Here is a 144179-nt window from a genome sequence, read left to right as displayed (position 1 = left end):
TTACAATGACGGCCTACAGTATAGATTTTGTATTCAGAATAAAAAGTGAATTGCTTTGCCACATTTTTTGCAGAATTACTTTAGTGCAAACAAGACGCATGTTTTGGAATATGTTCTATTCTGTACAGGTATCCTTCTTTTCACTCTGTCATTTAGGTTAGTATTGTGGAGTAGCTACAATGTTGTTGATCTATCCTCAGTTTTCTCCTATCACAGCCATTAAACTCTATAACTATTTTAAGTCATTGGTGAAATCCCTGAGCGGTTTCCTTCCTCTCCGGCAACTGAGTTAGCAAGGACGCCTGTATCTTTGTAGTGACTGGGTGTATTAATAACTTTCAATTAATAACTGTACCATGCTCAAAGGGATATTCACTGTCTGCTTTTTTTTTCTTTCTTTTACCCATCTACCAATAGGTGCCCTTCTTTGCAAGGCATTTGAAAACCTCCCTGGTCCTTGTGAGAGATGAGGTAGTCATCCCAAAATCATGTTAACCACTATTATTGCACACATTGTGAGTCCATTCAACTTGTGTGACTTGTTAAGCACATGAAGTACTCCTGAACTTATTTAGACTTGCCATAACAAAGTTGTTGAATACTTATTGATTCAAGACATTTCAACTTTTCATTTATTATTCATTTGTAAAACATAATTCCACTTTGACATTATGGACTATTGTGTGTAGGCCAGTGACCAAACATCTCATCTTAATCCGTTTTCAATTCAAGCTGTAACACAACAAAATGTGGAAAAAATCCAAGTCTGAATACTTTCTGAAAGCACTGTATTCTTCGACAATTACTAAAATAAATTATTATTGAGCTTTTATCTTATGCTTTAGAGGTTCTGGCATAATTTTGGGGATGTGGGACATGTTTGCAGAAAGCAAGGACACATAGACGCATGTGCGCACACACACAAATATAAAACCAATACCTCCAAGAAGCAGGAAAACATTAAAAAATATATAATACTACCTCAACTTAGCAAATGCCTAAATGCCGTTTTGTTGCTCTGAGAGGTTAGGAAAAGAAGAAACAACACAGGGAAGATAGTTCTAAAATCAATACCTGCTCTAGCAGGCAAAGAGGAACTGTAAAATATAGTTTCAGGATTTTATTATTATTCGTAGTATTTCAGGTACATTCTTCTACATCTTACAGATACATGTTATACCTCTTTTTGTTTGATTCTGTGGGTCAGCCTGTTATGACCTGGCTTAGTGGCTTACCAGTTGGTTCTAAAAGATTACAATTCAATCTAGCTGTACATGCTTTTTTTATGCATCTGGTAATATTCTGTATGAAAAACATTGTTCAAGACCAAATCAAAAATAAATGACCACAAGAAAACAAGGACTAAAAAAAACACCACCTCATTTCAAAATGTCAGCTCGGGCTTAGTTCACCATCCGGTTGAAGTCGAAAAGGGCCCTTCGCAAGACCAGTTTGGTGGAGGAGAGCCGAGGGGGGGAATGATTCAGCAACGTTCTATCTGACCTGGATAGGTATCAGTCAAATTCTATATCAAGGTTACCATGTGTGTTCTCAGTGTTTTCACTAAGGGATGAAATTCGATAGACAGACAGACTCATCCTCAGATTCATCCTCTTAATAGTGTATACATCCTCTTATCACTGTATACATCCTCTATATCACTGTGTACATCCTCTATATCACTGTATACACCCTCTATATTACTGTGTACATCCTCTATATTACTGTATACACCCTCTATATTACTGTATACACCCTCTATATTACTGTGTGATGCTGGGTTGGATGAATATCTGGATTTATAGGTATAACAGCATCCTCTGGTGGAAAAAGTTATCACAGCAATCTCTGTAGCGTCATTGTGAGTGTTTCAGATCAAATCCTATTTGCCACATGCTTCGTAAACAACAGGTGTAGACTAATAGTGAAATGCTTACTTACGGGTTAAATATAAAGATACATATACTTTTTATAGAAATAGTGACACAAAGGATGAACGCACAGTAAATAACGAGTAAAAAAATAACATGGCTATATACAGGGAGTGCCAGTACCGTGTCGGGGGTATGAGGTAGCTATGTTACATATAGGTAGGGTTAAAGTGACTCGGCAACAGGATAGATAGACAGTAGCAGCAGCGTATGTGGTGAGTGTGAAAGTGTGTGTGTGTGTCATCAGTATGCATGTGTGTGCATGTTATGTGTGTGGGGGCGGATGTAGTGTGTGTGTGTGTGTGTGTGTGTGTGTGTGTGTGTGTGTGTGTGTGTGTGTGTGTGTGTGTGTGTGTGTGTGTGTGTGTGTGTGTGTGTGTGTGTGTGTGTGTGTGTGTGTGTGTGTGTGTGTGTATCGAGTCAGTGCAAGAGAGTTAGTGCAAAAGAGGGTCAATGCAGGTAGTCCGGGTAACCATTTTATTAGCTGTTTAGCAGTCTAATTGATTGGGGGTAGAAGTTGTTCAGGGTCCTGTTGGTTCCAGACTTGGTGCACTGGAACCGCTTGCCATACTTTAGCGGAGAAAACAGTCTATGGCTTGGGTGGCTGGAGTATTTGACAATTTTTTGGGCCTTCCTATGACACTGCCTGGTATAGAGCAGTGGTGTAAAATACTTAAGTAAAAATACTTTAAAGTACTACTTAAGTTGTTTTTTGGGGGTATCTGTACCTTACTTTACTATTTATATTCATGTCATCTTTGACTTTACTACATTCCTAAAGAAAATACTGTGCTATTATGCCCTCTTCTCAACTGTGCGGGTGTGTGTGGATGTCACGCCCTGACCTTAGAGAGCTTTTTTATTCTCTATTTTGGTTAGGTCAGGGTGTGACTAGGGTGGGTAATCTAGTTTTTGTATTTCTATGTTGGCCTGGTATGGTTCCCAATCAGAGGCAGCTGTCTATCGTTGTCTCTGAGTTGGGGATCATATTTAGGCAGCCTTTTCTCACCTGTTGTTTGTGGGATCTTGTTTTAGTGTAGCTGCCTGTGAGCAGCCCAGAACGTCACGTTTCGTTTTCTTCTGTATTGTTTTTGTTGAGTTTCATCTTTATTAAACATGTGGAACTCTAAGTACGCTGCGCTTTGGTCCATTCATTCAGACGAGCGTGACAGTGGACCTTAGTGGATTCCTTAGTGATGTGGACACAGGAACTTGAAGCTCTCGATCTGCTCCACTACAGACCCATGAATGAGGATGGGGGCGAGCTCGCCCCTCCTTTTGCTGTAGTCCACGATCAGCTCCTTTGTCTTGCTGAGAGGTTGTTGTCCTGACGCCACACTGCCAGGTCTCTGGCCTCCTCCCTATAGGCTGCCTCACCATTGTTTCATCAGCAAACCTGATGATGGCGTTGGAGAATATTAAAACCTACCCAAACCAGAAACCGTAGATAGATGGCAGCATTTGTGCAAAACTGAAAGCGCGAAACACCGCATTTAACCATGGCAAGGTGAAAATGGCCGAATACAAACAGCGTAGTTATTTCCCTCTGTAAAGCAATCAAACAGGCAAAATGTTTGCAATTCAACGGCTCAAACACGAGACGTATGTGACAGGGTCTACAGACAATCACAGACTACAAAGGGAAAACCAGCCATGATGCGGACACCGACGTCTTGCTTCCGGACAAGCTAAACACCTTCTTCACCCGCTTTGAGGATAACACAGTTCCCCCAATTTGGCCTGATACCAAGGAATGTGGGCTCTCCTTCTCAGTGGCCAACTGAATAAGACAATTAAGCGTGTTAACCCTTGCAAGAATGCCGGCCCAGACGGCATCCCTAGCCGCTTCCTCAGAGCATGCGCAGAACAGCTGGCTGGAGTGTTTATGGACATATTCAATCTCTCCCTATTCCAGTCTACTGTCCCCACTTGCTTCAAGACTTCCACCATTGTTCCTGTACCCAAGAAAGCAAAGATAACTAAACTAAGTAACTATCGCACAGTAGCACTCACTTGTGTCATCATGAAGTGCTTGAGAGGCCTCTCATGAATTAAGGATCATATCACCACTACCTTTTTATTTATTTTTATTTCACCTGTATTTAACCAGGTAGGCTAGTTGAGAACAAGTTCTCATTTACAACTGCGACCTGGCCAAGATAAAGCAAAGCGACACAAACAACAACAGAGTTACACATGGAATAAACAAACATACAGTCAATTATACAATAGAAAAAGTCTATATACAGTGTGTGCAAATGAGGTAGGATACAGGAGGTAAGGCAATACATAGGCCACAGTGGCGAAATAATTACAATATAGCAATTAAACACTGGAGTGATAGATGTGCAGAAGATGAATGTGGAAGTAGAGATGCTGGTGTGCAAAGGAGCAAAATAAAAAATTAAAATAACAGTATGGGGATGAGGTAGTTGGATGGGCTATTTACAGATGGGCTATGTACAGGTGCAGTGATCTGTGAGCTGCTCTGACAGCTCGTGTAGTTAGTGAGGGAGATGAGTCTCCAGCTTCAGTGATTTTTGCAGTTCGTTCCAATCATTGGCAGCATAGAACTGGAAGGCGGCCAAAGGAGGAATTGGCTTTGGGGGTGACCAGTGAAATATGCCTGTGTAACGGTAGTCTTCGTCCTCCTCGTCTGAGGAGTAAGAAATGTCGGACCAATACGCAGCGTGGTGAGTATTCATATTTATTTGAATACTTTAAATAAAGAACAAAACAATAAACAGGCGAAATAAACGAAGACACAACAGTCCCGAAATAGTGAACACTAAAACTCACCAACAGGAACAATCACCCACAACCCACAATACAAAACAGGCTACCTAAATATGGCTCTCAATCAGAGACAACGACAAACACCTGCCTCTGATTGAGAACCATATCAGGCCAAACACATAGAAATAGACAAATTAGACATACAACATAGAATGCCCACTCAGATCACACCCTGACCAAACAAAACATAGAAACATATAAAGCAAACTATGGTCAGGGCGTGACAGCCTGCTGGAGCGCATGCTTCGGGTGGGTGCTGCTATGGTGACCAGTGAGATGAGATAAGGCGGGGCTTTACCTAGCAAAGACTTATAGATGACCTGGAGCCAGTGGGTTTGGCGACGAATATGAAGCAAGGGCCACCCAACGAGAGCATACAGGTCGCAGTGGTGGGTAGTATATGGGGCTTTGGTGACAAAACGGATGGCACTGTGATAGACTGCATCCAATTTGCTGAGTGGAGTTTGAGGCTATTTTGTAAACGACATCGCCGAAGTCAAGGATCAGTAGGATAGTCAGTTTTACGAGCGTATGTTTGGCAGCATGAGTGAAGGATGCTTTGTTGCGAAATAGGAAGCCGATTCTAGATTTAATTTTGGAATGAAGTTGCTTAATGTGAGTCTGGAAGGAGAGTTTACAGTCTAACCAGACACCTAGGTATTTGTAGTTGTCCACATATTCTAAGTCAGAACCGTCCAGAGTAGTGATGCTTCGGTTGAAGAGCATGCATTTAGTTTTACTTGCATTTCAGAGCAGTTGGAGGCCACGGAAGGAGAGTTGTGTGGCATTGAAGCTCGTCTGGAGGTTAGTTAACACAGTGTCCAAAGAAGGGCCAGAAGTATACAGAATGGTGTCATCTGTGTAGAGGTGGATCAGAGAATCACCAGAAGCAAGAGCGACATCATTGATGTATACAGAGAAGAGAGTCACCCCGATAATTGAACCCTGTGAGACTGCCAGAGGTCCGGACAACAGGCCCTCCAATTTGAGACATACTGAACTCTGTCTGAGAAGTAGTTGGTGAACCAGGCGAGGCAGTCATTTGAGAAACCAAGGCTGTTGAGTCTGCCAATAAGAATGTGGTGATTGACAGAGTCGAAAGCCTTGGCCAGGTCGATGAATACAGCTGCACAGTATTGTCTCTTATCGATGGCGGTTATGATATCGTTTAGGACCTTGATCGTGGTTGAGGTGCACCCATGACCAGCTCGGAAACCAGATTGCATAGCGGAGAAGGTACGATGGGATTCGAAATGGTCGGTGATCTGTTTGTTAACTTGGCTTTCGAAGACCTTACCTGATACCGTAGACTCACTTCAATTTGCTTACTGCCCCAATAGATCCGCAGACGATGCAATCGCCATCACACTGCCCTATCCCATCTGGACAAGAGGAATAACCTAAAGTACGTAAAATGTTGTTCTTTGACTATCTCAGCATTCAACATCATAGTATCCTCCAAGCTTATAATTAAGCTCGGGGCCCTGGGTCTGAACCTCGCCCTGTGCAACTGTGTCCTGGACTTCCTGACGGGCCGTCCCAGGTGGTGAAGGTAGGAAACAACACCTCTACTTCACTGAACCTCAACACAGGGGTCCCAGGAAGGCCAAAAAGATAATCAAGGACATCAACCACCCGAGCCACGGCCTGTTCACCCCGCTATCATCCAGAAGGCGAGGTCAGTACAGGTGCATCAAAGCTGGCATCAAGAGACTGAAAAACAGCTTCTATTACAAGGCCATCAGACAGTTAAATAGCCATCACTAGCCCTCTTCCACCCGTTTACGCAACCCTGCACCTTAGAGGCTACTGCCCTGTATACATAGACTTGAAATCACTGGCCACTTTAATAATGGAACACTAGTCACTTTAATAATGTTTACCTAATGCTTTACTCATCTCATACTGTATTATATTCTACTGTATTTGAGTCATTTACATATTTCTTAATTCCATTCTTTTACTTTTAGATTTGTGTGTATTGTTATGAATTGTTAGATACTATTGCACTGTTGAATCTAGGAACACAACAACATCTGCAAAATATGTGTATGTGACCAATCAAATTTGATTTGATTAGATTAGATATTTTCTGGAGAATAAAACTGAAATGGTAACCAACTTTGTATGGCTTGTTTAAGAAAGTGCTATACTTTAAACAACATTTCAAGTCGTAATCTGTATAAAGGCAAAAAGTAAATTTTTTAACAAAGGATGAGCCTTCCTTAATAATCTACTGGAGAACCATTTTGGGTTCAAGTATAACTTATGTATGCGTAAAGCTTTTAGTGATTGGTTTAAAGCTTTAATATATAATAGTTTTAGCCCCCCAAACTCATATTTATTATATAAATAGGCACGTTTCTCATTTTGTCTGGCTCAGTAATCCCAAAAAAATAAAAATAAATGTTTTGCTCATATGACTGAAAAAACGAGTTGTCTGAAGTAGGCTGTGCCATTAGTAATTAAGTAAGCTGTGGAAGGACCAAAGAGTTCATCTATGTGATTTTTTCCATAAATTGCCAAGTATTTACCTCGCCATGGTTGCAGAATGTTATCTATTTTTGCTAACTTTCTATTGAAATTGATTGTGGTAAATTCATTTATATCTGTGAATCCGTTGGTGCGGTATGCGAATTGGAGAAGGTCCAAGGCGTCTGGGATGATGGTGTTGATGTGAACAATGACCAGCCTTTCAAAGCATTGAAGCAGTCATGGCTATAGGTGTAAGTGCTACGGGGTGATAGCAGGTTAGCTTGGCATTCTTGAGCAAGGGGACCATGGTGTTCTCTTTGAAACAAGTTGGTATTACAGACCGGGTCAGGCAGAGGTTGAAAAGTCAGTGAAGACACTTCACAGCTAGTCAGTGCATCAAATCAAATCACATTGTATTAGTCACATGCGCCGAATACAACAGGTGTAGACCTTTCAGTGAAACGCTTACTCACGAGCCCCTAATCAACAATGCAGAATAAGAAATAAAAGTAACAAGTAATTAAAGAGCAGCAGTAAAATAACAATACAGTGGGTACCGGTACAGAGTCAATGTGCAGGGGCACCGGTTATTCAAGGAAACTGAGGTAATACAGTTGAAGTCGGAAGTTTACATACACTTAGGTTGGAGTCATTAAACTAGTTTTTCAACCACTCCACACATTTCTTGTTAACAATCTATAGTTTTGGCAAGTCGGTTAGGACATCTACTTTGTGCATGACACAAGTAATTTTTCCAACAATTGTTTACAGACAGATTATTTCACTTATTATTCACTGAATCACAATTCCAGTGGGCCAGAAGTTTACATACACTAAGACTATGCCTTTAAACAGCTTGGAAAATTCCAGAAAATGATGTCATGGCTTCAGAAGCTTCTGATAAGCTAATTGACATAATTTGAGTCATTTGGAGGTGTACCTGTGGATGTATTTCAAGGCCTACCTTCAAACTCAACGCGTCCTTGCTTGACATCATGGGAAAACCAAAAGAAATCAGCAAGACCTCAGCAAAAAAATTGTGGACCTCCGCAAGTCTGGTTCATCCTTGGGAGCAATTTCCAAACACCTGAAGGTACCACGTTCATCTGTACAAACAATAGCACGCAAGTATAAACACCATGGGACCACACAGCCGTCATACCGCTCAGGAAAGAGATGCATTCTGTCTCGTAGAGATGAAGGTACTTTGGTGCAAAAAGTGCAAATCAATTCCAGAACAACAGCAAAGGACCTTGTGAAGATGCTGTAGGAAACAGGTACAAAATTATCTATATCCACAGTAAAATGAGTCCTATATCAACAACCTGAAAGGCCCCTCAGCAAGAAAGAAGCCAAACCGCCATAAAAAAGCCAGAGTTTGGTTTGAAACTGCACATGGGGACAAAGATCGTACTTTTGGAGAAATGTTCTCTGGTCTGATGAAACAAAAATATGACTGATTGGCCACAGTGATCATCGTTATGTTTGGAGGAAAAAGGGGGTGGCTTGCAAGCCGAAGAACACCATCCCAACCGTGAAGCACGGGGGTGGCAGCATCATGTTGTGGGGGTGCTTTGCTGCAGGAGGGACTGGTGCACTTCACAAAATAGATGGCATCATGAGGCAGGAAAATTATGTGGATATATTGAAGCAACAACTCAAGACATCAGTCAGGAAGTTAAAGCTTGGTTCAAATGGGTCTTCCAGATGGACAATGACCCCAAGCATACTTCCAAAGTTGTGGCAAAATGGCTTAAGGACAACAAAGTCAAGGTATTGGAGTGGCCATCACAAAGCCCTGACCTCAATCCTATAGAATATTTGTGGGCAGAACTGAAAAGCGTGTGCGAGCAAGGAGGCCTACAAACCTGATTCAGTTACACAAGCTCTGTCAGGAGGAATGGGCCAAAATTCACCCAACTTATTGTGGGAAGCTTGTGGAAGGCTACCCGAAATGTTTGACCCAAGTTAAACAATTTAAAGGCAATGCTACCAAATACTAATTGAGTGTATGTAAACTTCTGACCCACTGGGAATGTGATGAAAGAAACATTTCACATTCTTAAAATAAAGTGTTGATCCTAACTGACCTAAAACAGGGAATTTCTACTAGGATTAAATGTCAGGAATTGTGAAAAACTGAGTTTAAATGTATTTGGCTAAGGTCTATGTAAACTTCCAACTTCAACAGTATGTACATGTAGGTAGAGTTATTAAAGTGACTATGCATAGATGATGACAACAGAAAGTAGCAGCGATGTAAAAGGGGGGGGGGTAGTCTGGATAGCCATTTGATTAGATGTTCAGGAGTCTTATGGCTTGGGGGTAGAAGCTGTTTAGAAGCCTCTTGGAGCTAGACTTGGCTCTCCGGTACCGCTTGCTGTGCGGTAGCAGAGAGAACCGTCTATGACTAGGGTGGCTGTAGTCTGACAATTTTTAGGCCCTTCCTCTAACACCGCCTGGTATAGAGGTCCTGGATAGCAGGAAGCTTGGTCCAAGTGATGTACAGGGCCGTACGCACTACACTCTGTAGTGCCTTGTGGTCAGAGGCTGTGCAGTTGCCATACCAGGCAGTGATGCAACCAGTCAGGATGCTCTCGATGGTGCAGCTGTAGAACCTTTTGAGAATATGAGGACCCATGCCAAATATTTTCAGTCTTCTGAGGGGGAATAGGTTTTGTCGTGCCCTCTTTATGACTGTCTTGGTGTACTTGGAACTTGAAGCTCTCAGCCTGCTCCACTACAGCCCCGTCGATGAGAATCGGGGCGTGCTCGGTCCTCTTTTTCCTGTAGTCCACAATCATCTCCTTTGTCTTGAACATGTTGAGGGAGAGGTTGTTGTTCTGGCACCACATGGCCAGGGCTCTGACCTCCTCCCTATAGGCTGTCTCATCGTTGTCGGTGATCAGGCCTACCACTGTTGTGTCATTGGCTTACTTAATGATGGTGTTGGAGTCATGCCTGGGAGTGAACAGGGAGTACAGGAGGGGACTGAGCACACACCCCTGAGGGGCCCCTGTGTTGAGGATCAGCATGGTGGATTGTTGTTACCTACCCTTACCACCTGGTGGCGGCCCGTCAGAAAGTCCAGGATCCAGTTGCAGAGGGAGGTGTTTAGTCCCAGGGTCCTTAGCTTATTGAGGAGCTTTGAGGGCACTATGTTGTTGAACGCTGAGCTGTAGTCAATGAATAGCATTCTCACATATGTGTTCCTTTTGTCCAGGTGTGAAATGGCAGTGTGGAGTGCAATAGATATTGCATAATCTTTGGATCTGTTAGGGCGGTATGCAAATTGGAGTGGGTCTAATGTTTCTGGGATAATGGTGTTGATGTGAGCCATGACCAGCCTTTCAAAGCACTTCATGGCTACAGACCTGAGTGCTACGGGTCTGTAGTCATTTAGGCAGGTTACCTTAGTGTTCTTGCGCACAGAGACTATGGTGGTCTGCTTAAAACATTTTGGTATTACAGACTCGGACAGACGAAGGGAAATGCTCTAAGTACGCGTCCTTATATTCCGTCTGGCCCTTCAGCCTTGCAAATGTTAACCTGTTTAAAGGTCTTACTCACATCAGCTACGGAGAGCAAGATCACACAGTTGTAAGGAACAGCTGGTGCTCTCATGCATGGTTCAGTGTTGCTTGCCTCAAAGCGAGCATAGAAGGCATTTAGCGTCTTGGTCGCTGGGCAGCTTGTGGCTGGGTTTCCCTTCGTAATCCATGATAGTTTGCAAGCCCTGCCACATCCGTTGAGCGTCAAAGCCAGTTTAGTAGGATTCAATCTTAGCCCTGTATTGACGCTTTCCCTGTTTGATGGCTCGTCGGAGGTTGTAGAAGAATTTCTCAGAATCATAAGGAATAAGGTGTCCCACACCTTGAAAGCAGCAGCTCTAGCCTTAAACTCAGTGTGGATGTTACCTGTAATCCATGGCTTCTGGTTGGGGTATGTACTGTCCTGTCAGAAATGATTCACACCCTTTGACTTTTTCCACATTTTGTTGTGTTAGAGCCTGAATTTAATATGGATTAAATTGAGATTTTGTGTTCTGGCCTACACATAATACCCTATAATGTCAAAGTGGAATTATGTTTTTAAAAAGTTTCATAAATGGAAAGCAGTTAATGTCTTGAGTCAATAAGTATTCAAGCCCTTTGTTATGGCAAGCCTAAATAAGTTCAGGAGAGAAAAAAATTGCTTAATAACTCACAATAAGTTGCATGGACTCACTCTTTGTGCAATAATGTTGTTTAAAATGACTTTTGAATGACTACCTCATCTCTGTACCCCATGCAATTAATGATCTGCAAGGTCCCTCAGTTGAGCAGTGAATTTCAAACACAGAGTCAACCACAAAGACCAGGGAGGTTTTCCAATACTTTGCAAAGGGCACCTATAGGTAAGTGGGTAAAAAAAAAGCATACATTGAATATCCCTTTGAGCATGGGGAAGTTATTACTTACACGTTGGATGGTAAATCAATACACCTAGTCAATACAAAGATACAGGCATCCTTCCTAACTTGCCGGTGACATTAAAATAGTTACAGAGTTGAATGTTTGTGATAGGAAACAACATTCTAGTTACGCCACAATACTAAACTGACAGAGTGTAAAGAAAGAAGACTGTACAGAATAAAATTATTCCAAAACATGCATCCTGTTTCTAATAAGGCACCAAAGTAAAAGTGCAAGAAATGTGTCAATGAAATTACATTTTATGTGCTGCATACAAAGCTTAATGTTTGGGGCAAATCGAATATTTTCAAGCATGGTGGTGGCTGCATCATGTTATGGGTGTGCTTGTCTTCGGCAAGGGAGTTTTTTGGGGATAAAAGAAAAGGGTAAATAGAACTAAGCACACTCAATTTCCTAGCGGAAAACCTGGTTCAGTCTGCTTTCCAACAGACACTGGGAGACAAATTCACATTTTAGCAGGACAATAGCCTAAAACACAAGGCCAAATATACACAGGAGTTGCTTACCAAGAGCACAGTGAATGTTCCTGAGTGGCAAGACGTGGCTGTCTAGCAATAATGAACAACCAACGTGACAGAGCTTGAAGATTAATGAATAATGTGGAATTATTGTATAATTTAGGTGTGCAAAGCTCTTAGAGACTTACAAAGAAAGATTCACAACTGGAATCGTTGCCAAAGGGGATTCTAACATGTAGTGTATCAGGTGTGTGAATACTTATGAAAATCAGATTTCTCCATTTAATGTTCAATAAACTAGCAAAAATGTCTAAAAACATGTTTTCACTGTCATTGTGTGTAGATGGGTGGGGGGGAAAAGTAATTTTGTTTTCCGGCTGTAACACAAATTGTGGAATAAGTCAAGTGGTATGAATACTTTCTGAAATCACCCTACGTACAGTCACTGTGTGGTCGTCTCTAATTTCAAGTCATAAAGATGTGTAATTGAACAACCCCCAGCTTGCACATTTGGTTCCTTGGCAGTTGTGGGAACGTACATTTTTGGGGATGAAACCATAATTTTCCTGACCGGTAAAACATAACTTTTAAAAAATGTTCAGGGAAATGACATTCTGAGGTTACTTGAATGTTCTGAACATTTTACTGTGGTTCTGAGAAAGTTTTCCTGGAAGGTTCTATTAACGTTCTGAGAATGTAAATTACAGATTATTTGAAGGTAATTAAATAACATTCTGAGAACATGTTAGAATAAGACTTAACACTGCTAGCTTAACTGTTAGGCATTAACTTTGCAAACGCGTCTTTATTGTGGCACAGCGTCAGTGAGATTCAAACCTATGTTCTTCTGTTCTGGAATTATGCGCCACCAGGATGGAGCTAGCATGCCATGTTTTTTGAACTCATACAAAGCTGTTCAAACAGATCCCATTTCGAAGGAAACAAGCACTCATTAAGATCAGGTGTGGTCAATTAATGGGCGCGGCCATCACACCTGAATACACTTAACAAGATAGAGGGAGTTTTGTTGACACTGAGAACAGAATGTATGCATTGCATTCGGCAGGTTTTCAGACCCTTTTTCCACATTTTGTTATGTTACAGCCTTATTCTAAAATGTATTAAACATGTTCCTCATCAATCTACACACAATACAACATAATGACAAAGATTAAACAGGTTTTTAGATTTTTTTTGCAAAATTATTACAAATAAAAAACAGAAATACCTTATTTACTTAAGTATTCAGACCCTTTGCTATGAGACTCGAAATTGAGCTCAGGTGCATCCTGTTTCCATTGATCATCCTTGAGATGTTTCTACAACTTGATTGGAGTCCGCATGTGGTAAATTCAATTGATTGGACATGATTTGGAAAGGCACACACCTGTCTATATAAGGTTCTACAGTTGACAGTGCATGTCAGAGCAAAAACCAAGCCATGAGGTCGAAGTGTTTATTTAATTTTCCCATTTAATTTTGATTGAATATCCGAAACATACAATATACTTGCAGTGAAGCCGCTCAACAACTACACCACACCAGTCATCCAACAGATTCCCATTCAGAGCAACACACAGAAGCATCCAGGGTCAATGCCATGCTCAAGGGCACGTTGACAGATCTCCCACCAGGCCAAAAAAACGTGAACCCGAACCCTCCAAGATCCCCCCACAGTTCCCCAATAGCTATCCCTCAACCATTCGAGACCCCTCCCACAGTCCCCCCCAAGAAGATATTTTAAAATGTAAATAAAAAATACAATTAATTCCATTCCCCACCACCAAGAACTCCCCAATGCACCAACAACCAAGAAAATGAACTAAAGATAAAAAAGAAAAAGACAGAAGAAAACAGCAAACAACAATGCTAAAAAAAAAAAAAATTTAACAGAGGACATCAAGGACAACTAAAATCATAACAGCAATGCCAATTGTATATGTTTGTGTGCATGTCTGGCACTATTACATGTGTGTGTGTGTGTATTTGAATGAGATTGTGTGTATATGCATGTGTACAAACACCTACACGGCATCAGCCTCATTAGCTGTAAAAACACTGCCCCTTAGTGTCATTCAAACATACTTTTTATTATGTTTTTAAAAAAAAAACTTTTATCTTTGACCATCATTCTATCTCCCGCACAGCAACTCCACTCCCACTTGTCTCCAATTCCACATCTCAACCCTCAGCTTCCCTCAACCCATCCCACCTATCTCTGCTGGCCGCCATCTTCGGATTTCTAAGCAACATATATCTTTCAACTATGCTGTGATGTTTAATGTACAATTTCAATATATCCAATCGAATAGAATCCACATATTGCAAGTTGAAGATAAATACTTTTACTAAGAGTATTAATATATTTGTAATTGACTGACCTGGTTTCTCCAGATCTCCTAACAGTACTATTTCTAGGGTCAATTTTAGATCAATGCTAACCATTTTCAGCCATTCCTGAACCTGAGACCAGAAACAGGCTACCTGAGGGCAATACCAAAATAAATGGTCTATTGATTCTGTATCCTCACAACAAAATCTGCAGAGCTTCGATGATTTTATGCCCTAAATATTCAACATTTTATTGGTGGCAAGAATTCTATATAATCATTTTAGATGAAAAGCACGATGTCTTGAATCTTGTGTCGTTTTATATATCAACCATGGAATCGGTACATCAAAAATCTCTTCCCAAATATTTTGCAATCCTGTATGGCACAGTTGTCAACATCCTGGTCCTCAAAAGAAACTGGTATACTTTCCTATTTATGCTATTTTCATTCCTCCGACAGTTTTGATCGTTTATATTGGGCAGACAGACCAGTTCCCTACCTCTTCCCGCTGCCACCTGCCTCCTCCATTTTTGGGGTAATGCTGTAATCAATTGATTGTACTCTAGGATTGAGCAGACCTTCCTGTACGATTAGGATAACTCCATGAAGGACATAACTCTACCATTCCAATTTACAATATAATTTAAGAACAAAATACCCTTTTCAAACATCTTTCCCATAAATACAGGTATTTTATCAACCAGCACATTTGAGTTTAGCCATAACATTTGTTGTAATATGTGTTCTATTTTTAAAAGGGGGATGAAATTGAAATTGTAGCCAGCTCTGCAATGCTTGAAAAAAGTATCATTTTCAATTAATCAAAAATGAGACAGGGCAATCTGTACCAAGGCAAAAAGATCATTTTTAAACAATGGATGAGCTTTTCTTAGTAATCTACTTGAGAACCATTTAGGGTTCAAGTAAAACTTTTGAATTAGTGAAGCTTTTAGAGAGAGGTTTAGTGTTTTTATATTTAAAAATCTCAACCCACTCAATTCATATTCATTATTTTAACTCAGCAAAAAAAGAAAAAAAATGTATTTTTCAGGACTCTGTCTTCCAAAGATAATTCGTAAAAATCCAAATAACTTCACAGATCTTCATTGTAAAGGGTTTAAACACTGTTTCCCATGCTTGTTCATCGAACCATAAACAATTAATGAAATTGCACCTGTGGAGCGGTCGTTAAGACACTAACAGCTTACAAAAGGTAGGCAATTAAGGTCACAGTTATGAAAACTTAGGACACTAAAGAGGCCTTTCTACTGACTCTGAAAAACACCAAAAGAAAGATGCCCAGGGTCTCTGCTCATCTGCGTGAACGTGCCTTAGGCATGCTGCAAGGAGGCATGAGGACTGCAGATGTGGCCAGGGCAATATATTGCAAATTCAGTACTGTGAGACGCCTAAGACAGCGCTACAGGGAGACAGCGCTACAGGGTGGACAGCTGATCGTCCTCGCAGTGGCAGACCACGTGTAACAACAACTGCACAGAGTTTGTAGAGAGATTAAATTTACAGTCCATTGAGGTACTTAACACTGTGTTATAGCCTCCTACCATAATGATTTGGTCATTTGTTGCCTGTAAGTTCAATAAATTAGTATAAATATTTCCGAAGAAGTATGGATCATCCTGATTTGGACCATATAGACTAATGAGCCAAATCTCTTTTTCGTCCACTTTCATATTAAAAATATCCACCTTCCTTGCGTATCATTCCTGACAATTTGCACATTCTGATCGAAATTTTTGTTAATTAATATCATCACACCTTTTGAGTTCCTTTGTCCATGACAGAAAATTTCACTACCCCATTCCTTTTTCCACGCAACTTCATCTAAGGATGTAGAGTGAGTTTCCTGTAAACAGTATAGGTTATATTCCTTTTCTTTTAGCCACGTAAAGACTGATCTTTTTTATAATCTGCTAAACCGTTACAATTATAACTGGCTATACTTATTTCACCTCTTAACATAACTAGATACTATTCTCAGTCTAAATTGACCATAATTAGTGCTTGTAAAGTTACTGCCATCAGAGGTATTATGAGGTATTAGAGCTTTCAAATGTCTGATATTTAGAATTCACGAAATAGGTTCTAGCAATATTTGTTTTATTCCCTTGCCTGTTTGCCTGTGAGCCAATGCCACAGATGTTTGAAAATTGAGACAAGATATTATTTGTGTAGTAAATCTGAGTAGGTTGATGTGTATGATATTGGATGTGATTTAGTGAGATTATGTACAATGTCGGTATAAGAGTAAGACTATAATGTATGCTGTCCAAATAAATAATAACTCCACCAATTTGCGTGGTTGAGTGTCTATGTGTGTAACATGTAGTGCGAATAGCCTTAATATTCATGATGATAATTGTAATCCATATCGTATCACCGTCATAGTTGCATCATAATTACCTTTAAACATAATTGAAAAACACATCCCAGCATTTCCCTAGCAATTGACGTTTCACATGATCATGAAAGACTTTGCATTACTCTAGAGACGGCTTCACTACAGTACAACTGTTTTCCGTACAATATGTTGTTATTCCCCAAATGCCCCTATTCTGATATCTTCCCCTTGCTTGTTGTAAACATATATACACTTTTATACAAATACATAAAAAAGACAGACAAACAAGAGACACTAAATTATTAAACAGTTCTCGACAATAGAGGTGAGAGAGGAAGAAAAGAGAGAAAGCGAGAGCGAGATTAGGTGTGTGTGTATGTATAAGTCGGTATGTGTAAGCGAGCATGTAATTGAGTACTTGTGTGTTCATATCCACTTCGTAGTGTTAAGATATTTTTTACAGCTCCCATACTTTTTTTTTAGTACAGCCATGGTGTTATGGAGCTGTCTCGGAATAGCTGTTCATCTATAAAGAGTTTGTCCTCAATGAGAAAGGCACGCTTACCGTTCTCCCTTTGTTGTCTTTGTACCGGATACAGTCTCTTACGACGTTCGTTTATCTCCCTTGGAAATTGGTCATTGAGACCGAATTTGGTCCCTTTAAGCTCCCTTCCCCTGCTTTTGATCAGCTCCTTTTGTTGGTAGTGTTCAAATTTTGCGATGATTGGTCGGGGACCCTTGGTCTTGTTGCTCCGAGCTCCAAGTCTGTGAACTCGGTGGAAAGCCACCTTGTTTACAACCTCTATAGGAAGTTTCAAGGCGGATTGCATGAATTCTCCGATCGCACCCTCCGGATTATTGGATGCGTCCTCAGGAATCCCAGAAAAAAAAATGATTTTCACGCATGCTACAACTTTGTATGTCTGGTAGCGACTCCTTCATCACCCTGTTTTCCCTGAGTAGATAATCCATGTTGGAATTGTGGATTTTAACCTTGGCTGTGAGTGCCTTGTTCCCTCCTTGGAGCGTGAGAATTTCACTCTGGCTAAATTCCAAACTCCCCCTCAGCCCTGCTACCTCCTCACACAACTTTTCCAGTGTTGCATGTATTCCAGCCAGAGCACTAGCCTCTACTTCAACGGTAAGTAAATCGTCTGTGTCTATAGATGAATCTATTTTCCTTAAAAGTTCTTTTGTGAGGTTGTCGGATCTTTCCATGATGGAGTATGTTGTTCCTCCATAGCATTACGCTGTTGGTCCTCATCGATTTCCCTCCTTAGTACCCAGCAGGAACTGGGAGACTAGTCAGGATCGAGGGAAACACGAACGGAGTAAAGTACAGAAAGATCCTTAGTGAACACCTGCTCCAGAGCACTCAGGACCTCAGACTGAGGCGAAGGTTCACCTTCCAACAGGACAACGAACCTAAGCACACAGCCAAGACAATGCAGGGGTGGCTTTGGGACAAGTCTCTGAATGTCCTTAAGTGGTCCAGCTAGAGTCCGGACTTGAACCCGATCGAACATCTCTGGAGAGACTTGACAATAGCTGTGCAGCGATGCTCCCCATCCAACCTGACAGAGCTTGAGAGGATCTGCAGAGAAGAATGGGAGAAACTCCCCAAATACAGGTGTGCCAAGCTTGTAGCGTCATACCCAGGAAGACACAAGGCTTTAATCGCTGCCAAAGATGCTTCAACAAAGTACGGAGTAAAGGGTCTGAATGCTTATGTAAATGTAATATTTCAGTTTTTATTTTTTATACACTTGCAGAAAAATTATTGTTTTTGCTATGTCATTATGGGGTATTGTGTGCCGATTTTCGAACATAACAAAATGTGGAAAAAGTCAAGGCGTCTGAATACTTTCCAAATGCATTGTATGTTATTAAATAACTAATGTTAACATGACTTATGTTTTCTCTGAAAGTTTTCAATGGTTTGAAAACATGACTTTAAATAGAAACATGAGGATATCTGTAGAAAACATTATGCTGAAATAATGAAAATCCCACAGAAGAATGTTGTTTCTTAACTTTCTCTGAACGTTCTGAAAACATGACTTTAAAATGATTTGAAATAGAACCATGAGGAAACCTACAAAAAAAATGTTATGTTGAATTACTGAAATTCTCACAGAAGAATGTTGTTTCTTTACGTTCTCGGAACAAATTGAGAACGTTACTTTACAATCGAAACGTTATGCTGACGTGATGAAATTCCCACCTAAGAAAGATATGGTTCTCTAAATGATATGTGCTAACTGGGTATCCTGCACCATTCCCTGAATGTTGTGGGAAAATTGTATGCAAAATAACCATAGGACAACCACGTTCTCACCAAGCTCTAAGAAACATATGGTTCTCTGAACGTTATGTGCTGACTGGGTATCCTGCACCATTCCCAGAATGTTTGCAAAATAACCATAGGACAACTACGTTCTCACCAAGCTCTAAGAAACATATGATTCTCAGAACATTTGTGCCAGCAGGGAATGTTATAATACTGAATTATCATAAAACTTATTTTTCAAATGTTTCAGATGAACTTGACACCCTATGAAACATTGAGTTGTGTGGCACCCTTTCAATAACACAGCAAGAACCCACTCACACGGAGATGGAGAAAAACATTTTGTCCTATGATTCTTCCACACAACTGCATAGATCTCAACTCACAGCCATGTCATTGCGATGGCCTATTGCCATGCTCCTGCCTGCCTCTTTTCTTGCTGTCTGTCTGTCTAGTGTGGCAGGGGTTAGAGGTCAGAGATGACATGACAGATGTGATGTCAAGTCTCCCCATCCTGCCGTCTCGGCAACGAGCAACGTGGCTGTTTCTAAGGGGAAGTGACCCGTGTCTGAAGGGTTCCTCTGTCGTCCAATCAGAAGGCTGCTCAAGCCTAGCGGCGGCTACCTGTGTCAGATACGTCTCTCTCTCTCTCTCTGAGGGGAGGCGTGACACAACACTCAAGCCATTTTGACATTCTCTCTGTGTGTATGTGTGTCTGAGTATTACTGAGTGCTGAAGCTAATCTAATTAGGCATAGTAGGTTACATTACAACGACGAGGAGGTTTAGGGGGTAGATGGCGAAAGAGAGAGTCATAGAGAAAGAACACTAAAGAGAAGGAGTGAGAGAGATAACTAGAGAAAGAACACAAATGAGTGCAAGAGAGACCGAGCGAAAACTAGAGAGGGGGATTGATTATAGAGCTGGAATGCCAATCTGTCCCTGTCCGTCTCGCTGTGCCCGTCACTCAGACTGAATATTATGCCCAATGGGAGACAGAGCTGGCATTCCCAAAATGATCTGCCTCTGACCCAACAACCACACAACTCCCACTACTGTTTCTTCTAACTCAGGGGTGGCCAATCGTTTTTTTTTTTTAAAGGCACTCTTACATGTACTGTATCACATGCATTTAAAAGTATAGGATACTCCAAAGACTTTGGTGAGAGCAGTTTGATATCGGTATACCACACACAACTGTCCTTCGCAAAATCCACAGGAAATAAATGATTATACTTTACACATGGTGCCAAGTAGTAAGCGTATTCTTGATAAAAACACGAGCACCGTTATCACAAGTCTGATCCCATAGGACAAATTACAGTAATGATGCTAGTAGCTTTAGAAGTCATGGTAAGCAAAGCTAAAAGCTTGACCTACAGTATCGGGTGTGGTTAGCCTCTGTATTTTATACAAAAAGCCAAATACAAGTCTGTTTATTACAGTGCCTCACAGTGTGCAGTGACATAAAGCTATGTTATGTGAGGAAAAAGTGCTCCTACATTCTCAAACTGTGCTTTAGTCCAGTGGTTCTCAAACAGAAAGAAATATTGTAATTCTATGTTTCTATATGTTTTTTAAAAATCCGGAACTCAATTTACTCTTGAAAGTTGTAATAGTAGTGCATCATCAGTTGTCCTCTCGTCAGTCATTGCATACCTTAGAGAGCTATTTATAACTTGTAAGAAATGACCAGATCAACTAGTCCATGTCAGTTAATGTTTTTATTCAACAGATTTTTTTGTAATGTTTGAGTCACTCAAATATCACAGGAATGCTAGTGGCGGTCGGTGCCGTTTAAGATGAGGGAGGGCAATATTTTTTTTAATGAGCATGGCCTTATTTCTATTACAGCATATTGGATGGCTGTCATTCATATTACATTCACCCAGTTCGATGTAACAGTGATAGGTTTAGGCTACTACATGATACTCCAATTTTACTTATACCCATCCTGAGGTTGCTACAACCTAGCCCAAACAAAAGTTTACAACGTAGGTCGAAAAATTTGAGGTGACAGTGACACGTGGACAGACAGTGACACATTCAATACCGGCTTGCACACTCTTCCCTGCATCTAGCTGATCTAGGGTATAATCATTAGTCCAACAGTTACAAACAAGAGTTTCTATTGGACAAATTTAGGTAAACTTGAGTATCTACATCCTCTCCTCCTCTCACCTTTTTCCTTCTTGTGGACTTCAATGCAAAATGCATAAGCTATGTGAAAAGGCAAAAAACCTTTACAACCCAAACCATATCATAACCACTACACACAGCCTAAATCATTGTCACCACATTAGCTAAAGTAACATCATAGTCAACATAGCTGATAGAACTACTGTTGACTAACCCCATTCCGTACAAATTTGCGCAACCGCGGCATTCAAACGAGGCTGCAATGAAAACTAAAATGGGACTGTGTTGGCATCAGAATCTGCGGTGTGAACTACATCTCTATTCAAGCGTCGATTGACATGGTAATGGCCCGATAGTATTGGAGAAAAGTTGGGAAAAAAACTGACCTCTGGCGCTGTACATTAAATTGTGACATGTCATGATGTAACGTACAGCACGCATAATGCAACTCATTCTGTGTCGTACAGCCTCACTCCACCAGGTGTCGTAGGGGATACCTAGTCAATTGTACAACTGAATGCATTCATTTTTTGCGTCATCGCTGCAAGCCATCATGACTCTCAAAAGCCGAGACAGCCGCTGTTCACTTCTGAAGGTAAATTTAGCGCCGCCCTAAAAACCTGATTCAAATTCGACACAAACCTTCAAATAGGTATGTAATGTCACATAGTGTTTTATTTACGTTTTATTTACGTTTTATTTACATTTTTGGACAGATTGGGTGAAAAAAGCTGTTTCCCCACACAGCTTATCTCCCCCTTTCCCTATCACGCAGTAGGTTTCGCTTCCCTACCCGTCATTTTTAAAAAGACACGAGGGAACTCATTGCCTTCTTCAATCATGCAGAGACCATAAAGGTCTTGTCATTGATTTTGCAGGAAATTCATATTACAGTTGACCTGGAAGTATTACATTTCTTGGGTGCTAAAATGAGGTCAATTGTACATTACAACGCAATGTACAGAAATTCATTAGCTCACAGTTAGTAAACCTGCTACAATCATGCAGTACAGTGTACAGTCAGCAAGCAGTTACATTGGTGGGCCCCGGTGGCAAGAAATTCGTAAAACCAAAAGCTTACCTTGGCTTGAAAGAGTTCCAGTGTTGTGTTTGTTAGTCATAGCCAGTTAGCTAATGCAGCATCCCTCTGTTTGAGCCAGGTGTTTGAGAAGGCTAAACTAGATAGCTGCATATGCTAGTTAACTGAGAGTGAAAAAAATTATGAAATATCTCGATCTTGATTCTCCTTCATTTTTGAAGAAATTACTTTTTTCAAAACTGTTCAACTATTGTCTTTCTCTCTCTTTGAGTTAACTACTCACCACATTTAATGCACTGCAGTGCTAGCTAGCTGTAGCTTTACCTTTCAGTACTAGATCCATTCTCTGATCTGATTGGGTGGACAACATGTCAATTAATGCGGCAAGATTTCTGATAGGTTGGAGAACGTCCTCCAGAAGTTGTCATAATTACTGTGTAAGTCTATGGAAGGGGGTGAGAACCATGAGCCTCCTAGGTTTTGTATTGAAGTCAATGTACTCAGAGGAGGACGGAAGCTAGCTGTCTTCTGGCTACCCCACTGAGTGAAAAAGTGTGGGAACGCCTGCTCTAGGGGGCCTCAGATCTCCAGAAGATTGGCAGGGAATAAGCCCAGCTTCCATACAGTGTTGACTTTCAGATACCCATTCACCTCCTCTCCTTTCTTCACTACGATCTGGGAAAACAGACAGAGGAGAAGTGCTGATCTAGGATCAAGTCCCCCGTCCTTAAAATCTTATTCATTAGGATCTAAAAGGCATATCTGATCCTATATCAGCACTCCTATGCTGAGACCTTGTGAATAAGGGACCTGGACTAGAGGGAAAAAAACTACAGAAATCCACATCTATAATTGATTTCATATATAATTCAGTAGTATAGACTCAGCATGTGTCTTTAACCTCACGCATACGCCAAATCAATTCCCCGAATAAATTAAGAAGGAGTAGCGGCCTTGGACAGGCTACAGTGATTCAAAACTGCCTGGTCAGTGTATTGGTTCTGGATTGGTCTTTAACTTAGACTCAGATAACACAATCCATGGCGACTCCAACCAACAGACATATATACTGGAATGAAACAGCAGGGAGCAGGTCTCGAACCCTCGACCTTCTAGCCCGAAGTCCAGCGCGCTATCGACTGTGCCGCAAAAGCATGCTCATGCGGCAGAGTCGATTTCCGCGCTTATAAACCCAGGGTCGTTACAATACTGTAGCCCTGTGCCAAAGTGTGCTGACCTTAAAAATAATAAATACATAATTCAGCATTTATTGATCCAAATGCGAGCCAGGCAGACCAAGATCGAAGACTACAGTAGGACTTGTAATGTTACAAATTAATTACAAATGAATGGTAACATATCCATAATAGAATACTGTAACGACTCGGATTAAAAACGCGGAAATCGACTCTGCTGTTCGAGCATGCATTTGCGGCACAATCGATAGCGCGCCGGAATTAGGGCTAGAAGGTCGAAGGGTTCGAGACCTGCTCCCTGCTGTTTCATTACAATACTATGTGCGGTATGTGCTGGAAGAGCAACTCTAGCTTCAGTCTTATGACAGAAAGATACGGCAAGACGGATTTACTGTTAACTCTAATACCAATGTAGCCAGAGGAATGATGCAAATTAGCTCAATATGTGTGTGTGTAATTCCCGAGAAGCCGGTGTTTTGTGGATATATTGGCACGGGTGTTGTTTGGTCTCGGGGAAGCAAACCGTGCCAATATATCCAACAAACACGGGCTTCGAGGGCATTATCACCCTTATACAACAGGTTACCAACATATTCAAATAATTGTCGACATATTTTCATTAAAAAAAAAATATTGATTAATTTATTCGTACCATTTCATCCTTCCACAACATATAGTCCCGACACAAATCTAGGGTTGCTAGAGACACGACCCAGTCGATCGTTCTTTTTATCCTGTATCTATGAACGCGCGATCCAGTAGTTCGTTCTAAATGTTCCATTGCCAAATTGACTGGCAACGTTCTTACCCATTGCTTGCTAGCTAGCCAACTACGGCTAACTTATAGTCACGTCAAACAGTGCAGACAGAATAACAACAGTAGCTGCATTTGTTAAAACTGTTTTCTAATGACATGTATTTGGATACATCCATAACAATGAGCTAATGAGGCACGATTTCGCCTGGCATAGAAAATGTGCTCTCTCGTCAGGACACTGTTGTTCAGAGAAGCTAACCAACAACACAGCTAACACAATAACTTCAAACTGAAACTGGAAAGACTGCAAACGAGCTGCACTTTGTTTCGTTTGACCTTTTTTCAATTGACAATTCTTTGTATATTGTAATGACCCGGCTGGGTCATAAAGAGAAAAGAGACGGACTCTAGGTGTGCAGGTCAGAACACAGGTTTATTCCTAAACTAGGCTATTGTTCAGGCCACAGCCCACGCCGCTAAATGCCGAACGTACACAATTTTACCATGTCGAGTTAAGGGTCACTCTCATATGAACAGATCAAGGCCCGAAAAGAAGAGAGAGAGATGAGACAGTAATCCCTATTTATGCATTTCCAAACCCCGCGGGATTACCCATCATACCCCCCCAACCTTTCCATCTGTCCTGACATATTTAACCCCTGCTAGTAGCCATGAGAACCATAACACACCCACAAACACAGAACACAATACCGGGTCGTTACATAGCCCCCCCCTTTCTAAACCCTAGCCCCTAGGGTTACACAACAAAATCCTTAAAACGACCCGGAGGTCGCATCAGTCTCTTGGGCCTCCCCGTGACTCTCACCGGTGAACCCCCAGAACACTCCTCTGCCCCAATGTCATTTCCAGCGCCCTCCGAAGAAGCAGCCCCCTCCCCAGGCTCAGGTTGCGCTAGAGTCTCCTTGTTAGACTGTTCCCGTGGGCTCACATCAGAGACCTCACTCCCATTCCCTACCGTTTTCCTCCCTCTGTAGGGTGCTAATCGATCCCGGTGGACCACCACCTTCCTGCTCCGTGGGGGGACCTCCACCCGGTACGTCACCTCCCCCACTCTCTCTATCACCAGACACGGCCCCACCCATGCACTGTCCAGCTTTGGGCACCGCCCCTTCTTGCGCGTGGGGTTGTGAAGCCACACACATTCTCCCGCTCCAAAGTGCCTCCCCCTAGCGCGCGAGTCGTAGTGGCGCTTTTGGCGCACCCCTGCGTTCTCGAGTTGCTCTCTTGCGAAGGTGTGAGCCGCTTCTAACCGGTTCTGCAGACGACGCACATAGTTCGGGCCAGGCAAAACCCCGTCGTCATTATCAGGAGGGTGGCCAAACGTCAGTTCGGCTGGGGTGCGCAACTCACGACCTAACATTAGTAGTGCTGGGGAGGACGCAGTCGATTCTTGAACAGCCGACCTACACGCCATAAGAATAAACGGTAAGTGGGTGTCCCAATCTCTCTGGTGTTTTGAGGTAACGATGGCCAGCTGCTGTGCTAATGTTCTGTTAAATCTTTCCACCAGCCCATCACTCTGGGCTGAAGCGGAGTAGTGCGCGCCTAACCGTCTACACAACTCTGAGAACACCCGTGACTCGAAGTTTCTCCCCTGGTCGCTGTGAATAGACTGTGGCACCCCAAACCGACTGATTATTCCCCCCACCAACGCATCAGCTACTGTCTCTGCCTCCTGGTCTGGGAGAGCGTAAGCCTCCGGCCACTTGGTGAAGTAGTCCATAGCGGTTAGAATCCACCTGTTACCGCTGTCTGTGGTTGGAAACGGCCCTACTATGTCTACCCCCAGTCTCTCCATGGGCTCCCCTACTGGGAATTGTTGTAGGAGGGCGTGTGACTGACCTGGAGGTCCTTTTTTAGCAGCACACTCGTCGCACTGCCTACAAAAGTCCTCAACATCCCTCCTGTGCCTGGCCCAATAGAAGCCTTTACGCACGCGCTTTAACGTTTTGGAGACCCCAAAATGCCCTGCGCCTACTCCCCCATGAAGCTGCTGTAACACGCTCCCCTGCAGCCTTTTGGGCACCACTACCTGCCACTTAATTTCTCCAGTCGCTGGCTTTTTCCACCCCCTCTGGAGCACTCCCTCAGCCACTCTAAGGACTGTGAATTTAGCCCACAGTCCTTTGGTGACTGGTGATAGAGGGGCTACTTCCCCCCACGGCGGTCGTCTTCTCTCTTCCACCCACCGCAGCACAGGACGCAGCTCTGCGTCCTCCTCCTGGCGACGCCTCCACTCCCCAACGTCCACAGCCTCAAGCTCCCGGCACTCTGTCACACTCAGCTGACTCACCGTGGCGGTGACTCCCTCCTCCCTGCACAGTTCTCTCTCTCGCTCCACCCGTTTGGCGCAGTACCCACAGCCATCCTCAGCACACGGGCGGCGGGACAAGGCGTCTGCATTGCTGTGGCGAAGGCCGGCTCTGTGCTCCACCTGGAAGTCGTAGGGTTGCAGCTCCTCCAGCCAGCGGGCAATCTGACCCTCTGGCTCCTTGAAGGAGAGAAGCCACTGCAGGGCGGAGTGATCCGTCCGGACCACAAACGGCAGGCCCCCCAGGTAGTACTTGAAATGGCGTACTGCTGCCACGACAGCCAAAAGCTCTCTCCTTGTCACGCAGTAGCGTTTTTCAGCCTTATCAAAAGTTCTGCTGTAATAAGCTATACGTGTTCCCCATCAAGACCACGCTGAGCCAGCACAGCCCCCAAACCCTCATTGCTTGCGTCGGTGTCCAGGATGAACGGACGGTTCGGGTCTGGTGAGGCCAGGACAGGGGCCTCCATCAGGGCACGTTTGAGGGCCTCAAACGCCCGCTGGTGCTCTTCGGTCCACTGAAAAACAGTGTCCTCCTTGAGAAGGTGGTTCAAAGGAGCCGCTACCCCCGCAAACCCCTTCACAAACCTACGATAGTAGGATGCCAGCCCCAGGAAGCTATTAACCTCTTTTTTCCCCCCTGGAACTGGCCACCCCCTCACAGCCTCTACTTTGTCTGGCATCGTGCTGATGCCCTCACCACCCAGCTGATGCCCCAGGAACGCCACCTCCCTTTGCATGAAATGGCACTTTCCCGGATGTAATTTTAGCCCCGCCCCCGAGATCCTCTCCAACACTCGCCTAATTGCCCCCAGTGCCCCCTCAAACGATGTGCCGTGCACCAATATGTCGTCTAGGTACACAACACACTCGTCTCTCGGAACCCCCGCCAGCACTCTGTCCATGAGCCTCTCAAAGGTGGCAGGAGCATTACAGAGCCCGAAGCACAGCACCTTGAACTGCCAATGGCCCCTATCTATGGAGAAGGCCGTTTTTTCACGTGCCCCTGGCGAGAGGGGCACCTGCCAGTAGCCACTGCGCAGATCAAGGGAGGAGAACCACGAGGACCCTCTCACGTGGTCTAGCGACTCATCAATCCTCGGTAGGGGATAAGAGTCTTTAGTGGTGACAGAATTTAGGCCCCTGTAGTCAACACAAAACCTAAGTTTACCCCCTTTCTTAGGCACCATGACGACCGGCGCGGACCATGGGCTATCTGATGGCTCAATGAAATCAGCCCGCAACATGTCAACAATAGCTGTGTCTGCTGCTTCCCTCCTGGCAAGGGGAATACGACGGGGCCGAATTTTAATGGGTCGGGCGTCCCCAGTGTCTATTTCGTGCTGAACTAGGTGCGTTTGTCCTACCTCATCTTCCCCCCAAGCGAAGCTATCTTTAAAGTCCAACAGCAGCTGCTTTAACTGTCTCTGTTGTCTCTCATCCAGACCCTGACAGTTCTTCAGCCACACAGCCTCGACGGCGTCGATAGCTTCCTCCTTCCCCCCGTCGGGCTGATGGGGTGAAGGAGCCAGTGTGTTTTGGGCTACTGGGCTGCCTGTGCTTGCACCATGATGGGGAGTGAAGGCCGTCGCCGCCGGAGACAGCTGCTGGGATGGCACAACGACCAAGGGAGCAGCCGGGATGACCGGTGGAGTTTCTGCAAGCTTGGAGGAAGACAGAGGGACAGCCCTGCCCCCTGCTGGCCCTCCCGAAGGCGACATTCCCACTGTGGGCCCCCCCGACAGCCTCAAAGTGCCCGTCGCTAAGTCCAACTGAGCCCCACAGTTTTTCAAAAAGTCCATTCCCAGTATACAGGGGTCCTGCACCGCTGCTACCCACACCGGACACCCCACAGTTCTCCCCCCCACAGTCACAGATAGCTGACACTTCCCTAACATGGGGGCTAGCTCCCCCGTGACAGTCCGTAGCTGGACAAGGGTCGGCTCCACCCGCACCCCAACAGGTAGTATGTCTGGTCTCACCAGGGTTACTGTAGAGCCCGTGTCGACCAGGGCCAAACATTCCACCCCCTCTACCTTGACGATGACATTGCAGAAGTCCCCAACGGTGGTACGTCCCACCACAACTACCGGACTAGGAAACACGGCGGCAGCTACACCCTGGGGGAGCAGGTCCCCACCCTCTTGTCTGCGCTGCTGGGTACCTCTTTTGCTTACAGTGGGTTCGGGGGCGGGGGGGTGGGCCCGCGCTGCCCCCTGCGCGAGAACCCGCTGTCGTTTCCCTGGTGACGGGAGAATCTGCCACACTCCCGCTGAATGTGGCCAGGCTGGCCACAACCCCAGCAGACAATAGGAGTTGAGCTGACACTGCGACGTTGCCTGGAGCCCCTCTCCATGACAAGCGAAGCAGTCTTGACTAGCCCGCCCAACTCGTCAACCCACTCTGGTTTTGTGACCCCTGGCACCCCAGCCACCGCTGCTCTCACCTCTGGTTGACTGGCGACTTCCACTCTCACTCCCTCACCCCAGATCAGCTCCCTCTTCCTGGCTATCTCCACTGCAGCCCGCAGAGATGGTGGGTCCGCCATCTGAACATGCTTACCCAGTTCGGTGGAAGAGAGCGCTCTAATAAAACTGTCCCGTGCCAGCTCGTCTTGCACCCCAATCGGCATAGTTGCATAAGCCCGCCTGGTCAGGCTCAGAATACCACTTGCCAACGCCTTTAATGATTCCCCCTGAAGTCTCTTTTTGTTACTCAGTTCAATCCGCAGCATGTTGGGCTGCGCATCGCTGCTGAAACGGCCCCCCAATGCCTCCACTAGCGCACCGTAGTCGCCCCTCTCGTCCGGGGCTAGCGTTAACAGGCATTCCGACGCCTCCTCTGCCAGGCTCAGGGCAAGCTGTAACGCTTTCGTCTCGTCAGACCACCTCCCGGCTCTAGCCAACAACTCGAATTGAGTGAAAAAAACTTCCCATTTACCTTGTCCATTGAACTTTGGTAGTTTAGCCGCTACCGTAGCTAATGGCAATAGGCCGCAGCCATCTCTGTTTACATAAGCAGGCCCAGCCATTTCCGCACCCGGTGACGTCGATATCCCCGTCGCCGTGACGTCTGCTCTCGAGCGGTGTGAAGGAAAACCCGCCAGTTCTGCCATCTTGCTGACTGACAATTTAACTCCCGCCATGTGGCTCTCCAGCTCTTCTACGGCAGTCGCCGCCCGACCCTCCCGACCGGGTACCCCCGAGCCCACAACGGACACTTTGTCCGACTCTTCCTTAATTTTCCGCCTCGCCCCAAGCATCATGACCGTAGATGCGAGTCACGCTAAAGCCAACCCGGCCTGTACTGAACAGCTAACTCGCCTAGTCTCGATCCCGTAGTTCGAAAGCACTTCTGACGCCAATGTAATGACCCGGCTGGGTCATAAAGAGAAAAGAGACGGACTCTAGGTGTGCAGGTCAGAACACAGGTTTATTCCTAAACTGGGCTATTGTTCAGGCCACAGCCCACGCCGCTAAATGCCGAACGTACACAATTTTACCATGTCGAGTTAAGGGTCACTCTCATATGAACAGATCAAGGCCCGAAGAGAAGAGAGAGAGATGAGACAGTAATCCCTATTTATGCATTTCCAAACCCCGCGGGATTACCCATCATACCCCCCCAACCTTTCCATCTGTCCTGACATATTTAACCCCTGCTAGTAGCCATGAGAACCATAACACACCCACAAACACAGAACACAATACCGGGTCGTTACAATATATATCCATAAAACTTATGCTAGCTGATTCATAATTTCAACTGGCTGAGAAACGCTGCCTGTCTCTCTCTCGTCCCGACCCCTACACGTTCATCCAACAGACTCCCATTCAGAGCGGCATACAGAAGCATCCAGGGTCAATGCCCTGCTTAAGGGCACGTTGACAGATCTCCCACCAGGCCAAAAAACGTGAACCCGAACCCTCCAAGATCCCCACACAGTTCCCCAATAGCTGTCCCTCGACCATCCGAGACCCCTCCCACAGTCCACCCCCCCAAGAAGGAGAAATATATATATATATACAATTAATTCCATTCCCCACCCCAAACCTCCCCCAAAGCACCAACAACCAAGAAAATGAACTAAAGATAAATAAGAAAAAGACTGAAGAAAACAGCAAACAACAATGCAACCCCCCCCCCCCCCCCCAATAAGACAAAGGACGACTAAAATCATAACAATGCCAGCTGTATATGTTTGTGTACGTGCCTGGCACTATTACATGTGTGTGTGTGTCCGTTTATGCGTGTATTTGAATGAGAGTGGGTGTATATGCATGTGTACAAACACCTGCATGGGATCAGCCTCTGGCATTAGCTGTAAAAACACTGCCCCTCAGTGTCATTCAAACGTACTTTTATTATGTTTTATTGTACAATGGGAATATGCATAAATATAGCAGCAAGAATATACATAATAATATGGAATATGTACACCCAAATAACGGTAACCATTATAGGAACATGCATACATAAGTGACTGGAATATATACACTACCGGTCAAAAGTTTTAGAACACCTACTCATTCAAGGGTTCTCTCTTTATTTTTACTATTTTCTACATTGTAGAATAATAGTGAAGACATCAAAACTATGAAATAACAGATATGGAATCTTGTAGTAACCAAAAAAGTGTTAAACAAATAAAAAATATATTTTATATTTTTCAAATAGCCACCCTTTGCCTTGACAGCTTTGCACACTCTTGGCATTCTTTCAACCAGCTTCACCTGGAATGCTTTTCTAACAGTCTTGAAGGAGTTCCCACATATGCTGAGCACTTGTTGGCTGCTTTTCCTTCATTCTGCGGTCCAACTCATCCAAAACCATCTCAATTTGGTTGAGGTCGGGGGATTGCGGAGGCCAGGCCATCTGATGCAGCACTCAATCTCTCTCCTTCTTGGTCAAATAGCCCTTACACAGCCTGGAGGTGTGTTGGGTCATTGTCCTGTTGAAAAACAAATGACAGTTCCACTAAGCCCAAACCAAATGGGATGGCGTATCGCTGCAGAATGCTGTGGTAGCAATGCTGGTTAAGTGTGTCTTGAATTCTAAATAAATCTCAGTGTCACCAGCAAAGCACCCCCACACCATCACACCTCCTCCTCCATGCTTTACGGTGGAAAATAAACATGCATGTGGAGATCATCCGTTCACTCACACAGCGTTTCACAAAGACACACGGTTGGAACCAAGATTCTCCAATTTGGACTCCAGACCAAAGGACAAACTTCCACCGGTCTAATGTCCATTGCTCGTGTTTCTTGGCCAAAGCAAGTATCTTCTTCTTATTGGTGTCCTTTAGTAGTGGTTTCTTTGCAGAAATTCGACCATGAATGCCTGATTCACACAGTCTCCTCTGAACAGTTGATGTTGAGATGTGTCTGTTACTTGAACTCTGTGAAGCATTTATTTGGTCTGCAATTTCTGAGGCTGGTAACTAATGAACTTATCCTCTGCAGCAGAGGTAACTCTGGGTCTTCCTTTCCTGTGGCGGTCCTTGTGAGAGCCAGTTTCATCATAGGGCTTGATGGTTTTCGTGACTGCACTTGAAGAAACTTTACATTTTGACAGTTCTTGAAATTTTTCGTATTGACTAACCGTCATGTCTTAAAGTAATGATGGATTACTTTAGGGGGGATTGTACCCCCCTACCTTGTCCCAACACAACTGATTGTCTCAAACGCAATAATTTAACTTTTAAGAAGGCACACCTGTTAATTGAAATGCATTCCAGGTGACTACCTCATGAAGCTGGTTGAGAGAATGCCAAGAGTGTGCAAAGCTGTCATCAAGGCAAGGCGTGACTATTTGAAGAATCTCAAGTATAAAATATATTTTGATTTGTTTAACACTTTTTTGGTTACTATGTGTTATTTTATAGTTTTGATGTCTTCACTATTATGCTACAATGTAGAATATAGTCAAAATAAAGAAAAACCCTTGAATGAGTAGGAGGGCTAAAACTTTTGACCGGTAGTGTACATAATATGCTTAATCCTGTACAAACATTATGCATATATTAAATGCTATAATTAAGTGCTGTGTCGACCCAGGGAGCAGCATGGAGGACCCGAGGATGGCGAGCTGTATTGACCCAGAGAATTTGTTCATAACGGACTTGCCTAGTTAAATAAAAAAAATAAAAAAGGGACAGTGAGCAGTGTGGCTCTGGACAAGCACCACGTGAGCAGGTGAGGAACTCAGGACATGAAGCTTGACAGGGACTGACAAGGGCACACAGACAAGAGAACTGGACACCAGAGCAGACTTAGGTAAGGAACTGTAGGGAGAGAAGAAAAATTAAGCTAGATATCAGTGGTAGGAGGTAAAGCCCCAGACTGGAAACCTGATGCATTACAAGTCAAATGCTCCAATGGAGGAGCTTGCTGCATCACAGGCTGAGTAGATGGCTGTAGCAAGGGCTGTATAGGTACAGGTTCTAGGACCAGCTGGGGCTTGAGCTGTGGAGCTGGCTGAGGCTCAGACAGGGCAGGCAAAGTCAGCTGTGGCCCCAGTAGAGCAGACGGAACCGGCTGTGGCTTGTACGGTGAAGCTGGTAGGAGTTTGGGCTGCAACTTTGGTTGAGCTCATTGTAGAGCTGTTTGTAGCTTTGGCTGGGAGGATGACTGTGGCTCTGGTAGGACAGGCAAAGTCAACTGTGGCCTATGTAGGTTGAGCAGAGCAGGCTGAGCTGACTGTGGCCCTAGCAGAGCAGGCAAAGTCATCTGGACAGGTACAGAATGGGTCCTCGGTGTCAGTGATAACTGAGGCACGATGGAGGGGACCAAACTTGGTCAGGAGGAGTGACAGGTGACTCCTGGATGGCAACTTGCAAGGCTCCTTAGACAGCAGGTTAACAGCGTCCGATTGAGGCTCCATGGCGGAGGTGGTGACGAGATCCATGTTGGCAACCAGTAGAGGTTGCTGCAAAGGCAGCAACTGGCTGAGTGAGGAGCTCCAGGGCGGCGTAAGCAGAGACTCTTCCATGACGGGCTGCATGGACGTGCGAGTCAGGAGAAAGATGGTTCTTAGCTGGTGTCACTCCGTGGCTGGCTGGAAGGCTGTGGAGCGGTCTGGGGACCAGGATGATGCACATGGTGTAGAGCAGACTGAGGTAGGGCTTGTGTGTCCATGGACTCCTTGTGGGCTGGATTCCACCGCAGAGGCTCGGCTCAGGAGGACGTAGGCTTCTGGAGAACCATGGGGGAGGCCACTGAAGCTGCTAAGAGGGTGTGCAGGATGAAGCAGCACGCTGCACGGTTGTCTGGCTTCCTAGTGGGAAGCCATGCTCAGAGAGCGGTAGAGTGCTTTCAGGCTCTGGATATGAGTAGTAGTGCTGAGGGCTGGTCACCTCTGGGTATGGGAGGTGACGTCCTTCGTCGGAGGGCTGACGAGCGCACATGGCACCGTCCATGTCTTTGCACAGGAGGGTCACGCTCCGAACAAAGGCGGCTCATGCGTTGCTCCACCTGGTGGCGTATCTCGCTGTAGTAGCTCTCGTAGGCCTCGTAGCGTGGGGGCAAAGACGTGCTCCGGGTAGAGGAGTAAAGCGTGGTAGACCTTCCAGGCTTGGGAAGGATCTTCGGGGATGGTATATGGACTGTAGTGTTGTGGGGAGGAGTTTGACACGTAGCCCAGCTGATGTCCCAGAATCCTCTGGATCCCGGCGGGATGGGGACTGGATAGTGTAGACTCTTCCCAGTGAAGGTCAGGCATTGCACTTGGTTGCCTACGAAGGAACGCATCACCTTGCACAACTTCCCGAAATGCACCCTAATGACGTAGTTAGCTGTCAGGAAGCCAGCCCTCTTCCCTATCTTACGCTGAAAAACACAGGTAGGGAGCGAGTTGAAGTGATACAAGTTTCACTTCCCATCGTATGTGCTAAGTAAGAAGGGCTAGCAGTGTCCTGTGAGATTTGCCTACTGCCGAGTTCCAGATCAACCCCTAGCCCCTAAAGCCTGTGCACTTCTTAAAAGGTATAAGCAATTCCAAATTGTCCACGTTTGATAAGGCATGGTGGACAGTAGGGGTGCGTGGGTAAAATCACTGAGGAAGCCAAGCCAAGTCAGTAAAAAAACATATTGCAACCCATGTTGTGATAATTGGGTTGTTTGCTCTGTAACCCATTCGTTTATACACCACCGTGATATACAATAAGGCCGTGACAACAAAAATACAACCGTCACAGTGGAGGAATAAACTACACATACAGTACCGGTCAAAAGTTCACACACCTACTCATTCCAGGGTTTTTCTTCATTGTTTACATTTTCTACATTGTAGAATAATAGTGGAGACATCAAAACTATGATATAACACATATGGAATCATGTAGTAACCAAGTAGCCACCCTTTGCCTTGATGACAGCTTTGCCGCCGTAACAATCAATCAAATGCTACGGCGGCAACATGTTATACTCTATTGGTCTGGACTGCATCAGATACATGGGCTACACATACTGAGGCAGATGGGGCACTGTTTCCCTCGCTTGGATTATTTCTCCGGGGAGATTCAGCCCCTTTATCAAAACACAGAACGAGACGTTATTTTATAATGTCATTTATTTACTGGTCAATTATTTGAGGAATCCTGGCTTCCCTTGGCACCCGTGTATACACACCACTGGATCTACTACCTTTTGTCCTGAAACCTATCCAATCCTTTTAGATCTACATTAAATGTAGTACGGGTTAGGGATCGATTTGTCATTCAGACCCTCCACCCTCATTGGGGTCATCTATCACTGTGATCCGGTCCCCTGCACTACAACACAAACGCACAGATCAAGATCAAGATTGACATGAAGATCAAGATGGAGAGACATCAGGACACCGAGAGAGTGAATCAGTGCATGGAGTTAGGTGAACATGAAGTATGAATTACTATAGGCTACAGTATAATTACTAGGCAGTGATGACTCCAGGTTCTCTTTCTCCACAGCCTTGATGCAATACAGAGCCAGGTATTAGTGAGGCAGATAATAAACCTAGCTTCCCCTCTGGCTGAGGCTTCTTATTCTGACAACGCACAGCAGCCAGTCATTCACTATCATCATCATCATCATCATCACTCTCTCTTACCTTGTCATCTGCGGCAGCTGTCTCCTTCCTTGTTTCCCTCCCAGTTTGCTTTGTGAAACATCACACAACACACACAATGTCAGCCACACCATTCTTTAACAATCCCATGTATAGTCATACAAGCACTGCTCCCTATCAGAACGAACAAACACTTGCAAAAGCTTAGCACTGGCACCTGTTTATCCCCTGTTAGCATGCTGTGTGAGGTATGCCAGCTGTGCCTCTGAGGTATCTCAGAGTGTGTGAGCAGAGATGGAACTCTGCATGGCGTTAGACAAGACTGTAGTCTGACTCACCACCATCTCCTCCCCATCCTCCTACTCCCTCTTCCTCCTAGTATTCACCACCCTGATGGCAGGGTGAGAAAGACCCCAAAAATTGCCAAAGATTCCAGCCACCCGAGACTGTTCTCTACGCTCCCATCTGGCAGGCGGTACCGGTGAATCAAGGCTCAGACCAACAGACTCTTAAACAGCTTCTATCCCCTGGCCATAAGACTGTGAAATGGCTAACAGCTACTGCTCCCCCCCACACCTACAAAGCTGCTAAAATTATTATTGATTCGATTCATTATTACCACTACGCTGCTGTTCATTGATTGGCATTACTATTTATCCTACTAATGGTCACCACTACTCCTTTTTATTACCATTAGTATATTACCATAATTATTTATATATTACTGCTACCAGTCACTGTTCAACCCTGTGTGTGTACATGCATATCCACATATCACACTTACACTGACACTCTTGAACACACACACACACAATTACACTTACATAGGACACACTCACCACTACACACACAACTTATGCTGCTGCCATACTGTTTACTATTATTGGCGCCCGAGTGGCGCAGCGGTCTAAGGCACTACATCTCTGTGCTAGAGGCGTCACTACAACCCTGGTTCGATCCGGGGGTGTATCACATCTGGCCGGAATCTGGAGTCCCATAAGGCGGTGCACAATTGGCCCAGCGTCGTCCGGGTTCGGGTAGGGTTTGGCCGGGGTAGGCCGTCATCGTAAAATAAGAATATGTTCTTAACTGACTTGCCTAGTTCAATAAAAGGTCCAATAAAACAACAATTATTACTATTTATCCTGCTACCAGTCACTTTCTCTTAATCCCTGCCTACATGTACAGTTGAAGTCAGAAGTTTACATACACCTTAGCCAACTACATTTAAACTCAGTTTTTCACAATTCCTGACATTTAATCCTAGTAAAAATTCCCTGTCTTAGGTCAGTTTGGATCACCACTGTATTTTAAGAATGTGAAATGTCAGAGTAATAGTAGAGAGAATGATTTATTTCAGCTTTTATTTCTTTCATCAAATTCCCAGTGGGTCAGAAGTTTACATACACTCAATTAGTATTTGGTAGCATTGCCTTTAACTTCTCTAGGGTAGGGGGCAGCATTTTCATGTTTGGATGAAAAGCATACCCAAATTCAACTGCCAGCTACTCATCCCCAGAAGATAAGATATGCATATTGTTAGTAGACTTGGATAGAAAAGACTCTGAAGTTTCTAAAACTGTTTGAATCATGTCTGTGAGTATAACAGAACTTATTTAGCAGGCAAAACCCTGAGGACAAACCATTCAGATTTCTTTTTTTTTTGAGGTCACTCTTTTCAATGAGGTTTCATTGGGAAACCAGATTTCTAAGCGACATGCTTGCAGTTCCTACGGCTTCCACTGGATGTCAACGGTCCTGGGAAATTGGTTGAGGTTATTCCTTTGTGTAATGAAGAAGTACGGCCATCTTGAAAAAGTGTCACTTCATGTGTACTGTTTTGATAGAGGCGCAAGACCAGAAAGCATGCTTGTTTTCTTCCTGTATTGAACACAGATCATCCCGTCTTCAATTTTATCGATTATTAACGTAAAAAAATACCTAAAGTTGTATTACAAAAGTAGTTTGAAATTTTTTGGCAAAGTTTACAGGTAACCTTTGAGATATTTTGTCATCACGTTTGAGCAAGTTGGAACCTGTGTTTTTATGGATCAAACGCGCCAAATAAATGGACATTTTGGATATATATTGACGGAATTAATCGAACAAAAGGACCATTTGTGATGTTTATGGGACATATTGGAGTGCCAACAACAGAAGCTCGTCAAAGGTAAGGCATGAATTATATTTTTATTTCTGTGTTTTGTGTCGCGCCTGCAGGTTTGAAATATGCTTATCCTCTTGAGCCTATGGGGGGTGCTATTTCGACTTTGGAAAAATGTGTTCCCAAATTAAACTGCCTCGTACTCAATTCTTGCTCGTACAATATGCATATTATTATTACTATTGGATAGAAAACACTCTCTAGTTTCTAAAACCGTTTGAATTATTTCTCTGAGTGAAACAGAACTCATTCTGCAGCACTTTTCCTGTCAGGGAGTGAGATTTCAGAAATCGAGGTACCTGTTCTGAGATCAGTTTATAAGTCCCCATGCAAGCTATGGGGCTACATGCACTGCATACGTCTTCCTCTAGATGTCAGTAAGCGGGGAGATTTTGAATGGAGTGGATTGCGCAATCTGGGCCCTATATATAGACCCTGGAGCGGAATGACCGTCCTTTTCAACAGTGCGCTTGACGCATGATGACATCACAATGGCGTCCTGCAAACGCTTTCGTTTTAGTAGTTCTATATCTCCGGTCATGTTTTTATTCGTTATAGGTGTTAAAGACATCATAAGGTAGTTAATTTAAACCGACTTATAGCAGTTTATTGCGATTTTCTGGGATTTCTTTGCCATGCGCTTTCACGAGTTGGACACCACTCCAGTTGGCGGCTAACATTAGCGGCTATTTCGACCGGACAAGAGGACATCTTTCAACCCAAAGACGATTGTTCTGGAGAAAGGACACCTTGCCCAAGATTCTGATGGAAGCTCAGCTAATAGTAAGCAGTCTTTATGCTGTTAATTCGTACTTATGTTGACAAATGTTAGATAATAATTCCGCCATGAATTATGGTGCGGTCTCGCTTTAGCGCACGCTGTATGCTTGAAGTAACGTTAATTTTAAAAATGTAATTCAGCGATTGCATTAAGAACTAATTTGTCTTTCAATTGCTGTCCAACCTGTATTTTTTTGTCAAGTTTTGGAATAGTTACTGATTAGATTAGGTGCCTCTTCAAAGATTTCTCCTGCCATTTTCTGGGCAGCTTTGCTACTTTTCTCATTGTATAACCACGATTTGTGCCGCTAAATATGCACATTTTCGAACAAACTCTATATGCATTGTGTAATATGATGTTATAGGACTGTCATCTGAAGAATTCTGAGAAGGTTAGTGAAAAAATTAATATCTTTTGGTGGTTTATACGTTATCGCTCTTTTTGCCTTGAATCAATGCTGGGGTGATGTTTGCACATGTGCTAAGCTAATATAACGCTATATTGTGTTTTCGCTGTAAAACACTTAGAAAATCTGAAATATTGTCTGGATTCACAAGATCTGTGTCTTTCAATTGCTGTACGCTGTGTATTTTTAAGAAATGTTTTATGATGAGTAATTAGGTAATACACGTTGCTCTCTGTAGTTATTCTAGTCGAGTTGTGATGGTGGCTGCAATGGTAAACTATGATTTATACCTGAAATATGCACATTTTTCTAACAAAACATATGCTATACAATAAATATGTTATCAGACTGTCATCTGATGAAGTTGTTTCTTGGTTAGTGGCAATTTATATCTTTATTTGGTCGAATTTGTGATAGCTACTGATGGAGTAAAAAACTGGTGGAGTAAAAAAAATGGTGTCTTTTGCTAACGTGGTTAGCTAATAGATTTACATATTGTGTCTTCCCTGTAAAACATTTTAAAAATCAGAAATGATGTCTGGATTCACAAGATGTGTATCTTTCATCTGGTGTCTTGGACTTGTGATTTAATGATATTTAGATGCTAGTATTTACTTGTGACGCTATGCTAGGCTATGCTAGTCAGCTTTTTTACTGGTGGGGGTGCTCCCGGATCCGGGTTTGGGAGGAACTAGAAGTTAACTCTCTCTGTTTACAAATGGGGCTATCCTCAGATAATAGCATCGTATGCTTTCGCCGAAAAGCCTATTTGAATTCTGACATGTTGGCTGGATTCACAACCAGTGTAGCTTTAATTTGTTATCTTTCATGTGTGATTTAATGAAAGTTAGATTTTTATAGTAATTTTCACAGTAATTAATTTTAATTTGGTGCGCTGCATTTTCTCAGGCTTTTTGCCAAGTGAGACAGTAGCGTCCCGCCTAAACTCAGATTTTTGGATATAAATATGAACTTTACCGAACAAAACATACATGTATTGTGTAACAAAGTCCTATGAGTGTCATCTGATGAAGATCATCAAAGGTTAGTGATTCATTTTATCTCTTAGTCTTTTTCTGTGACTTGGCTCATACCTAACATAATCGTTTGGTGTGCTTTCGTTGTAAAACTTTTTTGAAATCGGACACTTTGGCTGGATTTACAACAAGTGTATCTTTAAAATGGTGTAAAATGGTGTATGTTTGAGGAATTAAAATTATGGGATTTCTGTTGTTTTGAATTTGGCGCCCTGCAGTTTCACTGGCTGTTGACGAGGTGGGACGCTACCGTCCCACATACCCTAGAGAAGTTAAATTGTTTCTTACGGCTCGGATCCCGCTAGGGGGATCAAAATCGACAACATCTGGTGAAGCTGGGGCGCGCCATATTCAAATTACGAAATTGTAATATTAAACATTCATGAACATACAAGTGTCTTACATCATTTAAAAGCTTAACTTCTTGTTAATCCAATCGCGTTGTCAGAATTCAAAAGGGCTTGACGGTGAAAGCATACCATGCGATTATCTGAGGACAGCACCCCACATCAAAATACTTTTTCAACCAGCACCGGATTCACAAAAATCACAAATAGTGATAAAATAAATCACTTACCTTTGAAGATCTTCCTCTGTTTGCAATCCCAAGAGTCCCAGCTATACAATGAATGTTCATTTTGTTCGATAAAGTCCTTCTTTATATCCAAAAAGTCTGTTTAGTTGGTGCCATTGATTTCAGTAATCCACTCCTTCAACATGCATACAAAGGAATCCAAAAAGCTAAAAGGTTTTTAGGTAAATGTCGTCCAAACAAGTCTAACAATGTTTCTAATCAATCCTCAGGTACCCTAATATGTAAATAAACAATCATATTTCAGACGGAAAGAACGGTGTTCAATAGAAAAGGAAAATAACGAAGAGCGCACCCTCATTCAGGCATGGCAAAAGTCAACCTGTCCTGATGATAAATTACAACTACTTGTTAGTTTTTCAAGAAACATGCCTGAAACCCTGTCTAAAGACTATTGACATCTACTGGAAGCCATAGGAACTGCAATCTGGGAGCTATTTTTTTGTATATCCCATAGGCCTGCATTGAAAAGACCTGTGACCTAAAAAAAAAAAACATTTTCCCGGATGGATTTTCCTCAGGTTTTCGCCTGCCATATCAGTTCTGTTATATCACAAACATTATTTTAACAGTTTTAGAAACTTCAGAGTATTTTCTATCCAAAGTATATGCATATCCTAGCTTCTGGGCCTGAGTAACAGGCAGTTTACTTTGGGCACGTCAGTCATCCAGAAATTCAGGGTACTGCCCCTAGCCCTAACAGGTTTTAACTTGGGTCAAACGTTTTGGGTAGCCTTCCACAAGCTTCCCACAATAAGTTGGGTGAATTTTGGCCCATTCCTCCTGACAGAGCTGAAGTAACCGAGTCAGGTTTGTAGGCCTCCTTGCTCCCCACATGCTTTTTCAGTTCTGCCCACAATTTTTCTTCAGGATTAAGGTCAGGGTTTTGTGATGGCCACTCCAATACCTTGACTTTGTTGTCCTTAAGCCATTTTGCCACAACTTTGGAAGTATGCTTAGGGTCATTGTCCATTTGGAAGACCCATTTGCGACCAAGCTTTAACTTCCTGATGGATGTCTTGAGATGTTGCTTCAATATATCCACATAATTTTCTTGCCTCATGATGCCATCTATTTTGTTAAGAGCACCAGTCCCTCCTGCAGCAAAGCACCCCCACAACATGATGCTGCCACCCCCGTGCTTCACGGTTGGGATGCTGTTCTTCACACCAAATGCACTAAATGCCTCAACCGATCGCTGCCCACACCTGCCCGCCTGTCCAGCATCACTACTCTGGACGGTTCTGACTTAGAATATGTGGACAACTACAAATACCTAAGTGTCTGGTTAGACTGTAAACTCTCCTTCCAGACTCACAGACTCACTCTCACCTCCAATCCTAAATTAAATCTAGAATCAGCTTCCTATTTCACAACAAAGCATCCTTCACTCATGCTGCCAAACATACCCTCGTAAAACTGACTATCCTGCCGATCCTTGACTTCGATGTCATTTACAAAATAGCCTCCAACACTCCACTCGGCAAATTAGATTCAGTCTATCACAGTGCCATCCATTTTGTCACCAAAGCCCCATATACTACCCACCACTGTGACCTGTATGCTCTCGTTGGCAGGCCCTCGCTTCATATCCGTCGCCAAACCCACTGGCTCCAGGTCATCTATAAGTCTTTGCTAGGTAAAGCCCCGCCTTATCTCAGCTCACTGGTCACCATAGCAACACCCATCCGAAGCACGTGCTCCAGCAAGTATATTTCACTGGTCATCCCCAAAGCCAATTCCTCCTTTGGCCGCCTTTCCTTCCAGTTCTCTGCTGCCAATGATTGGAACTAATTGGAAAAATCACTGAAGCTGGAGACTCATATCTCCCTCACTAACTTTAAGCACCAGCTGTCAGAGCAGCTCACAGATCACTGCACCTATACATAGACATCTGTAAATAGCCCATCCAACTACCTCATCCCCATAATGTTAATTATTTTTTTGCTCATTTTCACCCCGGTATCTCTACTTGCACATTCATCTCCTGCACATCTATCACTCCAGTGTTTAATTGCTAAATTGTAATTATTGCACCACTATGGCCTATTTATTGCCTTACCTCCCTTATCTTACTACATTTGAACACACTGTATATAGACTCTTTCTGTTGTGTTATTGACTGTATGTTCGTACGTTGTACGTTGTCCCATGTGTAACTCTGTGTTGTTGTTTGTGTCGCACTGCTTTGCTTCATCTTGGCCAGGTCGCAGTTGTAAATGAGAACTTGTTCTCAACTAGCCTACCTGGTTAAATAAAGATGAAATAAAAATAAAAAAGATCATCAAGGACCAACCACCCCAGCCTGTTCACCCCGCTATCATCCAGAAGGCGAGGTCAGTACAGGTGCATCAAAGCTGGGACCGAGAGAATGAAAAACAGCTTCTATCTCAAGGCCATCAGACAGTTAAATAGCCATCACTAGCAGGCTACCACCACCCAGTTACAAAACCCTGCACCTTAGAGGCTGCTGCCCTACATACACAGACATGGAACACTTGCCACTTTAATAAGGTTTACGTACTGCTTTACTCATCTCATATGTATATACTGTATTCCATTCTACTGTATTTAGTCAATGCCACTGACATTCCTCGTCCTAATATTTATAAATTACATTATTTTACTTTTCGATTTGTGTATTGTTGTGAATTGTTAGATACTACTGCACTTGTGGAGCTAGGAACACAAGCATTTCGCTACACCCGCAATAACATCTGCTAAAATATTTGATTTGATCTGGGGAATTAGTGGGGGGGCTCCTACAATAACCTTCAACAGAGATACAGAGAAATGCCATTTGCTATTAATGTAAAGTGACATTGTTCCTAAATAAACTTGACAAACACACACTGAAAGCCCAACACCCCCTACACAACCAGTATTAAAACTGTTGCCAGGCTGAGTAGCTCAATTCTCACTAACTGTTTAATACCTGCCTATTGTTCACACATTATTTGGTGTGTTACCTAATTGGGGAATGTGGGGACCACTGTGTGTCAGACTGACTGAGAACACTCAGCTCTGCATCTCAAATGGCACCCTATTCCCTATATAGTGCACTACTTCTATCAGCCTGACACACAGTGGTCCTCACAGCTCCAACAGTGCAGGTCCCACTGTGTTCTCCGCCTCCTCTGACTAAGTTCTGAGGGGCTGGAGGATTGTCATGGATATCCACAGAGTCCTCATCGTCCAATTTGGAACGTAGGACTGAACAATACATGTCAAGTACAAAATATTTGCAACAAATACATTAGTAGGACAACAAATAAATGAAAAATATGAGACAAATAGTCCCATTTTAAAATCTCGCTGGATTTAAAAACAAATCTGTTGAAGAGGATATTAAGTGTCAAACGTAGCCACTGTGTTGCTATGCTCTTTGGTCAAGTCTTGGTGTCTGTGGAACAGCAGAGGGCGCTGTGAGATGCTGTTGAGACCAACTAGCCACTGCTAAAGCTGCTACTGCTGCTCTTGTGACTACTGTGCCATAAAACAAACAAATACATTCATTTGCGACTACCGTGTATTTACCATGTTCCCATGTCATACATTAGGACATGTAGCTAGCCATCTTGGCATTTGCTGTAGCCAAAGTAGTTCTATAAATCTATGATCATGGTACTTATTATAGACCATTTACAGTCAATTTAGTACACAAGTGGACAACAGAACGGGGTACATCAAGGGTAACGACATACATAATGTACAAAATTAATTGTATATATTCTTATGACAAGTTATATATTACTACATAAAGGCATCCTAAATTCTCAACTTCCTTTTGACGATGGAGTGAGATCACCTTGCTTCTGAAAGTTCCTCACCAGCTGAAGAAGAGGTCCAGCCAGCCAGAACGGTCCACTCAACCCAAGCTCTGTCCTATAAAAACATGGGCGGCATCGTAGGCACTGTGCATCAGTTCCCGTTTATTCCCCTGGTCCTTTGTTTGGGTCTTTACATAGTCAACTTCCCAAATGGCACCTTGTTCCCTACATAGTGCACTACTTTTGACCAGGTCCCTGGTCCTAGTGCACTATGTAGGGAACAAGGTGCCATTTGGGACAGATATATAGTCAACTGTCCAAATGAGGTTCAACAGGTGGGAGATTGAGTGAGTGATGGTGTAGCCTAACCCTGTCTCTTGTGGAGTTTGTGTGAGCATGTAATAGGGCATGTGTGTGTGTGTGTGTGTGTGTGTGTGTGTGTGTGTGTGTGTGTGTGTGTGTGTGTGTGTGTGTGTCAGACAGCAGAGTAGCAGAAAATACACGAGAAACCTTCGCTTACCCAAAGTATATATATTATATGACTCACAAAACTTAGAATGTCAATTTCCAATCAATGACATTGGTGACCATCTGGTAATTTAGAAGTCAAGTTTTGAGTGTTTGCATTAAGGCCTAATACCTCACCCAGGGCCTTGCGTCAGCTTCACATGGTAAACATGGTTCATAATTCAAATTAAACTCTAGTATGCATGTCCCCGATCTCAAACAGCGTTGTTGTACCTTCAACAGTGAACTGGACAGTGAGATTGATTGAACCATCTCTAAAAAGTGTACAAAGTCATTACATCTGGCCAGTGATGTTGACGTCAACAGGTGACTCACTTCAGGATTCTAGAAGGGATAGAACATAGAGCTACAGCGCATTGGGAAGTATTCAGACCCAATGACTTCACACATTTTTTTTTTTACGCTACAGCCTTATTCTAAAATGGATTAAATTGTTTTCCTCAAACTACACACAATACCCCATAATGACAAAGCAAAAACACCGTTTTTTAGAAATGTTTGCAATTGTATTAAAAAAAAGAAGTAAAAACTGAAATATCACATCCACATAAGCATTCAGACCCTTTACTCAGTAGTTTGTTGAAGCACCTTTAGCAGCGATTACAGCCTTGAGTCTTCCTGGGTATGACGCTACAAGCTTGGCACACCTATATTTGGGACATTTCTTCCATTCTTCTCTGCAGATCCATTCAAGCTCGGTCAGGTTGGATGGGGAGTGTCTCTGCACAGCTATTTTCAAATCTCTCCACAGATGTTTGATTGGGTTCAAGTCCGGCCTCTGCCTAGGCCACTCAACGACATTCAGACTTGTCCCGAAGCCACATCTGCATTTTCTTGGCTGTGTGCTTAGGGTCCTTATCCTGTTGGAAGGTGAACCTTCGCCCCAGTGAGGTCCTGAGCAATATGGAGCAGGTTTTGACCAAGGATCTCTCTGTACTTTGCTCCATTCATATTTTTCTTGATCCAGTCTAGTCCCCTGCCACTGAAAAACATCCCCACAGCATGGTGCTGCCACATGCTTCACAGTAGGGATGGTGCCAGCTTTCATTTTTTCCATTTTAGAACAAGGCTGTAACGTAACAAAAATGTGGAAAAAGGGGTCTGAATACTTTCCGAATGCACAGTGGCCAGTTGATTAGGTACACCGCCTCGATGTGGCAGTGACTTGCTATTTCAAGCAGGCAGACAGGCATCAAGTTACTGTTCAATATAACGTTAGAATGGGCAAAATGAGTAACCTACGCAACTTTGAGCATGGTATGATCTTCGGTGCCATGCGCGCCAGATCCAGTATCTCAGAAAAGTGTTTGCGCACAACAGTGTCTAGGGTTTACAGGGAATGGTGCGACAAACAAAAAAACATCCAGTCAGCACCAGACCTGTGGTGAGAGAGGTTGGAGGAGAATGGCAGGAATTGTGCAAGCTAACAGGCGGATTAAATAACAGCACAGATTAAATGACAGCAGATTAAATAAAAGCGCAGTCGTAAAAGGCATCGTAGAACGCACAACTCGTCGATCCTTTTCGCGGATGGGCTATTGTAGCAGACGACCACACAGGGTTCCACTCCTATCAGCTAAAAACAAAAAGTGTCTCCAGTGGGCATGCAATCACCAACACTGGACAATTGAGTGGAAAAACATTGACTGGTCCGACGAATCCAAGTTCTTGTGGCATCATGCTGATGGCAGTCAGGATTTGGCGTAAACAGCATGGGTCCATGGTCCCATCCTACCTGGTGTCAACAGTACAGGCTGGTGGCAGTGGTGTCCTGGTGTGGGGTATGTATCCTGGCACACATTAGGGTCTTGATGCGTGTCCATGGTTAAGGGCTTGGAAGTAAGCATTTCACTAAGATCTACACCTGTTGTATACAGCGCATGTGACAAATTACATTTTATTTGAAACCAATTGAGCAGCTTTTTAACGTGATGCCCCGAAGAATTCAGGCTGTTCGGGAGGCAAAGAGGGGTCTGATCTGGTACTAGATGGGTGTACCTACTAAACTGGCCGCTGAGTGTATAATACACAGTGTTCTATTTAATTCCATGGGACAGAAGAAAGGAATTTAAAAAGGAACAACTGTCAGATGCTTCTTGATACCCCCGGAACTTCTTAAATTCCTTGGATAGAAGAAAGTCTGTGTTCCATAAACTGCAAAACACACCTCAATCTCGTGATTCAAATTGCTTTAATAAATCTAACAGCAAAGATTCCACCCAGATCTGTTCAAACAATGACGACAAAGACTTTTATTTTTTTGCTTTTATATTTTTAAAAACAAACAAAAAAAATAACATTAAATAAAATTTACAGCAGACATTATGCAATCATTGTGCACTTTTAACTATTTATTCTGATACGTTCTGCACAGCTGTCAACGAAAAACACAAGCACAATGAGGATGAGAGAGTGGGTTAGAGGGTCAACAGGAGAATGAGGTAAGTTGTGGGGTATATTGGGTTAAGAGGGGTAGGGGAGAAAGAGGTAGTTGGGGTGGGGGACACATGGGTTAAATTGGGGGTAGTAAGGTAGGGGTGAATGGGGTAATTTGGGATAGTGGGGCGGTGGAAAGGGCTAATTATGGGGAGTGGGGTGGGGGAGAATGGGTAAGCCGTAACAGGGTAGTGGGAGCACAGGGTACATTTGGACAATGGGGTAGGTTGGGAGAGTAAGGGTAGAGGAGGTAGAGGGGTAGGGTAGGAATGGATAAGTTGGAGTCATGAGGTAGGAGAAAAGGGGGCAGAAGGAACAGGCTGAGAGGGTATCATAAAGGGGATCCTAAACTTACCCACTGAAGAAAAGAAAAAAAATCACTGAATATATAGATTTATTCCTTACATCACTTATATAAATATATCGAACCGCAAAAGAACAATACTCTTCTGAGAAAAATAGCGCAATACAGAAACCCACAACAGCAGTATAAGGCAAACAGAAAGCCAGAGGAGAGAGGAGTGAGTGGGGGTATGCAGAGGAAGAGAGCATGAAAGAGTATGAGACAAGTGGCGAGAGGGTAAGAGAGAGGAATAGAAAAAAAATAGAAAGAGTGACTGTGCATAAATGTGTGCGCCTAAGAGCGGGGCGATGGGAGGGAGAGCGAGGAGGAGGAAAGAGAAAGTATAGACAGAAAAAGGAGGAAGGCTGGAGGAGAGCAGGGGAAGGATGGACTGAGGTTGAACTGTCCAGTGTGTTCAGGTGTGTGCTACGTGATCCTGTTGCCTGTCTGTACATAAGAATGTGTGTGTGTGTGTGTGTGATGGCACCCATACATGGCAACAGTGATCCACATGCTCACGTGTCTTATGTGCTCTTCAGGTATCTATAAAATAAAACAATCAAAAACAAAAACAATTCTTTTATAATTTGCAAACACCATCTTCTCCATTTGTGTTCCGTGTCCACCCCATCCCTTTAATGTGTGACGTCTTTTCTCGTTTGTCCAAAAACTGTCCAGTCCCCTCAGTCCAACTCCTCTACACTCCTCATTTCCAAAAGTATTTTTCTTCATCCCCCTCTCTTTTCACTGGGAGCTGGCCCTCTCCAGTACTCTCAGGTCATAGTTCTTTTTGGCGGCTCTCAGTTTGAAGAGGCTGACCCCACTGTTGTTGAGTTTAAAAGAAGCACTCTGTGCAGCCATGGTGGAGGGGAACACAGCCACCACCGTGTAGAGGTGAGCTGGGTCACCGCCGGGGCCGTCGCCCTTCCCCCCTCCAGCCCCAGGACAATGACCAGGGCCGTGATGCACTCCCGGGCCACCATAGCCTCCACGGCCCCCTGCCACCGGGTCCTTGAGCCACTGGATTTTGGCACCACACATGGAAAGCTGGTTGAAGAGCTTCTCAGCCTCTGGACGACTAATGCCCTCCGGGAGATCGGTCACCTCCAGCACCCGACTCACCACTGGAGACAGGGAGGAGGAGAGAGATCAGACACTAATACAACTACTCTATTCATTCAGACCCATTCCAGGCCATTTATTGTAAATAAGAATTTGTTCTTAATTGACCTGCCTGGTAAAATGAAATAAATTAGTTCTTATGGCTGCAGGGGCAGTATTGAGTAGCTTGGATGAAAGGTGCACAGTGGTGCCCATAGTAAACTGCCTGCTCCTCAGTCCCAGTTGCTAATATATGCATATTATTATTTGTAGTGGATAGAAAACACTCTGAAGTTTCTAAAACTGTTTGAATGATGTCTGTGAGTATAGCAGAACTCATATGGCAAAAACCTGAGAAAAAAATCCAAAGAGGAAGTGGGAATTCTGAGGTTGGTGGATTTTCAACACAGCCCCTATTGAACACACAGTGGGATATGGATGAGTTGGCACTTCCTACGGCTTCCACTAGATGTCAACAGTCTGTAGAACCTTGTCTGATGCCTCTACTGTGAAGTGGGGCCGAAGGAGACAGGAAAGTCAGGTCTACCATGACCTGGCCATGCGCGTTCACATGAGGGAGCTCTGTTCCATCGCATATCTGAAGTCAATGTAATTCTCCGGTTGGAACATTACTGAAGATTTATGTTAAAAACATTCTAAAGATTGATTCAATACTTCGTTTGACATGTTTCTACTGACTGTTACGGAACTTTTTGACATTGTCAGCTTTTAGTGAAGGCGCTTTCTGACTTTGGATTTGTTTACCAAACACGCTAACAAAAAAAGCTATTTGGACATTACCGAACAAAACAAACATTTCTTGTGGAAGTGGGAGTCCATTCCGATGAAGATCAGCGAAGATTTAATGCTTTTTATGAGTTTCGTTGACTGCACAATTTGGCGGGTAACTGTATGGCTTCCTTTTGTGGCTGAACGCTGTTCTCAGATTATTGAATATTGTGCTTTTGCCGTAAAGCTTTTTGAAATCTGACACAGTGGTTGCATTAAGAACAAGTGTATCTTTAATTCTATGTAAAACATGTATCTTTCATCAAAGTTTATGATGAGTATTTATGTTATTTGACGTGGCTCTCTGCAATGTCTCTGGATATTTTGGAGGCATTTCTGAACATGGCGCCAATGTAAACTGAGATTTTTGGATATAAATATGAGCTTTATCGAACAAACCATATATGTATTGTGTAACATGAAGTCCTATGAGTGTCATCTGATGAAGATCAAAGGTTAGTGATTCATTTTATCTCTATTTCTGCTTTTTGTGACTCCTGTCTTTGGCTGGAAAAATGACTGTTTTTCTGTGATTTTGCGGTGACCTAACAATCGTTTGTGGTGCTTTCGCTGTAAAAACTATTTGAAATCGGACACTTTGGTGTGATTAACAACAAGATTACCTTTAAAATGGTATAAGATACATGTATGTTTGAGGAATTTTAATTATGAGATTTCTGTTTGAATTTGGCGCCATGCACTTTCACTGGCTGTTGTCATATCATCCCGTTAACGGGATTGCAGCCATAAGAAGTTTTAATACAAAAATCAAGTATTTTTGTTCTGGATGTGTGTGTGTGTGTGCAGGACGCAAGTCAAGTGTATTGAAATCGTAGAGGCACAAACCTTGAGTCGAAAGTACAAAATATACTGCAGATATACCACATAGACCGCAATGAAGACGTCTGCGTCTGTTGTCTTACCTACGTCAGTGGTGCCCAGGTCTGTAGACTGAGACTTCAGTGTCTGCCTCTTCCCTCTTGCACCATGCTTCATTCCTACTTGGCTCTGCAACACACCAACAGCTAAAGTGTCAACAAGGTTACAGGCCAGTAGATATGCAGGAATGGAGTGGAGGGTTGGATGGATGGAGGGGAAGCGGCAGTGCGCTTCAAGGAGGGTGAGAACGGAGGGATGGAGAGAAGTAGTACCTGATGTGAGCTGTAGTTTGTCTGGTTGTGCATGAGGGGGGGACATAGGCTATACTGGAGAGGCTGGCCCAAAAGAGAGTAGCGCCCATCACCTGCACACAACACAAACATATATATGATAAAAAAACGAATTGACTAATGTCGGTTCAATTATTTGCATTCCATTTAGTTTTTGTTCTTCTTCTGTGAGCGAGAGGTAAATCAGATCAAACCCGAACTGTGCAATGTAGTAGGGAGTTGCCGTTTCAAACAGGCCAATATTCCACATGGTTAATTACAACAAAAAAATGCGATAAACTATGACCGTATTAATCCATTGCGCGCCTACAGTACTTGTCCGGTCTGTGACAAGAATGCGCGAGAAAATACATGATCGAAGTGATTGATAGTTTTGTATTCAGCAGTCAGTCAAAAGTAAACCTGATTTACTTTGAAGAACTACTAAAATAGTGATTTTGTCACACGGCATAAGTAGCAGCTCTATAGGTATTAAAATACCTGGAATGAAATAAAGTCTATCAAATAAAACAAACGTAATATACACACATGAAATATTGTATTAAAGTAAATAAATGATGGTTCTTAAGTGATAAGCAGTAATGGGCAGTCATAACCATCATGTGACTTTAATTAATTGTTTTATTCTGTGTTACAGCATTCTACCCACATAATACATAGTGCATTTAATGTTTTAAAAGAAAAATTGCACCGTAATCAACCTCAAAAAGCACTAATTGCTCTGCACTAGTGAGAGGGGTATGTCTGTGTGTGTGTGTGTCTGGGTCAGTGCCAGCCATAAGGGTAAAGTGAGTAATGCAAAGTCAGGTTCTCGGGGCCTATTGGTGGCTGGCCAAAGACGAAATGGAAAGGTCATTAACAGGTCAGTGTGGAAGTGGGTGAAAGATAAAGGACCAGGGTTTTATCTTAACCGAAGCGTTATATTGTACAGCGCCGGCTGCAGCAGAAGCAAACTCCTTCATCACCGGCTCTTTGGTCTGCGCGATTGGCTGGGGGACAACGCATGTCCGCAGGTGGCGCAGTCGTGGGGAAACTTGAACGCTCTCATATCTCTTCCGTGGGGAAACTCATTTAAACTTGTTTAAATCTGTCTGAAGGCTTTCATACAGTTGAAGTCGGACGTTTACATACACTTAGGTTGGAGTCATTAAAACTCGTTGTTCAACAACTCCACAAATTTCTTGTTAACTTCTCTAGGATAGGGGGCAGCATTTTCACATTTGGATGAAAAGCATACCTAAATTCAACTGCCAGCTACTCATCCCAGAAGATAAGATATGCATATTGTTAGTAGATTTGGATAGAAAACACTCTGAAGTTTCTAAAACTGTTTGAATCATGTCTGTGAGTATAACAGAACTTATTTAGCGAAACCGAGGACAAACCATTCAGATCTTTTTTTTTTTTTTTTGAGGTCACTCTCTTTTCAATGGATTTTCATTGGGAATACAGATTTCTAATTGACCTTCTTGCAGTTCCTACCGCTTCCACTGGATGTCAACAGTCTTTAGAAATTAGTTGAGGGTTTTTCCTTTGTGTAATGAAGAAGTACGGCCATTTTGAATCAGTGTCACTTGTTGTGTACTTTTAGATAGAGGCGCGTGACCAGAAAGCATGCTTGTTTTAATCCTGTATTGAACACAGATCATCCCGTCTTCAATTTTATCGATTATTTACGTAAAAAAATACCTAAAGTTGTATTACAAAAGTAGTTTAAATGTTTTGGCAAAGTTTACAGGTATCTTTTGAGATATTTTGTCGTCACGTTTGAGCAAGTTGGAACCTGTGTTTTTCTGGATCAAACGCGCCAAATAAAAGGACATTTTGGATATATATATCGACGGAATTAATCGAACAAAAGGACCATTTGTGATGTTTATGGGACATATTGGAGTGCCAACAACAGAAGCTCGTCAAAGGTGTTGAAATATGCTTATCTCTCCTTGTTTACAATGGTGCTAACTCAGATAATAGCATAGTTTGCTTTCGCCGAAAAGCCTATTTGAATTCTGACATGTTGGCTGGATTCACAACCAGTGTAGCTTTAATTTGGTATCTTTCATGTGTGATTTAACGAAAGTTTGATTTTTATAGAAATTTGAATATGGCGCTCTGCATTTTCTCTGGCTTTTGGCCAAGTGAGACAGTAGCGTCCCGCCTAAACTCAGATTTTTGGATATAAATATGAACTTTACCGAACAAAGCATACATGTATTGTGTAACATGAAGTCCTATGAGTGTCATCTGATGAAGATCATCAAAGGTTAGTGATTCATTTTATCTCTATTTCTGCTTTTTGTTACTCCTCTCTTTGGCTGGAAAAATGGCTGTGTTTTTCTGTGGCTATGTACTGACCTAACATAATAATTTGGTGTGCTTTTGCCGTAAATCCTTTTTGAAATCAGACATGTTGGCTGGATTCACAACAAGTGTAGCTTTAATTTGGTGTCTTTCATGTGTGATTTCATGAAAGTTGGATTTTTATAGAAATTTATTTGAATTTGGCACTCTGCATTTTTACTGGCTTTTGGCCATATCTCAGAGAAGTTAACAAACTACAGTTTTGGCAAGTCGGTTAGGACATCTACTTTGTGCATGACAAGTAATTTTTCCAACAATTGCTTACAGAGATTATTTCACATATTATTCACTGAATCACAATTCCAGTGGGTCAGAGGTTTACATACACTAAGTTGACTGTGCCTTTAAACAGCTTGGAAAATTCCAGACAATGATGTCATGGCTTTAGAAGCTTCTAATAGGCCAATTGACATAATTTGACTCAATTGGATGTGTAACTGTGGATGTATTTCCAGGCCTTCCTTCAAACACAGTGCCTCTTTGCGTGACATCATGGGAAAATCAAAAGAAATCAGCCAAGACCTCAGAAAAAAAAATTGTAGACCTCCACAAGTCTGGTTCATCCTTCAGGGGAAATTTCCACACCCGAAGGTACCACGTTCATCTGTACAAACAATAGTACGCAAGTATAAACACCATGGGACCATGCAGCCGCCATACTGCTCAGGAAGGAGACGCGTTGATTCCTAGAGATGAAAGTACTTGTGCGAAAAGTGCAAATCAATCCCAGAACAACAGGTACAAAAGTATCTATATCCACAGTAGAACGAGTCCTATATCAACATAACCTGAAAGACCGCTCAGCAAGGAAGAAGCCACTGCTCCAAAACCGCCATAAAAAAGCCAGACTACGGTTTGCTACTGCACATGGGGAGAAAGATCCTACTTTTGGAGAAATGTCCTCTGGTCTAATGAAACAAAAATAGAACTGTTTGGCCATAATGACCATCGTTATGTTTGGAGGAAAAAGGGGGAGGCTTGCAAGCCAAAACACCATCCCACCGTGAAACACGGGGGTGGCAGCATCATGTTGTGGGGGTGCTTTGCTGCAGGAGGAACTGGTGCGCTTCACAAAATAGATGGCGTCATGAGGGAGGAAAATGATGTGGATATATTGAAGCAACATCTCAAGACATCAGTCAGGAAGTTAAAGCTTGGACTCAGATACACCAGCTCTGTCAGGAGGAATGGGCCAAATTTCAACTTAATGTGGGAAGCTTGTGGAAGGCTACCCAAAACGTTTGACCCAAGTTAAACAATTTCAAGGCAATACTACCAAATATTAATTGAGTGTATGTAAACGTCTGACCCACTTGGAATGTGATGAAAGAAATAAAAGCTGAAACAAATCACTCTATTATTATTCTGACATTTCACATTCTTAAAATAAAGTGGTGATCCTAACTGACCTAAGAGGGAATTTTTACTGGGATTAAAATGTCAGGGAATTGTGAAAAACTGAGTTGAAATGTATTTGGTTAAGATGTATGTAAACTTCCAACTTCAACTGCACTGTATCCTTCACTATCTATTCTTTACCATCTATTGCATCTTAGCCGCTCTGTCACTGCTCATCCATATATTTTATACTTTTTATATATATTCTCATCCCATTCCTTTACTAGATTGTGTGTATTAGGTTCTGTTGTGGAATTGTTAGATTATCACCTGTTAGATACAGCTGCACTGTCGGATCTAGAAGCATAAGCATTTCGCTACACTCACAATAACATCTGCTAACCATGTGTATGTGACCAATAAAATTTGTTTGATCTTCCAAATATTGAGTTACTACCAAACCCTGTACACAATCCATGTCTCAACTGTCTCAAGGCTTAAAAATCATTATTTAACCTATTTAAACACTCTGAAGTTTCTAAAACAGTTTGAATCATGTCTATGACTATAACAGAACTTATTTGGCAGGCGAAACCCTGAGGACAAACCATTTAGATTCTTTTTTTAGAGGTCACTCTTTTCAATGGGTTTTCATTGGGAATCCAGATTTCTAAGGGACCTTCTTGCAGTTCCTATCGCTTCCACTGGATGTCAACAGTCTTTAGAAATTGGTTGAGGTTCTTCCTTTGAGAAATGAAGAAGTAACACTGTTCAGAATGAGGGTAGAGGGAAGTGTACTCTTTGTTAGAGGCGCGTGACCTGAAAGCTAGCTACACTTTGTTTTCCTCCGGTATTGAACACAGTATATCCCGTCTTCAATTTTATCGATTATTTATGTTAAGAAATACCTAAAGTTGTATTACAAAAGTAGTTTGAAATGTTTGGACAAAGCTTACAGGTAACTTTTGTAGTCATGTTGCGCGAGTTGGAACCGGTGTTTTTCTGGATCAAATGCGCCAAATAAATGGACATTTTGGATATATATCGACGGAATTAATCGAACAAAAACGACCATTTGGGATGTTTATGGGACATATTGGAGTGCCAACAGAAGAAGCTCGTCAAAGGTAAGGCATGAATTATATCTTTATTTCTGCGTTTTGTGTCGCGCCTGGAGGGTTGAAATATGATGGTCTGTTTTTGTTTGCCTCGTTGCTATCCTCAGATAGCTTTCGCCGTAAAGCTTTTTTGAAATCTGCCATATTGGTTGGATTCACAACAAGTGTAACTTTAATTTGGTATATTGAATGTGTGATTTCATGAAAGTTGAATTTTTATAGTAATTTATTTGAATTTGGCGCTCTGCATTTTCACTGGATGTTGGTCAGTTGGGACGCTAGCGTCCACATATCCCAGAGAGGTTTTAATGTTTTGTACACTCAGTGTACAGTATATTCGGAAAGTATTCAGATCCCTTGATGTTTTACACTTTGTTACGTTACAGCCTTATTCTAAACATGATTAAATCGTTTCTCTCAATCTACACACAATACACACCTATAACGACAAAGCAAAAACAGGTTTAGATTTTTTTTCAAATGGATAAATAAATGTAAAAAGTACTTTGTTGAAGCACCTTTTGCAGCAATTACAGCCTCAAGTCTTATTGGGTATGACACTACAAGCTTGGCACACCTGTATTTGGGGAGTTTCTCCCATTCGTCTCTGCAGATCCTGTCAAGCTCTGTCAGGTTGGATGGGGAGCGTCGCTGCACAGCTATTTTCAGGTCTCTCCAGAGATGTTTGATCGTGTTCAAGTCCGGACTCTAGCTAGGCCACTCAAGGACATTCAGAAACTTGTTCCGAAGCCACTCCTGCGTTGTCTTGGCTGTGTGCTTAAGGTCGGTGTCCTGCTGGAAGGTGAACCTTCACCCCAGTCTGAGGTCCTGAGCACTATGAAGCAGGTTTTCAAGGATCTCTCTGTACTTTGATTCATTCATCTTTCCCTCGATCCTGACTAGTCTCCCAGTCCCTGAAAAAATATCCCGACACCATGATGCTGCCACCACCATGCTTCACCGTAGAGATGGTGACAGGTTTCCTCCAGACGTGACGCTTGGTTTTCAAGCCGAAGAGTTCAATCTGGGTTTCATCAGACCAGATAATCTTGGTTCTCATGGTCTGAAAGTCCTTTAGGTGCCTTTTGGCAAACTCCAAGCGGGCTGTCATGTGCCTTTTACTGAGGAGTGGCTTCCATCTGGCTACCATAAAGGCTTTATTGGTGGAGTGCTGCAGAGATGGTTGTCCTTCAGGAAGGTTCTCCCATCTCCACAGCGGAACTCTGGAGCTCTGTCAGAGTGACCATCAGGTTCTTGGTCACCTCCTTGACCAAGGCCCTTTTCCCTGATTGCTCAGTTTGGCCGGGCAGCCAGCTCTAGGAACAGTCCCAAACTTCTTCCAGTTAAGAATTATCGAGGCCACTGTGTTCTTGGAGACCTTCAATGCTGCAGAACTGTTTTGGTACCCTTCTCCAGATCCGTGCCTTGACACAATCCTGTCTCTGAGCTCTATAGACAATTCCTTCAACCTCATGGCTTGGTTTTTGCTCTGACATGCACTGTCAACAGTGGGACCTTATATAGACAGGTGTCTGCCTTTCCAAATCATGTCCAATCAATTGAATTAACCACAGGTGGACTCCAAATTGTAGAAACATCTCAAGGATGATCAATGGGAACAGGACGCACCTGAGCTCAATTTTGAGTCTCATAGCAAAGGTTCTGAATACTTAAATAATAACTTAAATAAGTGATTTCAATGTATTTTTTAATAAATGTGCAACAACTTATAAAAACCTGTTTTTGCTGTCATTATGGGGTATTGTGTGTAGATTGATAAGGGGGGGGGGGGGATTGTCAATTGTAGAATAAGGCATAAAATGTGGAAAAGGTCAAGGGGTCTGAATACTTTCCGAATGCATTGTATATACATTTATATATATTTTTTATATTTGACCTTTATTGAACTAAGCAAGTCAGTTAAGAACAAATTCTTATTTTCAATGACGGCCTAGGAACAGTGGGTTAACTGCCTGTTCAGGGGCAGAACGACAGATTTGGACCTTGTCAGCTCGGGGATTTGAACTTGCAACCTTTCGGTTACTCGTCCAACGCTCTACCCACTAGGCTACCCTGCCACCCCAAATACATATGTGTGTGCACAAGCGTGACTGTGTGTGACTGCATGTCTGTGTATGTGTGTGCCCGTGTGTTGTTACCTTGCGCAGACCCTGGTCCGGGCCGGGGGAACTGTGACAGTAGGCCGAGGCCAGGACAGACGCTGCTCACGCTGCCTGAGGGGGAGAGAGTGGGGGACTGGGTAGGGGAGGCCAGGGGACTGCTCATCTGAGTACTGGCCTGGAAAGGAAAGGGGGGGGGTCAGAACTCAGCAAGGATCCTTTACATGAATGCTACACAGTATGTGTACGCTGTATTGCATGTATGTGAGTGAGTGAATGTGAGTGAGAGAGGTATGAATATAGTGGTATAGTTTACATTTACATTTAAGTCATTTAGCAGACGCTCTTATCCAGAGCGACTTACATAGTGTACCTGTTGTGTGTTGTCAGGTTTGTAGAGTTCTCCAGGCTTGCTGGGCCTCTGCTCTAGGCTGTAGTATTTGCAGGGGTTCCACTGTACCAGAGGAGGGTTCTGGGTAGGCTGCGGCCCGTTGGGGACGCTAAGCTGCATGACCATCACCCCGGGGCCTGGGGGTGGCACTCCTGTAGCACACAGACAAAGTTGAATGAAGTTACACAGTACAGCAGTGTTTGTTACGGAGTCTAGTTGATAGGTAATCGACTAGTTGGACTGTTCCCCAGACTCCAGGCGTAGGGATTTGTACAATGCTTAACAAGGCTATTGAACTTAACATTGGTGTCTGTCTTTATTCCTTAATCCAACTTATCATACAGAAACATGGTATCAGAAGTGGCTCGGAAAACACACGTTTGTTATTTTTGTAGCTAAGTACAGTATAGGCGCAGTTACGTTCCATATGCGAACACAAGCCGTTTCCTACTCACAACACTGATCAACTCGTTGTTAGCTGGCTAGCTAGCATCACTACCTACCTCCATGACTGAAGGCAAAGAAATCTCCTATTCCATTGCTATGGCAGCGAACATTCCGCCACCAAATCACATGGTTCTCACAGGGGACTGGAATACTAATTGGGACAACTTCAGGGATGAATTCGAGGACTATGCGCTGGCGACCGGTCTACATGAGAAACCCAACGAGGTACAAGCGGCAACTCTGAGGAGTTTAATGGGCAGCGAATGCAGGCATATCTACCGGCACAATCTCACCCTCACGGCACGACAACAGTGTGATGCAAAGGCTATATTGGATGCATTGGAGAATTACTTCAAACCCGCCAGAAACGTAATTTACGAGCGGTTCGTTTTCGGAAGCTGCAAACAGGAAGAGGGTGAGTCAGTACACAACTTTGTAACCCGTTTGAGAGAGAAATCCGCCACTTGTGAATACGGGGGATTGAAAGATGAACTGATTCGTGACAAAATAGTACTGGGAATTGCAAATGAGAATACGCGCCGGCGTCTACTGAGAGAGAGAGGCTTAACATTAGTAACTGCCATCGAAATGTGCCGCACTGCTGAAGTCACTGACATGAGAATGAGAGCAATGGAAACGGAAACCCCACGCTCCGACGTTGATACTGTTCACGCTGTTGCTAGGCAGACATTCAGACAAAACCAATCGAGGCAGAGTAATTCACCACGAACGGTGAACACAGAGAGCCCCGTAGCATGTAAATACTGTGGGAATACACACACACGTGGCAAAGAGCACTGCCCGGCCTATGGAAAACCATGCAGAGCTTGTGGAACTAATAATCACTTTGCAAAAGTGTGTCTCAAAAGCAAAAGAAGGGTGAGTGAGGGCAAGATTCACTGTGTTGATGATGTTACTCAATGTTCAGAGCTGAACAGTGAAAGTGACATTTACATGCATGAATCCATTGGGGCTGTACACTCAAGAGGGAAGAAATGGTTTGTGACACTACGATTACACAACAAGCAACAACGTCAACTGGATTCGGGTGCTACATGCAACGTAATGAGCTACAAAGACAAAATCAATCTGGCACCTGACACACATCTATTTCCCAGCGATACTAGACTAAAGCTGTACTCAGGAGAACTAATGAGCTCTATGGGCACCTTTGAGACCGAATGTGTTATTCGGGGACGCAAACACAAGCTGGAGTTCGAGATTGTGAAAACCAGTCAAAATCCTCTCCTCTCAGGCTCTACATGCGAACGCCTGGGACTGATGCAGTTCACTGTACCAAATGACCTGCACATTGTGGATCATGTCCAGCATGGACCCCTGTCCAAAGAACAACTACTCAGCAGATATGACGATGTATTCAACATGCCCGTTGAATCAGTGCCTGGGGAGGTACACTTTGAAGTGGATGAGAGCATTACTCCAGTCCAGTGTGCTCCTCGCAATGTGCCCATTGCAATGAAAGTGGCTGTGAAGGCCCAGCTGGACAAGTATGAGGCCGATGGCCACATGACATCTGTGACTGAACCAACTGACTGGATCAGCAATATGGTCATAGTGAAAAAACCAGAGAAGCTGAGGGTCTGCATCGACCCAAAGCATCTGAACCAAGCACTGAAACGATCCCACTACATCATGCCGACACTAGAGGATGTCCTCTATAAGCTTCCCAAGGCCAGGATTTTCACCTTGGTGGATGCCCGAGATGCATTCCTTCAATGCAAGCTGGACGAAGAAAGCAGCTTCATGACTACCTTCTGGACCCCCTGGGGTCGGAAACGCTGGCTCAAGCTCCCGTTTGGTGTCTCAGTGGCGCCTGAGGTATACCAACGCAAGCAGCACGAGTTACTGGCTGGGCTCAAGGGCATTGAACCCATCGCCGATGATATCCTGATCGTAGGCTGTGGTGAAACAGACGAAGAAGCAGAACGCGACCACGATGTGAAGCTCCTGGCACTGATGGAGCGCTGCCGATCAGTTAAGCTTCGTCTTGGCCTGAAGAAGCTGCAGTTCAAGGTGAAAGACGTCCACTTCCATGGCCACATTCTCTCGGCAAAAGGCCTGAAGCCGGACCCAGACAAGGTCCAAGCGATCCTCGACATGCCAAACCCGTCTGATGCAAAAGGAGTACAGCGTCTCATCGGCTTTGCAAACTATCTTGCAAAGTTCATGCCACACCTATCAGCAGTCTGTGAGCCTCTGCGCCGGTTGCTGGACAAAGACACACCATGGCACTGGCTACCCAAGCACGAGGCCGCAGTGCAGGAGATGAAATCTCTGGCTTCATCCATGCCAGTGTTGCGCTACTACGACGTCACGAAGCCTGTCACAATCCAGAGCGACTCTAGCCAAAGGGGACTTGGATGCTGCCTTATGCAGGAAGGCCAGCCCGTTGCGTTTGCCTCGAGAGCGCTCACCCCCACCGAACAAAACTATGCACAAATTGAGAAAGAGTGCCTCAGCATCGTCTTCTCCTGCCAGCGATTCCATCACTACTTATATGGTCGAGAGCTGGTCACCGCTGAAACTGACCACAAACCACTCATTGCCATATTCAGTAAACCTCTCCTCAACGCGCCCAAGAGGCTTCAAAGTATGCTCCTGACTCTGCAAAACTACAGCCTGAAGGTCATTTACAAGCCAGGACCAGAGATGTACATCAGCGACACACTGAGCAGGGCAACAGCACAATGTACAGGTAGAGGCACTGCCTATCAGCGGCAGGCCATCTGTTCGCTACAGCAGGAACAACAAGATGTTCAACAGATCAATCAGGCAGACTACTTAAACGTGACAGATCACCGCCTAGCCCAGATCAGGCAACATACTGACAAGGACGAACACCTACAGTCACTGAAGTCCATGGCTCTCGCAGGTTGGCCATATCTGAAAGAGGAGACACCTTTCACAGTGAGAGAATACTGGACCTTTCGAGATGAGATCAGTGTGCAAAATGGCGTCTTGTTCAGAGGTCAGAAGGTCATTATTCCCAAATCACTACGTCCAGAGATGCTTACCCGCATACACTCCAGTCACGTTGGAGGTGACGCATGCTACCGTCAGGCTCGTGAAACATTATACTGGCCAAACATGCAAGCAGAAATTAAAGACTTTGTCAGCAACTGTACCACATGCAACGAGTACGCTCATGAACAGCAAAAGGAAACCATGATGTCACACGAACTGCCCACAAGGGCCTGGCAAATCATCAGCATGGACTTATTCAGCCACAGACAAAAGGACTATCTTCTCCTCGTTGATCATTACTCTGACTTTTGGGAAATTGAACTGCTCCCTGACTTGTCTGCAGAGACGGTCATAAAGCGCTGCAAGGCGCAGTTTGCAAGGCAAGGTCAGCCTGACAAGGTAATCACGGACAATGGCCCACAATTCACTGCACAGTTCAAGCGTTTCGCCTCAGAATGGGAGTTTGACCACGTGACCTCCTCTCCAAGACACCCAAAAGCAAATGGCAAGGCAGAATCAGCTGTCAAGATTGCAAAAAACCTGTTAAGCAGGGCCTTGCGCGACAGCAACGACCCATGGAAAGCGATCTTACAGTGGAGGAACACACCCACCGAAAACATGGACAGCAGCCCAGCACAACGCCTTCTGTCCAGACGTCTGAAGACTACTATCCCCGTAGCTAACAAGCTACTTGAGCCCTGCGTCATGGTTGGCGTCACGGACAAACTGCGTCACAGAAAGCAGCTCGCTAAGTGCTTCTACGACCGGACTGCTCGAGACCTACCAGAGCTGGAGGTGGGTGAAACTATAAGGATGAAACCGCTGCCGGGAGACCACACAGGACTTTGGAGGCTGGGCACATGCCTACAGAGAGTTGCACCACGTTCTTACCTGGTGGATGTTGGTGGCTCCCTCTATCGTCGCAATCGGGTGGATCTGCGCGTAGCAGAGCAGACAAACCAGAACATGCCATACACTCACTTAGATGAGCTGGATCACAGTCCAGGCCTAAGGGTAAGGGGTGCAGAATTGAGACATGAGCCAACTGAAGGTGAAGCTTCTACCCCACCAAACTCTCCAGCTCGTGGCCCTAATCCTACCCCTGTCAGAGCCAATACTTACTCACGGGTGGGTCGGCTGTGCAAGCCACCGGACAGGCTTACTCTGTAAGCAAGAGACTTAACTTGTTGTCTGTTAATTTAAAAAAATATTTCAAAAATTTAAAAAATTTAAAAAAGGAAGATGACAGCTGAAGTAAAAAGAAAATGTCATGCTTTTCAATTGTTATGACTTGACTGTTAAGAACTCAATGTTATGCCGTTATGTTTGCACTTTCTATTGAAAAGGATGATGTTACGGAGTCTAGTTGATAGGTAATCGACTAGTTGGACTGTTCCCCAGACTCCAGGCGTAGGGATTTGTACAATGCTTAACAAGGCTATTGAACTTAACATTGGTGTCTGTCTTTATTCCTTAATCCAACTTATCATACAGAAACAGTGTTCTTCAATCCAGGCAAGGTCACATTTAGTATGACACAATGTTGTCAAGTGTCCAGAAAAATATATATAGTGGAGAACAGACTTTCCATAAAGTTAAGAATAATGTTAGCTCTCTTTGTGGCATTTCTATTTGCAATGGACCATGTACAGTATGTCGCAAACTCCTAAACGCAACGCTGGTCTAGAGTCTAGGCTTATATGTCAAGGCCAGTACTAACACAGCTGGTTGACGTAATCAACAAAGTCCAAAAAACATCTCTTTGTGAACCAGATGAACAGTCACCTGAATATTGCTGCTGCATCTGCTGAGGGTTGCAAGGGGATGGAGACTGGCTCATCTGGTACTGCTCTGAGTTGGGCTGCAGGTACCCCACTGATGGGCTGGGAGAGACACACACACACACAGCGACACACACACACTGTGTAAGCACTTGGCAGCCCTCCACATGCACAGACGGTAGGCATATCACGCCGACAAGCTGCGGTCTGCTAGGCTTCAATTACAATGCAAATATTTTGTTTAGCAAGCGTGTAGAAGGAATGTGAAAGCAGGAAGTGTGTGTGTGTGTGTGTGTGTGTGTGTGTGTGTGTGTGTGTGTGTGTGTGTGTGTGTGTGTGAGAGAGTCACAGAAAATACAGATTCAAGTGTTCAAGAGGTTGCTTATTGATTCCAGTCTTGTGAGTTTCTATCCTATTCAATAGTTTGTAATGACCTCAGGGTGTCAAACACTTAAGCGTGCATTCAAGCGGTTGACGTGTCAGCAGGAGAACGTGTTACAGATAGACGCACTGGCAGAACACGTCTTGTTAACAGACAGTGTTAAACAATTTAATTCATACCTGGATGGATTCAGACCATTACTCTGCTTCGGGAGTTCAGGCAAATTATATGTAATGCTTTTGTTTTTTTAAGCGTACTTTATTACAATTTTGTTACTTCTACAAGTGAGCTGTAACTAATACTTATTAAGAACAAGTTATCTGGGGTTCTAGCTCAAAATGTCTGCTGTGGCGTCACCCAGGTGTGTGTGACATGTTGGGAGTAGTGGAGTTTTTCCCCTATACAATATCAAGCACTTATATAATACATCATATTTTACGCATCTACCTTGTGCTGTTCTGTTGTGTGGGGGTGATGACGCTATAGTATATGGGCAATCCTTGGCCTGCCATGGGTCCCTGTACCCCCTGGACAGTCTGGAGAGACTGGCTGACTGGCACCATGACTTGCTGCTGGTACTGCTGCTGTACCGCCTGCTGAGACTCATTGGCCACCGGCACCTGATGGGAGATGTAGAAGGTGATATACTGTAGATATCGCTTAGCCAGAACGGGGCGTAAACTAATGACACTGTGGAATACTTGACTCGGGAAAGGTTAGTGGGGTTCACTTATGTTCTGGGGTTGGTCTTTGAACTAAATAATACATTCAGAAATATTCATAATCGGAGAGAGAAGTTGTCTGGCTCCTCTTTAGATCCACGTCTTAAAATAGACAAGAGTCACAAACCGGTTAAGACTTTGATCAAGAAAAGGGTTGTAGTTATTTTACCACGTTTCATTGAAATGTACAGCTGTCTATCGTCGACATAGCAGTACAAAATTGACACTAGAAATAGCATCACAGAGGTGGCATATTCAATAAAAACAAAGCCTTGAGGAACTCTGAAAAGTTCATGTACACTTGGCGTGATTTAAGAATGCACATCATCGTGCACGGAATTAAAGTCAATCCAATAGACCTATATGTACCCCCCCGAAGAACAATTCAGACAGCCATTTTGCCTTTCTTAATTGCCCCTGAGGGAATAAATCAAGTTGTATTGAATTGACTTGAATTGAGGGCCTACTGTACCTGATATGAGGGCATTTGTGGGTACTGGACCATCATCCCGGTCATCTGTCCTTGTATGCCCTGCCTCTGGGAAGAGATGAGGGTCTGGTTCTGGGGCTGCTGGGGTACTCCTATCATCCCCTGGTACTGGGGCTGCTGGCTGGGCATCATGGTCTGGAGACCTGCTGGAGACAACATGCAGTGGGTTAATACAGGTGTGTGTGTATTCTGGGAATGCTGCACTCCTATTAACCCTGTACCTACTGGTGACGACCATATCACGTCATGGTTATGTTAACACAGGCTATCTAGAAAGAAAGGAATGGACACCTAAATATAAGGAAGACCCGGGTCTGGAGCTTAACAAGTTGCCAAGGACAGTATAGCAGGAGGTAGGGCTTGTTGCAGCCTTAATGCTCAGGGTCCTACGAGTATAATCATGGTAACTTTCGGGAACTCAGTACTGTTCTCCCCAATTTCACAATGTGGTAGCTAAAATAGCCATTTAATCCTGGTAACCATTATTTAGCTGACCTTGATCCTTGTGTAAAGAGTTATCAAAAAGTCCTACAGTTGCACCATTGAGAGCATCCTGACTGGCTGCATCACCGCTTGGCATGGCAACTGCTTGGCATCCGACCGCAAGGCGCTACAGAGGGTAGTGCGTAAGGCCCAGTACATCACTGGGGCCGAGCTCCCTGCCATCCAGGACCTCTATACCAGGCGGTGTCAGAGGAAGGCCCTAAAAATGGCCAAAGACTCCAGCCACCCAAGTCATAGACTGTTCTCTCTGCTACCACAAGGCAAGCTGTACCGTAGCGCCATGTTTGGGACCAAAAGGCTCCTGAACAGCTTCTACCCCCCCAAGCGTAAGACAGCTGAACAGTTAATCAAATGGCTACCTGGACAATTTGCATTGACCCGGTTTATTTTGCACTGGCTCTATGCACACTCACTGGACTCTACCTACAAACTCATACACACACTACACACACACTTCACCCTGCTGCTAATCTGTATTATCTATCCTGACTGCCTAGTCACGTTTACCCCTGCCTACAGTACCAGGCAAAGGTTTGGGCACACCTACTCATTCAAGGGTTTCTTTATTTTTACTATTTTCTACATTGTAGAATAATAGTGAAGACATCAAAACTATGAAACATATGGTATCATGTAGTAACCTAAAAAAAAAGTGTTAAATCAAAATATATTTTATATTTGAGATTCTTCAAAGTATCCATCCTTTGCCTTGATGACAGCTTTGCATGCGGTTGGCATTCTCTCAACCAGCTTCACGCGGTAGTCACCTGGAATAAATTTCAATTAATAGGTGTGCCTTGTTAAAGATAATTTGTGGAATTTATTTTTCTTAATGCGTTTGAGCCAAATCAGTTGTGTTGTGACAAAGTAGGGGTGGTATACAGAAGATAGCCCTATTTGGTAAAAGACCAAGTCCATATTATGGCAAGAACAGCTCAAATAAGCTAAGAGAAACAATCCGGAACACTTCCAAGAACTTTGAAAGTTTCTTCAAGCGCAGTCACAAAAACCATCAAGCGCAATGATGAAACTGGATCTCATGACGACCACCACAGGAATGGCAGAGGATAAGTTCATTCGAGTTACCAGCCTCAGAAATTGCAGCCCAAATAAATGCTTCAGAGTTCAAGCAACAGACATCTCAACATCAACTGTTCAGAGGAGACTGCGTGAATCAGGCCTTCATGGTCGAATTGCTGCAAAGAAACCACTACTAAAGGGTCACCAATAAGAAGACACTTGCTTGGGCCAAGAAAAACGAGCAATGGACATTAGACAGGTGGAAATCTGTCCTTTGGTCTGATTTGAGATTTTTGATTCCAACCGCTGTGTCTTTGTGAGACGCAGAGTAGGAGAATGGATGATCTCCACATGCGTAGTTCCCACCGTGAAGCATGGAGGAGGTGGTGTGTGATGGTGTGGAGGTGCTTTGCTGGTGACACTGTCAGTGATTTATTTTGAATTCAAGGCACAGTTAACCAGCATGGCTACAACAGCATTCTGCAGCGATATGCCATCCTATCTGGTTTGCGCTTAGTGGAATTATCATTAGTTGTTCAACAGGACAATGACCCAACACACCTCCAGGCTGTGTAAGTGTTATGTGACCAAGAAGGAGAGTGATGGAGTACTGCATCAGATGACCTGGCCTCCACAATCACCCGACCTCAACCCAATTAAAACGGCGCCGGAGAAGGTGGCTGACGTTTTACGTGTCCCCAACCGATTGTTTTTTAAAAACTTATTGTGTACATAATGTTGCCGCTACAGTCTCTTATGACCGAAAATAACATCTGGACATCAGGACTGCGATTACTCACCACGGACTGGCAGAATCTTTATTTTTCCTTTAACGAGTCCGACGAGCCCGACGTGAATGATATACTGCTTTCTCAGGAACAGGCCCAGATCCCCGTGATTAGCGTGAAGAGGCGGCGGAGAAAAAAGGGGCTAGAGGGCGGGCTGTCTTCTGAGAATTTATAGGCGATCAAATAAACCCCCACTTCCTTCCATTCTGCTAGCAAACATGCAATTTTTGGAGAATAAATTCGATGACCTACGCAGAAGTTTAAACTACCAACGGGACATTAAAAACTGTAACATCTTATGCGTCACAGAGTCGTGGCTGAACAACGACACTATCATCATACAGCTGGCTGGTTATACGCTGTACCGGCAGGATAGAACAGCGGTGTCTGGTAAGACAAGGGGCGGCGGACTATGTATTTTGTAAATAACAGCTGGTGCACGATATCTAAGGAAGTCTCAAACTATTGCTCACATGAGCTAGAGTATCTCATGATAAGCTGTAGACCCCACTATTTACCTAGAGAGTTTCCATCTGTATTTTTCATAGTTGTCTACATACCACCACAGACTGATGCTGGCACTAAGACAGCATCGAATAAAATGTATTCCGCCATAGACAAACAATAAAACGCTCACCCAGAGGCGGCACGCCTGGTAGCCGGGGACTTTAATGCAGGGTGACTAAAATCAGGTTTAGCAAATTTCTATCAGCATTTTAAATGTGCAACCGGGGGGGGGGGGGGGGCACTGGACCACCTTTACTCCACACACAGAGATGCATACAAAGCTCTCCCTCGCCCTTCATTTGGCAAATCTGACCATAATTCTATTCTCCTGATTTCTGCTTACAAGCAAAAATTAAAGCAGGATGCACCAGTGGCTCGATCAATAAAAAAAAAAGTGGTCAGATGAAGCAGACGCTAAGCTACAGGACTGTTTTGCTAGCAGAGCCTAGAATATGTTCCAGGATTCCGCCGATGGCACTGAGGAGTACACAACATCAGTCACTGGCTTCATCAATAAGCGCGTTGATGACGTCATCCCCACAATGACCGTACATACCCCAACCAGAAGCCATGGATTACAGACAACAGCCGCACTAAGCTAAAGGCTAGAGCTTCCGCTTTCAAGGAGCGGGACTCTAACCAAGAAGCTTAGAAGAAATCCCACTATGCCCTCTGACGAACCATCAAACAGGCAAAGCATCAATACAGGACAAAGATCAAATCGTACTACATCAGCTCTGACGCTCGTCGAATGTGGCAGGGTTTGCAAACCATTACAGACTACAAAGGGAAGCACAGCCGAGAGCTGCCCAGTGACACGAGCCTAGCAGACGAGCTAACTGCTTCTATGCTCGCTTGAGGCAAATAACACTGAAACATGCATGAGAGCACCAGCTGTTCCAGAAGACTGATCACGCTCTCCGCAGCCGATGTGAGTAAGACCTTTAGACAGGTCAACATTCACAAGGCCGCAGGGCCAGACGGATTACCAGGACGTGTACTAAGAGCATCCGCTGACCAACTGGCAATTGTCTTCATTTGCAACCTCTCCCTGTCCGAGTCTGTAATACCAACATGTTTTAAGCAGACCACCATAGTGCCTGTGCCCAAGAACACTAAGCTAACCTGCCTAAATGACTACCGACCCGTAGCACTCACGTCTGTAGCCATGAAGTGCTTTGAAAGGCTGGTCATGGCTCACATCAACACCATTAACCCAGAAACCCTAGACCCACTCCAATTTGCATACCACCCCAACAAATCCACAGAAGACGCACTCCACACTGCCCTTTCCCACCTGGACAAAAGGAACACCTATGTGAGAATGCTATTAATTGACTACAGCTTCGCGTTCAACACCATAGTGCCCTCAAAGCTCATCAATAAGCTAAGGAACACATCCGCCACGTGTGATCCTCAACACAGAGGCCCCTCAGGGGTGCATGCTCAGTCCCCTCCTGTACTCCCTGTTCACTCATGACTGCACGGCAAGGCACGACTCCAACACCATCATTAAGTTTGCCAATGACACAATAGTGGTAGGCCTGATCACCGACAACGACTAGACAGCATATAGGGAGGTCGGAGACCTGGCCATGTGGTTCTCACCGACGGGGCTGCAGCAGAGCAGGTTGAGAGCTTCAAGTTCCTTGGTGTCCACATCACCAACAAACTAACATGGTCCAAACACACCAAGACAGTCGTGAAGAGGGCATGACAAAACATATTCCCCCTCAGGAGACTTTAAAGATTTGGTATGGGTCCCCAGAACTCCCTCATTGAGAGCATCCTGACTGGTTGCATCACTGCCTGGTATGCCAACTGCTCGGCCTCAAACCGCAATGCACTACAGAGGGTAGTGTGAACGGGCCAGTACATCACTGGGGCCAAGCTTCCTGCCATCCAGGACCTCTATACCAGGCGGTGTCAGAGGAAGGCCCTAAAATTTGCCAAAGACTCCAGCCACCCTAGTCATAGACTGTTCTCTCTGCTACCGCATGGCAAGTGGTACCGGAGCGCCAAGTCTAGGTCCAAGAGGCTTCTCAATAGCTTCTACCCCCAAGCCTTAAGACTCCTCAACATCTAATCAAATGGCTACCCAGACTATTTGCACCCCCCCTTTTACACTGCTGCTACTCTCAGTTGTTATCATATATGCATAGCCACTTTAATAACTCTACCTACATGTACATATTACCTCAACTAACCGGTGCCCCCGCACTTTGACTTAGTACCGGTACTCCTTGTATATAGGCTAGTTATTGTTGTTAATGTTTTTTGTTGTTACCATTTCCTATTTTTTATACATTTTGTCTTTCTTTTTAACTGCATTTTTGAGAAAGGGCCCGTAAGTAAGCATTTCACTGTAAAGTCAACACCTGTTGTATTTGGCGCATGTGTCAAATAACATTTGATTTGAAATATTTTACATATCTGAACCTTATTGGTGGTGTTTCTGTTGATCGTGTTGACTGGGTAGCCCAACGGACTCCCGTATACAGTGTTGCCAAATCAGGTAGGCAGCGATTCGGTCATCAACGCCTTGATGACGGTTTTAATGCCTAAAACGCAACACACTGTTAATTTAAAAAAAAAAGTGTACAGGAGTCCTGGCTTTCCCCAGTCCTGCTTACTTTTCACCCACACTACTGGATCTAAGCAAGGTTCTCACGCAACTGTGTATCTTCATTTTAATATGAAGTGTAGAAACGTAGTTGGCGTTTGGCCCCCCCAAAAATCCGAATTTGACATGCTAATGATCCTGTTTAAAAATCGGGTAATTAGTTTGCAAAAACAGTTGTATTCAGTACCCTCATGCAAGTAGATGAATCTAAATTGGTGTGTGAGAACAAGGACGGATGTAATTTAAACTGCAAGGCACTTTAAAGACAGTCAGATAGGTAGATGAGAGGGATGGGCATGGTACTGACCTGACTGCTGTGTGGGCTGAGTCATCGGCTGGGAGTGCTGGGTATGGGCAGGGTAGGACACCTGGTGAGTCATGGGTCCAGGCCGGTACTGCTGCCCCGTGCTGGGGTACTGCCCAGGTGGGTAATACGACACATGAATCTGCGGAGGGGTTCGGTAGAGGGAGGGAGGGGAGAAACACACCGTTCAGTTAAAAAAATAAACTTTCCAACCAAGGTGAATGAATAGAGAAGCAAACTAGAAATCAACTATTGCACATCCAACAAACTATCCCAGGCGGTGCAGGGTGTTTGCTTTCCACCCTACGAGCTTGACTCCGTCGGAGTTAGCTCCCTAATTGTTGAGTTCTGCGAGAGAGACAGATCTGTAAGCCATGCTGCCTTATGGCTTTAGTGGCTGTCATGAAGGGCACACTACAGGAACTACTAGTGCACTACTAGTGCTCTGGAGAAATCTCACTCTGCCCATGGTATTCTCCTTACTGTGAAAGCACTGCCACTTCCTCACGAAGCCAGCAAGAGACATCAGAGCAGCTATTTGCCAAATTCCTACTTGGGCATTGTAGGAACCCCAGTGTAGGGTCAATGACGTGGAGGTTTTTGTCCTCCAGAATATAAATGAATCTTTTATGGATCCAAACGCCTCGTTACTGGCTTGGCTGGAGGGCAGTGTGACGAGAAGAGAGAGGTAGAGGCAGGGAGAGAGAGAGAGACCGAGAGAGGTAGAGGCAGGGAGAGAGAGAGAGACCGAGAGAGAGGTAGCGGTGGAGGCAGGGAGAGAGAGACCGAGAGAGAGAGAGGTAGAGGCAGGGAGAGAGAGACCGAGAGAGAGAGAGGTAGCGGGAGACCGAGAGAGAGAGAGGTAGCGGGAGACCGAGAGAGAGAGAGGTAGCGGGAGACCGAGAGAGAGAGAGGTAGCGGGAGACCGAGAGAGAGAGAGGTAGCGGGAGACCGAGAGGTAGCGGGAGACCGAGAGGTAGCGGGAGACCGAGAGGTAGCGGGAGACCGAGAGGTAGCGGGAGACCGAGAGGTAGCGGGAGACCGAGAGGTAGCGGGAGACCGAGAGGTAGCGGGAGACCGAGAGGTAGCGGGAGACCGAGAGAGAGAGGTAGCGGGAGACCGAGAGAGAGAGGTAGCGGGAGACCGAGAGAGAGAGGTAGCGGGAGACCGAGAGAGAGAGGTAGCGGGAGACCGAGAGAGAGAGGTAGCGGGAGACCGAGAGAGAGAGGTAGCGGGAGACCGAGAGAGAGAGGTAGCGGGAGACCGAGAGAGAGAGGTAGCGGGAGACCGAGAGAGAGAGGTAGCGGGAGACCGAGAGAGAGAGGTAGCGGGAGACCGGGAGAGAGAGGTAGCGGGAGACAGGGAGAGAGAGGTAGCGGTGGAGGCAGGGAGAGAGAGGTAGCGGTGGAGGCAGGGAGAGAGAGGTAGCGGTGGAGGCAGGGAGAGAGAGGTAGCGGTGGAGGCAGGGAGAGAGAGGTAGCGGTGGAGGCAGGGAGACGCAGCGGTGGAGGCAGGGAGACGCAGCGGTGGAGGCAGGGAGACGCAGCGGTGGAGGCAGGGAGACGCAGCGGTGGAGGCAGGGAGACGCAGCGGTGGAGGCAGGGAGACGCAGCGGTGGAGGCAGGGAGACGCAGCGGTGGAGGCAGGGAGAGGCAGCGGTGGAGGCAGGGAGAGGTAGCGGTGGAGGCAGGGAGAGAGAGGCAGCGGTGGAGGCAGGGAGAGAGAGGCAGCGGTGGAGGCAGGGAGAGAGAGGCAGCGGTGGAGGCAGGGAGAGAGAGGCAGCGGTGGAGGCAGGGAGAGGCAGCGGTGGAGGCAGGGAGAGGCAGCGGTGGAGGCAGGGAGAGGCAGCGGTGGAGGCAGGGAGAGAGAGGTAGCGGTGGAGGCAGGGAGAGAGAGGTAGCGGTGGAGGCAGGGAGAGAGAGGTAGCGGTGGAGGCAGGGAGAGAGAGGGAGCGGTGGAGGCAGGGAGAGGCAGCGGTGGAGGCAGGGAGAGGCAGCGGTGGAGGCAGGGAGACGCAGCGGTGGAGGCAGGGAGACGCAGCGGTGGAGGCAGGGAGACGCAGCGGTGGAGGCAGGGAGACGCAGCGGTGGAGGCAGGGAGACGCAGCGGTGGAGGCAGGGAGACGCAACGGTGGAGGCAGGGAGACGCAGCGGTGGAGGCAGGGAGACGCAACAGTGGAGGCAGGGAGACGCAACAGTGGAGGCAGGGAGACATTTAGCGAGGTGTAGAGGTAGAGAAAAGAGAGCACAGAGAGAGCGCAGACTTCACAGCCAGTCACACAGCACTGAGTGGGAGAGAGACACTGTCACACCGTCGCCGTGTGTGAATCCAGCTGCGATTTCACAGGAATCACACCATTGACACTTTCTTACACTTGATGGTAAAGTTGTCGAACAAAAAGTGTTCGACTCTCTCTAGCTTCTCAAGCTGTGTGTGTACTTTCGGTCAACTTATATTCCAACTTCAGCTCTGTATTCATTATATTTGTGCACAGCTGCTGATGTAAAAAGGGCTTTACAAACATCTGATTGCATCAACAACAAAAAACAATATAATACCTGTTGCGGGGGAGGTGGCTGCATGTATCCCTGTGGCGGTGGAGGGGGCTGCATGACGGTCTGGGAGGGAGGTGGTAGAAGAGGAGGGGGGTGGGGGTGTCCAGTGTTAGGCTGGTAGCCAGACGGAGGGACCAGGGGCTGGCTTGTGGTGGCCATGATGTAGCCAGTCTGGGGTGGGGGGTGTTGGGTGAGGACAGTGGGCCCCTGGGTCTGGTACATGGTGGGGGGCTCTGGGGCCTCGCCGGAACCCTGTCTACTCAGAGTCATCTGGCTGAACTGGGGAGCCAGTTCCTCACCCTGAGAGAGAGACGAGGGGTTAGAGTTACTGGTGGGTTGAAAACCGTAAACTTACTGGGTAAAGTTCACAAAGGATATCAAGGATCTGGAAGGATTCTGTATGGAGGAATGGTCTAAGATCCCTCCCAACGTGTTCTCCAATCTCATAAAATGTTTTAGAAAATTACCTTTGTCCTCGCGAGGTGAGGTATTGAAAAGAGGGGCGTCAATTGACCCCTAGCTTTTAGAGAATTGTTTTTATTACTTTCTCTTGAGTAGAAGTATAAAATAATATAATACAATAAAAATGTGCGCATAGAATAAAGCTCAGTATCAATAATTTTGGACCCCACTGTATAACAGTATATACACTCACCGGCCAGTTTATTATGTACATCCATCTAGTACTGGTTCGGACCCCCCTTTGCCTCCAGAACAACCTGAATTATCCGGGGCATTCTACAAGGTGTCGGAAACGTTCCACAGGGATGTTAGTTCATGCATCACACAGTTGCTGCAGATTGGACAACGGTACGTTCATGCTGTGAACAGCCAGTTCTCCATCTCATGCCAAAATGCGCTTTTGGGTTGAGGGTCTAGCGAATGCGCAGGCCACTAAAGTAAACTGAACTCGCTGTCATGTTCCAGGCAATGTTTTTCCACTCCTCAATTGTCCAATGTCGGTCGAGTAAACCATTCCAACGTTTTTGGAACTACCTCCCCCTAACAAAAACGGCATTCCGAGACGCCGTTCTGCACGCCACGGTTGTACTACATCGTTATTTGTGGCTCGCCTGTTAGCTTGCACGATTCTTGCCATTCTCCTTCGACCTCTCTCATCAACGAGCTGTTTTCGACAACAGCACTGCCGCTGACTAGATGTTTTTTGTTTGTCGCACCAATCTCAGCAAACCCTAAACACTGTCTTGCGTGAAAATCCCAGGAAGGAGGACGTTTGAGATGCTGGATCCGGTGTGCCTGCCACCAACAATCATACCACGCTCAAAGTCTCTTAGGTCACTCGTTTTGCCCATTCTAATGCCTCGATGCATTCTGCCCGCTTTATGTGACAAGCCATGTGACTCATCCATTTGTGAATGGCGTGCTGTACCTAATAAACTGGACGGTAAGTGTATAATGGCTACAGTACACTCCACTGCTACTGAGCCTTCCATACCTTTCTCACTATCAGTCACACAAACAAATCACTATTAGTCATTAGACGAATGACATGGCAACATGATCATTCCCCATTTACACCAACGGCCTTACAAACGGCCTGTGTTCATGGTGTATCTGTTAGTGCATGTGGTGAGACAGGCTGGTAGTAGTACCAGGTACTGCTGGGGAGGAGAGACGGGCAGCAGAACCTGGGAACAGGAGGATGAGGAGTAGGACACAGGCTGAGCTGGCTGCAGAGACCCCACCGGCGAACAGAGGGGGAGATGGAGGGAGAAGGAGAGGGAGAAGGAGAGGAGGAGATGCAGACAGAGTTCAGGTAAGGACATAGAGTGCAGTTATTTGGCAAAAGAAGCGGGAAAAATGCAAGAATATACTCATTTCCAGTTACATTTTCATATAAAAATGTAAATTAAGTTCATACCATGAGCTTCTTCCTCACCTGAGCCATAATGTGGTTGTGATTATGGTTGTGGTTGCCCAAGGGGTGTTGCTGTGGGGTGGGCAGCAGGGCGGTCTGGGGAGGCTGAGTCTGGACCTGTTGGGAGGGGCAGGGCAGCAGGCTGCGACCCCCAGGGCAGGGGCCAGGCTGGGGGGCCGGGGGCTGAGGACACCCATCTGGACTCACCAGGGGCAGCCCTGCAGGAGATAAAAGTCAAAACACAGAAACCGCACCGTCTGTTCCTCAACATTTCCGCACTCTCTTCAGCATTTCTTTCCTCTACAATTTGTGAGCTTTCGTTACTCCCCAGACTGGCTCCTCTGGTCAGTATGGAGACGTGTGTGTGTGTGTGCGTGCGTGCGTGCGTATGCGGCGTAAAATACGCACCAGTGCGTGAGCCCCTGCAGGAACCCTGTAAGCTCTTGTTGCTGCCCAGACTATCTCCTCTGGTCAGAATGGAGATGCCAGAGAAGCTGGATGCCTTTGTGACCGGGGGCCGCAGGGTCCTATTGGAGCTGTCTGAGTCTGTACTGCTCCAGGGCCTCGGCTCCAGGCACTTCATTTCACTGTCCGTACTGCTCTGGCGGCTGCTGGAAGCACGGCTGGAGCTCTCACGGTTACCCCTAGAAAGGGGAGAGAGGAGAGCGGGAAGTGAAGGGGGAAGAGAAAGAGTGAAAGGGGCAGCGTAGAGAAGGACAGAGGGAGAAAGGGGAAGATGAGGGAGAGAGATGGAGGGGGTAGGGTAGATGAGGGAGAGGAACAGAGGTGGCGAGAAAGAGGGCAGGAGAGAGAAACGGGGTACAGAGGCACAGGGTGATCAGCAACAGGTGAAGAGCATGCACGTTGACAGGGCGTGAGAACGCTGCAACCCCACCGCCACCACGGGGCACTCTCCGTTCACAACGTTGACATCCGTAAACCGCATTCGCAGCATTCAACAAACCAAAATGCAAACGCGATAAAGACGTCGACTGGCTGGTGAAACCAACATTCAGACAACAAACTACACAGTTACCACCACACACTGTAGTGCACCCTCCCCCAACCAGCACACACACACACAACAAAAACCAACACAGAACCACATGCAGGTGACCGATGCTTTATCCAATCGACACCAAGGGGAAAGAACAAAGGAGGAGAAAAAGACATAAGGACAGCAGAATGAGGGTGTGAGACAAGGTCCATAACTCACACCTGACACACCACTACAAATACAATAAGGCCAATGGACAAAACACGCCCGCGCATAGACACACACACACACACACATACATATACATTTATATAAAATAAACCACTGTGACCACAACTTGTTCTAACTATGGTGTGGTATATAGAAACCAGATCCTTAGTGCTTTTTCTGGTGCCATTCAGCCCCACTCGTCAATACGGCGCGCCTCAAATTCTCTTCATGCGCCGCCGGGAGTTTCCCCATCGGAATATGTCAGCGCTATCACCATCTACCCGGGTCTTAATGTCTAGGATAGAAACACAGTGTCTCGTTGCAATATTCACAGAGTGCTGTCACCCTGGGCGAGGGCTGCTGCCAAGACGATCAATCACACCTGGCATTATTGGAATGCATCCAGCGACGACCAGGACGCTATCAACTCGTCATAACCTACTGTACTACCCCCGACATCGGCTCACTGTCGCTATGTTTACGTCCTACGGCTTACTTTCTCTTCTATCTTAATCAAATATGGATTTTATTGCATCTCAATCAAATTTGACAAATGCATTTTTCGGGACAGTAACGGGATGACAGTGTTTGAGTATTCAGACTCATCACCTAAAATGCTGGACAACAAATGCTTGGATTTCTGACTAACAGAAGAAAATTAAAGTCAACTGAAATACAGTGGGGTGCGATGACTGCACATACTGTGGTACACCCTATTGGAGGGGAATATCCACAGAACAATAACAACCAATACCACCGCAAGACATCACAGGCAGGCAAAACGGCCTAGTCTGCTAAACTCGTCTGTGCCAGATATTCTGAGAAATGACTGAGGTATCCTAAAGCGGATTTGAGCTTTGTCTGCCATCATTTCCTATCACCTAAAACAGGCTTCTGGACATCGGAACAGCCATCACCAACCTTGATTTGGGATGAAAATGTCTACTTCAACGAGTCTGCAGCTCTGGATGTTCCGCTTACTCCGGACCAGGGCTGTTACGGTGACCGTGTTACCGCCACACCGGCGGTCACGAGTCATGAAGGAAGTCAAATTCCACGTGACCGTTTAGTCACAGTAATTAGCCTTCTCCAAGCTCTGAAATTGCTGATGGTCATTAGTAAACTTGCTAACTGCCTGGTACTCAGCACTCTATTGTCCCTCTAAATCACTCTGACGTCAATGCAAATGACGAGTCACAGAGACTACATTTTGTTCATATCGTGTTTCTTTAGACCTGTCTAAAATAAATCATGTATTTATTGTGAAGGTATAGGCTATATTAAACGGATTTATTAGACTTTTTAAAATGTAGATGTTACAAAACGTTTGCATCAGTGGCTTGCAGGTTACGTGTGGAAGCCATTAGATGCTAAATGTGTATGTTAATTAACGGTCCATTACCGTGAGACCGGCAGTAATTTGCTTGACAATTACCGGCTGACAAAATAGACCGCTGTTGCCCTCTGTTCAATTGGAAAGCATGCCAATTGAGAAAAAAACGGGAGAAAAAACAGGATGAGCTCCATTCGAGACTATCCTATCAACGGGACAAGAAAAACAAATATTCTATGTTTTGGCTGAGTCGTGGCTGAACGAGGACATGGATCATTTACATTGAGCAAAAATATAAACGCAACATGTAGTGTTGGTCCCATGTTTCATGAGCTGAAATAAAAGATCCCAGAAACGATCCATATGCACAAAAAGCGTATCTCTCAAATTTTGTGCACAAATTTGTTAACATCCCCGTTTCTCCTTTGCCAAGATAATCCATCCACCTGACAGATGTGGCATATCAAGAAGCTGATTAAACAGCGGGATCATTACACAGGTGCACCTTGTGCTGGGGACAATAAAAGGCCATTAAAACGTGCAGTTGTGTCACAATGCCACAGGAGCGTGCAATTGGCATGCTGACTGCAGGAATGTCCATCAGAGCTGTTGCCAGATCATTTAATGTTAATTTATCAATTTGGCCGTACGCCTAACCGGTATCTATATCTGTGACCAACAGATGCATACATGTATTCCAAGTCATGTGAAATGCATAGATTAGGGCCTAATTTATTTATTTCAAATGACTGATTCCCTCATATGAACTGTACCTCAGTAAAATCAATGAATGTTCCGTTTATATTTTTGTTCAGTATACTTTTTATATTTTCTATGCATCAAGAGCAGATGGCAGACTCGGGTAAGACGAAGGGAGGGGTGTGCCCCTTTGTTAACAACAGCTAGTGCACGATCTCTAATGTTAAGGAAGACTGAAGTTTTTTTTTTTTTTTTTTTTAATACCTCACTATAAGCTGCAGACCATACTATTTACCAAGAGAGTTAATATATATTTAGTATACTGTAGCTGTTCATTTACCATCACAAATGAATGCTGGCACTAAGACCGCACTCAACGAGCTGTATAGGCCCATAGGCAAACAAGAAAATTGCACATCCAAAGTCGGTGATTTTAATGCAGGGAAACCGACATTTGATCAGCATGTCACCTGTGCAACTAGAGGCGACAAAACCATACATCACCCTAACTCCACACACAGAAACGCATACAAGGCCCTTACCTCGTCCTCCCTTTGGGAAATCAGACCATAACTACACTGAGAAAACCAAACATTAGGAACACCTGCTGTTCGCGGCAGTCAAGTCATTCCGCCAAAAGTCGTTTACAATCTAGTCCGGTTGTGGCCACAACTAGGCCTCGTTTCAAGAAATAATCGTATTTGTACAGTACATTGTTTAAAGCACACTTTTGTGTCTCAGTCACAAACGGCAGCTCCAATTAAGCCCGCTATGGTGAACGAGAGGCTTGTAGAATCACGAGTATTTCAGAGTTTTTAGCTCGTCTTTCGCCGGTAGGGGTCCTGCGAGCTCTGGGCATTACTGAATCAAATGAACAGAGTCATTCTTTTTGACTGAACGACATGAGTCAGTAAAAAGAGTCAAACGTTCCTTTCACTAATGTCTATGGAACTAATTACAACCTACCTCAAATCCCTTTCTCAACATTACTGAGCTAAGTCGGCTAAAGACGTTTCAGTATGATTGTTTCACTGCTGCAGATCACAACCAACACAGAGAGATCGCTCCTTAGGATACCGCAGACAGTAGTAGTAGTAGTAGAGACAACTGCTGTACAAGTAGTAGAGCAAAGATGAAAGGGTAACAAAACCAAACCAGATTAACAACCACCAAATCAACAAAAAAATAGGGGGATGCAATGCAGTAGTAGAGTACTATAAAAGATGTAGTAGTGATGATGACGGGTAGATAATAAGTAGTACCCACTCCCAGAAAAACCAACCACAAAGCAGCCATGCAACGGACCTCACAGTGCCAACCCCACGCCAAGCAAGAACACCTGGTGGCTGCATCCAAAATGGCACCCTATGCCCTTTATTGTCCACTACTTTTGACCAGAGCCCATAGGTCTCTGGTCAAAAAGTAGTGCACCATGTAGGGAATAAGGTGCCATTCCGGACGCACCCAGTCAGTCATAAAACCACCACTAGACAGAGGGTAGATGGGCATGGCAACACAATCACAGACGACTAGAGTCACACGTCACCCGGTTGTGTCAGTACCTAAAGATCTGTCTCCGCTTTTGAGAGCTAGAGGAGTAGCCTTCAGTGGAAAGTCTGTTGGGTGACAGTGGAAGGAGAGAAAGGCAAGGCCGGGGGTTAGTGGGTGGGTATAGGAGAGGGGGCCAGGTAGGTAGGTAGGTAGGTAACAGTGCTGCACTGCATCTAACCCCCAGAACAGAGAAATAATGCACACAGAGCAAAAATGTTGACAGCTCAAAACAAGGAACAAAGTCATCCTACTTATTTCCTTCTCTCGGTACATCTGTTTAATAAATCGTTCATCTCTATCAGAAAGGGAGAGGGGTTGAAAGCTGTACTTATTTGTTTGGAATACATTTGGAAAACTATTCTCAGCTACACAGGAATATCAATTCACCCCACATTCCAACTAATGATTTATATATACACTAGATGACTGATAGGGAGCGCTGTGTTGAAGCCACCATGGCTCCCATCTTGGAACTCCCCCACCGTTGTAAAAAATATTTAGGAAGTTATAGAAATGTATTCATTAATGTCTAAATTCGTTTTTGCCACATTTATTCTATTACAGACACCTTAATGCAGACTATTAAATTATATTATGTAAGCTAGCAATAAAATCTAAAAAATAAATAAAAAATCTTAAAGTATAATTGTTAGAGATGACTAATGTTACTGTCCCCTCTACAACAAAATATCTAAATACATGTCATTTTGTCTTGTAACATTTAATTGAAATACTATAAAATTCCTTTCGTTTCCGTGGAGGACTGCTACCTACTGGGGAGTGCCAATATGGCCGACTGGTTGCTTCAAAGCCTCTCAATGGCCAATACATAGCATCAGCAATCCAGGGTTTATACACATCATTAATTCCAACTCAACAAAACCTAACCCTGGTCCGTGAAACGTCAACGTATATACTGCCAGAACGATTATATTGCCAGCATTATTGCATGTGAACTTTGATGTCTTGAAATACACCTAAATGTAACTTGGTGGCCTAGTTTGATGGTGCAAGGGGGTTTGGAACAGGGTTAGAGAGCCCCCGGTGTGACCAGGCCACCCCGACTGCTTCTCCTACCCACCTAGGGGAGTAAACTGGCCGGGGACTAACTCCATACTCCAGGGTCCCTTTACAAGAGCACACATGAAGCTGTCCATTGTGATGCATACTGTACTGTTACTGTGAGCTTACCTGTTGTCGTTGATGTATCCATTTTGAGAGGACTGAAAAAGGAAGAGACACCTGTACATTACACGAATAGCTACAGCTAGTCGATCCCAAAACGATATTTATTTATCAGCAATAATTGGACCGGGTAGTTTATTGAGAACATATTCTCATTTACAATAACTGCCTGGACAATGAAAACGGACTCGTGTCAATTCTGTCAAGTACTGTATAAGCTAAGGTTACCTAATGACCTCCAAGAATATTCACTTCACTTATTACTCTTCCACCTGAATAGACTCTACTATATGAAGTAAGCCGTTCTCTCTCCACCCACAAGTTAATACAATTAGCTGTTAGTTTATACAATGGGAGGAATGGTTAGTGGAACAGACGGTGGGGGGGACAAGTTAACAAGTTAGTCCAACTGCCCATCTCGACTGTCGAGCGTGCCCCCACCACTTACTTCTCGGGCGAAGATCCGGTCTCGCACCCTCTGATACTCCTCCTCCCTCTCCTCTATTGATTTGCTGCGCCGCCCGTCCTGCAGCGGCACACGGATCTGCGATTGGACAAGAGGAAAGAGGGGCGGGATCAGCAACCTCATTGGACAGAAGTAGTATTCACTGAATACTCTTCAGAGCATCGTCACAAAAATACAGTAAGTGTAAGGTAAAACATGCGATTTATTATTCATCGATTTGTTATCAATACTAAAGCCAATGGGATATATGATATTCAGCCTTCTCATATCTTGTGCTGTATAAAGATCAACAAAGCTAAAGAGAGCAAGAAATACTTTTTAAAAATGATTATAAGGTATTTTAAAAAATCACTACATTATAAAAAGCGACACTTGAAGAAGTGTCTATCATCACCTGATTATCATCCTTGTCCATACTAACATCGTCTCTCTTGAGGATAAACTTCTTCTGGAAGTCCAAATTCCTTTCATCCTTGATGTGCTCGGAGAACCTTTGATCTGGGCTGAAGAAGAAAACATATTCAGCAACTCTTGGTGGGACAATGGAAGATATTTTTATTTGTGTGTTTCTTTGTCTCACAAAGTTCTACTAATTGCCCTCTAACTTCTAGTCATTGCCATTTAAGTTCCACTCGTGGTCTTCAAAATGTCTACCGTTCTCCCACTTACATGCGTGTGTTGCCAGTCTTGTTGATGATGACGGCCTTGCCAGTCTGGTCTACGTTGTGGTCCATGCCAAAGTAGGCAGCTACACGGTGCAGCAACATGCGGTGGTAGGACGTCATCTGGGGGAACTTCTTGTACTGGTTACTGGATGGGAAAGGAGAAGATGACACCATAGAACTACATATTATAACTTATTTAATAGGATATCTGTGATGGACACCAACCTATCAGTCTAGAAATGATACCCTTGTGGAAGTGCAGTGTCTCTGCACGTCTTTCTTAGATGTTTTAAAGGGTAATAGTCCACAAAATAATATAGTCAAAACAACAAAATAAACTCGAGATGAGAGTAAAGACACCATCTGTGTGGTAAATAAACTTTTTGGTCCACCAGCCACTCAAGATTCTTTACCTGCCAAAATATGTTTTCCGCAATACAAGTCTTACATATATAAACAAAATCCAGATGACCGTGCTTTCTGTTTTTCTAAAACAATAAATGTTTTACTAGTTAGAAGTAAATGGGGTACAAATAAATCATTTAGATACAATAGTAGAAACAGAAAGAGTTCTACAACTGAATATCAAGAATCAACTAAGTGCCTACCCTGACACAAAAGGGTACGGATTCACAAAAAAATTCTTCAGAAAAAAACGTATGAAGTTTCATAAAGAAAAAAATAAGAAGTTCATAAGATAGTTCGTAAAAGCAATTCCTCAATTTTCTTAGGAACTTCGTAAATACCTTATGCGGCATTGACATTAGTGACGCGCTTGAAACCAATAAATAAGCCTATGCGACAGGGATGATAGGACTGTCATTTTGTTATTTTTCACACATTATAGGCATCAGACTAACGTTAGCTATATCAAAATCAAAAATGGATAACCAAGGAGAGCGCAAAAAAAAACTTCAGCAAACAAGAGCTTGAAGTGACCGTGGAGGAAATAGCAGGTAAATGTTGCTGTTGGGGAGACTTGATAACTGCGGGGTCACTGCGGACACCAAAAAGAGAGGATGGGCGAGAGTGGCCGAGTCTGTCTCTGCATTCGGGGGTATGGCAAAGGACAGTGATGCCGTAAAAAAGAAGTGACCCGACAGCAAGTCGGCTGCTAAGAAGAAGGGAGCTGAGAGACAATTAATGTGGACCAGCTGGAGGAGAAGGTGATTTCCATGATAGGAGAGACGGTGGTAGAGGGACTGCGCGACCGGTAAGTAAGTTAGCTAACGTGTAACGACGTTATAGCCAACATAGCTTACGACGTTTAAGTTAGCCAAGTGCTTCTTTGCAAATTGACGCGATAGCGCTAGCTATTAAACACATCTAGAATATTGTAATATATTGTTAATTACTACCTAGCTAGATAATGTGTGTTTAATTTGTTTTCTTGCTGTATTTAAATATCCTGTAGCCAACTGTCTGTGACGCAAGAAAACGTTCAGGGTCACAAAAGTATCCATTAGTCTCAAGACAAGGGTTTAGCTGCCCTAAAGTTAAGGACATTTCCAAGAAGAAATCCTAAAACATTATTTTCAAGAATCCCATTTCTTCTTACTTATTCTCTTAGGAAGAAATGGGGGGGGGGGGGATTAAAGAACATTTCCAAGAACTTTATTGAGAAATAGCAACTTTGCTTAACTTTCTTCATAAGTCTATAGTTAAGGGAAAAAATGTACGTTGAGAAATTTCTTCTTAAGAAGGTTTTGTGAATCCGGCCCCAGGGCACCACGCTGGAGTTCACGATGTGCTCCTGAGTAGAAATGTAGCAGCACACAAATACATATCGGGAGTACAAAAGCATTTGAGTGTTTTAATGATAGGAAATCACTAAAAGTTCATGAATAAAGCTTTTTATGAGTGATCCATGCTCAATCAAGCACAATCCTTAGGTGAGACCAAAAAGGTAAAGCCGCCCCCCTTAAGGGACGAGCAGTTACCATGGTAACTTGGGTACTCGCTTGTCTCTGATGAAAGAAACCTGTCTTCCTAGCGGCATTGAACAGCCACCTAGCGTGTGAACAAAACAATAGAACTGGCCATGAAACACGAGGACAAAGTCACATTTCAGTAGCCTTCCTTGTCAATTTGACCAACTTCTACATGCGGCATTTAGATTAAAAAAATAAACAATGTTCCCAAATGGTCCTGTGTGACCAGCTGCCAACGTGGCTGGTAAAATATACATTCTTACCCGCCAATGACCAAATCTCCCCGCATTTGGCGGGTGTTAATTTCCAACCCTGGATACCATCCAATCGACAGGAGGGACAGAGTTCCAGGCTGATATACCAACTACAGTACAATATACCACCTAAAAATACTGTGACGGACAGACATAGAAAGCTACAATGTAAGTAGAGTGAGTTGAGTTGTAGTAGAGAATGTGTATGCATCCCAAATGGCATCCTGTTCCCTATCTAGAGCGCTACTTTAGTGTACTATATATATATATATATATATATAGGGAATGTCTCTCACTCGTCGTCATTAATGAACTCCAGGATATCTTGTTCTAGTTTCAGCAGCATCATCCGATCCCTGTTGGAGAGAAAGAGAGGGAGAGTGAGGGAGACAGACAGACCGAGAGAGAGCGGCAACTACTCATACAAAGATCAAAGGCTCCATTCACCGCAGTGAATACTCCAAGCAAGCCGTCCTGACCGAGGCTGGGCAGCTACTGTAGCGTCCAGACCACCACAGGATTACTACAGCTGCAGCGGCATTCGCTTACAGCCCGGAACCCAACTTGAGATCTGTGCACGTAACTTGGATTTTCACTTAAGTCATGCATTGATGATAGATTTGTGAGAAAAAAAACTTGAGTTGCGACTCGGCCCTTAGAGCAGAGTTTCTCAATCCATTTCCATTACTAGGGGGACCTGCGGGCTCAGATGGCAACAGACTACATCTAGATGCCATTTCGTGATGTGGCTGTGATAGGAGATCGATAAGGTTCCTCTGCCTCAGGTTGTTTTTAAGTGTGTGTGTGTGTTACCTGGGGTTGTTTTTCAGTGTGTTGACCAGGAACTCGTGCACGTCGATGCCGGTGGAATCTGTGTACTCCTGGCTGGAGTCTGGAGGGGAAAGAGACAGAGAAAAAAATGACACCACACACACCATCTACAATCCGCAAGCATGCAATCAGGAGCATCTACACACACACAAAGCGACAGTCAGAGGGGTCAGAGAGGGTGTGTGGTTTCAAAACGCACTTAGAGGATTGTTTCCACGTCAACTATTTTCTGCTACGCACAAGCGTATACATCACGCTCGTGTGCATGCACACGGTCAGAGTTGCTCGACTCACAGCGTGTCGTTTCTGAACACCCCCCCCCCCCCCCAGAGAGGCAGCTTACCTCGTGAAAGCATCTTGCGTGGAGTCTTGTCCTTGTTCTTCTCCTCGTTCTCGTACTCATCCTTGGAGGACTTCTCCTCCTCCTTGTCTGATGGGCAGCTGATGTGCAGCTGGATGATGTCCTGGTCTGGAGGTCCGTCAGTACAGAACGGACCTGATGACTCCTCACACACTGCCAGGCTCCTCACCAGCTTCAGCTTGGCATTGGACTATCATACACACAACCAGAAAGGAAAAACTTATAGCTCGTTGGTCCTTCGATACAAATAGACCAAACACATTGCACTTTTTAAACATATGTTAAATGTTGTAGTGTAAAGAAGGTAAAAGTTAACTGATGTGAGAGATAAAAGCAGCATGCCGGCAGTGCTGAGCGATTAGCTGAAATGTCAGTTTATTTACGTCGGCTCAATTATATGAAAACCCATTTACTTTTTTTGTGAGCTCAATGAGCCGTTTCTGTCGAGAGAAATCGTATCAAGCATAAAACTGTGACGTTGCAGGAAAGTGTAGTCTTCAACAGGCCAATATTCATAGTTAAATCACCACGTTTTCTGCACTTAACTACAATGACCGGAATCCATTGCACCTAGCTGCCTGTTCTCATTGGTTCTTGCCCGGGCAAGCCTGTGGGGCCGGCAGACACACGAGGAAAGGAGTGACAGAATGCTTCAAGAACGAGAGGGATATAGACAGTTACTTAGGTACAGTGCATTCAGAAAGTATTCAGACCGCTTCACTTTTTCCACTTTGTTACGTTACAGCCTTATTCTAAAATGTATTAAATATATTTTTTCCCCCCTCATCAATCCATTTAATAAAAATAAGTTTAACGTAACAAAACGTGGGAAAAGTGATGGGGTCTGAATACTTCACGAATGCACTATGTCTACCCGACAATACATCTAATTGATAGATCGCTTGTATTGAGCAGTATGCCTTATCTACTTTGAAGAACTACCCACTAATCGCTCAGCACCAGCAGACATGCATATGATCCTTTTGAGATGTACAGCCTTCATAATCCAAACATTGGATTATAAATACACTAGGTAAGCTGAGCTCATGCCTTGGGAGGCCTCACCTCTGCGACTTCTCCTGGTCTATCTAACCTTCTAACTAGCATGAGCGAACGTTGTGGATGATGGGGCTAGTAGGATCCTTTCTAACGGGTGGACTTAAGTTCCTGGATTAGGTTAATGATATGCAAACTTAAACCAACAACAATGCCACAGACAGAATAATGCAGTCCTTACCCTGGCCCTTTTCCGCCCATGGCCGTGGTTCTGAGCCCTTCTCTGCAAGGGGAGAAAACGTGGTAATACTAAGAATACTAGCTACACTCAAAATGACCATTTCTTATGATTGACAGCGTTAAATAACGTTTGTGAAAAACATATTTTAGTGAGAAAAAAACGTTAAAAGGATTGGTTCACTATTTTAGAACCAAATCTCTATTAATGTAAATGGCATGTTATGGAAGGGTCCAAACACCTTTTTTTTGCAATTTCACTTACCGCACCCGCAATATACTTCCCCATTGCTCATTGTGCAGTATGGGGGCTCCGGAAAAACATGAATAAAGGCTCCCAAAAACACCCAAATACGTCCTTTTAGAAATGGCAAAGTTCTTAGTATAGTGATGCAGGTCTTTAGAAGTTGTAAACATGAAATTGTGCAATTACGAACTTTATCTGCAAGCTTCTATTCCATTTTGTGCGAATCAAGTGGTTTCCGCCTACCAATTGTTCTGCTTCTCCGTGTAGCCCGCGCTGCACAGCTGGTAGGCGAAACCACTGGATTGGCACAAGATGGAATATAACGTTGCTGATAAAGTACTGTACACCTGACATTTCTACTCCATTGAGATGTAGATGGTGTTTGAAGCTAGAAGCATAGCTAGCAAAAATATCTTACTGTTTCAACAAACTAGCTAGCTACAGTCAAGCTAGCTAGCTACCTTTGACTGGACAAAGTGGAAAACTAACAAATGGCTAGCTATGTTGCTAGCTAGCACAAGCAGGCAGTACTAGTCAGCTGCATGCGTCAAGCAAGCAGAAACACAACTAGCTAGATACTCTTGCAAACTGACACGCCCGACATGCCATGTAATATGTCGTTTTGCAGTCTAACCTGTTATTTAACTCGTTTGGAGTGCTTGTCCGGGAACAGCATAGTCACTAGCTAGCTAGTCAGCGGCTAACTACAGTGAATCGACCTAGCTAGATAAGACACCTATGCTTCAAATTCAATATTCAAACAAGGCATGAAGATAACATGCAATTTGTTTGTAATGTTTCAATGACAGGCATTCCATAGAAGGGGCAATTTGTCTCAACTGTAATCACATCCATCCCTGCCAACCCACCCCCACTACACTCCTCTTGCAAGATTGCAACACATACTCATCATGGCCATAAGCAACTACGCAATGCATGATGGGAGATTAAGTTCAAACAGAGCAGGGGGAAAAAAAACATACCAGCTAAAATATACTTTGTCATCACAATATAAATGGCTGACTATGTTCTAATCTAAACAGCCACGAAATTCGCAGACATTCAATTCTGGACTGTAGTATTCCTTAAAAACCTTTCCAGAAATTGGAACTCTAGTGCAGTGCCCGAGGAGGCAAAGGGTGCTTCTCAATAATCGCTCCTTCCTCCAGAAGTGTGCACTCGTTCACTCGACAGCCCACACATTAAAAAGCATTGGATTAATGTTGGCATGGACTAGAGTTTCCATATACCAGTCATTTCCTTTTCAAACCCATGAAGAAAAGTGAACAACTTCACACTTCGGGAGAAAGGAGCGATTATTGGGACACATCCAAAGTCGCCTGGAGGTCAGTTACCTGTGAGTCCTGTGTGGCACTCTCCTCTGCCTCCATGCCCTCCCCAGTGCCTCCAGTCCCAGTGCCCTCTTTCCCCTGGCAGGGCTCAGGGGATGGGGAGAGCTTCCCTCTGTTGCTGGAGTCATCATGGAGCACTCCACTACTTCCACTCTCACCCTCCGTCTGGTTATCCTCCCCAGCCAGGCTCACAGACATCTTCTCAGGGGAGGGTAGGAGGAGCCAGAGACTACTTCAAGATAAGGAGGGGGAGAGAGAGGATAGATCCATTAAACGGTCCTGAGTTTCAATGCAGTACAGGGCCAAGGAAAACCTTAAACATGGTAAGAATCAGGAGACACGGACAATGTAGTTAATGTACACAGTGAACAGTACCTGAGACAGATCAGCTATGCTGAATCCTTATGGAGTGGGTTCCCAGGAAAGGGTCCTAAAGAGGACTGTGCTAGTCCGCTAGGTGAGGGCATTCCATAGCAAGTTCTGTACAGGGGGGAGGTAGCCGGTGGGAGAAGCAGCTGGCACGGGGAAGAAAGGGGGGGGGGGGGGCACCCGCTGACTGGGTCTGTCTGTCCTTCCGTCTAGCTATCCTTCCGTCTGTGCGTCTCAGTGAAGCAGCATGTTGAAGATAGTTCCACCAGCCACGACCCCTGGGGATAACAGGAAGACAGAATGACGTCACTAACAGTTACAACTGGGTCCAGTCTGACTCGCTGCTCAAAGCGTGGGATGAGTAAACTATAGGGCTGGCTGTGGAAGTAGGAATTCAGCCAATGCATGAATGACCACTTGCAGACCAGGGTTGAAAAAAGTATGGTTTTCGCTCAAACTTTTGGTTTTTGAACAAATTTACACCAACTGACACAGGTGAGACGGCATGTTTCCCTCTCCCACTCATAAACAGCACTCCACTAAACGTTACCATGACGACATACTGCTAACACCTTCAGGACAGGCTGCGCTCTCACTACTCAACAACAAACACACATAGGACAACTAACACCAGAAGCTTTGAGAAACGCGCCATCTGTCCCACAAAAACACACACGTCAGCTTTAACACAGTTTCATCTGACCTCATCAGGAGGCTGTGTGTGTGTGTGTGTTTGTGCTGCTGCAGCAGATAGGAGAGGAGGCAGTAAGGCATGCAGGGATTCCCACAGCAGGGGAAGACCCAGGCACAGCAACAGCGTCATCACTGAGGCAGCAGCAGCGGCACAGCATCAATGACCAGGGCACGCACACGGATGAACGCCAACCAACCGCACTCGGCGCTGAGGAGTCCCGGCTTATGCAACTCTGCACCACAGAACAGCCTTATATCTACGCAGCTAGAGACAGGGAGACACGGACACGTTGCAAAACTCTCACACAGTCAAACACACACGTCAACATTATCGAATGACTAGATAAAAGGTCTGAGCAGAACAAAATGTGTAATTTTTTGTGTGGAGAATAACATGGCTGAGAGACTGTGGCTCTAATGGGCAGAAGAGAGGGACATTCTGTGCTAAAACAAAACACTTATTTCTCTCTCTGCCAGAAAAACTGAATGAGTGTGAAATTGAGGCACTTATGAATGAACCGGGCTACGCCAGCCAGCCTATTCTCAGCTACCATTTCCTCTCTCTCTCTCTGCTTTTTCCTCCCTTCTTCACAGGCAGAGTTGCCAGGGAGACGGTGACGTCATTCTCAGCTGTTGCCATTGGTGTGGAGGGGGGGGAGCGAGATGGAGAGAGCGAAAGGAAGATTGATTTTAGAAATAAATATGTAGATGACAGAAAACAGAGCCGAGGAGAGCACGAAGAAGAGAACCGAATCATCCACGTCACATAACAGCTTTCTAAAAACGAATGAAAGACACGTAAAATGGTCTCAATGGTCAACACTAGACATTTGCAATGGTTAATAAAAGCCTACACAGCATCTTTTAAAGGGATAGTTCACTCAAATTCCTAAATTAGTTTATTTTCCTTACCCTGCAAGCAGTCTATGGACAAGGTATGATAGCAATCCTTTCTATGGTTTAGCTTCCCTGGCACTATTCCCACACACATGCTCTGTACAACCCTGTATGGATGAACCGGTGAGAGCTGGTCATTAGGGATGCATGATATAGCGGTGAACATATCGGAATCGGACGATATTAGCTAAAAATGCCAACATTCGTATCGGCCGATGTCTAGTTTAACTCCGATGTTAAAAACCGATGTCAAAGCTACCGTGCATAACTATATAATGTAGGTACACGACATAATAACGCAGCGTAAAATGGTGCGCTACACGTGCAACACAGCATTCCTAACCTAGCCCACAATGTCTGCTGTGTGGATCGAGCAGTCAACAAGTCGAGCAGTCATTTTAATGAGTAAGAACATTTCAGTGAGACAACTCAAAAGGCAAAATCCATTAAAGCCAAGATAATGGAATTCATTGCCCTTGTCAACCAACCGTTCTGTCGTGGGTGATGTTGGCTTTTGCCGACTGGTCGAGCACCGGTACACACTACCAAGTGCGGCATTTTTCAGATGTTGCCCTACCGGAGTTACACAGTAAAGTTACACAGTAATAGTCACTGCTATTAGCTTCACGACATACATACTATGGAATGCCGTTTGGGTCTTCGCGTGTCCAAAAAGATACAGTAGCACTGTCAAAACTGTACAAAAAAGTCTGCAAACAAGCAAACACCGGCCACGAACGATGTGTTTACAATATTGCGTTGGTAATAAAGCATAATTTGTGATGGAGCGAGAGTGATGGAGCGAAGGGAGTGCGAGGGAGCGAAGGGAGTGCGAGGGAGCGAGAGAGCGATGGAGCGAGAGAGCGAGGGAGAGAGAGAGCGAGGGAGAGAGAGCGAGGGAGAGAGAGAGCGAGGGAGAGAGAGCGAGGGAGAGAGAGAGCGAAGGAGAGAGAGCGAGGGAGAGAGAGAGAGAGCGAGGGAGAGAGAGCGAGGGAGAGAGAGAGCGAGGGAGAGAGAGCGAGGGAGAGAGAGAGAGAGCGATGGAGCGATGGGGCGAAGGAGAGAGAGATGGAGCGAGCGATGGGGCGATGGAGAGAGATGGAGCGAGCGATGGGGCGATGGAGCGAGCGATGGGGCGATGGAGCGAGCGATGGGGCGATGGAGCGAGCGATGGGGCGATGGAGAGAGAGATGGGGCGATGGAGAGAGAGATGGGGCGATGGAGAGAGAGATGGGGCGATGGAGAGAGAGATGGGGCGATGGAGAGAGCGATGGGGCGAAGGAGAGAGAGATGGAGAGAGCGATGGGGCGAAGGAGAGAGAGATGGAGAGAGCGATGGGGCGAAGGAGAGAGAGATGGAGAGAGCGATGGGGCGAAGGAGAGAGAGATGGAGAGAGCGATGGGGCGAAGGGAGAGATGGAGCGAAGGGAGAGATGGAGCGAAGGGAGAGATGGAGCGATGGGGCGATGGGAGAGAGAGCGATGGGGCGAAGGGAGAGAGAGCGATGGGGCGAAGGGAGAGAGAGCGATGGGGCGAAGGGAGAGAGAGCGATGGGGCGAAGGGAGAGAGAGCGATGGGGCGAAGGGAGAGAGAGCGATGGGGCGAAGGGAGAGAGAGCGATGGGGCGAAGGGAGAGAGAGCGATGGGGCGATGGGAGAGAGAGCGATGGGGCGAAGGGAGAGAGAGCGATGGGGCGAAGGGAGAGAGAGCGTTGGGGCGAAGGGAGAGAGAGCGATGGGGCGAAGGGAGAGAGAGCGATGGGGCGAAGGGAGAGAGAGCGATGGGGCGAAGGGAGAGAGAGCGATGGGGCGAAGGGAGAGAGAGCGATGGGGCGAAGGGAGAGAGAGCGATGGGGCGAAGGGAGAGAGAGCGATGGGGCGAAGGGAGAGAGAGCGATGGGGCGAAGGGAGAGAGAGCGATGGGGCGAAGGGAGAGAGAGCGATGGGGCGAAGGGAGAGAGAGCGATGGGGCGAAGGGAGAGAGAGCGATGGGGCGAAGGGAGAGAGAGCGATGGGGCGAAGGGAGAGAGAGCGATGGGGCGAAGGGAGAGAGAGCGATGGGGCGAAGGGAGAGAGAGCGATGGGGCGAAGGGAGAGAGAGCGATGGGGCGAAGGGAGAGAGAGCGATGGGGCGAAGGGGGAGAGAGCGATGGGGCGAAGGGGGAGAGAGCGATGAGCGAAGGGGGAGAGAGCGATGAGCGAAGGGGGAGAGAGCGATGAGCGAAGGGAGAGAGAGCGATGAGCGAAGGGAGAGAGAGCGATGAGCGAAGGGAGAGAGAGCGATGAGCGAAGGGAGAGAGAGCGATGAGCGAAGGGAGAGAGAGCGATGAGCGAAGGGAGAGAGTGATGGAGCGAAGGGAGAGAGTGATGGAGCGAAGGGAGAGAGTGATGGAGCGAAGGGAGAGAGTGATGGAGCGAAGGGAGAGAGTGATGGAGCGAAGGGAGAGAGTGATGGAGCGAAGGGAGAGAGTGATGGAGCGAGTGATGAGCGAAGGAGAGAGTGATGAGCGAAGGGAGAAAGGGGGAGAGAGTGAATGAGTCAGAGCTGAGCGTGTCCCACAGGAGTGAGTGGGCTGAGCAGAGGAGGAGGATGGCGTCAGCAGGCTGACAATTTAAGAGAAGACATTGAGAGGAAAAAAGAACACTGCAGAGAAAAGAGAGAGGGAGGGAGAGAGGAGGGACAGAGCAGGGGTATCCTCTATGACACAGAAGAGGGAAAGAGTGTGTGGCAGGGTCAGGATTGAGAGAGGGAGGGGGAGAGAGAAAGCGAGAGAGTTATATGAAGAGATGGCGCGTGAGAGCAAAAGGTGTTGGCCAGGATGTCACACCTCCCTCATTCATTATGAATGACAGAGAGGAGAGAAAGAAAGGAAGAGGGGATACTGATCTTTCTATGCATTATTGACGAGGGAAGTAGTGGTGGAATGTGTGCGGGGGAGCAATAGATATAGAGAGCGAGAGAAAGACGGGGGTTATTTAGGCCAAGACAGCTTGGCCTAAATAATCCTTCCTATCATACAGCAGTAAGACAAGTCATCAATAGACAACAGAAGACCACAGACACTACCAATGAGAGCGCTTCCTCATGACCTACTAACAATCGACTAGCCTGTTGCTTACCTAACAACTATTTTCAGCCACACTTGTCAATATCATTCATCGTCACCATTAGAATATAAGGAGAAAGGGGCGAGTCACAAGTACACATAAGAGTGTGTTAACACTAGTGCAGATGAGTGTTACTGGGACGGGATGTAGCCTAAGCCAAAAACAACTGTATGAGTCACCGCCTCGCAGCACTGCTACCCACAGAGGACAGACAGGGGGACTCCACCGCGCAGCATCCTTTCATGTCCACAAGCCTTTACATTCACATTTCCTAACAAACGGGCAGATGATTCAAGACACTAAAATACCAGTGGAGTTGCAGGCACTGGAGTTAGGCACTGCACGAGGTTAGGGCTAGGCTACATGTGTTGAAATCTAGGATAAATCTGTGCCAATGAGCGTGTATTTTGATTAGCCTCATTCAAAAAGATGCTGCCTGCAACGGACCGGTTGCTACATTTTCATTCACTCACACAAAATGTGTGTCAAGACAATCATCAGAAGCTAGTCCCGCTCCCATTACAAACCTTATGTAATTCCTGCCCTTTTTCTAGTATAGGAAGGAGGAGCAGTCAGTGATGAGGAAGAGGGAGAGAGAGAGAGAAATGGTAGAGAGCAGAATTTTTTTTCTTCTCAATGATGAAACAGACTGTGCTGCTGTGTGATTGGCCCATGCCTCCACCAATGGGAGGCCCAGCTCCATGGCAACAGGCTCTGTCACCAAGACTACTTTCTGTAGTAGCCCCCGTTCCTGCCTGCCAAACACACATACACCTCTCTTTTTAGGCTTTATCACCCTGCTTCCTTCCCCTTCGCCAATTACCTGGCTCTGTGCATTGACGGAGTTCAGCTCAGACAGAGATAAAGACATCAGGGTTTCGCACACTGGTTTATTTGACAGGCAGAATTTTAAATATACCGGACATTTATATGCATTGGGTGCGTAACCTGATTAGGGTGTCCACCCACTGTGCTCAGAATGACATACATCCCCTTTAGATTACGGTCATTCATATTAACAGCGCATGAAAGTTGATGCAACGATGCGCGGCCCTTTGTACCGAATTCTCACGCGCACTTTGAAGATGGTTATTCTATCCACATTTACAGTTGTGGGATGATAGATCCCAAATTCAAACAACCAGTAGGCTACACCACAAAACCAGATAAAAAGCAAGAGTCTGATGTAACAGATCAGAACCTTTAACTTAAAAATGTTAATAAACGTATTTATCCACATTATAAACGCAGCAATGCGCACAACGCAGTAGGCTAAGCGCAAATGTTTGTTCCATAATGCAATTAGAGGGGGAAAAAAACTTGTCAAAAGCACAAAGCACGGTTCCACGAGACAGATGTCAAATATCGTTTAGACATTTAGAAAGAAGAGGGGATCTAAAATGAAAACAACTAGCATGGGTTGCTGATATGACTGTATTTGTGCGTTTGGCTACTGGACAATGAAAGAAAGTTGATATCAAATAATTGCCTCCGCGGATACGGTCTGATTTGGCCTAGGCTACTTCGAAGCAAGGTAAGACCTGCCTCATAATATGTAGTAAAAAAACAAAACATGCCGGTTTCAAACAATCGAGTGTATGTTTTTAAAACGCATACTGCCTCCAGCTCATAGCAAAGTGTTGTGTGACGTGCAGATGGAGCCTACCTTCCGTGGCCTACGCATTTAGTGTTTGTGTGTCAGCTCTCGCGCTGCCTGACAGATGTCCCACTCAAAGGCCCCATCTGTACTCGCGTGATAAATAAGACACATGAACGAATATACTGAGCACACAGGCCAATTTAACACCACTGAATTATGCAAATTAACCTACAAGACTGATAAGCATGACCAGTCAAATGTATTGACATAGACTGGTATTTCCATCAATTAATAGGCTAAAAAGCCTATTCTTTTTCTCCCAGACAATTGGCTGGCACCAATTTCATTTATCGGCTTTTCTATTTAATTTTTTTTATTTAATTTGGGCCAAAAGCCGGCTATTACCGGCTAACGTAAATCCTGGTACAGATGGTTGACTCCCTCACACACTCTGCTCTGTTATGTTCTGTGTTATGTTGGTGAATAAGCGAACTGGTGCGGGTTGCAGCAGCTCTGTTCCAAGTAAACCCTGAACTAAGCAGATTGAGGAGCAGACAAACACAGAGAGAGGGAGAAGGAGTGAGGTCTGAAGAGCTAACTAGTAAACCTCGACAGATCGGGAGGTGAACTCCCTTTTCCGGTAGGCCTTTCACTCGCATACGGACAGCTAGTAGCCTACTCAGCCCAGCCTGAGCCCCACACATCATTAGGCCAATTCCCTACTTTCCACATACTGTGCCAACGTAGCCGAAAGCATTCACCAAATGTTTCAGAAATGCCTTAAATAGTTCTCCGAACATTGCCAGTTAAAACACATGGCCCTTACAATTGATCTCAAAGTTAGTTAATACAGTAGGCTTCAGTGTATGGGGTCGGTGTGGAATTCCTTCCCTCCCTTTACACATCCATTCCAGGAATGCCTGAGCCGGACTGCAGCCCCCAGGGAAAGAGGGGATGATTAGAATGGAGAGGACACCATCCATCCATCCAGCCAGGCCCCCTGCTACCTCCCTCTCAACCCCAGACATCCAACGATAGATAGGGCTACAGACTTGGGCAGCAATCCTGTCCAGTAGGGCTTGGGATTGCCAGGGACCTCACGATATGATATCACGATAGGTGGCGATACGAGACGTACTGCAATACTAACGATTCTATATGTATTGCGACTCCATCGTCAAAACATACCGCTCACCATATGGCTGCTGCAGAGGGACAAAAGACAGCTTGGAGAAAATGAGTTGGTCAGCCACAGGGAAAAAAAGTGCTGGAAACCAAATTGGCAGCCTGATTTAAAAGATGGGGAACAAGCAATGAAGGAAAAATACTGGAGTTTTGGTGAAGGTACAGACAACTAGCGCAACAATAATATTGCGATAGTCAAAAAGGCATGATAAAATCGTCAAAAATAATATCTCGATTCCCCCCCCCATCACTACTGTCCAGTGGTTTCCATCCAGGGCCTGGCTGAAAGTAACCACAACCCATCAATGAAAATACGCATTAAAACCCGTGTGCAGCCAAAATGGGCTTTATCTCCCTGTGCTGTTCCAAGTTACTGAAATGCAATAGCTACTGTGTGGTGTGATGTATTAGGCTGAAACCTCCTGCCCTGAAGCCTACAATAGATCAATATCAGTCAAGCGGACGAGGCCGCTTGACTGATATTGTGAATAAATAAACTTATGTGAATAAATAAACTATTAGGCTATTAACATTAAGCAAATCTGTTTCGTCAGCTTTTTTTTATGCTAGTGGTTGTATTAATTTGGGATCCATCGGATCCCACAACTGTCCAAGACTATGTTGGGAATATTTACTTCCCGCACAGAATGTCAACTTTTGTACGATTGGGGATAGTAGATTGACATAGGCCTAACGAGCAGCAAAAGCACTAGCCTACTCATCTTGTTGGCTGATGATATCTTCAATATGCACCTCGGAATTGGATAAGGACATGTGCAGTTGCGTCCCTGAAGTGTCCGTCTTCACTTGTAGCCTGTGAGAAAGGCCTGATCACGTGATGGAGAGCCATGTGAGTGAGAGGTGCTTCGGAAACACGCAGCAGTCAGGGAGAAGGGAACAACAGCCACTCGCCGCAAAAGGCATGGATTTTTTTTTAGGGTACATTATGGCCACACAAAGGGGATGCCACCGGGAAATTGTAGGTATTATCAAGTGCTTGTCAAATTGTGAATGAGAGACTGATGAAGTGTGTACAGCCTGCGCTAAAAACAAAGCAGAGCTCGTGACTTTTCTCAAATCGTCATCATTAGTCACATCATGCAGCCTTAGAATGCATTAAAAATCAAAACTTTAGAACTAAACTCAGCAAAAATAGAAACGTCCCTTTTTCAGGACCCTGTCTTTCAAAGATAATTTGTCAAAATCTAAATAACTTCACAGATCTTCATTGTAAAGGGTTTAAACACCATTCCCATTCTTGTTCAACGAACCATAAATTAATGAACATGCACCTGTGGAACGGTCGTTAAGACACTAACAGCTTACAGACGGTAGGCAATTAAGGTCACAGATATGAAAACGTAGGACACTAAAGAGGCTTTTCTACGGACTCTGAAAAACATCAAAAGAAAGATGCCCAGGGTCCCTGCTCATCTGCATGAACGTGCCTTAGGCATGCTGCAAGGAGGTATGAGGACTGCAGATGTGGCCAGGGAAATAAATTGCAATGTCCGTACTGTGAGACGCCTAAGACAGCGCTACAGGGAGACAGCTGATCGTCCTCGCAGTGGCAGACCACGTGTAACAACACCTGCATAGGATCGGTACATCCGAACATCACACCTGCGGGACAGGTTCAGGATGGCAACAACTGCCCGAGTTTAACCAGGAACGCACAATCACTCCATCAGTGCTCAAAATGTCCGCAATAGGCTGAGAGAGGCTGGACTGAGGGTTTGTAGGCCTGTTGTAAGGCAGGTTCTCACCAGACATCACCGGCAACAACATCGCCTATAGGCACAAACCCACCATCGTTGGACTAGACAGGACTGGCAAAAAGTGCTCTTCACTGACAAGTCGCGGTTTTGTCTCACCGGGGTGATGGTCGGATTCGTGTTCATCCTCGAAGGAATGAGCAACACCGAGGCCTGTACTCCGGGACCGATTTGGAGGTGGAGGGTCTGTCATGGTCTGGAGCGGTGTGACACAGCATCATCGGACTGAGCTTGTTGTCATTACAGGCAATCACATCATTGTGCGTTACAGGGAAGACATCCTCCTCCCTCATGTGGTACCCTTCCTGCAGGCTCATCCTGACATGACCCTCCAGCATGACAATGCCCCCAGCCACACTGCTTGTTCTGTGCATGATTTCCTGCAAGACAGGAATGGAAGTGTTCTGCCATGGCCAGCGAAGAGCCCGGATCTCAATCCCATTGAGCACGTCTGGGACCTTTTGGATCGGAGGGTGAGGGCTAGGGCCATTCCTCCCAGAAATGTCTGGGAACTTGCAGGTGCCTTGGTGGAAGAGTGGGGTAACATCTCGCAGCAAGAAATGGCAAATCTGGTGCAGTCCATGAGGAGGAGATGCACTGCAGTACTTAATGCAGCTGGTGGCCACACCAGATACTGACTGTTACTTTTGATCCCCCCTTTTGTTCAGGGACACATTATTCCATTTCGGTTAGTCACATGTCTGTGGAACTTGTTCAGTTTATGTCTCAGTTGTTGAATCTTATGTTCATACAAATATTTACACACGTTAAGTTTGCTGAAAATAAAACGCAGTTGACAGTGAGAGGACGTTTCTTTTTTTTGCTGAGTTTACTAAACATACGTAAATAACTCTAAGGCATATAGGAGTACCTATTTCTTTGTTAACCCCTCAACACAGAATAGCCGCATGTGCGCACTCCCTCAAATCATTTGGAGAAAATATCCTCTTTTATTCAGCTTTGTTCAATTGTCTTCTTCATACTATAACATAATATACAATAATGCCACCGAATTCTAACCAAATCTTGTCTGCTAAATGAACTACTATAGCTCACAGCCATATAGTATAGCCAGATCAGGACGAAACATTAGGACAAAGCAGAGTATGCTATTCTATACTTCTGAAAGATTACATTTTCTTATCATGTTTCTTTAGACCTGTCTAAAATAAATCATGGATTTATTGTGAAGGTGTAGGCTATATTATTTAGACTTTTTTAAATGTAGATGTTCTAAAAAGGTCTACATCAGTGGCTTGTAGGCTATGCGCGGAAGACAGGAGATGCTAAATGTGTTTATGTTAATTAACGGTCAATTACCGTGAGACCGACAGTTATTCGCTTGACAATCACCGGCTGATTACATTGTGTGACCGCCACAGCTCTACTACCGAGTTCCAAATTGCCTCTGGAAGAAGTAACGTCAGCGCAATAACTGTTTGACAGCAGCTTCGTGAAATGGGTTTCCATGGTCTAGCAGCCTAAAATCACCATGCGCAATGCCAAGCGTCGGCTGGAGTAGTAGAAAGCTCGCAGTCATTGGAGCAGTGGAAACCCATTCTCTGGAGTGATGAATCACCCTTCATCTGACAGTCCAACGGACAAGTCTGGGTTAGGCGGATGCCAGGAGAACGCTACCAGCCACGATGCATACTGCCAACTGTAAAGTTTGATGGAGGAATAATGGTTTGGGCTAGGCCCCTTAGTTCCAGTAATGGGAAATCTTAACGCTACACCATACAAAGGACATTCTAGACGATTGTGCCTTTGTGGAAGACCCTTTCCTGTTTCAGCATGACAATGCCCCCGAGCACAAAGCGAGGTCCATACAGAAATAGTTTGTCAAGATCGGTGCGGAAGAACTTGACTGGCCTGCACAGAGCCCTGAACTCAACCCCATCTAACACCTTTGGGATGAACTGGAACGCCGACTGCGAGCCAACCCTAATCGCCCAACATCAGTGTCCGACCTCACTAATGCTTGTGGCTGAATGGACGCAAGTCCCCGCAGCAATCCACCAACATCTAGTGGAAAGCATTCCTAGAATAGTGAAGGCTGTTACAGCAGCAAAATGGGGGACCAACTCCATATTAATGCCCGTGATTTTGGAATGAGATGTTCGTCGACTTTTGGTCATGTAGTGTATTTTTGTTCAGTGTACTTTAAAGAACTAGTAAAATGATTGTCAGACAGCTCTGCTGCATACTTAGGCAGACTAGCCTAGCTAAATAGGATAACTAAAGACAGTACAGTATGTTGAGCAGAGATAACATTGTCTGGCTGGCTGCCACTCCCTAAGCAGAGATGATGACGTTAAAAATAATAAAGCCATCAACAACAAAAAACAAAATATACACAACTGAAATATTTGATTATTTCATAGTATTTTTCTGTTGATGTCTACACAATGTGGACCTGACAGAGTCAATGGAATATTTTGGCAAATTAATGAACGTTCACTATTTGGGGTTTTTGAATTAAAAAGCTGTAAAATCATTTCAATGTACATTTTTCATAATGCACGTTTAAAATTTTATCAAAACCAAAGTGGAAAACCTGTAGGTTCTTCAGCCATTCCTTTTGTTCCCTTCCCACCAGCCTAGCCCTCTGCCCCCTGGAGAATCAACCCAAATCAAATCAAATTTTACTGGTTGTGTACACAGATTTGCAGATGTTATCGCAGGTGTTTCTAGCTTCAACAGTGCGGTAATACCTATAGAAAAATAGTTTTATACAATACAGAAAAATTATCGTAATATCAGAACACGCAATGTAAGAGACCGGAATATATACTGAACAAAAATATAAACACAACATGCAACACTTATAGATTTTATTGAGTTTATAGTAGAAAATCTGAATTTAAATAAAATAATTAGGCCCTAATCTATGAATTTCACATGACTGGGCAGGGGCGCAGCCAAGGGTGGGCGCCAGGCCCACCCACTGGGGAGCTAGGCCCAACCAATCAGAATACGTTTTCCCCCTTAAAAATGGCTTTATTACAGACAGAAACAATCCTAAATTTCATCAGCAGTCAGGGAGGCTGTTCTCACTGCAGGTGAAGAAGCCAGATGTGTAGGTCCTGGGATAGAGTGGTTACACGTGAGCGGTGGTTGTGAGGCCGGTTGGACGTACTGCCAAATTCCCTAAAAAGAGGTTGTAGGCAGCTTATGGTAGAGAAATGAACATTCAATTCTCTGGCAAAAGCTCTGCTGAACATTCCTGCAGTCAGCATGCCAATTGCATGCTCCCTCAACTTGAGACATGTGTGGCATTGTGTAGTGTGACAAAACTGCACATTTTAGAGTGTCCTTTTGTCCCCAGCACATGCTGTTGGTTGATTTGATTATGCAGTGCTGCTTACAGGTAGCCTACAATTATAGTGAATTTGTATTTGTATTGTATTTTGAATAGCCTAGTAATAGGGAATTGTTTATATTTAATTAATTGAGCGACACATTACCTTCAGCTGTACAGAATCTCACCACCACGCATTTCCATCTTCTCCTCTCTCTCCTTGTTTTCCTTTCTTGAGCACGCAGATGAAAACATGTCCCTATTGATGTTCCCAAACAGATTTCACTTCGTTTCCCAAATTAAGCACGGGGTAAGTTATTCTTAAATGTATTTCTCAGGTGCTCATATTAAGTAAATGCTCCGCTATAAAAACCGAATCGGCGGGAAAGCATGCGGCCTCCATTCACTAGGCTGCAGATGACATGTCTTTTTTTTTCCCTGACCCTGTTGCTGCCCATTTGAAAACGGGCCATTCTAAAATCGAGACTAATTTCACATATTAGTAAAGACAAGATTACATTAAGAATAGTCTGATGGGTGAAAATAAGATCACTTGGTGAAAGAACAGCTGTGCAGCCAGAGACAAACAGAGCGCAAGTTTTTTTTGTGCTACTTTTTCAAATCATCAATCGTCTATAGTCACACCATGCAACCCATATATGGTTTTATTTCTAAGACATTCTAAGGTTTGTATCATTCACAAGTAAATTTGCCAAATAACTCCAAATCTAGCATATAGGACCGGTTTCAAATTATCACTTGTACGCTCAACATAGCCATTTCATATGCACACTTGCTTTGTAAATGGGAAAACATTGTTTCTATTTAATTCAGCGAAGTTCAATTAAATTATTCTTACTATAGAATCAGATAAAATAATGGCATGGGACTCAAGCTTATCTTGTCAGCTAAATGAACAAGCCTACAGCACGGAGCATAGCCAGATAACATAGGCCTACAGTAGGCCAACTCATATTCTGTTCTTCTGAAATACATTTTCTTCATAGCATGTTTCTTTAGAACAGACAAAAATAAACTGATTTATCAGACTTTTTAAAATGTAACGTTCCAAAAGCACTCATCAGTGGCTTGTATGTGTGGAGGCCTGGAGATGCTAAACCGGTTTATGTTAATTAACGGTCAATTACCGTAGGACCGGCAGACTTTTGCATGACAATAACCAGCTGACAACATTTCATTACCGCCACAGCCCTAGCCAGGCACACCAGTTTGGGTCAAGAACTGCAACGCTGCTGGGTTTTTCCACACTCAACAGTTTTCCTGTGTGTATCAAGAAGGGTCCACCACCCGAAGGACACCCAGCCAACTTGAAGCATTGGAGTCAACATGGGCCAGTATCCCTGTGGAACACTTGACACCTTGTGAATTCCATTCCCAGAGAAATTGAGGCTTTGCCTTCAGAACAGCCTGAATTCTTCTGGGCATGGAAATGTTGCTCAATTGGTATCAAGGGACCAAACATGTGACAGGAAAACATTCCCCACATCATTACACCACCAGCCTGTACCGTTGACACCAAGCACGATGGGGCCATGGACTTATGCTGCTTACGCCAAATCCTGACGGCCATCTGCATGATGCAAAAGGAACCGGGATTCGCCGACATGCCCACTGGAGCCACCTTTTCTTGTTTTTATCTGATAGGAGTGGAACCCGGTGTGGTCGTCGGCTGCAATAGCCCATCCGTGACAGAAAAATGACATGTTGTGCCTTCTCAGATAATTTTTTGTAGGCAAACAGGGTTCGTTCGGTCATTAAAATCCTAGAAATGTCAAGGTGTGTGCTTTACCTGCATGTGTGCCAGTGGGCTCGAGGAGAGAGACAGACATTGCAGCAGGTAACTTATAAATTAAAGGATAGTCTACTACATAACCTATTTAAAACATTGTGTAGCTGGGCTGGTCATGTTGGTACATAACTATTTAGCTAATAGCATGTATTAATGTCATTGTTATGTCTGATAAAACTTTCCATCGGCACTCGTGAATATCCGCAAAACGGCTAACACGCAGTTGATGAACTGGTGTGCGTTAATAATACAATCCTATATATTTTGGTTGTAAATCTCTCAATAATGGGAAAAAATTGACACTGTTGGAAAACTGCGATTCCCCTCTATTCAACATTGTCCATGTCCTGATAACTACTATAGAGTCACTCTTTTGGCCCATGGTGTTACAATTATGTAAGTGACTTCAGCTTTCGGAGAAGTAAAAATACAAATCTGGCATACTCAGGGCTCTACAGTGCGACCATTTTACTCGTATATCCGAGTAAATATTTTGGTGTGTGTGACCTGGAATGTTTAATTATGAGCACCAGTGCGCCTAGAAAAATGAAGGATTCTAGCTTTATTACCTCAAATGTTTTCATTGTGCTCCTAAATGTCTGTGTGTGCATACATTTTTCTACTTTGGTGCACATGTGCTCCTTGTATAAAAAAAATATGTTTTACTTAAGTCAGCGTAGTGGCCTGCTACTTGTCCAAAGGACAAGTGGCTAAAAATGTTAATGCCAAGTTCTCGGGTGCATATTGCGAATCAATAGCAGCTTAATTTCTCTAGGATAGGGGGCAGCATTTTCACGTTTGGATGAAAAGCATACCCAAATTCAACTGCCAGCTACTCATCCCCAGAAGATAAGCTATGCATATTGTTAGTAGATTTGGATAGAAAACACTCTGACGTTTCTAAAACTGTTTGAATCATGTCTGTGAGTATAACAGAACTTATTTAGCAGGCGAAACCCCGAGGACAAACCATTCAGAATTTTTTTGTTGTTGAGGTCACTCTCTTTTCAATGGATTGTCATTGGGAATACAGATTTCTAATTGACCTTCTTGCAGTTCCTACCGCTTCCACTGGATGTCAACAGTCTTTAGAAATTAGTTGAGGGTTTTTCCTTTGTGTAATGAAGAAGTATGGCTATTTTGAAATCAGGGTCACTTGTTGTGTACTGTTAGATAGAGGCGCGTGACCAGAAAGCTAGCTACAGATTGTTTTAATCCTGTATTGAACACAGATCATCCCGTCTTAAATTTTATCGATTATTTACGTTAAAAAACGCCTAAAGTTGTATTACAAAAGCAGTTTGAAATGTTTTGGCAAGGTTTACAGGTAACTTTTGAGATATTTTGTAGTCATGTTTCACGAGTTGGAACCGGTGTTTTTCTGGATCAAACGCGCCAAATAAATGGACATTTTGGATATATATCGACGGAATTAATCGAACAAAAGGACCATTTGTGAGGTTTATGGCACATATTGGAGTGCCAACAACAGAAGCTCGTCAAAGGTAAGGCATTAATTATATTTTTATTTCTGCATTTTGTGTCGTGCCCGCAGGGTTGAAATATGCTTATCTCTCTTTGTTTACAATGGTGCTAACTCAGATAATAGCATTGTATGCTTTCGCCGAAAAGCATATTTGAATTCTGACATGTTGGCTGGATTTACAACCAGTGTAGCTTTAATTTGATATCTTTCATGTGTGATTTAACTTCTTATGGCTGCAGCCCGACACCGGTACACTTATGACAACATACAGCTCAAGTGCAGGGCGCGAAATTCAAAATATATATTTTTTTAAATATTTAACTTTCACACATTAACAAGTCCAAGACACCAGATGAAAGGTACACATCTTGTGAATCAAGCCAACATGTCCGATTTTTAAAATGTTTTACAGGGAAGACACAATATGTAAATCTATTAGCTAACCACGTTAGCAAAAGACACCACTATTCTTACTCCATCAGTTTTTACTCCATCAGTAGCTATCACAAATTCGACCAAATAAAGATATAAATAGCCACTAACCAAGAAACAACTTCATCAGATGACAGTCTGATAACATATTTATTGTATAGCATATGTTTTGTTCGAAAAATTTGCATATTTCAGGTATAAATCATAGTTTACATTTCAGCTACAATCAGAAATTGCACCGAAAGCAGCCATAATATTTACAGACACCAACGTCAAATACCTAATTACTCATCATAAAACATTTCTGAAAAATACATAGTGTACAGCAATTGAAAGACAGGCATCTTGTGATTCCAGACAATATTTCCGATTTATTAAATGTTTTACAGCGAAAACAAAATGTAGCGCTATATTAGCGTAGCCACAATAGCCAGAAACACTTGGGCGCCCACGACCAGTTCACATGCACGACAGATATTAGAAATAGCATCATAAAATGTTTCTTACTTTTGGTGATCTTCCGTCAGAATGTTGGACAAGGTGTCCTTTGTCCAGAACAATCGTTGTTTTGATCTGGAACGGCAAATATCCCTCTTCATTTAGCATGGGCACTTGCCAAGTGGCACGGATCACTCCAACGTCAACAAAGTCAGAGAACGGAACACGGCAAAACTCCCGAAAAAATTTCAATAATCTGATTAAACTATATTGAAAAAACATACGTTACGATGATATGGTCACATGTATCAAATAAAATCCGAGCCGGAGATAGCTGTCGTCCATAACGGCAGCAAAACAGAAGGCAATCCCACTGTCCAAGTCGCGCGCTTCAGAGTACCGGAAATGACGGTCACGTCATACAAAGAGCTTGTATTCCAATTCAGATGAAGATAAACACAAAATTTCTTCTCTCACAGCCTCTTGACACCCAGAGGAAGGCGTATGAAGTGTACGTAGACTCTTACGTATCATGACCATGTATAGGCAGGAAGTTGAACAGAGCATATATTTCTGACATTCCACTTCCTGGTCAGGAAAAGTGCTGCAGAATGAGTTCTGTTTCACTCAGAGAAATAATTCAAACGGTTTTAGAAACTAGAGAGTGTTTTCTATCCAATAGTAATAATAATATGCATATTGTACGAGCAAGAATTGAGTACGAGGCCGTTTGAAATGGGCACTATTTAACTGGCTACTCAATACTGACCCTTGCAGCCATAACAGGTTAATGAAAGTTTGATTTTTATAGTAATTTATTTGAATATAGCGCTCTGCATTTTCTCTGGCTTTTGGCCAAGTGAGACAGTAGCGTCCCGCCTAAACTCAGATTTTTGGATATAAATATGAACTTTACCGAACAAAACATACGTGTATTGTGTAACATGAAGTCCTATGAGTGTCATCTGATGAAGATCAAAGGTTAGTGATTCATTTTATCTATATTTCTGCTTTTTGTTACTCCTCTCTTTGGCTGGAAAAATGGCTGTGTTTTTCTGTGGCTATGTACTGACCTAACAATCGTTTGGTGTGCTTTCGCCGTAAATCCTTTTTGAAATCAGACATTGGCTGGATTCACAACAAGTGTAGCTTTAATTTGGTGTCTTTCATGTGTGATTTAATGAAAGTTGGATTTTTATAGTAATTTATTTGAATTTGGCACTCTGCATTTTTACTGGCTTTTGGCCAAGTGGGATGTTAGCGTCCCACATATCCCAGAGAAGTTAAAAGCCCCTGATATTGACATCTAAAACCTATGCAACACCTTATTTAATCCATACTATCTGATACACACCCATCAAAATATCTCCCATGTCTCACCAGAGATAGATTTGCTTAACACTCCCCACATTAGATAGAAACAGATAGTAACACAAAGTGACAGTCACAAACACCAAGCTGACAAAGAAGGCTCGGGAAAATGGCTAAATAGTATACAGAGGCGAGACCAAGCATTACGGGGTAAAGGCGGCAGGTTTTCATTCACCTGAAAGAGCAAATGAGACAGAAAGAGAAACGAGAGAGAGAGCGATTGGTGTGAGGGAGAGAAGACACTATGCTATAAATAGCAGCAGATTTTTTATTCAAGAGGGCTTTGCTGCTGCTCTCTTTCTCAGTCTCTGGGAGAATCTCAATTGCATACTCTCTCCTCGCCTCCTTCTCAAAACCCATTGTAGGAGAAGGACCTCTGGCTTTCTCATCCAATGGGTTTTGAGAAGGAGGCGAGGAGAAAGGAAGCGAGGAGAAAGGAAGCGGGGAGTACGCAATTGAGATTCCCCGCCTCTCTCGCAAGGGCTCCTCTTCTCTCTCACTGTCTCCCTCTAGCAAACACTCTTTTCTCCCTCCATCTCCAACCCACCCTCTTTCTGTCACCTGCACCCACTTTCTCTCCACCCCCCTCTCTGTTCCTAGCACATTATGTTCTGTGTTAGTCTTAATGGTTAGCCAGATGTTCCCACCCAATGTTTTGTAAGAATCAACTATTTGCGGTCACATATAGCTACAGTACAGTTCACATCTCCATGGATAGGAGGCTCCTTATGACGAAATCAGTCAATTTGTTTTCGGCACTTTTATTTCCTTGACTGATCAAAAAACGTGTTTTCTAATGTTCCCATCTCCCTGCAGCAGACGCATGGTGAGCAATATATTTGGAACATCGAACCACAATGAAGAGTCACAGAATCAAAAACACATGAAAATCGGTACCTAGGTATCGTGATAATATCGTATTGGGAGGTGCCTGGCGATTCCCAGCCCTATAAAACAGTACTTTATAGAAGCTATGCTAAGCTCCAGATAGATGTCAGCTACCGTAGAGCCAGGCAGCGAGCTAAATCACACTTTAGCAACGTTACAAAAGACAGGACACGAACAGAGACGAATAAGAGGCGATAAGCTAAGGCAATCCACCGAATAATAGTTTGAAGTTTAACTTTGACACACCCCGCGTAACTGGTAAATGTGAATAATACAACACACAGTGGCGCACACGCAAACACACATCGCTTGCTTACTGTGTTCAGAGATTTGCAGCTCCCATGCAGAGGTTTTGCAGGATGAATGATCGGATGGAACGACAGGCTACAACATAGCGCTACGCTAGCAGATCGCTGACATCACTTTCGTCTCAATAAACACTGACTGTATCCGAGGAGAATCCATCCGTCCCCCGCGGTCATCTAGCTACCGCTAGCCTAAAACTTATTTCATGGTCTGGGAGCACTCACGGTCTTGTCTGCCCTCTCCGTCTGTTCTAGCTAGCTGTACATGTCGGAGCTATTCTACGTCGAGGGTTTTGGAAACGAGGAAGGAAGGACCCCCTCTTGACTGCCCCTTTTTCTGAATGAAGTGTACAAGCACAGAGACGGTGAGCGAGAGAGCGAGCGAGCGAGCACTCTCCTCTCACTATATCATGTGCACACTGCTCTGCCTTACTCTACTCCTTCACCAACCCTCCCTTCCTCGCACTCCCTTTCTCTCTCAGTAACAATATAATTGTGCTGATCGGCAGCCCAGGGCTAGTGAGGAAACTCAGCTGTTTAAAGGACTGTGTCACTGGGGGGGCAGCACGTTGGCAAGACACACTTCAACGACGAAAACCGGACAATGAAATGTTAATTCCTCCATTCACCCACTCAAGGTTTGCATTGCATCCATCCTTGCTGTATAGGAAGCCACATATAACCTAGATCCACAAGAGCAAGCCATGTGACCATCTCTAACCGTCAAGTCCTCAATTACAACCAACTACGCTAGATTCTCTGTTACACTAGTCTCATTCAGTGCCCTTGGGTTTGGATGAAAAACAAACTGGTGGTGGTAGGAGAAATGCACTGCAGGGGTATGGACGAGCAGAAAGAAAGAAAGACCTCATTAGCGGGGGAAAAAGATAATTCCCTAGACAGGATGAATGGATTTGAATCATCTTCCTTAGTTCTCCCTGCCTGCAACAAGCCCTCACTGCAGCACAGCATGTTTAAAGGCAGTCAAAAGTTCAGCAGCATCAGAAAGGGAGGCTGGATTGGACTTGAAAAGGGTCATCAGAACAGCAGGATTGGGGTCAACTCAGAACATTTGAATTTCAGTTTACCTTGAGAAGTAACCAGACAGACACACTGAATTAAGTGTGTGCATTAAATTCCTTGTAAAATGTGTCAATATCAGCTTAAAGCTGAGATCCGCATTAGGAGAAACAGTGCCACTGGCCACCCCAGTCACAAGTATTATTGTTTTGTTTATTAAACGATGGAGAGGAGCTCCAGCATCAAGGTAAACCAAAAATCGTAGGACATAACACCACATTTTTTGACAGTGAAGATAACATTTGTACATTTCGCTCTACACTCCAGTATTTTGGATTTAAAATGAAATGTTTCACCGGAATTACGGGAGCAGTAGCGGCCGTGAAAGGGCTGGGGTTGGGATTATTAAACAAGTTGTGGGTGTGACGAGGCTTGCCCCCTCACTGGCCAATCAGAACATGCTCCATGGCTAAATATGTGGTTGCTCCAAGTTGCGTATTTATGGTCTTTCATCCTATTTCGTTCTCAACTCTGTTACTCCATAATAACCTAGTTCATTATTACGTCCCACATTTGCTTAATATTTTGAACATGTTTGCAGTCCACATTGTTCTAAAATGCATTGCTCCAATATGGAAATAAATGGTTAAAAACACAGGCTATAGCATTACACTGATATAGGGGCTAATTGCAAATTGTCAATTGCAAATTGCTGTCTGGACATGCCAACGTAGTCAATCAGCAAGATTCAATTCACCGGGCTATTGATAAGGCCTAAAAAGACAGAGTATAATTCTAATAAAAACAAAACTTGTTTTAAATAGGCTGTGTCTAAATACAGTTATAAGCAACACATTTGCTCCCCGTGGGCGCATAATAATACAGACAAGGCAACAAACCGGAGGGTTTTACGCACATCCAAACTGTTCATAGGAGCTGGATAAATATCCAATATGAAGAGAAAGGGAAGGAATGTCCACTTAACATTATACTGATTGCAGGAACCATCTTACAGATGAAATTTGCACTTCTCCAGAAATAGCTGGCGAAATTGCACCGCATTTTAAACCATATAACCTACCGTTCAAAAGTTTGGGGTCAGTTAGAAATGTCCTTGTTTTTGAAAGAAACATTTATTTTTTGTCCATTAACATCAAATTGATCAGAAATACATTGTAGACATTACATTGTTAATGTTGTAAATGACTATTGTAGCTGGAAACGGCAGATTATTTTATGGAAAATACTACATAGTAGGCGTACAGAGGCCCATTATCAGCAACCATCACTCCTGTGTTCCAATGGTACGTTGTGTTAGCTAATTCAAGTTTATCATTTTAAAAGGCTAATTGATCATTTGAAAAACCCTTCTGCAATTATGTTAGCACAGCTGAAAACAGTTCTGATTAAAGAAGCAATAAATCTGGCCTTCTTCAGACTAGTTGAGCATCAGCATTTGTGGGTTCGATTACAGGCTCAAAATGGCCAGAAACAAAGACCTTTCTTCTGAAACTCGTCAGTCTATTCTTGTTCTGAGAAATGAAGGCTATTCCATGCGAGAAAGTGCCAAGAAACTGAAGATCTCGCACACCGCTGTGTACTACTCCCTTCACAGAACAGCACAAACTGGCTCTAACCAGAATAGAAAGAGTGGGAGGCCCCGATGCACAACTGAGCAAGAGGACAAGTACATTAGTGTCTGTTTGAGAAAGACGCCTCACAAGTCCTCAACTGGCAGCTTCATTAAATAGTACCCGCAAAACACCAGTCTCAACGTCAACAGTGAAGAGGCAACTCTGGGATGCTGGCCTTCTAGGCAAAGTTCCTCTGTCCAGAGTCTGTGTTCTTTTGCCCATCTTAGTCTTTTATATTTATTGGCCAGTCTGAGATATGGCTTTTCTTTGCAACTCTGCCTATATGGCTAGCAGTCACACAAGTAAACTAGCTAACGAAAAAGCAAGGTCGGTTTTTTTGCAAAAAACAATGCACGGCCATCATATTTCTAATGTTTATCATTGAAAGAATGTAGCCAGCTACATTAACCGTTTTGCAATTTACAATGGAGGAAAGTACCAGAGAAAAGTAGCCTACACGTCATTCAGAGCGCTGTCTGGTGATCCAATGATGTGAGCAAAGATAGTGCAGCTGAAGCATGAAATTAGGCCTTTCACATAGATGATCTGGAGCAAATCCCTTACTGAACCTGAGCAGAGTTGACAAATAAGAAGCATCTTAGATCTGCATTTACAAAAAGCAGCAAGATATATTCTCTTTCCTTTTCTGTGTGAAAAATGCAAAATCCTGCGTTAACGCGACCCCTGACATCAAGCGTGTGACTACACATTTTTGGGATGCATTTACAGGTTTTTTTGGCTGTGAGAAAGTCTCGGTGAGAAAGTTCGAGGAACAAAGATCATACCCCTGGATAATGGCAAAGGTGAGGGGTTGGCTTTTTCGAGGGGGGGGGGGGGGGGGCATTTGTTCCTCTAACTCTCACTCATCATTATTCACAATTCATTAATGATACTCCATAGCATCCACATGGATGTAGAAGTGTTGAAAACATCCTATTCTTATTTACAAAATGACAACACATTCATTATTCTGTTCCTATTGGGCAAAACAATCTGAAACAACCAAAAGTAACTACAAAAAGGCATCCAACAAGTTTGTAGAGTCACAAGCTTGATGTAGTCATTGCGTGCTAGGAATATGCGACCAAATACTAAACTCTTGACTACTTTGTGGATTGTCCAAATACTTACGTGGGAAAATATATATATACAAAGTGCTTCCATTTCTAAACGGTAAAACATATGAAAATAATGCGATGGAAAATGTTTGTGCTTTTCTAATAACCAATTTCTGTGTTCATGCAAGTGACTGATTGAACGTGCCTGGGAGGAATCCTCACTATCAGTATGTGCAATTTGGTAGTACGCCCAGAACTTTGTTTTGAGAACGGAAAGGGATATCTCAGTTTCAAGGTCTCCGCTTGGAGAGGAGAAGCCTCGTGAGGTATTGGTCTGTCACATGTATGAACCAGTATTGGTCGGTCACATGCATGAACCAAACGTTAATGATGAATTAAGAACGATGAATAATGCAAATATAACTTGTAAGCACTATATAAGAGAACAGGACTGCCCCGGGGGAGCTCACTTCAGACCGGTACTTTATGCATTTAAGTTTGACTGTGACCTTTCCAGCTTGCTGTTAATAAACAATGATTCATTTAAGATTGACTTTGAGTGTCCCTGTGTAGAATTTCCACGACAATACACTCTAGTAAAAGCCTTCCACAAGCTTCCCACAATAAGTTGGGTGAATTTTGGCCCATTCTTCCTGACAGAGCTGGTGTAACTGAGTCAGGTTTGTAGGCCTCCTTGCTCGTACACACTTTTTCAGGTCTGCCCACAAATTTTCTATGGGATTGAGGTCAGGGCTTTGTGATGGCCACTCTAATACCTTGAATTTGTTGTCCTTAAGCCCTTTTGCCACAACTTTGGAAGTATGCTTGGGGTCATTGTCCATTTGGAAGACCATGTTGCGACCAAGCATAAACTTCCTGACTGATGTCTTGAGATGTTGCTTCAATATATCCACATAATTCTCCTTCATAATGGCATCTATTTTGTGAAGTGCACCAGTCCCTCCTGCAGCAAAGCACCCCCTCAACATGATGCTGCCACCCCCGTGCTTCACAGTTGGGATGGTGTTCTTCATCTTGCAAGCACTCCCATTTTTCCTCCAAACATAACGATGGTCATTATGGCCAAACAGTTATATTTTTGTTTCATCAAACCAGGGGACAGTTCTCCAAAAAGTACGATCTTGGTCATCATGTGCAGTTGCAAAATGTAGTCTGGCTTCTTTATGGCAGTTTTGAAGCAGTGGCTTCTTCCTTGCTGAGCGGCCTTTCAGGTTGTGTCAATATAGGACTCATTTTACTGTGGATATAGATACTTTTGTACCTGTTTCCTCCAGAATCTTCACAAGGTCCTTTGCTGTCCTGAGCGGTATGACAGCTGCGTGGTCCCATGGGGTTTATGCTTGCGTACTATTGTTTGTACAGAAGAACGTGGTACCTTCAGGCGTTTGGAAATTGCTCCAAATGATGAACCAGACTTGTGAAGGTCTACAATTTTCTTTCTGAGGTCTTGGCTGATTTCTTTAGATTTTTCCCATGATGTCACGCAAAGAGGCACTGTGTTTGAAGGAAGGCCTGGAAATACATCCACAGGTACACCTCCAATAGGCTAATTGACATAATTTGAGTCAGAAGTTTCTAAAGCCATGACATAATTTTCAGGAATTTTCAAGCTGTTTAAAGGCACAGTCAACTTAGTGTATGTAAACTTCTGACCCACTGCAATTGTGATACAGTGAATTATAAGTGAAATAATCGTCTGTAAACAAATGTTGTAAATATGACTCGTGTCATGCACGAAGTAGATGTCCTAACCGACTTGCCAAAACTGTAGCTTGTTAACTTCTCTGGGATAGGCCAAAAGCCAGTAAAAATGCAGAACGCCAAATTCAAATAAATTACTATAAAAATCAAACTTCCATGAAATCACACGACAGACACCAAATTAAAGCTACACTTGTTGTGAATCCAGCCAACATGTCTGATTTCAAAAAGGATTTACGGCGAAAGCACACCAAACGATTATGTTAGGTCAGTACATAGCCACAGAAAAACACAGCCATTTTTCCAGCCAAAGAGAGGAGTAACAAAAAGCAGAAATAGAGATAAAATGAATCACTAACCTTTGATGATCTTCATCAGATGACACTCATAGGACTTCATGTTACACAATACATGTATGTTTTGTTCTGTAAAGTTCATATTTATATCCAAAAATCTGAGATTAGGGGGGACGCTACTGTCTCACTTGGCCAAAAGCCAGAGAAAATGCAGAGCGCCATATTCAAATTTCTATAAAAATCAAACTTTCATTAAATCACACATGAAAGATACCAAATTAAAGCTACACTGGTTGTGAATCCAGCCAACTTGTCAGAATTCAAATAGTAGCATTGTTTGCTTTCGCCGAAAAGCCTATCTGAGGATAGCACCATAGTAAACAGAGAGAGAAGCATATTTCAACCCTGCAGGCGCGACACAAAACGCAGAAATAAAAATATAATTCATGCCTTACCATTGACGAGCTTCTGTTGTTGACACTTCAATATGTCCCATAAACATCACAAATGGTCCTTTTGTTCGATTAATTCCGTCGATATATATCCAAAATGTCCATTTATTTGGCGCGTTTGATCCAGAAAAACACCAGTTCCAAATTGTGAAACCTGACTACAAAATCTCTCAAAAGTTACCTGTAAACTTTGCCAAAACATTTCAAACTACTTATGTAATACAACTTTAGGTATTTTTTAACATAAATAATCGATAAAATTGAAGACGGGATGATCTGTGTTCAATACAGGATTAAAACAAACTGTAGCTAGCCTTCTGGTCATGCCCCTCGAACAAACAGGACACAACAAGTGACCCTGATTCAAAATGGCCGTACTTCTTCATTACACAAAGGAAAAACCCTCAACTAATTTCTAAAGACTGTTGACATTCAGTGGAAGCGGTAGGAACTGCAAGAAGGTCAATTAGAAATCTGTATTCCCAATGAAAATCCATTGAAGAGAGAGTGACCTCAACAAAATTCTGAATGGTTTGTCCTCGGGGTTTCGCCTGCTAAATAAGTTCTGTTATACTCACAGACATGATTCAAACTGTTTTAGAAACTTCAGAGTGTTTTCTATCCAAATCTACTAACAATATGCATATCTTATCTTCTGGGGATGAGTAGCTGGCAGTTGAATTTGGGTATGCTTTTCATCCAAACGTGAAAATGCTGCCCCCTATCCTAGAGAAGTAAACAATAAATTTGTGGAGTGGTTCAAAAACGAGTTTTAATGACTCCAACCTAAGTGTATGTAAACTTCAACTGTATGTACAGTGGCTTGCGGAAGTATTCACCCCCTTGGCATTTTTCCTATTTTGTTGCCTTACAACCTGGAATTAAAATAGATTTTGGGGGGGTTGATTTACTCAACATGCATTTGATTTACACAACATGTAAATCAATTTGATTTACACAACATGCCTACCACTTTGAAGATGCAAAATATTTGTTAAACAAGAAATAAGACAAAAAAATAAGAAAATATGATCGTGGGTAACTATTCATCCCCCCAAAGTCCATACATTGTAGAGCCACCTTTTGCAGCAATTACAGCTGCAAGTCTCTTGGGGTATGTCTCTATAAGCTTGGCACATCTAGCCACTGGGATTTTTGCCCATTCTTCAAGGCAAAACTGCTCCAGCTCCTTGAAGTTGGATGGGTTCCTGCTGGTGTACAGCAATCTTTAAGTCATACCACAGATTCTCAATTGGATTGAGGTCTGGGCTTTGACTAAGCCATTCCAAGACATTTAAATGTTTCCCCTTAAACCACTCGAGTGTTGCTTTAGCAGTATGCTGGAAGGTGAACCTCCGTCTCAGTCTCAAATCTCTGGAAGACAAACAGGTTTCCCTCAAGAATTTACCTGTATTTTGTGCCATCCATCATTCCTTCAATTCGGTTTCCCAGTCCCTGCCGATGAAAAACATACCCACAGCAGGATGCTGCCACCACCATGCTTCACTGTGGGGATGGTGTTCTCGGGGTAATGAGAGGTGTTGGGTTTGTGCCAGACACAGCGTTTTCTTTGATGGCCAAAAATGTCAATTTTAGTCTCATCTGACCAGAGTACCTTCTTCCATATGTTTGGCGAGTCTCCTACATTTACTCCTACATTACATTTTTCTTTAAGCAATGGCTTTTTTCTGGCCACTCCTCCATAAAGCCCAGCTCTGTGGAGTGTACGGCTTAGTGGTCCTATGGATAGATAACCCTGAAGGAGCTGCGGAGATTGGAGTATCGTTGGTCTCTTTGTTCTCTTTCAGATTAATGCCCTCCTTGCCTGGTCTGAGTTTTGGTGGGCGGCCCTCTCTTGGCAGGTTTGTTGTGGTGCCATATACTTTCAATTTTTTAATAATGGATTTAAATGGTGCTCCGTGGGATGTTCAAAGTTTGATATTTTTTTTATAACCCAACCCTGATCTGTACTTCTCCACAACTTTGTCCCTGACATGTTTGGAAAGCTCCTTGGTCTTCATGGTGCTGCTTGCTTGGTGGTGCCCCTTGCTTAGTGGTGTTACAGACTCTGGGGTCTTTCAGAACAGATTTATATATACACACACACACACACACACACACACTGAGATCATGTGACAGATCATGTGACACTTAAATTCCACCTTTGTGCAATTTAACTAATAACGTGACTTTTGAAGGTAATTGGTTGCACCAGATCTTATTTAGAGGCTTCATAGCAAAGGAGGTGAATACATATGCACGCACCACTTTTCCGTTTTCTATTTTTTTTTAAATTGTTTTAAACAAGTTATTTTAATTTCACTTCAGCAATTTGGACTATTTTGTATATGTCCATCACATGCAATCCAAATAAAAATCCATTTAAATTACAGTTTGTAGTGCAACAAAATAGGAAAAATGCCAAGTGGGGTGAATACCTTTGCAAGGCACTGTATATACTGTATTCTCTCCTACTGTATCTAAGTCTATGCTGCTCTGACATTGCTTGCCCAATAATTATATTTTCTTAATTCCATTGCTTTACTTTAGATGTGTATGGTTGTGAAATTGTTAGATATTACTGTTAGATATTACTGCACTGTTAGAGCTAGAAACACAAGCATTTCGCTACACCCGCAATAACATCTGCTAAAAATGTGTGTGACAAATTAAATTTGATACACAACCCATGTCTCAATTGTCTCAAGGCTTAAAAATCTTAACCCATCTCCTCCACTTTACCTACCATTTAGAAAATTCAAAAGAACAGGCAGAATTAAAAAGTCAAACGTCTGTATATCGATTTTGGTTTGAAACAGTGGGAAAAAATGGTCTTTAAACATGCCAAATTAAGCCCCATTTCAACTGACTGTTCCAAAGGGGATATGCCATCACTTCACACTGGCAACTTATCATTTGGAAAAATATTCTGTTATTCGAAAATAAAATAGGTGTGACTTGACTGTGATACCGGCCTGGGAAATAAGAGTGTCTCGTCTGCCAAATGAACACAACAACATTATGCCATTGCACAGCCATAGGCTTCCACAAGCAAGCACCGCTGGGAAAGAGGATACCTACTCAGTTGCACAACAACGTATTCAACCGAAATGTGTCTTCCGCATTTAACCCAACCCCTCCGAATGAGTAAATCCAATGGATCTTTGAAATATCCACGGTAGCAGAGAGCAGGATATGCCATTTGACAGAGACCCCTTGAGAGAGAGAATGAACTCTTTCTCGTGAATGTCCCAGCCCCCTCCTTATCTCAACCAATCATGGCTAGGCAAGATTCTGTATTTTATCTGTGTCTAACCATCTTCATGATATCACATTTATATTTACAGATTCCATACGAGTTTGTTATTACAGCACAAAAAGGTTCACATGTTCAAAAATGAATTTCTGTACCAACAAAAAAATGCATTTAGATAAAAAAATATATTTTTTAATTACTTTCAATTGCCTTTAATGTGAGGTAGTGACACCTGTCATACACCCAGCTTTCTGAAATGGGTCCCATACAGTGCATTCGGAAAGTATTCAAACTCGTTAACTTTTTTCCACATTGTTACATTAGACTTATTCTAAAATGCATTTTAGAAAATCCATCAATCTACACTAAATACCCCATAATGACAAAGCGAAAAGGTTTAGAAATGTTTGCAAATGTATTAAATAAAAACAGAAATACCTTATATATATATATATAAGTATTCAGACCCTTTGCTATGAGATTCGAAATTGAGCTCAGCTGCATCATGTTTCCATTGATCATCCTTGAGATGTTTCTACAACTTGATTGGAGTCCACCTGTGGTAAATTCAATTGATTGGACATGATTTGGAAAGGCACACACCTGTCTATATAAGGTCCCACAGTTGATAGCGCATGTCAGGGCAAAAATCAAGCCATGGGGTTGTAGGAATTGTCCATAGAGCTTCGAGACAGAATTGTGTAGAGGCACAGATTTGGGGAAGGGTACCAAAACATTTCTCCAGCATTGAAGGTACAAGTACATGGTGGCCATCATTCTTAAATGGAAGAAGTTTGGGGTGACTATTAGCTCCAGACCGGCGGTCGAGATTCATGAAGGCAGTCAAATTCCATGTGATGGTTTAGTCATGGTAATTAGGCTTCTCCAAGCTCTGATGCTGCTGCTGATCATTAGTAGCCTACCAAACTTGCTAACTGCCTGGTACTCAGCACTCTATTGACCCTCTAAATAACTCTGACATCATTGCAAATGCTATCGAAAATCGAATCAAACACTTCATGAGAGCTCATGTTGCGCAACATTTCTATAGGCTATGCAATTGCGTGAGAAAACAGAGTGATGGCCTCTATTAAAAACAGGAGGATCCCATCAGCTTTCTATAGACGAGGCCTACTATATTTATTTCTCACCTTTCCTAGTATTAAGCACATTGCTTATCTTTACAACCGGAGTATAGCCTACCTGGCTAGAATGGAAATGAAACACAAGATAAGCGTCATTCATTCGCTATTTAAGTGTATTTTTCCCGCTGCCCCTGTTTCGAGACCGGTGCATGATAATGGTACATTCTAAAATCAACACACATTTCACACATACAGTACCAGTCAAAAGTTTGGACACACCTACTAATTCCGGGGTCTTTATTTATACATTGTAGAATAATAGTGAAGACATCAAAACTATGAAATAACACATATGGAATCATGTAGTAAACAAACAAAAAGTGTTAAATCAAAATATATTTCATATGAGATTCTTCAAAGTACCCTTTTCCTTGATGACAGCTTTGCACACTCTTGGGATTATCTCAACCAGCTTCATGAGGTAGTCACCTTGAATGCTTTTCCAACAGTCTTGAAGAGTTCCCACATATGCTGAGCACTTGCTTGCTGGCAGATTGCCCCTTTAAGTCTATCAAACGTGTACGAGTTTGAGCATGTGTCCATTATTCCAATGGATTTATCTTACCAGCATGAATTAAAGCCCCACTTTTATTCCATAGGCTGGGATCTGCACTATGCAGCAAGAGTGTTGCAAGAGCACATTTTTCCACTGGCTTATCACTGGCTGTCCACTGGTTTCAAAAACAATGATTGATAATAGGGCTGGGCGATATGGCAAATAAATTATCACAATATCTAAAAAAATATATATATATATATATATTTTTTTTTTTTAATCATTCGATAACAAATATTATCACGATATAAATCAAATAATGTTTAAAAAAAGGTGCATATCTGCTTCAGACTCAAGAATGCCTGAACAAACCACTAGGCAGGTAGCCCCGGGTGGCGCAGTGGTCTAGGGCACTGCATCGCAGTGCTAGCTGCGCCACCAGAGTCTCTGGGTTCGCGCCCAGGCTGGGCTGGGTTCGCGCCCAGGCTCTGTCGCAGCCGGCCGCAACCGGGAGGTCCGTGGTGCGATGCACAATTGGCATAGCGTCGTCCGGGTTAGGGAGGGTTTGGCCGGTAGGGATATCCTCGTCTCAGTATGTAAAATGTAATAAAATGTATGCACTCTACTGTAAGTCGCTCTGGATAAGAGCGTCTGCTAAATGACTAAAATGTAAATGTAAATGTTAGAGCGTTGGGCCAGTAACCGAAAGGTTGCTAGATCGAATGCCCGACCTGACAAGATCGTTTTACCCCTGAACAAGGCACTGTTCCCCGATAGGCCGTCATTGTGTGAACCATGACCAGCCTTACTAAGCACTTCATGGCTACAGACGTGAGTGCTACGAGTCGGTAGTCATTTAGGCAGGTTACCTTAGTTTTCTTGGGCACAGGCACTATGGTGGTCTGCTTAAAACATGTGGGTATTACAGACTCGGACAGGTTGAAAATGTCAGTATGTCAGCGCATGCTCAGAGTTCACGTCCTGGTAATCCGTCTGGCCCTGCGGCCTTGTGAATGTTAACCTGTCTAAAGGTCTTACTTACATCGGCTGCGGAGAGCATGATCACAGTCTTCCAGCTGATGCTCTCATGCATGTTTCAGTGTTACATGCCTCGAAGCAAGCATAGAAGTAGTTTAGCTCGTCTGGTAGGCTTGTGTCACTGGGCAGCTCTTGGCTGTGCTTCCCTTTAGTCCTGTTTTGATGCTTTGCCTGTTTGACGGTTCGTCGAAGGTCATAGCGGGATTTCTTCTAAGCTTCTGGGTTAGAGTCCCGCTCCTTGAAAGTGGCAGCTCTAGCCTTTAGCTCAGTGCGGATGTTGCCTGTAATGCATGGCTTCTGGTTGGGGTATGTACGTAAAGGTGGTCTAGAATTTTTTTCGCTCCAGTTGCACATTTAACATGCTGATACCATGCTATTTAGTGGTGAGCTTTTTCCAAAATCAAGCATTGCTTGGTAACAGCAAAGTGTTTTTTCTTTTTTTTAAGCGCCCCTTGTGTTCAGTGCCGGTATTACCGAATATGCCGGTATGGCACAAGGTCAGTTTGAAGATAATCTGGATACCACCCAGGCCTAACACACAGGTATGAACTGCATGCACCTCGCTCACACGCAGACACCGTTATGTATGCATGCATGCACACGCTCTCATGCATCATGACAAAAATATGGCAAAAGTTAGGCTAGTTAAAATGTACAATATTGTGGCTTAATTCAAACAAAATCAAAACATTACAATTCCACATGCAGATTTTGGTCCTATTGCGTATGATAGTCCAGTTCCGTATGACCGCTAGGGGGCTATTACGTTCTATCAAATGTAGTCACAGGCTGAATCTCAAACCAAACACTTGGCCCATAAGCCCTTTATCGAGTCGCCACTTGCCCTTGTGATCAATCTAGTCTGTTAAGTGTTTTAACCTAAATGAGCATTGAGACAACGCGCACTTGACATCAACTGCCACTTATCAATATTCCAAAATTAAAAATCTATTTGCGAGCATCGTCTCCCGCGACCTGTATTGTGCATGGCTCACTCACAATGAGACGCAGGCACTGGGGCAGACTGACGCATGCTCTGATAGACAGTGAGAAAGTTGTAAAAACAAAACATCTCTATTCCTGTACAAGTAGGCTATATCGGTCACAAGTAATTTCATCAGCTGATTTAAATTGTTGTAGCCTGCTTGCTTCTAGCTAGCGTCACTGACAAACACAGGGATGGAGTTTTAGCTAGCTGGGCACTGCACTGATAAACATTAGGGCTTGCACAATTACCGTATAAAATTGACGGTTATGGATGAAGACAATCATTAAAATAAAACTGTCATAACCGTTTATAACCACCCATTATGCCATCACTGACTTGAATGGGGATGTACGTTCTAGTCATTCAATTTCTATAGCAGCATATGCAGTCAAGAGCGGAGGAAAGAAAAACGTATACAGTACATAGAAATAAAAATCGATACAGTATATAGATATAAATATATAAAGATATATAGCTACGGGGTCAGCTAAAAGCACAGAGAGCAGCAGCAGACTCGATACTGTACTGGGGGCAGAGCAGGCTGTTTCGCTGCTGTCACATACTGCCATTTTTCAGCCATTTTTCTAAATAACAACCTGACGCACCTTATATTCATGGCATTTCATTTGAAAGATGCTAATCTCATACTAATGTTACAGCATTGTTGCATTAGGTATGTTACATTTTTATTTTTCCCTTTATGATGATTCGGGACCTGTTATTGGTAGTTTCGTGATAACGGCACGTCTGTGCCTTTCATTTTGTGGAAGAAACATTTTTCCGTTGTTTTCTGAAAGTTAATATCCCAATTTCATTTTAATGTTTAACCATTCACACTCCTAGCGTAGTCATAACATGTCCAATCCCCCAAAACACAGAACGACCAGCAGCTGTAGCCAAAACGTATTGCCATTTATTTTTTAGTATATATATTTCTTCCTTTCATTTTTAAACAATTTTTGTACCTTTATTTAACAAGGCAAGTCAGTTAAGAACAAATTCTTATTTACAATGACGGCCTAGGAACAGTGGGTTAACTGCCTTGTTCAGGGGCAGAACGACAGATTTTTACCTTGTCAGCTCGAGGATTCGATCTTGCAACCTTTCGGTTACTGGCCCAACGCTCTAACCACTAGGCTACTTGCTGCCCCAAATGTATACATCTCACAACAATGGATTTATTGCGTGCTTTTGTTTGGACATCTTGTGACTGAAATATCAGATCTAATAGTGATGACAGATGATCCAGTTTCTCTCCCCCTCGATACCGGTTCCCGTCTTCTCACAGTGAGGGTTTTGCTGCCTTCCAACCTTTTTATGCGATAACAGTACATGTTGAATAAAATAATGTCACGACAGGCCTGACTGAAACAGCTAATGTCGACAAAATAAAATACACGAGACAAGGTGGGATCTTTCTCTGCCTGTAAAATTATTTATGCGAGAATTGGCGGTGGGAAATTATTTTATGTGCAAATATTTATATAATAACCATCATACTTATTATATAAAATGTTAAAAAAAATGTTTTAAAAAGGGACAGGGGGCAGTTTTGTAGACAAATCTCAATTTAAAACGCTACTAATTTCTATTCCATTCTAATAACTGTATTTCCTGTGAGGCAACCTATTTAAAAAAGAATACCTACCAGTGAACACAGGCAAATTCACCCAGTGCCTTAAGTACAGTAACTCAAACCACACGTAACTTGGAGTCACACGATGATATGTTGTGGGGTCCTCCCCCCACGATTTGGGAAAGTATGCAGTTTATTAGGCTACAAATTACAGATTAAATAAGTGATGAACTTCACAGGGTGGGGAAAGTGCACAGTGATGAGCTTGATGCTCCTTTCCAATAAATATCGAGGGTCTTATTCTGGTGACATGATGATCGATTCTTGACTGCAGTTTGACAAAAAAAAAGGCTCTTGCTACTTTGTCCATAACAATGTCATCATGTAGGCTATACCTGCACTGTATCTGTGAGCTGTTGGCTAGAGCGCACGTGCCAAGACCAGAGTGGGAACAGTCGCTATATAACGCAACCTTTTTTGGGATAAAACTATCAGTAGAATTGAAAATGCGATGGAAACCCCTGTAACTTGTATTTTTTAATTCAGTACATGGGAATTTAACCACAAAAAAAATGTATTTTCATATGCACTACATCATCACGCACAGCCTTTCATCTGCAAAAAGTACATTTGATGGAAACATCTTGTGGGACAATGTGCATAATGTTTTCATACAGATTTGGGAATATTCGCATTAAAATGTGTCGTCAATTGGATGTAAGTCAAGCTACTGAAAGTAATGACAGGTCTGATCCAGTCTGGACCCACAGCCATGCAACCAACACACACATGTCCAATGTCAACCTGGACCCAGAGCCCTGCACCCAGTCACCTATTCCCTCCCAGCCTCCAGTTCTGATCAATTATTTACATCTAGCAAGCAGTGGAAGGATTATATACATCTAGCAAGGCATGGAGGGAAAGACAGCTAGAGGGAGAGAGATACAGATAAATCGAGGGGGTAGATAGAAGGAGAGGGAGGGAGAGGGTGAAGAGAGAGAGGGGGGGGGGGGGGAAGCAGCAGTAGCACCAGCTCTGTGCTCAGGCAAAGATCTATAAATATCTCTTCACATCTCTCTAGCAAAAGCCACCATCTCCACTGCTGCAAACACAGAAGCAGATCTCAGGTAGGCAAACTGATGAGTAGGGATAGGGTTCTATGGCGGTGAATCTACCCCAGGATTTTATCCGCATCAAAAAGGTATAGAAACAGTTGCACTTTTAAGCCAACTTCCTGCTATTCTGCAAATGTATCCATGGAGCAGAGATTTTTTTTTTTCTGTTTTTAAAGCTGATTTCCTGCAATTATTCCCATTTTGCAATGCAGCGGAGAGAAAAATGCAGTTTTAAAGCAAGTTCAATTGAATTCAATGAATTGTGCCATGGCTTATGCTGTGTTCTTTGCTCAAACATAACAAAATTAACACCGATATGGGTATTTTCAGATCTCCCCGTCTAGCTTTAATTTCGGTGATTTTTAGTTCTTCAGATAGATAGGATACTGAGTGTACAAAACATTAGGACATTTGCTCTTTCCATGACAGAATGACCAGGTGAATGCTATGATCCCTTATTGATGTCACTTGTTAAATCCACTTCAAATCAGTGTAGATGAAGGGGAGGAGACAGGTTAAAAAAGAGGTTTTAAGCCGCCTTGAGACATGGATTGTGTATGTGTGCCATTCCGAGGGAGAATGGGCAAGACAAAATATGTAAGTGCCTTTGAACAGGGTAGAACAGAATGAGATGACTCATCACTGGAATCACATTTACTCAGGGCTATCAAATCTCCGTCTCAAAAAATTATATTTATGATATACTACTTCCATCTATAGCCTAATCTAGTCAAACCCGTTCATCTATTATTATCATTTTTTTAATGTGGCTAGATAACACATGGTACAAACTAAGGATAGAAAATCAAATGCCTCTTTTGAGCCTTTTCATGTTCCAATCAAAAAAAAGTAAACTACAAAGGCTCAAATAAGGACAAATTGACAAGGGAAACTGCATATTTCCATGTGTGTTTCTGTACCAAATGATAGTTAGGGTACAGCCACCAGTGCAATAGCAAATTGAGGTGGATGACAAGAGACAGGCAGCCACAGCAGGCAGCTCCCACCACACCGCCGCTTCATTAGGAGCAGACTGTTGAATCAATGGTTCACCCATCGAAGACTAGCCTGTTCCTAAAACCACACAAGCTATTCTCTAAAAACCACATGCCCCACCCATAACATTCGGACACTAATTGACTATATGCTGCTGCTGCACAGAGAGTGAGCAGCGTACAGTCATCTGCACTACATGCTTTTCCTATCCAAGCTCTTATGTGCTCATTAGGCAAGATGAGTTGAGGGAGGGAGGGGACTGAAGTTGGCTACATTAACTAATCTAATAGACCATGCTATTCTGTGATATTCAAACCAGATTGTGGAGTACTGTTAGTTTAGGCTGTATAGTATATGACGGGTATTTGATCCCCTTTACAACTAAGAGTATTTTAATAGTGCTTCCCAAAACATGTAGGCTCAGGCTGAGGCTATATTTCCAGTAAAGCTTTCAATCTCTCCCACAACACAGTTCCTAGTACACTGTCTGATATGTAGGGTATCCAACAAAGCATCCAGAAATCAACTATTCTCCCACAAATACAGGTAGAGGGGCAATGACTAACACACACACACACAGTGCTTGGCACTGCATATGTTGAGACCATAACAAGATATAGCTATGCTTTCCATACAGCCGTTACAAAGTAGTTTGTGTAAAGCATAGCACAGTGACTTGGAAGACAACACATCTTCTAAACTTCCATGTCTAGTTGCAGGGGGTTCGTTTGAATTGAAAAAAATGCTCCGTTATTAAATGAAATAATTGTTTTGCCCCATGAAGTAATCCAATGTGTTCACCACCATTTTGTCTATTTCAAATCTTCTCTCATTGATTGAGGTGGGTGTCCACCCCAAGTGCCGCATGTCAAGACAACGACCCTACCGTTATGCTCATTTACACTGAAAAACACGGCGTTCGGGAATGCAATCATGTTTACATGAAAGACACTGTGGAGCCGACACGAGATATGGGTCGGAAAACTTTCCTCAATGCAGGAATGGGATATGCCACTGTACTCCAAGTTAACTTCGTCCACACGGACACATCGAGAAGATTGAAATACTGCTGGTTTTCCAGGAAAACTGCCCTTTTCGTCAATGCTAACTATCAGGACCCACCTGATAGTGGCAGTGTCAGCCAATCAGCTCATTTGTTGTTCAACCCAATATGTAATTTCATAATGGATGCTGTGGCTACTGCTAGTTAACATGGAGGACAAAAATGGCAGTTTTCAGGGAAAACTAGCAGTATTTAAAGAGCAGTGTTGATTATAGGTACGATGTGGAGTACAGTGGCATATCCCATCCCTGCATTGAGGTACGTTTTCCAACCCATATCTCACACCAGCTCCATTGTGTCTTAATGTAGTAGCCATGACTGAGTTCAGACCTCAGTGCATCTCAGTGTAAAATAGCTTCACGATAGGGTCGGTATCTTCTGGCAAGTACATTAGGTAGACTAGCTAGTTAGTTAGCTAATTTACAGTGGTTGGTAGAATATAGAATAAACTCTCGTTTACCGTTTAGATGAGTCTTCTCTCAATGAAAGCTTCTTCGATGTTTGTTTTCCCGAGTTGAAGGCTGCTAACGCGTTAGCTACTGCTGGTACACAGACAGGTTAACATTAGTGTAGGGTAAGCTAGCAGCTGCTAGTGCAGTGCTGAGTTCCCAAATGTTTAACGTTAGCTAGCTAAACGGACAATACGCAGCAACCAAGTTAGCCTTTTCTTCTTATCTAACGGTAACAGTAACTTAGCTGTCAAACAAGGTGTCAACTCACCTGCTCCTTTAGTTAGCTAATTATCTAAAACGTTAGCTAACATAAGAACAAATTCGATTAAAAACAATATCAATGACAGGATCATGGGTTATGAGCCAATTGAAGAAATGCCAATATGTATGCGGTTCGTTAGCGATACCGTGTGTCAACCACCCTCCGAATGGTTTACCCAATGCTAACTAATAATGGTAACAATAAATCGCTAGTTAATTAGTAACGTTGGCTCCATGGCTAACCAAACGCTGCCCTGGCTGAGTTGGCTCACGGTGAAAGCCACTGCACTGTCAAACGCTATCGACTCAAAACCGCACACACGTGAGAGGTATCTACATCGAATGTTGAAGATCAAATCAGAGAGAAAGCATCCAATAACTTCTAAAACGGAAATAACGAGAACCTTACACTTTAGATAAAATAAAGAAAAACGAGATTCCCTTCAGCTCCGGCTTCCAATACTGTGTGATTGCGACCCGCAATTCGGGGTGTTCCTGCATGTGCATTCTCTACAGGAACGCCCCCCTCCAGCCTTTACCCTCGAACACTTCTTCATCTTCTTCTGTATTATTGCGGTCCACAAACAAATGTTATAGGTGCATGCCGCCCCCTACTCTATTGTGTAGGATGAATTCGTTACACTTTGTGAAAAATTGCCCTACCAACTAACCCAGTACCCATTAAAACCTCACCACTATTCCACAAATTATCTGATCCTACTCCAGGCCAGGAGCCTGGGAGGACGGGTCACTATCATTCAAACATCTTGTAACTCTTATTCTTCCCAGCTCTGCAGATTTTCCTGTGAGGAGGCAGTCATTAGATCATTTATTTTGGTACTGTCCATATGTAGCTCGTTTTTGGTCACAGGCCTAGGAATGGCTGAAGAATTGCAGATAGCAATACTGGGTGATTTTAAAAGTCATAGTCAATCGATCAATAATATAATAATTATTTTAGCAAAAAAATGTATCTTTAATTTACAATCTGTATAAACTATGAGAATAGAAAGGTACAGTACTTTTGTGAAGCAGCACAGTTTAAAAATATATGGCAAAAAGAAATCCAATATGGATGGTGTTAAGAAATAGATGGGAGGGGTTGAATGGAGCTGAAGGGTGGGACTAATAACAACAAGATAACAAATGTAAAACATACGGTGTCTGTAAAATGTACACTACCGTTCAAAAGTTTGGGGTCACTTAGAAATGTCCTTGTTTTTGAAAGAAAAACTATTTTTTTGTCCATCTAAATAACATCAAATTGATCATAAATACAGTGTAGACATTGTTAATATTGTAAATGACTATTGCAGCTGGAAACGGCAGATTTTCTTTAATGGAATATCTACATAGGCGTACAGAGGCCCATTATCAGCAACCATCACTCCTGTGTTCCAATGGCACTTTGTGTTAGCTAATCCAACTTTATCATTTTAAAAGGCTAAATTATCATTTTAAAACCCTTTTGCAATTATGTTAGCACAGCTGAAAACGAAGCTGAAGAAGCAATAAAACTGGCCTTCTTTAGATTGAGTATCTGGAGCATCAGCATTTGTGGGTTTGATTACAGGCTCAAAATGGCCAGAAACAAAGACCTTTCTTCTGAAACTCGTCAGTCTATTCTTGTTCTGAGAAATGAAGGCTATTCCATGCGAGAAATTGCCAGGAAACTGAAGATCTCGTACAACGCTGTGTACTACTCCCTTCCCAGAACAGCGCAAACTGGCCCTAACCAGAATAGAAAGAGGAGTGGGAGGCCCCGGAGCACAACTGAGCAAGAGGACAAGTACATTAGAGTGTCTAGTTTGAGAAACAGATGCCTCACAAGTCCTCAACTGGCAGCTTCATTAAATAGCACCCGCAATTGAGACATCTGTGGCATTGTGTTGTGTGACAACTGCACATCTTAGAGTGGCCTTTTGTTGTCCCCAGCACAAGGTGCACGTGTGTAATGATCATGCTGTTTAGTTAGCTTCTTGATATGTCACACCTGTCAGGTGAATGGATTATCTTGGCAAAGGAGAAAGCTCACTAACAAGGTAAACAAATTTGTGCACAAAATTTGAGAGAAATAAGCTTTTTGTGAGTATGTAAAATTTCTGGGATATTTTATTTCAGCTCATGAAACATGGGACCAACAGGTTTGTATGTAGACCTACTGATAGCTAGCTGTAGCTCTGTCTCGTAAACTCTTTAGGTAACAGTGATCTTTAGGTGATCACTGAAAAGTACATTTCCTGAAGAAAATGTGGTGTGTTTGCTAGCTTGTTATAAAGCATGTATGGTTTTGAAATATGTTATAGTAGTGCTAATGTCTGCAGTAGTAATGGTGGTGACTGGTTTTAGTTGAAAAAAGTAGATAGATGAAAAGTTAGGGTAGCCTGAAAATATGAAAGTTGGTTTGGTGTCTGTAGCTTGAACGGTTCAAGAGTTACTGTTTGTGGGTTATTTCATGCAGATGTATGCACATTTATTCAATCATAATTGATAAAAGTGTTAAAGAATTTGAAGTTAGGATAGCCTGAACATGTGAAAGTTGATTTAGTGTCTCTAGCTTGAACGGTTCAAGAGTTACTGTTGGTTGGTTATTTTATGCGAATTTCTGCAAATTTACACTACCGGTTAAAAGTTTTAGAACACCTACTCATTCAAGTTGTTTTGTTTTTACTATTTTCTATATCGTAGAATAATAGTGAAGACATCAAAACCATGAAATAACACATATGGAATCATGTAACCAAAAAAGTGTTTGAGAAAGTATTGGAGATTCTCCGCCCTTTGCCTTGATGACCGCTTGGCACACTCTTGGCATTCTCTCAATCAGCTTCACCTGAAATGCTTTTCCAACAGTCTTGAAGGAGTTCCCATATATGCTGAGCACTTGTAATAATAACAAGATGGTAACTTTACAAGTATAGTTGTGGAGCTTGCTAAAGCTCTTTAAAAGTATTTTTGTGGTAGAAGTTTAAAACATTTTACTTTACTATTTAACACCCTAGAGTTGATTGACACACCGGTGCATCCATCTAAGTTACATAACAAAAAAATCCCCATCAAAATCTGTCGGTTTAAGCTAGATATATCTGGGTTTTTTGCATTGGATGTGTCTCAATCAGAGGAGGATGGTGGGAGGAGCTATAGGAGGATGGGCTCATTGTAATGGCTGGAATGGAATTAATGGAACGGTAACAAACACTTCCAACACACGGAACCTACTCTGTTCCAATGGTTCCTTTCCAGCCATTACAATGAGCCCCTCCTCCAATAGCTCCTCCCACCAGCCTCCTCTGGTCTCAATCACCCACATCTGCCAATGATGCACTTCCGCATCTGCGGTGAAAGGTGGCAGAGCTAGAGCCGTGTTTGTCAGACCATGAGACATCCCGAAAATCGGTCTCCTCACGAAAACGTCTGTAGCGTCTGAAAGGTTTGACCTATAAACTATTATGCTTTACGACCTCCAAAAGTGTCAGAAGTCGGTACCATCGATGTGCCAACTTCTGTTTGGTAGCGTCCGAACCATTTGGGCTACAAAATAATGGGACCCCAATAAGGGGAGATTCTCACGAACACGATGGTGTTCTCCATTTTGCTTTACGACCCCCAAAAGTGTCACGGAACACGGGTCTGAAGGTAACCAGTACCAGTTTTTTTATTTTTTATTAATGGAAGAACAAAGGTAGTTTTGTGCCTACCCCCAAAAATGTGTTAAATATGTGTGAAATTAGTTTTTTTATAACCCCTAGATTTAGGACAGACACTTCAAAACCTTGTTTCTTTAGATTTTTTTGTTTTACTATCCTTTTTGCCATTTTTGAATGTCATTGAAAGTGTTTCTATGGGCTTTAGAAGTAAAGACCAAAATCTATATTTTATCAAATAGTTTTTTTATATTTCATTTTGATACCTAAAGGGGTCCTAAAATTGCAAATAAAATAGCTAAATGACCAGTAGTTGTGTTCAGTGGTTGTGGTCCTTAGTTTAGTGGTCAGTAGTTGTGGTCAGTAATTGTTAAGTTGTGGTCAGTAGTTGTGTTCAGTAGTGGTTAGTAGTTTATATAAGTAGGTGTATGATCAGTAGTTGTGTGGTTGTGATCAGTAGTTTTGGTCAGTAGTTGTGTGGTTGTGGTAATTAATTGTGGTTAGTAGATGTGGCCAGGTGGTTGTGGTCAGTAGTTGTGGTGGTCAGTAGTTATGGTGATTAGATGTGTGGTCAGAAGTTGTGTGATTGTGGTCAGTAGTTGTGTGGTTGTGGTCACTAGATGTGGTCAGAAGTTGTGTGGTTTTGGTCAGTAGTTGTGTGGTCAGAAGTTGTGTGGTTGTGGTCAGAAGTTGTGGTTGTGGTCAGTAGTTGTGGTCAGTAGTGGTGTGGTTGTGGTCAGTGGTTGTGGTCAGTAGTTGTGGTTGTGGTCAGTAGTTGTGTAAGTAGTTGTGTGGTTGTGGTCAGTAATTGTGTTCAGTAGTTGTGTGACTGCAGTCTGCAGTTGTGTGGTTCAGTTGTTGTGTGGTCAATATTTGTGTGGTTGTGGTCAGTAATTGTGGTCACTCTCTTCACCCTCACCATAATTGTTGCCTTCTGCGGCTGTGAGTATCCATAGCAACGGTTCTGTTCAGGCTGCTCAATGATGACACAGAGAGCTGTTAGTAGATGTTAACTAGCCACTTTTTGTCACTCTAGAAGCTATTCCTAATCCGCTCTATCCAATCAGAGGGGTACAGCCCACCTGTGTCTTTAGAGACAGGCAAACTAGCCAGTTGGGTTATTTAGAGCATGGAGCATGATCCTGAGAAGGAGGACAAAGCTATTGAGCCTTAGAAATATTATCTTTATCATTCCAGGTCGTCCAGACCAGGGAAGCATTTGAAATCTTAGCACTAGCTGTTCGGTCCGAACAGATTCATAAATCATGGGAATTTGTCGAGCTATGAAGACGTTCTCTCCTGCCGAGCAAAGCGTTGCTAGGGAACAGTAGCCTTGGAAACATTGCTCCCTTATGGCTAAAGCAAGTGTGAGAAACATGCTAACATACAGTACGTTTGTGATTTAATACTAAATAAATAAATACTGCACGTATTTGTTAGATTCATGATACTGTTGTTAGACAAAGCAAAGAAAGTGACCTTCAAAGCGTGATGTAGTTTTATTGGAATTTGTAGCTGTTGTTGCAGCTGTTGTTGACATGACTTGCTGCATCTAGAAAAAGAGTAGTTGATGGCTAACTAAAACAGCTCTATCTACTGTCTGATTCAAGCTATTCCTAAAATGTCAAATGCTCTGTTTTTGCTGACTTGTTGGGGTAGTGGTCAAAATGGCAGTTGTTTGCAAAAAAGTTACAGAAAATGTTGTTGATGTGGTTACTAAAACAGCTGTAATGTTTTATCAGAATATTCTTTGGGATTGAAACACCATATGAGTAACAGAGAAGTAAACAAAGATGTAAACGTTCAAAATTTTGTCTAAGTTGTTGCAAAGTGCTCAAAGTAGCTGAATTGTGTCAAAAATGGCATTATTGCATTTACAATGAATGGAAGTTGGAAGTGATAATGTCACAATGGGGCCTGCAATAATGCCTTTTTGATGGATGACGAAAAGGACAAAAAGTTTAATATTTCAAAAAGTATACAAGATTTCAACAAGTTGTATACAAGCAACTCAAGCATGACCATTATGCACATTTTAATGTTTGAGCTGCATCTCTAGCTGAAATGGTGTAAGAGAAGTAGCGTGCTAAATAAGAAGAAGAAGACGAAGAAGAAGAAGAAGTATGTCAAATGATTGAAGCTGGAGATTTTGATTTGCAAGCTTCACAATAACTTTTTACACGTAAAGTTCTGGGGCTTGCTAAAGCTCTTTAAAAGTATTTTTGTGGTGGAAGTTTAAAACCTTTTACTTTTACTATTTAAAGCAAAAATGTTTTAAAGTATGTATGGTTTTGAAAAACATTATCGTAGTGGTAGTGTCTGCGGTAGTAACTGTGGTAACTGTGTTATATTTGAAAAAGTAGGTACATGAAAAGTTAGGATAGCCCGAACATATGAAAGTTGGTTCGGTGTATCTAGCTTGAACGGTTCAAGAGTTACAATTATTGTTGTTAGGTATTATATGCTCATTTATACATATTAACGAGTTATAATTTATAGTGCAAACCAGTTAGACCAAAGCTAGTGCGAGCCAGAGCTAGCTAGCTATGCCCAGGACCAGAGCTGGACAAGAGCTAGTGCTGAGCAGTAGTTGTGGTCATTAGTTGTGTAGTTGTTGTCAGTTGTTTTGTTGTGGTCAATAATTATGTGGTTGTGGTCCTTCGTTGTGTGGTTCAGCATTTGTGTGGTCAGTTGTTTTGGTTAGTAGGTGTGTGGTTCAGTAGTTGTGGTAAGTAGTTGTGTGGTTTTGGTCAGTAATTGCGGTCAGTAGTTGTGGTCAGTAGATGTGGTCAGTAGGTTTGTTGTTGTGACCAGTAGTTTTGTGGTTGTGGTCAGTCGTGTTGTGTTGTAGTTGTGGCCAGGTAGTTGTGGTCAGTAGTTGTGGTGATTAGATGTGTGGTCAGTAGTTGTGTAGTCAGAAGTTGTGTGATTGTGGTCACTCTCTTCACCCTCGTCATAACCTTTGCCCTCTGTCTGTGAGTATCCATAGCAACGGCTCTGTTCGGGCTGCTTAATTAATGATGACACAGAGAGCAGTTAGTAGACGTTAGCTAACCACTTTTGTCACTCTAAACACCGACAAACAGCTGTAACTGTTTTTTGGTAGAAGCTATTCCTAATCTGTTCTATCCAATCAGAGGGGTACAGTTGAGTTATTTAGAGCATGGAGCATGATCCTGAGAAGGGGGATTAAGCTAGTGAGCATGAAATATCTTCTCTTTATCATTCCAGGTCATCCAGACCGGGGAAGCATTCGAATTCTTTGCAATAGCTATTTGGTCTAAAGCCGTTTCACCGATCATGTGATTTTGTCGAGCTATGAAAACGTTCTCTCCTGCTGACCGAAGTGTTGCTAGGCAACAATTGTCTTGGTAACAATGCTCCCTATGTGTAAGAAACATGCTAACTTACATTATTTTGGGCCTTTAATACTAAATAAATACTGCACTCTGACCCACAAAACGTACTTGCAAGATTCATGATAGTGTTCTTAGACAACGCAAGGAAAGTGAAATTCAAAACGTGATGTAGTTTTATTTGGAATTTACAGGAATTTACAGCTAAACAGCTTTATCTACTGATTGATACAAGTTATTGCTAAAATGTATTCTGCTTTGAAAATCAGAGGAAAATGTCATACCCTCTGGGTGGGCTGCACCAACATGGTTTAAATTAATCTAAGATTAGAGCTCATCTAGGTTTTGTAAATCTAAGTTTATAATTAATCAGATATGTGTTGCACCACTTCATTTTAAATCTGGATGAGTAAATCTATGATTAACGGTTTTAAACTGTGATTAATAACAATGTAATGATGTTAGAACTACTGTAACTCCATCGTGAAAGGTTATCATGGGTTGGCTGATTTGAAATAAAAATCCGTTATTTGCCAGTACTAGACCAAAAATGTATTTGTTAGCTAACGGTAGCTACTGTAGCTAGCTAGTTTATGAACTAAAATAGCATAAAATATAATTTATTGTTGTCATTACTTAATGTTATTAAGGCATTTTATTATTTGTCCCCTAGCCACCTGATCATTGCACGTCAAAGAAGTTCACATTTCTCCGCTCATGAAAGAAAAACTCTTGTCGGCGCTGATGGAGGAATTTAGTAACGTACTGGAGGATGAAAAGACAGACAACACGACTGTCAAAAAGAAAGAAGAGTTAATGAATCGACACAGATTAAAGCGAAGATGGACCCAAATCGGATGAAGATGTGCTGAAAAAACTTCAAACTGAAAACCAAAAAGAATGTGGCAGAGGAGAGGCGGGGGCTATTTCAGACCGGAGGGGGGCCTCCGTCCAAGGTAATTGATCCACTCTCTCAGAAGATATGCGAAATGATTCCCCAGCAGTTTGCACCTCTCCATAACCCCTATGATGTCGACGGACAACTACTGTAGAACCACCAATATTTAGTAAGCATAAATAAATAAGAATAAATAACTCTACCGCACCTGCTGTCTCTAACTCTGAATGAACTGACATTTACTCCTGAGGTAATAACCACTGTGATTATTATTATTTAACCCGGCTGTCATCTATGAACGTTTGAACATCTTGGTCATGTACTGTTTTAATCTCCAACCGGCACAGCCAGAAGAGAGCCTGGTTCCTCTCTATGTTTCTTCCTAGGTTCCTACCTTTCTAGGGAGTTTTTCCTAGCCACCCTGCTTCTGCATCTGCATTGCTCGCTGACACAGCAAGCACATCCCCCTACCTCAGCACCATTTCTCTCTGTCTCCTACAACCAGGCTGCTGTGGTCAGAGAGGTCATAAATTCCTGGGGAAGATCCTGCCTCATGGCCAGACAGTATAGAGAGAGAGTGAGTGTCATAGAGAGAACAAAGGAATTTCTTCCACCTCACAGAACTGGAGGTCCGAACAGTATTTATGTTCTGGAGAACGTATAAAAGATCGGTGAAGAATCCAGCTATGAACTGGTCCGTTTGGTACAATTTGTGAAACTCATGAGAGACAATACGGCCACATTACCAAAACGCTGTTTATATAATAGCCTCAGTTATGAGGCTTACATCTAATTGTTGTATATGATGAATGAGTGAGGATGATACTGTTTGTCAAATTGTGTAATGTGATTTTGGACTGTTTAATGAAGGAAACTCCAATTCCCTTTGGAGTTTAACTAAATCAGAGGACCGCCCATGAGCACAGTTATGGTCGGGCATCCTGGGACAGGCCCTTTTCTGCTCTTCTGAATAAAACCCCCACCCGGGTTTTCTATCACCAGACCAGCTTACCTCGATAACGAGAGGGCCAAGGTTTGAGAGGAGACCATAAACCTAAGGTTTGAGTAGATGGCTGAATATTTTAACCACACCACGTGGTTAAACTCTTAGACTATCGATACCGACAGAATAAGAACAAGTCTTTGATATTAATTACTAGTCTGCAGCTAGGACTTTGGTATCATTGAACACAAAGACCGACAACTGCCGAAACACCTATTCTATAACGACATGAATGAATGTCACTCTGAACTATCCATTCTAACCATGACAGAGAGAGGGCGGACAGACTCTCCAACAGAAACTAACTTTTCAACAGAGATCCCGACGACACACTGAGCGTAAATATATATATTGATTGTGCAAAGGATTAGCATTTCAATTGTTATAATTATCACTCTGTCTAACAAGCCGCCATGCCGGTTTAGCCCACTAGGGCACATTCTCCTATCTTTTCCTTGTAAACATATCTACTGTTTGTTATGCATTTCTGTGAATTACTTAGTTAGTAAATAAATGATTTTAAGACAATTGATGTATGGATGACTCATAGTGAAGACTGGGTTCGTGCAGATAACCAACAATTTACAACTTTTGGAATGAGACTAACGTGAGGTAAAGAATACGTCATTAATCAGAAGACTAAGTGATCAGATATTAACATATCTGAAAGTAATTAGGAAAATTATAACTTTGTAATCTGAATATTTTCCTTGGTGCCCCGACTACATGATTAATCAGTTTAATCGCGTAATAATAATTACAGAGAATTTTTGATAAAGATTCATCTTCAGTTTAATGATGCCAAAGACACGACACTGTATAGCATTTTGTGACATTGGCTGATGTAAAAAGGGCTTTATACAGTTGAAGTCGGAAGCTTACATACACCTTAGCCAAATACATTTCAACTCAATTTTTCACAATTCCTGACATTTAATTCTGGCAAAAATTCCCTGTCTTTGGTCAGTTAGGATCAGCACTTTATTTTACGAATGCGAAATGTCAGAATAATAGTAGAGAGAATGATTTATTTCAGCTTTTATTTCTTTCATCACATTCCCTGTGGGTCAGAAGTTTACATACACTCAATTATTATTTGGTAGCATTGCCTTTAAATTGTTTGACTTGGGTAAAACGTTTCAGGTAGCCTTCCACAAGCTTCCCACAATAAGTTGGGTGAATTTTGACCCATTCCTCCTGACAGAGCTGGTGTAACTGATTCAGGTTTGTAGGCCTCCTTGCTCGCACACGCTTTTTCAGTTCTGCCCACAAATTTTCTGTATGATTGTCAGAGTCGCGTGTATAGGTGGCAGGGAAGTCAGGCGCAGGAGAGTCAAACGGAGTGTAAAATGGAGTCTTTTAATGAATGTCCCAGTAACATGCTCCATAACACTCATAACACTAACACTCAAGAAAAGAACATAAACAAATATGGGTACGAAGACCCGTCGCGCACCTATACACATAAACACAACACTAACAATAAACAATCTCTGACAAAGACATGAGGGGAAACAGAGGGTTAAATACACAACAGGTAATGGATGGGATTGAAAACAGGTGTGTGGGAAGACAAGACAAAACCAATGGAAAATGAAAAATGGATCGATGATGGCTAGAAGACCGGTGACGTCGACCGCCGAGCACCGCCCGAACAAGGAGAGGCAACGACTTCGGCAGAAGTCGTGACAGTACCCCCCCCCCCTGACGCGTGGCTCCAGCAGCGCGTCGACACCGGCCTCGGGGACGACCCGGAGGGCGAGGTGCAGGGCGATCCGGATGGAGGCGGTGGAATTCCTTTAACATGGAAGGATCGAACACGTCCTCCACCGGAACCCAGCATCTCTCCTCCGGCCCGTACCCCTCCCAGTCCACGAGGTACTGAAAGCCCCTCGCCCGACGTCTCGAATCCAAAATGGATCGAACAGAGTACGCCGGGACCCCCTCGATGTCTAGAGGAGGCGGAGGAACATCACGCACTTCAGCCTCCTGGAGCGGGCCAGCCACCACCGGCCTGAGGAGAGACACATGGAACGAGGGGTTAATACGGTAATTAGTGGGCAGTTGTAACCTATAACATACCTCGTTCACTCTCCTCAGGACTTTAAACGGCCCCACAAACCGCGGACCCAGCTTCCGGCAGAGCAGGCGGAGGGGCAGGTTTTGGGTCGAGAGCCAGACCCTGTCCCCTGGTGCGAACACCGGGGCCTCACTGCGGCGACGGTCTGCGCCAATTTTCTGGCGCCTTGGGCTGCCTCCCAGGTTTCCTCAGCGCGCCGAAACCAATTGTCCACCGCAGGAGCCTCAGTCTGACTCTGATGCCAAGGAGCCAGAACCGGCTGATACCCTAATACACATTGAAAAGGAGTAAGGTTAGTGGATGAGTGACGTAGCGAGTTCTGGGCCATCTCTGCCCAGGGCACGAACTTCTCCCACTCCCCCGGCCGGTCCTGGCAATAGGACCGCAGAAACCTTCCCACATCCTGGTTAACTCTCTCCACCTGCCCATTACTCTCGGGGTGAAAACCTGAGGTAAGACTAACCGAGATCCCCAGACGTTCCATGAACGCCTTCCAGACCCTTGATGTAAACTGGGGACCCCGATCAGACACTATATCCTCAGGCACCCCATAGTGCCGGAAAACGTGTGTAAACAGGGCCTCTGCAGTTTGTAAGGCCGTAGGGAGACCGGGCAAAGGGAGGAGACGACAGGACTTCGAAAACCGATCCACAACGACCAGGATCGTGGTGTAACCCTGTCAAGGTGGAAGATCAGTCAAAAAATCCACCGACAGGTGCGACCACGGCCGTTGAGGAATGGGTAAAGGTTGAAGCTTACCTCTGGGCAGGTGTCTAGGAGCCTTGCACTGGGCGCACACCGAGCAGGAGGAAACATAAATCCTCACGTCCTTAGCTAAAGTGGGCCACCAGTACCTCCCATCAAGACAGCGCATCGTCCGACCTATCCCAGGATGACCAGAGGAGGGTGACGTGTGAGCCCAATAGATCAATCGGTCGCGGACAGCAGACGGAACGTACAGACGACCAGCTGGACACTCAGGAGAAGAGGGCTCTGCACGTGACGCCCGCTCAATGTCCGCGTCCAGCTCCCACACTACTGGCGCCACCAAACACGAAGCTGGGAGTATGGGAGTGGGATCCATGGACCGCTCCTCTGTGTCATACAGCCGAGACAATGCGTCTGCCTTGACGTTCTGGGAGCCTGGTCTGTAAGTAAGAGTAAACACAAAACGAGTGAAAAACATGGCCCACCTTGCCTGGCGAGGATTCAGTCTCTTCGCCTGCCGGATGTACTCCAGATTGCGGTGGTCAGTCCAGATGAGAAAAGGGTGTTGAGCCCCCTCAAGCCAATGCCTCCACGCCTTCAAGGCTTTTACGACAGCTAACAGCTCCCGGTCCCCCACATCATAGTTTCGCTCCGCCAGGCTGAGCTTCTTCGAAAAGAAAGCACAGGGGCGAAGCTTCAGAGGCACACCCGAACGCTGAGAGAGCACTGCTCCTATCCCAGCTTTCGGATGCGTCCACCTACACTATGAATGGCAAAGAGGAATCCGGATGAGCCAACACAGGCACCGAGGTAAACAGAGTCTTCAGGTGTCCAAAAGCCCTGTTCGCCTCAGCCGACCACTGCAAGCGCACCGGGCCCCCCTTTAGCAGTGAGGTAATGGGAGCAGCAACCTGACCAAAACCCCGGATAAACCTCCGGTAGTAATTGGCAAACCCTAAAAAACGCTGCACCTCCTTTACCGTGGTTGGAGTCGGCCAATTACGCACGGCTGTAATGCGGTCGCTCTCCATTTCCACTCCTGAAGTGGAAATCTGATGCCCTAGGAAGGAGATGGATTGTTGGAAGAACAAGCATTTCTCAGCCTTGACATATAGATCATGCTCCAACAGGCGACCAAGCACCCTGCGCACCAGGGACACATGCTCGGCGCGTGTAGCGGAGTATATCAGAATATTATCGATATACACCACTACACCCTGCCCGTGCAGGTCCCTGAAGATCTCATCTACAAATGATTGGAAGACTGATGGAGCATTCATCAACCCATATGGCATGACAAGGTACTCATAATGACCTGAGGTGGTGCTAAATGCCGTCTTCCACTCATCACCCTTCTGAATACGCACCAGATTGTACGCACTCCTGAGATCCAATTTTGTGAAGAAGCGTGCCCCGTGCATTGACTCAATAACGGTATTTATCAGAGGTAGCGGGTAACTATATTTCACCGTGATTTTATTGAGACCTCGATAATCAATGCACGGGCGTAAACCGCCATCCTTCTTCTTCACAAAAAAGAAACTCGAAGAGACGGGTGAAATGGATGGCTGAATGAACCCCTGACGCAGGGATTCAGAAACATATGTATCCATAGCCACCGTCTCCGCTTGCGACAGGGGATACACGTGACTCCTGGGATATGCAGCGTCTACCAGGAGATCTATGGCACAATCCCCCCGTCGATGGGGTGGTAATTGAGTCTCCTTCTTTTTACACAAGGCGAGAGCCAAATCAGCATATTCTGGGGGAATGCGCACGGTGGAGACCTGGTCTGGACTTTCCACCGTAGTAGCACCAACGGAAACCCCTAAACACCTACCTGAGCACTCTCGCGACCACCCCGTGAGAGCCCTCTGTGGCCAAGAAACAGTGGGGTTATGACAAGCTAACCAGGGTAGGCCTAGCACCACAGAATACGCAGGGGAATCAATAAGAAAAAGACTAATCTTCTCCTTGTGACCCTCCTGCGTTATCATATACAAAGGTGCGGTGACCTCCCTGATAAACCCTGACCCTAATGGTCGACTATCTAAGGCATGAATAGGGAAAGGCATATCCACAGAAACAATAGGGATCCCTAAACTATGAGCTAAATTTTTATTAATGAAATTCCCAGCCGCGCCTGAATCTACTAGCGCCTTATACTGGGAATGCAGGGAAAATCCGGAAAAGTGACAGAGACAAACATTAGTGCAACAGAGGGCTCTGGATGAGAATGGTGCCTACTCACCTGGGGTGATGCCAGAGTGCCCTGTCTGCCTTCTCTATTCCCAGAGGAACCAACCCGGCACGGACCAGCAGTGTGATCTCTGCGACCATAGGTGGTGCTCGAGCGGGAACCCCCTCCGGTCTCCCTGCGCACCATCCGTCCCAATTCCATAGGTTCGGGAGAGAGGGTGCGGGAGGATGGAACAACCAGACCCCGATCTAGACGTCCACGAGTAGCCAGCATGTTGTCCAGCCTGATGGACATGTCCACCAGCTGGTCGAAGGTGAGGGTGGTGTCTCTACAGACCAGCTCCCGACGGACGTCCTCGCGTAGACTACAACGGTAATGGTCGATCAGGGCCCTGTCGCTCCATCCAGCGCCGGCAGCCAAGGTCCTAAACTCCAAAGCAAACTCCTGTGCACTCCTCGTCTCCTGCCTCAGATGATAGAGGCGCTCACCCGCCACTTTGCCTTCGGGTGGGTGGTCGAATACTCTCCGGAAATGACAGGTGAACTCCTCAAAATGGTCCAACGCCGCATCCTCCTCTCTATACACAGCGCTGGCCCACTCCCGGACTTTCCCGGTGAGGCATGAGACGAGGGCGCAACTCTTCTCCCGGTCGGATGGTACTGGGGAGACCGTGGCCAGATACAAGTTCAGTTTAAGGAGGAAACCCTGGCAGCCAGCAGTATCTCCGTCGCAACTCTTCTCCCGGTCGGATGGTACTGGCCGTGGCCAGATACAAGCTCAAGGATATGTCGATATACGACCGCCGAGCACCGCCCGAACAAGGAGAGGCAACGACTTCGGCAGAAGTCGTGAAATGATTGAGGTGAGGGCTTTGTAATGGCCACTCCAATACCTTGACTTTGTTGTCCTTAAGCCATTTTTCCACAACTTTGGAAGGATGCTTGGGGTCATCGTCCATTTGGAAGACTCATTTGCGACCAAGCTTTAACTTCCTGACTGATGTCTTGAGAAGTTGCTTCAATATATCCACATCATTTTCCTGCCTCATGACGCCATCTATTTTGTGAAGTGCACCAGTCCCTCCTGCAGCAAAGCACCCCCACAACATGATGCTGCCACCCCGTGCTTCACGGTTGGGATGGTGTTCTTCGGCTTGCAAGCCTCCCCCTTTTTCCTCCAAACATAACGATGGTCATTATGGCCAAACAGTTCTATTTTTGTTTCATCAGACCAGAGGACATTTCTCCAAAAAGTACGATCTTTGTCACCATGTGCAGTTTCAAACCGTAGTCTGGCTTCTTTATGGCGGTTTTAGAGCAGTGGCTTCTTCCTTGTTGAGCGGCCTTTCAGGATATGTCGATATAGGACTCGTTTTACTGTGGATATAGGCAATAAATAGGCCATAGTGCCGAAATAATTACAATATAGCATTAATAACACTGGAGTGATAGATGTGCAGAAAAATCTACTGCAGATTGAGGTCCTGAATTTACAAAAAGAGCAAATTCAGAAACCGAAACTCCTGCAGGGTAACAAATGCCCACTGTGTAAAGAATGCTGATCTTTTTATTTATTTAAACAATAATTTATTAAAACAATGCTTTCCCAAGCAATTTTGAGTCCTCCAGTCTTGTCCCCACTCTTGTGTACTGGTGCTTCCAGTTCCACCCTGTATGGTATTGAGAATAACAAAGTCTTAATAATACATTTGATTACAGAAAGCCTAATTAGGAATTGTAAGTGTCGATCAAAATATAATATTGCTTTTTACATGTTACCAATGTTACATTATACACACCTTAGGCTGCAAAATGGTTCTCAATCAAGGTTCTCCTCACAGCATTCCCATTTGCATTGGCAGCATTTTGCACCTGGCCATCTTCCTCATTCTCCTCAGGTAGGTCCTCCTCAGCCTCCTCAGGTGATTCGTCTCCTTGTCTTTTGCCAAAGTTATACAGAACCGCCACTGCAATAATGATTGTCAGGGTAGTGTCCATCTTCGTGCGGAGCCCCTCCTTTAGGCAGGGGAATCTTTTTTTCCACACTCCCAAAAACTCTCTATATGAGAGGTGTTGTATTCTCTCTCTTCAGATGTCTGGGGTTTTAAAAGGGGTAGTCATAAGGTACCCACGACAGGCATATCCATTGTCACCGAGTAGGTGGCCTTCATATGCCCCCCTTTCCAGCATTGTCAAAGATTCTGCTGTCATGGGTGGATCCTGGCCATCTAGCTACGATGTTGGCCAGCTGACCTTTGTCAGTCATAGACAGCCTTCACGTTGATGGAGCAGTGAACTTTCCGATTACGGAATAGTTCTCCATTCTCACCACCAGGGTTGGATATAGGAATGTGTGAACAGTCTATTGCCCCTAGTACACCTGGGAATCTATCTCTCCTGTAAAATCCAGCTGCTGTTTCCTATGTAGGCTTGAACCTTATGTACTGATTCTTCAGACTGGCAAAAGCAATGGACACTCTGACTACAATCCTGCAGACAGTTGACTTGTGGAGTCCAGAAAGGTCCCCATCCACCATCTGGAAACATCCAGTCACATAGAACCGTAGGACCACCAAGAGCTGAAGTAGTGGGGGCACAGCCGCGTTCCTATCACTCCCATGCTTAATGGTTGGTCCAACCTTTCTTTACAGTTGCATTACAGAGACCTTGGAGAAGCGGTGTCTCCTTGAAAACTCACCATTATCAAAAAACTCAACAGGATTCAACCTGTCTCTAGTTATTCTCTGAGGAACTCTGCCGTTATGGTCTCTCCACAGTAGATATGCTGCCATTTTATCAGTCAAACTACCTCAAGTGGCAGTTTAGAATTAATCTCCAAGCTAAGTTTATATATATATATATATATTTTTTTTTTTATTCACTGAGCAACAGGCTTTAAATGAATCTAAGTTTTAAGTGAAAACTAAAGTTAGATTAGAGGAAGGATTTAATTTAACTTGGATTCATTTAAAACTAGGTTTAAAATGTGGTGCAACAAGATTAATAGATAAACCTTGAGTTAACCCAGTTTAAGAGTAAATGCATGTTGGTGCAACCCACCCTCTATGTTTTTGTCTGACTTTTTGGGGGACTGGTGAAAACAGCAGTTGTTTGTAAAACAGTTACAGAAAATGTTGTTGATGGGGTTACTAAAACAGCTGTAACATTTGATCAGAATATCATTTTTTGTTCAAACGCCAGATTTGATTAACAGAGAAGTAGACAAATATGTAAACGCTCTAACTTTTTGACTAAATTGTTGCCAAGTGGTTAAAGTAAATTATATGCATCGAAAGTTGCATTGACAGTGGATGGAAGTTGGAAGTGATCATGTCACAATGGGGAGCTTTAGAATGTTGAGGAAATGCCATGAAAGTGGATGAAGGTCAAAAAGGACAAAAAGTTTCATATTTAAAAAAGTAGAAAATATATCAAAAAGTTGTATACAAGCAACTTAAGCGTGACCATTCTACACGTTTTTAAAGTTTGAACGGCGTTTCTAGATTAAACTGTGTAAGAGGAGTAGCGCTCTAAAGGAGAAGAATAATTTCGAAGATTGAAGCTGGGGCTTTTGCGTCGCAAGCCCCACAATAACAATAAGCAGTCAGAAATAATTTTTACAATATTTAAGTGCATAGCTGCGGGAAGTAGGGGTGACGAGAGTGCTGCAGCACACCCTGGAAATCCGCCCCAA

At 43.9% G+C, this 144179-nt stretch overlaps 1 protein-coding gene across 9 annotated transcripts; it reads right to left on the bottom strand.

Moving 5' to 3' along the window:
• Positions 1–47079: 47079 nt before the first annotated feature.
• Positions 47080–127096, bottom strand: LOC120065000 (R3H domain-containing protein 2). 9 transcript variants are annotated; one of them, XM_039015630.1, is made up of 27 exons: positions 127007–127096; positions 126345–126423; positions 88749–89020; positions 88377–88605; positions 86779–86820; positions 85524–85731; positions 85163–85241; positions 84646–84705; positions 82169–82309; positions 81894–82002; positions 81482–81577; positions 81040–81071; positions 79860–79913; positions 75467–75702; positions 75080–75276; positions 74793–74870; positions 73183–73479; positions 70628–70766; positions 64861–65024; positions 64114–64286; positions 63289–63386; positions 62395–62511; positions 58054–58223; positions 57720–57858; positions 50726–50817; positions 50498–50582; positions 47080–48808 (listed from the first exon to the last, which is right to left on the bottom strand). In XM_039015630.1, the coding sequence occupies exons 4-27, from the start codon at positions 88569–88571 to the stop codon at positions 48429–48431; spliced, it is 3381 nt and encodes a 1126-aa protein (XP_038871558.1). In that variant the 5' UTR covers positions 88572–88605; positions 88749–89020; positions 126345–126423; positions 127007–127096; the 3' UTR covers positions 47080–48428. The 9 variants fall into 9 exon arrangements, with proteins under 9 accessions (XP_038871558.1, XP_038871556.1, XP_038871560.1 ...); XM_039015628.1 differs by lacking the exon at positions 127007–127096 and adding an exon at positions 126605–126994; XM_039015632.1 differs by lacking the exon at positions 127007–127096 and adding an exon at positions 126605–126994 and having other exon boundaries at positions 64861–65021.
• Positions 127097–144179: the final 17083 nt, after the last annotated feature.

The sequence above is a fragment of the Salvelinus namaycush genome, chromosome 20 (genome assembly GCF_016432855.1).
Source record: "Salvelinus namaycush isolate Seneca chromosome 20, SaNama_1.0, whole genome shotgun sequence".
Taxonomy (NCBI): Eukaryota; Metazoa; Chordata; class Actinopteri; order Salmoniformes; family Salmonidae; genus Salvelinus; species Salvelinus namaycush.
This window is presented reverse-complemented; position numbering and strand designations above follow the sequence as displayed.

Excerpts from the sequence above, each read along its gene's own strand:
- LOC120065000 (XM_039015630.1), bottom strand. The coding sequence starts at position 88,571 with ATGTCTGTGAGCCTGGCTGGGGAGGATAACCAGACGGAGGGTGAGAGT. Across the intron at positions 79,914-81,039 it reads GGATACATCAACGACAACAG|ACTTTCCACTGAAGGCTACT; the intron begins GTAAGCTCACAG and ends GTCACCCAACAG. Across the intron at positions 70,767-73,182 it reads AGCCACCTCCCCCGCAACAG|ATTCATGTGTCGTATTACCC; the intron begins GTATTATATTGT and ends ACCCCTCCGCAG.